Source organism: Phaethon aethereus, assembly GCF_964289735.1.
Source record: "Phaethon aethereus genome assembly, chromosome: 1".
Classification (NCBI taxonomy): domain Eukaryota; kingdom Metazoa; phylum Chordata; class Aves; order Phaethontiformes; family Phaethontidae; genus Phaethon; species Phaethon aethereus.
The window spans coordinates 194,560,632-194,704,810 of NC_138575.1; the positions used below are offsets into that span (position 1 = coordinate 194,560,632).

Below are 144,179 nucleotides of genomic sequence, written 5' to 3' on the forward strand. Positions count from 1 at the left end.
TACCACAAAATGTATAAATTTACCCAGTCACTCAAACAATCTGGTATAAGCTTTTATGCGTGATTGAAAAGGAAAAGCTACCCCTCACACAAAAAATTCCTTTTGCAATAGTTATCTCCAAAGAAGATATTTCTGGCATCCAAGATATATAGTACAGTGTTTGGGCTAAACCTTTCCTTTATTATTTTAAATGATAGGAGAAACTGTAAAACTTTCTTTTTCAGAGCCAGAAGAATCAAACAGCAATTGTTTTCATCAGTATAACAGTTCAGTAGCTTTATACATAGGTCTTACCACGAACGTTCAATAACCTGATTTTCAATTCACCACACATTTGATCTTCTATGCTTTTGGATGCTTGTTTTCTTCCATGGCTCTTACTCCTAAAAGACAATCTTACAGTTCAATTCCTATTAATCCAGCATTTCTGTAGCAAGGGATTATCTGATACTGAAATGCTTGCTTGCAATGAATACTGCCTGCTAAACAAGTAAACTGTGTCACTTAAAGACGCACCAGGCAGCCTCTGACTTTACTTATTGCACCTGCCTCTCACAAGGATGCTGGTTGAAAGCAGTGTCAATGCCAACCCACAGCAATGAGCTATGTCATGTAACTATAAGTTTTAGTGTTCTACAAGCACCATAAAATAGGTGGGAATCACACAAAGCCAGGTATAAAGTCCTTATAACATGAAAAGTGACCACTCGAGCGATTTACTCTTGGTCCTTCACAAATATATTGATGAGGTAAGTAGTATAAGCAAGGATGATTTCAAAAGACAGATCTGTAAGCCAAGCAATGAGCATGTTTTGTGAAACTATAGGTTGTTCATTGTAGTTAAAGGGAAAAAAATGATTCTGTTCTTTTGATTAATCTTGATTCTGAGTACAATAACCCCTCCCCTCAGTGATTAAGCTAAATAAAGTATTTCAAAAGCCACTGGGTTGTATTGCTATGGTAACCCACTGTACCACTGAAATAATAATTGTGTGCCTGACATTATACATAAAGGTTTCATTTTCCCTCCAAAATACAATAGTGATATACTTAATCTTTTCCTCAACCCTTTCTCCACGTCAAGGAAAAAATCAATTTTCTCTAACCTCACAGCATTAAATCTACCGATTTATCAAGGTATATTGTACTCTGCATGGTTTTGTTTTTGCCTTAATTTTGCCTTAAAAGTCATGACCTTTAAGCTGAACGAAGTTTCATTTTAATAGTAAAAGCTATAGGAGATGTCACTTCCTATGAAAAGTCACATGTTCTAGAAAGGAGCAAAAATAAAATGAACATGCAAATGGTGACCTGCATCTGGGCACATATAGTGCAGATCAAGTCTGCCTGTTCATGCTTTGAAAAGTCTAAAATGCAATAAATGTGCTCAGATGATTTCTTGAATTGAAATCTAAATCTGAAACTCACTTTCATCTACTTTCATCATAAAAAGAGCAAAACTCTCTTTTTTCTGTAAATGTGCTTTACTGAATATATATGGAATCCAGTTAAAAGCAGAAGTTTGATTTCCTTCAAGTTGGTTTACATGATCTGATTTAGGAAGTTAATACTAGTCATCTTTTCATACCATCTTAGCTCTTCAGAAGACAACTTGTGTATTTTAAGATATTTAAGGCAAAGACAGTCTCATTATTTTTGTCAAAAAAGTATTTATATTTTCACCCACTTTATCATCTTGTATAGTAGAACTACATTGCGGCCACAAAGAGAGACCGGAAATACATTTTTGATGTCTTTTTCACTTTGTTTCGTGCACAAATGTAAACCCAGTGAAGGGTATCACTGATATAAAACAATGTCTCTCCACTGAGTTTTTATTAGAAGGACTCTGTATTTGACTTATTGAGTGGATCCATAATTTTTAAAAGTTAAAAACCTAAACACTTCCATTCCTGGAAGAGGTAGTTTTTTTCCTAGAAAAGCTTACACATTTTAAGCTTCTCCAAGGCTCAGACAAACTGCTTTACTTTTTCGAATGTATGCTTATTAAGAAGAAATCCTGATTCAGAACCCATGCTTGTTTTTTATTCTACGTTTAAAATACAGTAGCCTAACCACATACTGAGAAATGCATAAAATTTATGCCATGTACTGTAACTGGTTTTGGTGAAGGGACACCAGACAATTGCTCCATCTCCATAAATTATAGAACCCAACAGGCTAGATAGGAATCTAAATGGGAAGAAGGAAGGCAGTGTATGTTGTCATGTCTGGAATTGGTTCCCTGAATTTAATTTCAGCTCTGGGCAGTGAATATGAACTTGAATGTCAGACAAATAGATGCCTGATATTGGATGTGGGAATCCATGGTCCAATCCCTCCCTGTTCCATTTCAGTGGAAGCTGTGGATATCCACTAACTCTTGAAGGTTAAGATTTTAATCTGTGTTTAATCATCAACCTTATAAATAGAAGTATATTAATTTTCATTAATTTTTTGAGATAAATTCTTCACTGAAAATATTTGAATCTCTTTTTAGTATTTATCACTGCCTTATCAGTGATCAATCTTGCGTTCAGTTTATGCAATGACTTCTGAAACAAAGCCACTTTGCTTCCAGTTCAAAAAATAATCTGAACTGGAAGTACTTTTAGATCTTGCTAACAATATTAACAGTTCTATTTCCTGAAATCTTTCCGGGCAGAAGGAGAGGACCTAAGAGATGAGGAGAAATGGAAGCAGTCCCTCCTCGGAGAGGTCAGCGAATTCCCTCCCGGCCTCCCTCATCGTCCCAGCTGCCCTTACACAACAGGTATGGGGCTCTGGAACATGAGGGACAGGAACATGAGGACCCTGACGAAGGTCCGTCCAAGGGGGTGCCTAGGGTGAGTCAACGAGCCCCACGCATCAAGATGTTCTTAGTTAAGAAAAAGAGGAGGGTGATTGTTGTAGGTGACTCCCTCCTAAGGGGTACAGAGGGCCCAATATGTCGACCAGACCCAACTCACAGGGAAGTCTGCTGCCTCCCCGGGGCCTGGGTGAGAGACGTCACCAGGAAACTCCCTGGTCTGGTTTGGCCCACTGATTACTACCCACTGTTAGTCATGCAGGTTGGCAACAATGAGGTTGCGCTAAGAAGCCCAAAGGCAGTCAAAAAGGACTTGAGAGCACTGAGGCGACTGGTCAATGGAGCGGGAGCACAGGTAGAGTTTTCTTCAATCCCTTCAGTGACGGGGAAGAACGCTGAAAGGAACAGGAAAGCACACCTGATCAACACGTGGCTCAGGGGCTGGTGCCGTCATCAGAATTTTGGGGTTTTTGACCACGGGGCGGTTTACACGGCACCGGGCCTGCTCGCAGCTGATGGAGTGCAACTGACGCCAAGGGGCAAAAGGATTCTTGCTCATGAGCTGGCAGGCCTCATTGAGAGGGCTTTAAACTAGAATTGGAGGGGGGAGGGGCTAAAACCGGGCTCACTAGAGTTGAACCTAGGGGTAGGTTCAATGTGCCAGAGTTGAAATCGATAGCCCAGCTCAGGTGCATCTACACCAATGCACGCAGCATGGGCACCAAACAGGAGGAGCTGGAAGCCATTGTGCAGCGCGACAGCTATGACGTAGTTGCCATCACAGAAACATGGTGGGATGCTTCTCATGACTGGAGTGCTGCAATGGATGGCTATAAGCTCTTCCGAAGGGATAGGCAGGGAAGGAGAGGCGGTGGGGTGGCTCTGTATGTTGGGGAGTGTTTTGATTGCATAGAAATCAAAGATTGTGAAGACCAAGTAGAGTGCTTGTGGGTAAGGATGAGGGGGAAGGCCAATGAGGCAGACATCCTGCTGGGAGTCTGTTACAGGCCACCCAACCAGGATGAAGACACGGATGAGACATTCTATAAGCGACTGGCGGAGGTTTCGCATTCGCTGGCCCTTGTTCTTGTGGGGGACTTCAACCTACCGGACATCTGCTGGAAGTATAACACGGCAGAGAGGAAACAGTCTAGGAGGTTCCTGGAGTGTGTGGAGGATAACTTCCTGACACAGCTGGTGAGTGAGCCCACCAGGGGAGGTGCCTTACTGGACCTGCTGTTTACAAACAGAGAAGGACTGGTGGGAGATGTGGTGGTCGGAGGCCGTCTTGGGCTTAGCGACCACGACATGATAGAATTCTCGGTTGTGAGTGAAGTAAGGAGACGACTCAGCAAAACTGCTATCATGGACTTCCGGAGGGCAGACTTTGGCCTGTTCAGGTCACTGGCTGAGAGAGTCCCTTGGGAGACAGTCCTGAAGGACAAAGGGGTCCAGGAAGGCTGGACAGTCATCAAGAAGGAAATCTTAAAGGCGCAGAGGCAGACGGTCCCCATGTGCCGTAAGAAGAGCTGGCAGGGAAGGCGACCGGCCTGGCTGAACAGGGAGGTTTTGCTGGGACTCAGGGAAAAGAGAAGAGTTTATCACCTCTGGAAGAAGGGGCAGGCAACTCACGAAGAGTACAAGGATCTTGTTAGGTCAAGCAGGGACAAAATTAGAAAGGCAAAAGCCCAGCTAGAGCTCAGTCTGGCCACAGTCGTAAAGGATAATAAAAAATGTTTTTACAAATATATTAACAACAAAAAGAGAGGCAAGGAGAATCTCCATCCCCTACTGGATATGGCGGGGAACATTGTCTCCAAGGACGAGGACAAGGGTGAGGTACTTAATGCCTTCTTCACCTCAGTCTTTAATAGCCAGTCCAGGTATCCACAGGGTATTCAGCCCCCTGAGCTGGAAGATGGGGATGGAGAGCACAATGTACCCCTCATAATCCAGGAGGAAGCAGTCAAGGACATGCTAAACCACCTGGACACCCACAAGTCTATGGGGCCTGATGAGATCCACCTGAGAGTACTGAGAGAGCTGGCGGAGGAGCTTGCCAAGCCACTCTCCATCGTTTATCAGCAGTCCTGGTTAACAGGGGAGGTCCCAGAAGACTGGAGGCTTGCCAATGTGACGCCTGTCTACAAGAAAGGCCGGAAGGAGGATCCTGGGAACTACAGGCCTGTCAGCCTGACCTCTGTACCAGGGAAGATTATGGAGCAGTTGGTCTTGAGAGTGCTCACAGGGCACCTGCAGGACAACCAAGGGATCAGGCCCAGCCAGCATGGGTTCATGAAAGGCAGGTCCTGCTTGACCAACCTGATCTCCTTCTATGACCAGGTGACCCGCCTAGTGGATGAGGGAAAGACTGTGGACGTTGTCTACCTGGACTTTAGTAAAGCCTTTGACAGCGTCTCCCACAGCATTCTCCTGGAGAAACTGGTGGCTCGTGGCTTAGACGGGTTTACTCTTCGCTGGGTGAGGACCTGGCTGGATGGCCGAGCCCAGAGAGTTGTGGTGAACGGCGTTAAATCCAGCTGGCGGCCAGTCACAAGCGGTGTTCCCCAGGGCTCGGTTCTGGGGCTGGTCTTATTCAATATCTTTATTGATGATCTGGATGAGGGAATTGAGTGCTCCCTCAGTAGGTTTGCAGATGACACCAAGTTGGGTGGGAGTGTTGATCTGCTGGAGGGTAGGAGGGCTCTGCAGAGGGATCTGGACAGGCTGGATCGATGGGCAGAAGCCAACTGTATGAGGTTTAATAAGGCCAAGTGCAGGGTCCTGCACTTTGGCCACAACAACCCCATGCAACGCTACAGGCTTGGGGAGGAGTGGCTGGAGAGCTGCCCGGCGGAAAGGGACCTGGGTGTGCTGGTTGACAGCTGGCTGAACATGAGCCGGCAGTGTGCCCAGGTGGCCAAGAAGGCCAACAACGTCCTGGCCTGTATCAGGAATAGTGTGGCCAGCAGGAGCAGGGAAGTGATTGTGCCCCTGTACTCGGCACTGGTGAGGCCGCACCTTGAATCCTGTGTTCAGTTTTGGGACCCTCACTACAAGAAGGATGCTGAGGTGCTGGAGCGTGTCCAGAGAAGGGCAACAAAGCTGGTGAGGGGTCTGGAGCACAAGTCTTATGAGGAGCGTCTGAGGGAACTGGGGTTGTTCAGTCTGGAGAAGAGGAGGCTGAGAGGAGACCTTATCGCTCTCTACAACTACCTGAAAGGGGGTTGTGGCGATGAGGGTGTTGGTGTCTTCTCCCAAGTAACTAGTGATAGGACAAGAGGAAATGGCCTCAAGTTGCGCCAGGGGAGGTTTAGATTGGATATTAGGAAAAATTTCTTCACTGAGAGGGTGGTCAGGCATTGGAACAGGCTGCCCAGGGAGGTGGTGGAGTCGCCATCTCTGGAAGTGTTCAAAAAACGTGTGGATGTGGCGCTTCAGGACATGGTTTAGGGGACATGGTGGTGCTGGATTAATGGTTGGACTTGATGATCTTAAAGGTCCTTTCCAACCTTAGTGATTCTGTGATTCTGTGATTCTGTGATAATTCTCAAAAAACTGCATCTAGATGCCTAGACCACTTCTCTTTTCCCACATTCAGTTGACACGACTACATCCTTTTCTTAGCAACAGCACTAAATTTATTTTACTACAGCATCTACCCTTGAAACTTGAGAAAAAAAGTCATGAATAAACCTGCATTTTAATGTCAAATCCATTTCCCTTCCATATGTTTCATGACCAGCAGCTCAACCGGAGCAAGTTAAGCTTTTAAGTTTCACTCCACCTCGATATTGGTAATTCTAATTTTTACATCTTCCAGTATTCTACTTTTCCCTGTGTTTAACATTTCCACCTTATAAAAGCTGAAAGTATTCATTTCATTTGGAGCCACTTCTAAGTCTCTCTAGATTATACTTTGTGCAAAGTAACACCAGTTCTTTTAGTATTATAGTCTTATTGATGTGATCAAAGGCCTAACTTAAAAGATCTGTTTCATCTTAAATGCTGATTGTTCCCATTCTTTTCTTGATTTCTTATTCAAAGCTTTCTCAGTGACCACACACCATCCCTCCACAGAAATTCCAGTATCTTTCTTATGGATTTGATTCATGTAGGTAACAAAGCCAGGCTGTAAGAGGAAGAACTCGTAACAGTCAGGTTTGTACAGTCTATAAATAACAAGAAGCTTAGAATTTTACCTTAAGTTGACAGTAACCATCTCAAAATTCAAAACAGATGAAACAGCTACCATTTTGGTAATAAATATCCTGGGGACCTTAGTATTCCTGACAATGCAGACACTACAATAAATGGCTTTTTGATTAATTGCAAGTATGGTAACTGTTACCTGCACTGGAGTAGATTAAATGACCTTTGAAATTTGTAAAAGTTTTCCAGCAAAGTAAATAAGCATTTAATTGGGGCATTTAGAATACATATTACTGAGAATTTGCTGTTATTTCAACTCCATCCGAAAAAAAATTATTTGCAAGGAGACGTGCTAACTAAATAAATAAATTGCGTGGTACTGGCTGACTCATAGGACCGTGTTTGTTTGTCTTTTTTTCCTTTAAGCAGTAAAGAATAGAGATTGTAGGCACACAGTGTAGTTCACTACCATACTGTCTTAAACCAGGGCAACCTTCACGTATTAATGGGAGACAGCACAAAACACCCTTGATGTAGGCTTTTGCTGCTTCCTTGGGACCATGTACTACATTCCACTGTTGCTTAAATCATTTATTAACTCCTATTGATTAGTTCACTCAGCTTTTACCTCAGTGTTGCACTGACACTTACCGTGTGCTGTATAACTGCAAGAACTTGGAATATTGTGGATCTTATCTCAAGCTGCATTCAGGTAATGTGCTCGTTCGCTGAGAAGAAAACTCTTTGACTATGGCAAGAGCATCACCTGCTGTTGGATGAGGAAACAACAGTCCCATTTCTTGAGCAGTTTGCCTAATGCTTTTATTTTTCAGGGTAACTGAGCTGAATATGCAGATCGGGATGGAGGAAGAAGAACATATAACTCATGCTGAACTGTCTTGTTTTAAAAAGATTGTCATATGCACATAACTTCGTCAATACATGACAATTCATATGGTGGGATCTCTAGTGTCACCGTGACACAGAGGATGCAAAACATTTTGATGTTCAGGATTGTAGATTTTTCCAAAATGTATAAGAAGTCTCAGTCCATACTACAAAATCTTTGTGACACATGTATTAGAAAAAATCCTTTTCTTGGTTTTTAAATCAAAATTATTGATGGTTTCCTAAAGGGGAAAAAAAAAAAGGCATGTTATATACCATGTCTTAGTTTAGAATCATGTCTAGGAACATTACATTTTAGATTTAATCATTATGCATAAACATTCTAGAATAATTTTGTAATAAACAAAACATGTAGTATATACCATGATATTTTAAAATTTAGCAATATATCTTCTTCCATCAAAATATGACTATAGAATAGCACTTTCTAAGAGATTAGATTGATTTTACAACTTCTGTTGACTTGCCTAAAAATTAAACACCCATAGCTTCCAAGGATATCTAAGAATGGGTGATTCCTTACATATTGTAGGAGCCACAGTATTGATTATTATCTCCAACTCTGAGTCATAATAATGATAACTTTGAGTCTTCCTTCCTCCTTCCCTTCTCTCCCAAATTCAGATGGCTTAGAGCTGTCTTTATGTTTCTCCATATAGCAATGTTTTCTGTGATTTAATTCCCATATACATACATGTGATATATAATGCAGTCATCAGGGGATGTCATAGGAAAGAATAATACAAAATTACTTTGCTAAACACCTTAATATGTCGATTAAGCTTGTGAAGACAGAATAATATATAGAAGAAACTTAGTTAGTGAAAAACAGTCAAAATATGAAAAGAAAAAATACTTGCAGAGGTGTATAAAATGAAATTTAAATTTAAAAACAAAAATAATTTATATTTAGGAGCAGAGTCCTTTTCTAAGTCCTGCAGTAAATGACCAGAGAGACATGAGTCCAGAAGTAGTACTGGCTTCTTTTGAACCATATTACAATCATGTTGATATTTGTTTTCACTTTTGTATATATTGTTGGATGAGAAATAAGTTCAGACAACAGCAGCATAATGACTGGAAGAATTGGGTAATGGGGAAACATTAAAAGATTCAAATTGTATAGCTTGGCAATGAGACACCTAGTGAGATTTATGAGAAGAGTCTAAAAGTATTTGAATAAATAAACCCAGCAGCACAAGATAATTAATTAGTACCTCAGGTGTGGTGTAGCTATGCTTAATAGATGTCCTTAATAAAAGTGAAAATTTAGGCAGAATACCAGCAAGAGGCCCTGTAGGGATAGTCATTAGGTTGGGATATTGCAGAAGAAAAATAACCCAGCTGATCACCAGAAAACATAGGGTACTCTAAAGTAATCTTATTCAACATAGTGTACTTCTGTGTCTATTCTCTGACAAAAAAAAACATGCAAGAAAGGATGCGAAGGGTAGGATTCTTCTCACATGTTATTGGCCTGACTAAACATTAGGAGTCTAGTTCAAACTAAACACCTCATCTGCTCCACTGTTAAAGGAGAGAGGCACTTAAAGAACAAAAATCATCTGCACCTAAAATCTGAATTTCCCTCCCTCCATCTGGGCTAAAAGGGGACCCAAGATGACTACCTTTGACTTTGAGATGGCTAAATTTAGGTGATATGAACACTAGTTTGAAGAGTGATCACATCAAAAACCATTAGTTGAGCAGGGTCGTGATGTTTCAGAAGTGAGTTAAGCTACCTTAAAGTAAAACCCTGATGTGACAGAAAATAGGTGGGTAGCTTAAGACGGTTTATTAACATCTAAAGACTTATGTTAGTGGAGGAAAAAATTCAGAGCCTTCTTGGACTGTTTTATTTTAATTTCCCAACAAGACTGACTATGACTGTCAGCCCATGCACTCATGATCATCCTCTTCACAGGACCCACCATTACGTCTCTCCCAGTTACTTCATTGAGGTTTATTTCCATTTCTTATTTGTGGTGATATGGACCCATCTCCAGTAAGATAGATATGGAAAGGAAAGAGACAGATGACAGCAGCAAACCTTTGCCAGTCACTTGTGTCAGAAATCCTGCCGTGAATGTTTTGGGGATAATCCACCCCCTTGGAAATACATTTAACATATTGGATCTCACCTTCAGTTAAAACAAGCTTGATTTTATTTATTTACAAACTTTCCATTACAGTGGTGGTATTATTATTGTTGTTGTTGTTGTTGTTATTTAATTTATATCTCTGGGTTTCTGTGGATTGATGTAAACATCAAGCCCTCTTCCCCCTATTTAACATTTAAAATCACCTTATTATATGACTTTCTGTGGAGATCACGTTTCATCTGGTCTAAGCACTGCTGGGTCCTTCACTACACCAGGACAACTCCCTCCCTTTGGTAGTTTTTGTTCGTAGCCAGGCTTAGCATGCCCTGCACTTTTTTTTTTTTTTAATATCTGATCTAAACCACCAGAAGGAGATTACTGAATTAAGCTGATTATGCTTTACATTTCTATACCCACTGGTTCTCTGCTAAGTACTCTTAAGTAAACAGAAGACTTTTTACATGTTTTTTTCATGCTTTATTTGATGGGGTTCCTAAGCAGTAAACCACCACCAGGTGTTAAATACTATTTTTCCTTGACTTACTCCTGTAAGTGTGTTACAGGAGAAGCATGCGGAGAAGCTGAGAAGCCATGTACTCCAGCTGTGACTCGCTCAGAAGTCTTTTACAACTAAACCCCTTACTTTCAAGGTGCATCACCTTGCACTTACAAACACTAAATTTCTTGTACACCTGTGACAGTCAACCCCTTAGTTTGTCCAAAAGGACAATGGGTCGCTTGGGTTCTTCTAGTATATATCTATGGCATTCCTGAAAACAAGTTTTTAAGAAGAGACACTGAATGTTCATCCAGATGCAAATTGCTGATCTAAGTGAACTTAATGACAAAAATCCCAAATTTGCTGAATCAAAGTTTCCAAGGAAACTTAAGGTTGCAAGGGAAAAGTGCAAGAGAGAGGGAGCCTCTCTTTTCATCTTAGAACTTTTTTGCCCATTTGCTCTTTCCACTGAATACACACACACTGACAAAACAAAAAGTAAACACAAAAGTAGTTACAAAATAAAGCAGCAGAATATATATAATACATGACATGCTTTGTAAGTGATCTGAAACATCTACAGGCTTAACTGGGAGAAGAATATTTGAAAAAACTTTCATTTCCTTCCATTTTAGTTACTAAATTTCTGCACATTGTCAGTAGAATTATCTACAAGTGACTAATAGCTAGAGGGTTCTGTAACTTCAATCTGATGTAAAAGCACTTACTGAAACGCCTAAATATTTGGATGCAAGGATTCTTGCATCATATAATGAAACATTCTCTTTAGGAATAGTAAAAACCAATTGCTTTATAATATGATAAATTCTTAGTGTAAACACTTAATGCAGCTTTGAGAAAATGACTTTTACAAAGTTCTCTCCACTAGAGGTCTCTAGAGAAATACAAGAAACAATTCAGAAGAGCAGATACTTTTCTTCATGACACTATTTACATTTCATGGAAGATAGAAATCAGCACTGTTCTATACTTTTTCCACGTGTTTCTTTGGATATACTTCTTCTGGCGTGGATAATAAAAATCTTGTTACCACAATGATAATTCATATCTATGAGGTTTTATTGTATTTTATCATTAGATTTGCAATATTTATAATAAGAATTTCAACATCACTTCCCTTAGGAAGTATAATATTGCACCCAAGTATTTAGCCAAAGGAAGAAAAAAACTAAGGTGGTTACTTGATGAGGTAGTCACCTTGTTAAATAAAGAACAAATTAAAATAATAAAGTAGTAATGATCACACGTGAATAAAGTGTCTGTTAACCAGAACAGTATTTTAGTTGGCAAAATAGAAAATTATTACCCTAGTGTGCTGTTCAGCAAGCCATTATACCACAGGCAAAACAAATTCTGGCTTCACTATTTGTTTTTTATATTCAAGCTAATATAAACATAAATGAGGAATAGGATTAATATAGTCAAACTGTTTTTTCTTCTTGATGTTTTCTGTTGTTTTTTTCTTACTGGAAGTTTTTAAATTATAGTTTTGTGCAATTTACACTGGGTTGATGATTTTCAAAATTGTCATTTCCAGTTAAGGATGAGCTTTATCTATTTTAGGATCCGAGTATTTTTACACCACTAGCCAGAGCAACTCATTCAGTGGTTTAGAGATTTTTCAGAAAGTCAAGCTTCTGGTCCTTACTTTTTTCCTTGTGCTATTTTATTTCAGTGATCTTTATATCTGCATTGACTCATTTTGTACTAACATTTGCCTCATTATATATAATGATGTGACCAATGTTGCTATAAGGTTTAATGTTGATTATCCTTTAATTTGGTTAATTAACATGACTTCATAATTGCATATTTTTTCAACACCGTTTTCTTTGCTTCTGTTATATGTTTGACATAAAACAATCCTTCAGACCTTTTCTTCTACACCTCTGAAGTGGAAAGGGGAGTTTTATAACATTAATGTATGGAAGTGGGAAGTCTTAGAACCACTATTTGTTCCCATTATGTCCAGCACCTATTGGATTCAAAGACAGGTGTAAATGAAGAAGAGTAAGCTATGATTAATAGGAACTACCAGTTTAAGAATTACAACCTACTCTATTTAGGCACCCACATTAACAAACGGAGCTCTCTGCAATTTAAGACTGGGTCAGTAATCAGAAAGCTCGAAAAATCTGGAAATAAAAACACTTGCCCTATTCAAATTCCTTCTTCTTTAACTGTGGTGGATAGCTCTGCAAACAACAGGAGCTCAGTGCATGCCGCAGCATTAGTTTTTACTCATTTTTTGATGCTACATGTTAAGTGTGGAAGAGAAGAACGTGAGCTACACTGAGAGTTGAGAGACTCAGGAGGAGGGCACTCCTGAGAATACAGGTTACTGCAACAGTTCTGGGACTTTCTGAAGCTTGTTAAGTTGCTTTAACAGAGTATCTTCTAATTTTTTCATCTGTAGAATGAGAACTACAAGGGTAATCAACAGAGGCAAATTAGCAGCCTCGTCGTAGCTAGACATCTAAGAGGTGATATTTCTCACCGTATTTCTTGCTGCAAAGACCAGAAAGAGCTAAAAAGCTCAGAGAGGAATACAAGGAACACAGCAGTGACATTCTCTTAAAACTTATAATAGAGTTGAGGTATCACCTCCATCAGCTGATCCGACAGTGATGATTTCAGGCATGGAGTTTTGCTGAGTTCATGTACAGCAAGTCTAGACATGCTGATACTTACCTGAGCTATCATAAGTCATCTACAGGTAGGATGAGTACAGGCCACAGTAGGAAAAAAATCCCCCTACCATTTAACCAAATGCCCCCGTTCTTAGCCTTAGAAACCATGAAGTACTATGGTTATGTAAGACATGATCTTAATCATCAAAGGCCTATATACCTATGCCTAGTTATAACTTTTACCTATAATTATATATTGGAAATAGTCCTTGTCTCTGCCCGCTGCTCTTTGCCCCATTTGTCGCTCTTCTATAACAAAAGCTTCATTCCAGGTGTGTCAGTCCAATACCGTATCCATTTCCAGTTATTCACCTAACTACTTGTTCTGGTTTGGAGTAAGAAACCACAGGAAAGTACTGTCATTAGAACCGACCTTACCTTCATCAGATCTGAAATGATCTATAGACCATACCTTGAAACCGTATTCATATGCGAACACTTCTATGTAAGTGGCAGAATTGTTTTCATTGACATGAAAACCGCAAACTCCTGGATTGCAGTCCAAACACCAACTGTCCCGGGAGCCTTAAGACTGTTGCTTCACTGGAGGCTTGCGCCTGTCACTTCACCTTTCTGCCTCAATTCCCTCATTTACAGCTTGAAATTACATTTTCCGTTTGCTTCACAAGAGGCTCCCAAGGACCGCGTAATAAGTATAAAAAGATATATATTCAAATTTTCAGCTACTCAGTGGTTTTTATATGATTACATAAAGCTCTGAATAAAAGCATTATGTAATAGCAACAGTTATTATTAGAATTAAAATGAATGTTTAAGCTAATACTGCATTTGATTGTGTAACTAACTGCTTCATAATTAGAATGTGTGTTAATGCAGCTTTTTTTTCTCAAGACAAAAATGCTATTCCAGGTTATTGACAACAGTATTGTTTGGCACTTTCAACAACTTCACTAGACAAACAGCTCATAGCTGATAACTTTGAGGACATGGAAAACAAAGGAAAGCAGTGCAGTTCTTCTGGGAACAGACAACATCTTCCTCTGGGTTTGAACAAAACCACACGCGATGATCACGACCTCTGGATGCTTCAGTGCTATAAATACCAAGTCGTAAGTCAAAGTCTAAACTTCTCAAACTTTCTCTGCTGTTGTGTCAGCAGAATAAAATGCTAATCCTTCTGTAATAAGGAAGAAATTAGTCAATTGGGGATTTAAAAAAATGGTTTATATGGTAAATGTATGGTACTAATTTAGGTTACTGAAGCTGGCAGCCAAAGCTGTTCTAAGGAGGGTGGTATGAAGTTTCAGGTTGATCCTGTGGTTCCCTCCCACCACCTTCCAGCATGTATATAAATTGTCAGCTCTCCAGACCCTTTGCCAGTTCTCTCTTCTAGACTTGCCAGAAGCAACAGAGGACTAAAGATGAAGATTTTTTTCTTATTCACCTTCTCCACTTTTATGTTGTCTGCTTTTGAACAAGCAGCTGCTTCTGCTCACTATGACAAGATTTTAACTCATAGTCGAATAAGGGCACGCGACCAAGGGTAAGTAACTGGATTTTATTTCTATTTTTAAAGGGAGCTTGTTAATCTTTATTCTCCCCTTTCTTCTCACATTACATTAAATGTGATTTTTCACTATGAATTCTGACTATCATTCAAGTAGATCCTTCTTTTTCAATTAGTTCTACAAGAAATGTTCCTATATAAAAAGCTTTCTGGGGAGTTTCAAAAGGAGACAGAATACTGTTAAACTTCATAAAATGTGAAAAAATCTAAAATCACCATTTCTCAATTAATAAAATACAGGCATTTTAGAATCACTGAAGTTAATTACAGTTCACAATTAATGCAATGGGGCATCAGCTGTGATTAATACGTTTTCAAATATTTGAATAGAGTTGACACCTATTCCACAGCATTTGCTCTCTTTACTCCATCCTAATGAAAATCATGAACTCTATTTAAATGCTTTCTAACATGGGAATATATACTGGGAGCCCTTTGTAAAAATTCTGTTCCCACTAGAGCAATGCAGCAAGCTGCTCAACAGGGTACTCAAAAGACAAAGCTTACAAGCCAGGCTGCTCAGGGACATGGAAATAATTTGAACAGCTGGTGTCAGGGAGACACATGTCTAAACATTTTCCTTCAGTCTTCTTAAGTAAAAGCTGTTCTGTGAATAAGAATTGTTTACCATCCTATCTTCCTTTGTTGAATTCCCTCTGCCTGCTACACACATACACACAGAGTGCCTGAGCTTTTTAAATAAAAATGTTCACTGGCTGCTTTTTAAATAAAAAAGTTCACTGGCTTCCCACTGTTGTTAAAATATATGTCTTAACTTTTGAACTGATGATTTTTTTTTTAATTGTAGAGCTATAAAAATTAGTGACAAAGTGCCTTTGCTCTATGGAATTTGCCCTTAAGAAATTCCTCTGTACTCTACCACACTAAGGAAAAAGTATTCCTTGTTTGAAATCTGTGACTCCTTTTATTTACATGCCAATTTACCCTTTGGTCCCCAGTAATTCCCAGAATGTTTACATAGGTGTCTGTGGTACTCCAAATGGTTGGTAATCAAAATAGCCGATTGATTTACGGAAGACAGGGTTTCCTTCTACATGAAGAACAAGGCACTTTTCTTCCCCATCTCCCCATGACCTTCAGCTGCACAGATGTACACAAGACAAAAACTTTAATGAAAAGAGCCTGATGGTATTCACAGCTCAGTCCCTGGTGGCTGGTCATTAATTCACTTCGCAGGGGGAAGGGAGAAGTGTAAGGCATATGGAGACCTGACCAGGCACAGCTGGTGACTGCTGCCCATCAGAGACAGAAGGCCAAATCAGAACGGAGGGGAATCTTCTGTCCCTGCTAGGAGGGTAGGCTTGCCAAGGAACCCAGCTGGGCAGTCCCTGGAGCTTGCACTGTGATTGCTTAAAAACACACCTGCCCGGGAAACTGAAGCCAGATGTTAATTTCTTACTCTTGCTCAACAGAAATGATATTTGATGCTGTTTTATATAAACTTTTCCAAAGATGTACAGAAACTTCTTCTTTATATATTTCTCACTTCCCATCCATAGCCCAAATGTCTGTGCCCTTCAGCAAGTTATGGGAACAAAAAAGAAATACTACAGCACCTGCAGAAACTGGTACCAGGGAGCCATCTGTGGAAAGAAAGCGTAAGTATGCTCTGTTTCAAAACTATTCCCCATTCATTGAGATAATATAATGTACGATTAGAAAACTCTCCTTTTCTCAGAGACAAAATAACTGTTTGTTTCAAATGCAGACACACAGGAAGAATTCAGTTCATAACTGTACAGGGTTACAGCTTCTCTTCACTGTTGCCAAAAACTATCACAAAAGGAGTGGAAAGCCTGAAAATGACAGCATAATATAAGTCTTTTTAAAGTTTAAGAGGTTTCAAAGTATTAGTTTCAACAATCCTTCTCTGAGTTAAGTATTCACAGATCCATTTTAAACACAAAGATATGAGGTTAAGTGGCCTACCCAAAACCGCAGAGGGACCTAATAGGCCAATTGTGAAAAGAACTCAGGACTAACCCGCAGAGCTGTGTGCTCAGACCACACCTCTCCACAAAGAAAAAGAAAATCAAAATATACTTGTGGATGCAGATTAAATCTGGGTGAGTTTGGCATTCTTCTGTATTTTTTTTTGTGTTCATTTCGACTGTCACCTCTTCTCAGAATGCAAGTCATTGCCTTGTCTGGGACAAAATGTCAGAGTCACTACTGACAGCCATAGAGCAGCTTCAGAGTGTGAACACATACAAAACCCCCAGTCCTGAACTTGGTCTGCCCCACTTGTCTCAGTTTCTATTAAATTACTTAATTCTGACATTGCTTACCCAATACAATAAACTAATGTTTTTCTCATGTACCACATTTTCTCTTGCTGTTATGCAATTATTTGGATAAATTTCTCAGCAGGTGTCACAGGAAATCATTGTTTTTATTTTCCCATTATTCTCTTACAGAGTCCAAATAGGTACGGGGTGACATTTTCAGAAAGGCTTGAGTGAACAGGGAGTCCAGGCTTCAGCTGCAGCCCCATCTTCAGGTTTTAGGAGTCTCTTAGTGAAAGCCTATAAAACTCTTCCAAATGCCTAAGTAATATTTAAGTACACAGTTTGAATAGTCACCGAGAGATTGTATACCCTAAGATACACAGATGTTAAGTTATATTGATACGTGGTGCAAATTATATATATAAGGAACTTAACTCCATTTAAAGTAAGATTTGTATTTAAAACTTTCCTAATGAGCATCAACCACTGTTTTAGATGTTAATGTAATGTGGAATAGAGATTTTTTTTTATATGCTAAAGGCTTCCTTAACAGAGGCTAATATGGAAGAAAAATATCTACAGTGTTAGCAACATAAGCCAGTTGAAGATGACTCCCTTTGCTCTTAAATTACACTGAAAATGTTTTTCTGATCAACAGTAATTCACTAAATAAACTAGGAAGGAGAGCTTGAACAAGTGACTGATCATTTGCAGTTAGTTAGTCATATTTTTATTCTCCCAATTGTCAAAGTAATGAGTAAATAGGATCCACATTTTCCAGTTCATTCTTCATGTTTAAAAAAGTGTTTCTAAATATAGAAACAATAAATTCTGGGGGAAAAAAAAGATATATTTGACTATGTTTAAACAATTACATATAGCTCCCATTGAATTCAAGTGAGCTCTTATGAACAGAATACTTTTAAGTTAAAACTGTAACTCTAAGACTTTGTAAACTTGTATTAAATTCACTGAATGTTTTTTTATAGAGAGTAAAAAAATTCTATGTCAACAAAGAACTAGATGCAGACACAATCTGGGTGTGTGCTGGTGAATGGTGCTGGGCACAAAAGGTGATGCTGAGTGTGCATGCAGCACTAGCAGTGCTAAAATAGCTACAGTTTCTCATGCTCTCATCAGTGCATCCATGTATATGACACTTCCATAATTAAAAAAGTATCCTTTTCCTCTTTATTTTTTTTCATTTTTCTTCAAAGCCAACTTTACATTTTGTTTCATTTTTCATTTGGTTCAGCTGTCCTGACTGACAAATGATTATATTTATAGTTCTTCTTGAGCATGATCCCTATACTTACTAATGTAAAACTGATTAAGACTCCCAAGGGATTATTTATGTGAGAGAAATGCCTCCAGTAACTGTTTTTGCACTGTTAAAATCAGAAATGTAAATCAGATAGTAGACAGGCAAGGACCTGAAATGTGCTTGGATTGTGGTTTCTACTGCTCCTGTTGGGCATCAGAGGCTTTGCATTGAGATTCCTGAAAGACGCTACATGTCCTAACATGTGATGTGTTGGAAAGGATCCTTAGGAAAAAGACTGAGGGAAGTTGTAGTAAGAGGAAGTTTTCTTCCATTTTTCCATCTTCCATCTTTCTGAGAAAATATTTTTGGTGCTCTGACAGCATACCATAAATTAATGGAGCTGAGTTATACTTCTGATACAGTGAGACATTGATTCCAACACAGTCCTGTCTTTCAAGTACTGCTATGGCTTTAAAGTCTCAACTCTAAAGTCAGTCTAGACATGAAAAATGATACGATAGCCCCACCAGAGCTGAGGAAAAGACCGGATTTTCATGGGCCAAGCTGCCACTCTAAGTTTTCTGCTGTTATAAGCTTTACTGGTTACTGATTACTTACTTAAGGAGGCAGAAGAAAGGAACAGCAGTAAGTTAGAGTGGACGTAGCGCACATCAAAATGAACATCCTACCCAGACAAGCAATCTGATTATTCTAAATCCCCAGAAGTTTTTTTGGAATGTAATTGACTGTCTGGAATCCTAACCAGTCTCTCCCATTTTGATTTTGGCTTTGTTTTTATAAGCAAATCCAAACAAGTTAGAACTCATTTTTCATAAAAATTGCAGATTTGTATGCATTTTGTGAGATATATTTTCAGTCAAACTAGACTGTGTGTGGTCATTTGCCCCAACTCTTCCTGTTTTCAGGTACCTATGTTTTCAGGACCCATAGGTTACTGTTTTTATCAGAATCTTTCCTTCTCCGGGTGACATTACACTACTGACTTCCCTTTTCTTTCACTGGACATGCTGCAAGTCACCTAAAATACTTAACCTTTTGAGTGAAGTCTGCCATACCACTGACTTCTTTGGCACTACATTTTATTCCCCTGTAGACACATTGGGAAGAAGGGTATTTCCTGAAAATGACTTAGACTGCAACTTGGATATTCTCAAAGTCAGTTTTGGAAAACTACCTACTCCTGTGGTTTTATTCCTAGATAGATGTCACGTCTTCCCATGAGAGAAAGTCTGCTCTCAGCACAAATCTGACAGGGAATTCATTACTTTGCTGACCTCCAGAAGTAAAATGAGTTATGCAGTGATAGATACTTTCATGTGTCAAGAAAAATAGTTTGAAGCAATAGGCAGTTTGGACTCATTGAACTAAAGTCAGGTGGTGATTTTGTTCTCTTCACTGACTAGAATTTAGAGGAATGTAAGCTGTAAAGCATTTTGCAGAGACTGTGTAAAGCCCCAAGCAAGAAACCTGCTACAGCCAACCAGAAGACATTGAGCTGTGAGGCTGGGTGGACTTGGTCATGAGACTCTACACAAAACTATCACCCACCTTCTCCCTCCTCTTTTAACACTCCTACCATTGTACAAGCACTCACAGAAAAAGGCTAGAGGGGGAAAACTGTGTGTATGAGAGTAAGTTGAGTCATAGAACTCCTGAGGTTTTTTTGTGGCTGCAATAGATCATCTGTTATAACTTAGCCTTAGCTGTTAATGGGATTTTTATACTCTTTGTACTCAAAACCAAAATGCAGGCATGGCTAAAGAGGTTACTGTAATAAAAATGCTAATCCAAAGGACAATGGCTCTTCTCATGTTAATATTGCTGTGTTAACAAGTCCTCTCTAACTTGTATATATGATCTATAAAATGCTAATTTAAGAATGCTTTTATTATTGACACTTCCTCTCCATTGCTGTAACTTTCCAATTGGGATGCAAGTTAAAGATTTGCTAAAATCAAAGTCTATTGGATCAGAAGTCTTTCCACTGTTTCTCTGTAGTATTTCATCTCCATGCCAGCAAGGAGTAGAAGCAGATGAGTCACAGAGCTGATCTGAATAAACTGAAAACTGTCTCTGTTAGCCAAGAATAACAAGGACGTAAGGTAGTGTTGCTCTGCCCCTTTTTCCTGTGGAATATTCTCCTTTAGATGAAGTCAGAATGATTTTGTGCTAAAAAAAACCCCAACAACCAAAGAAACAAAAAAACTCACCACAAAACAAACAAAAAAAACCCCACCAAAAATGTCAATAACTCAAGAATGCAGCATTGCTTGTTATTCAAGTAACTTCCTTGGGCACCATCTTATATTGAACTAGTAGGGAGATACAGATGAGGATAACTTATGGTGTGAGATGGTACTTCCCCTGTGTACCGTGTCTATATATGAGTGGTGCTGAGGAACTGCATCTTGCACTGTTTTATCTGGTTCTAACCTTATCATGGAATCCTCCATACAGACCCCTTTTCTCCATTCTGTCTTTCTCACTACATTTTGAGCACAGCTGATACATGGACCTTCTAATTGCAGTCAGCTGTAAGGGAACATGAATACTGTACGTAGGAACTTACAGTAACCCTTGGGGACTGAAAAAAAGCCTGGGCTGTACATAACAAATTAGATGGTAGAAAAGGCACTGATCTTATAATGTTTGGCTGAAGAAGCGTTTTGTTTCTTAACTATGTTCTTCAGCCAATTTTCTGCCTTTCATTAATTGTGTCATTGTTGGATATGATAAGAAGACTAAACTTGCCATGTCTTATTCTTTGCTTATAACGCAGCTTCCTCTTTCCTTTTTCCAAAAGCTAATGAAGACTGCAATCTTTCATAGCTGCTTATGGGGCAGCAGGGGGAGATACTTTCTATTCCATGGAAGGAAAAAATATTTTCTCATGACAAAGCAGTTCACACAATTAGGAGAGCATTCTGATTCTTATTCTGCTAGACAGTTTTCTTTAATCAGACTTTTTTTTTTTTATTAGCTTCTGGCAGGGATGCAACAAGGAGGTAGAGTATAAGGTTAAGTTCCTTATTAGTCAGAAAATTTGTAGCCTAAACTGTGTGCTGTTCTTGCATTCCCAAGAGATAATCATTCAGTGAATTGCTTTAAAGAAAGAGATGTATTAAAAACAACTATACAAATACTTTCAATATATGGCTTCTCAGTTGAAAAGATGCACACGGCAAAAGGGTAAATATGTCATACGTGTATATGTATATGCAGGAATGGAGACAGAATATTTTCATAGCACAGAGAAATTAAAAACTATGTGTTTTTTTAAAAAGTCTTTAATCTTCTCCAGCTCTGTCAGATTGCTATCAATAATGGAATTATAATTCTCACTTTTAAAATCATGCTTTGTAATGCTATTGTTCCTCCAGTCTACTTTCAATTTTGAATCTCTTCAAGTAGTTTGGATGTTGAAGGTCTTAAGTCCAACTTTTCATTTGAATAAGCTGTTCATTTTAATGTTTGTGGTTAATGTTTTGTCAGTTTTAGTTTATGAAGAATGAGACAAGTGTACTCAGCTGCACCAAGGAATCTACAAATTAAAAGCTGGAATGTAATGGTAAAGACTCAGCAAAAACCTTCAAGGAATTAGTGTTCAGAACTCTAGCAGTGCCAACATCAGCCACACCCAGAAAAATAAATCTCTTATGTAAAACCATGATGGCAATTTTTCCTTGTCATTTACAGTGTGCCATGATTTGAAAAATAATATCTGAAGTCTAATATCTTAAAGTTTATGCTTCAGTCTTGGTGAGATCATATAATTGATCTGAGGAGCCAAAATCAACTCTGTGATAACTTTATTGAACTTGCACTTTTGTGTAAGAGAGAAGAATTTGTCAAGCAGATCTATGGTAGAACTTCTACTTCTGTCATATTAATTAAGAAGATGTTACATCTTATAAGACCATCAATGCTAAATTGAGTGTTACAGTATAGAACTATCAGCCCTGGTTTGCTGTTATGTATAGCCTATAAGTATTCAATTTGGAGAATATTTTATTGAGAACATTATATAACAGTTCCTGGTACCTGGTATTGCTAAACTCTATGTCTGCTGTGATTACGTACTCTTTTAACACTGTTTTTGATATCTTGCAGTCTGGTTTTCATCCTCACTACATTTACCAGTGAACTTTCCCTTGTGTCCATCCATCCAATCTTTAGTGACTTCCTTCTCTACAACCTTCTTTATGTCTGTTCTTAATTAGTTCGCTCCCTCATTCCTGAGCTTCTTCAAAGTCTTCCTTGAAAAACTGAGGCTCTGCCATGCCACTTTCTAGCACTTAGAAAATGACTGCCCTCATTAAGTTTAAAGTCAAAAGTGTTGTATTTAGTAAAATACAACAAATTTGTACTCTATACAGAAAAGGTTGAATGATTTAACAAAGGATGAAGATCTGGAGAGTGTGTACTTAGCAATGAAAAATTAATAATAAAATTTAAAAATTAGGGTCAGCTAAAGTTAGTATACGTTTGTCCTGTATCTTATTTAATTTTGTTTTTCTCTATATCCCACAGAACTGTCTTATATGAATGCTGTCCTGGCTATATGAAGATGGATGGTATGAGAGGATGTCCTGCAGGTACAAGCTTATTTTCATATGGATGAGTCAGTGTTTGAGAAGCATTACAACACATGAGATTTTCAAAGGTGGTCATGAGAAATTATTGGGTTTTTTAAGAATTACTGCCTGAGAATACACAGCTTCATTTTCATTTGCATATAGCCAACACAATTGAAAATCAGTGAGCATGGAATTTGATCATGCAGATCTATGGTAGTTCAGCTTCCCAGCTTCTTCCAGTTGCTGGATTGGAGAGGAACAATAGTGTCTTCAGTTCCCAAAACTGACAAATAACTTGTATTCCTATTCCCATCACACCCCAGAATAACCTAAAGAATACCAGTGAGGTCAGAAACCCAGGACATGAGGTGTGGCATATCTAAATTCTGTTTATTTGTTTTCCTGGGAAGATTTGAATCTTATTTATTACAATAGTCTTATAGACTTTAAATAAACTAAGGAGGAGTGAAAATGAAGACAGGAATTCTTGATCTCTCCTCTTTCTGCTATTCTGTTTTACGTAAAATTAATTGCAGCAGGGAAAAGTAATCTCAGAAGGAAGCAAGCAGATGTGTTCGGATGGTTTTTGAGTATGTTGACGTCGGAATTTTAATCCAAGCACATTGTTTTAATATTAATTTAAACCATTTCAGAAAGGCAATACTATTGTCTGATCAAAAGAAACAAAGTAGATTTGATTGTCAGAAACTGGATGACTGAAGAGTTTATGGTATCCTTATCTCATGTTTTTTTTAGTTGCTCCAATTGATCATGTATATGGTACACTTGGTATTGTGGGAGCTACCTCCACACAGCAGTATTCTGACATGTCAAAGCTGAGAAAAGAGATTGAGGGACGAGGATCATTCACTTTCTTTGCACCAAGCAATGAAGCCTGGGAGCAACTAAATTCAGTAAGCGTGTGTGCATGCATGTGTTAAAGTGTGTTTCTCTTTCAGCTAACGTTGTTTTAGCTGCCACAGCTAGTCTATGGTAAAACAGACAAGTAACAATACTGATATTTTAGATATAAAAGGACATTACACAAGTTGTAATAAAATAATTTGCATGTTTAACATGCATTGCTGAAGCTAGAGAGTCTGAATTTTTTCCCAGAAGTACTAAGTAACTGTGTGTGTTTCTTATTTAAGGCCTTGCATGACAAATACTAATATTGTTAGTGTTATTAGCATAGTTTTGGGGAAAATGACAGGAATTCCAGCAATTGCATGATGTAGAGTATAATACTTTGTCAGTGATTCAGGTGTTCTTTTTTTAGTAATGTTTTTAGTTAAATAAATATTGAATAAAATCTCCTCCAATGACTTGTCTGTGATGTGACCTCTGGTCTTCTATTTGTAAGCAAATCAGACTAAAGCAGCATTTAAGTAGAGACAGATTGATAGGTATCAAAGTTGTGTCTCCTAATAGAAAATATCCATTGTTGAACATATTGATAGGGTTTGTTAAGATAAAGCAGTATGTACAACTTTCTGACTGAAAGAATGTTTTGAAGCTTATAATAAATTAAATTCCTTCCTTCTTCAGGAAATTCACAGGAATTTGGTTGACAATGTAAATATTGAACTGTATAACGCTCTCCACCACCACATGGTAAACAAGCGCATGTTGACAAAAGATCTTAAGAATGGCATGACTCTGGTGTCTATGTATAATGACCAGAAATTGCTTATTAACCATTATCCTAATGGGGTAAGTCTGTTCTCTTTTTTTTTTCCCCTAACATAATTATTCAGTTATAGCCATTGCACTTTCCTTTACTTCCTTCCACCGCTAAGAAAATGTTATAGAAGGTTTAATGTCTAGCAAGTCAGTTGCCACTGACAAAAAGAAATACATTTTCTCTTGAAGAAATTTTGTCTGCTGTGTAGACTAATCACTAAGAATTAATGCACATGTGCTGTTTGCTGTTCTCATTGTTCCAATGAGAATGAACTTTCTTCCTAGAAGACAAAGACTTTTGTGGCCAAAATATATGATCATAGTAAATCTGAGAGCAAAATCTACTATTAATCTTCATGTGTTTACAAAGTAATATTAAATCAGAACTTTTATTTGAATTGGAGTGCACGGTAGAAGCATTTAAGATTGCAGGGGACACATCCATTATCTGGCTGGAAAAAAATTCATTTTTATAAATGCTAGAAATCTCCCAGTCAAGTCACTCATATTTGTTGCCTTAAATGCATTGAAATGTTTATGTTGGATTGCAGTTTGCATCAGTAAAAACCAATACAATCACCATATTAACCAGATATGGAAAACAAATCTGAATAATTGCAATAAGAAATAAAACATGAATATGTAAACAATGTAGCCTGAATAAATCTGCTGCTAGCTTTCCAGAAGCTTAGTCAACCTTTCCAATCTTACAAAGTTTTACTTAATATTTAAAACAAAAACTGAAAGAACAACAGTGAATATATAATGTACAGTACATACATTGCCAATCTTCAAGAATCATATTCCAAGTATATGGTCAAATTAATGTTTAATCTTCTGCTGCTTGATTCTTCAAATATAGGTTGTTACTGTTAACTGTGCCAGGGTCATCCATGGCAACCAGATTGCTACCAACGGTGTTGTTCATGTCATTGATCGTGTCCTGACCGCTGTTGGAAATACCATTCAAGATTTCATTGAAGTTGAGGATGATCTTTCATCTCTTAGAGTAAGTGGACAAAAATAAAGATGCTTCTTTGGTCTTCCTGGTTTTTCTTCTTTATTTGCTATTTATGTATGTTATCTGGAAGTAAATTAAGAATTCCAGCTAATATTGCAAATCTAGCTATGTAAAAAGACAAAGCATATTTTACAAAGAGTGTGCTTCTGCTCTTTTGTGGATCAATAAAACCTCATCAATAGGACAGAATGCGTCCCTGTACATAAAAACGTGCGTCTTCTCTTCAAGCACTGAGGTAATGAAACATATGAGCATAGGTTACGGTGTCTGGTGCTAGATAAACAAAAAATATTTCAAAATGAATGATAGAAAATGGTAAAAAAACCCAAATAAATTCCAGAATCTGGCTTACAGCAAGTTTCAGAACACCAATAAACACATGTAGGAAGGATTTTTCTTGCAGAGACTAAGCAGGTTTTTTTCTGTCCAAGTTTCTAATTTCTCCTTCTTCTAGACTCACAGAATCACACAGAATCACAGAATCATTAGAAGATGTGTCTGCTTAGTGTAGTGGGTTTTCATGCTGCACATGTTTAAAAATATATGCCATGGTTTTGCAAATAGCTCTTGTCCTTTGCCCTCCTCCATCTCCTCAATAAATAAAAAAAAAAAAATTAAATGCAGAGGCAGAAAGGTGGAAAAGACCCTCTAAATCCTCAAATCCAGTCCTCAAATTACAGTTATAGGCAACCACGTTGTTTAATCCCTTCAAAAAAATGAATATAAAAGCCAACCCTTTCTAGTCTCCAGTTGATAAAGAAGCCCTCCCTATTTCATTTTTTCCTGTGCATTCTTTCTTGTATTACTTCTTTTTGGGCGTACATTTTGAGAACTTTAAACAGACCTAGATAAGGTCTTACCCATTCCTTTTATATTAACTTGTGTACCTCTCTAAATCTGCTTGAAAAAAACTTACTGGTTTCCGGGATACATGCTAACATCATGCTTGTTTTTCTTTCACTTTGCAGTCTGCCTTTCTGACTTTTAAAAGGGTGAAGTCCCTGTTTATAACACATACACCTGCTAATTCCTCTGTGTGTTCCTCTGCACTTCATAGTGCTTTAATGATTTTGGCTCCAAAAGCAAATGTGCTAAGGAATGTGCTGAGGAAACTCTAATATGACATTTCTTATGTTGGTTATTCCCATCTTCCAGTTCACCAGTTTCATATGTACTTTATGTTTCTGTCTTAGGTTGAGCTAATAATATTTCATATTTAACTGAGCAAATCCTTTACCGAAGTCCAGATGTGTTCAATTTTACATAAGTTCTTTTTCTAGAAAATCTGATAATTTATATTGGTATACTCTATTATATTATGCTTTTAATACATCATATATTCTCACAATATCTTTAATTGTTTTTCCTGCATTGTTCTTTTTCTTCAGTCTTTGATTCTAATGAGGACAGGTTGCAGTCACCAAAGAAATATATATTGTTACAGTATTTTCTTTTAGGATTAATCCAATAATGGAAGCACCCAAATTGTAATATTGTATAGAGGAGATTTATAAGCAATTAAGAAGATCTATTTAAGAAATTAAAGGGAAAATATATGTTTATAAAAAATACTGAATTGGGTTTTATTTAGTTCAGACTGCTTACCTATTCTTCATTACTAGACAGTAGAGAATTTTTCATCAATTATGTTAAACTTTTTTAATGTCCAGAGCTGAGTAACACTTTAGGGATTAAAAACCTGGACATAATTTTTCCTGGCCTCAAAGCCTGAAATAGAATAGAATAGAATATTTCCGTGGGAAGGGTCCTACAGTGATCATCTAGTCCAACTGCCTGACCACTTCAGGGCTGACCAAAAGTTAAAGCATGTTATTAAGGGCACTGCCCAAATGCCACTTAAACACTGACAGGCTTGGGGCGTCAACCACCTCTCTAGGAAGCATGTTGCAGTGTTTGACCACCCTGTCAGTAAAGAAATGTTTCCTAACGTCAAGTCTGAACCTCCCCTGATGCAGGTTTGAACCATTCCCACACGTCCTATCCCTGGATACCAGGGAGAAGAGATCAACACCTCCAACTCCACTTCCCCTCGTCAGGAAGCTGTAAAGAACAATGAGGTCACTCCTCAGCCTCCTGTTGTGATTCAAAACCTCCTCTCTGCATTTAATCAAATTAAATTTGTATTACATACACCCGTAATACATCTTTAATTATTATTTTGGGGCAAATTATTAGCTTTCATAGCCTATTGCTTTAATCTAATTTGTCAAAACCTATATGTTCACATTTTTCATTTAAAAATTCAGGCCATAATAATAAAAATTTCTACCTTGTTATCACCTCTATCAGAATTTATTGATTACTGTGTGCTAAATTAAGGAGGTAACTTGGTATATAAATACACATTTTTCCCACAAAATTAATTTTCCATTTCTTTTTGTAAATTAATTTTTTCATCTTTCTGTAACACTGATCTCAGCCTAACATTAAAGTGCCTGTGGGTACTAGGTGCAACTAGACAGATAATGTATTTTGGTAATATTTTAAATAACCTATGTTAAAAACCAAATTTATTCTCTAGGCTGCTGCCATCACGTCAGATGTCTTGGATATTCTTGGAAGGCCTGGTCATTACACACTCTTTGCTCCTACTAATGAAGCTTTTGAGAGACTGCCAAGGGGACTCTTAGAAAGGATCATGGGTGACAAGGTGGCTTCTGAAGGTATGTAACATTTTTTTTTGCAAATGAGAAATACAGGTGAGTAAATCAGGAGGTCGAAACTGCATTATCTTAGTAGCTCTGAAATTAAGCATCTGTAGTTTCATAGTTATTTCTTCCACCTCAGATTTTTCCAGTTACCTATTCAAATTCACTGAAAACTTTGTTTCCAAAACAGTTTAAAGGAAACTGTGAAAATATAGGTACTCTGGTGTTTCTAATAGTTCAGCTGGATAGTTCCAATAGAGATTGCTGCCTCTAGAAATGCAGAGTTATCTGAATGTGGGATTCTGTCATAGCTTTCTCATTAACAGCTCTTTCATAAAAAATTTGACATGTTCTTGTAAAAGGCAAGTTCTGCCAGAATTAATAGTATATATTCTGACAAACTGTAACAGTCAGCACACTTATTCTTCTGAGAACTACAATAAAACTAAATAATAACTAAATCAGTTTGTTATGTGAACGGTAATGTAATGGACCACTAAGAAATGGAAGGCTATATTTCTACTCATTTGTGAGTTCCACTGCACTAAACAAGTCTCTATCATTTCATTATAGCCTGATGAAGTCACTGTCTGGTATCTCAGTGGAGATCTGGGCTAATTTTAATGTGAGACAATGACTAAAAATGGAATACTGAAATAACACTGCATTTTTGTTGTGGCTTATTATTTTTTTCGGTTTGCTTTCAGGAATTTTTGGATAATTCTTTTGGTACCCACAGAGGATAGTACACTGAATGTCACTTATATAGTAAGGCATAACAAAATATAAATTGGGAGCTGACTTTCCATAGCCTGTAGAGTTGTACTCAGAGGTCCATTTGGAGCGTATCATCTGCAGTCACTGAATTATATAGTCTGTTCCATGCAGATATGTCCTAGTTTCATCTGGGATAGAGCTAATTTTATTCCTAATAGGTGGTATAGTGCTGTGTTTTGGATTTAGTATGAGAATAATGTTGATAACACACTGATGGTTTTAGTTACTGCTAAGTTGTGGTCATGCTTATACCAAGTCAAGGACTTTTCAGACTCCCAGCAGGGAGGTGCACGAGAAGCTGGGAGGGGGCACGGCCAGGGCAGCCGACCCAGGCTGACCAAAGGGATATTCCCTACCATATAATGTCATGCCCAGTACATAAACTGGAGTTAACCAGGGGGTGGCAATCACTGCTCAGGGATGGGCTATTGATCACTGGGTGGTGAGCAATTGTTGCATTGTGTATCACTTGGTTTTGTATATTCCTTTATCAGTATTATTGTTACTATTATTACTATTATTTCCTCTTCCTTTGCTGTTCTATTAAACTGCTTTATCTCAACCCATGAGGGTTTTTTTTCTGATTCTCTCCCCCATCCCACACAGGTGGGGGGAAGCCAGTGAGCAGCTGCATCGTGCTTAGTTGCTGGCTGGGGCTAAACCATGACAAGATTGCAGCATAACCAGTATAGTTTTCGTAATATAAGGAATGCCAAATATTTTTGACCATAGAGGTTGTTTAGAAGCCTATAGTATCAATTCTTATATAAATAAATTCCACTAAAGAATCTATAAGAGCGAATAAGCAAATATGCTAGTAAACTATTAAAAATAGTGTGATGTAATAGTTTATCTCACACTTATATGTGTGGGATATATGTATATGAGTATGTGTTCAAACACCTATATATGAACTTCCTGCTCTTTTCTCCACAGCTCTCGTAAAGTTCCATATTTTAAATACTCTCCAGTGCTCTGAAGCCATCACAGGAGGAGCTGTCTATGAAACCTTGGAAGGAAACACAGTTGAAGTTGGTTGTGATGGTGAAAGTCTGACTGTGAATGGAGGGAAGATGGTGAAACGCAAAGATATTGTGACAAGCAATGGCGTTATCCACCTCATTGATGAAGTGCTGATTCCTGATTCTGGTCAGTGCTGTCTATGAAAAACTTCTTACACTGAAGATGTTTTCTGCAATCTTACCTACATTCCCTCAAATATAGTGTTATGGATAAGCATGGAGAATCCAAATCAGGAAAAGGACTAAATTGCATGTTAAAATAACTTTTCTTATTCCTTTATTTGCAGCCAAGCAAGTCATTGAGCTTGGGGGTGCCCAGCAGACTACTTTTACAGACCTGGTGGCACAGCTAGGACTGGCATCATCTCTAAGACCAGAAGGCCAATACACTCTCCTAGTACCTCTGAATGGTGCTTTCTCAGGTTAGTAGCCTTAAAAGATTATGCTCTGGATGTCAAAATAAACAAGAATATGTACTAAACTGACAGTTTTCCAAAGAAGCCCCACTACTTGTTCTAAGTTACAAGGAAAGAAAGCCATAGAGAAATAGATACTTCATCCTTTCAAAATACATACCATGCAGAAAGACAAAACAAGCCTAACCACCAGGCTGCACAGCTTGTTTTTAGTGGTATCATTTCTTAATGGAAATAATACCACTAAAATAAGATACAAAATATGCACAGACAGATTGTGGGAAAGGAAAGATATTAATGAGCTTCCAGTTCCCTTAAACTTTGCATTACTTGCATTAGATTCACAATCTATTTTTTCTGAAAAACTTTGTACAAGAAGATTGGTATTTTTCAGTACATTAAAGCGGAGAGAAACTGATACAAATATACTATAAACCAGGTGTTTGTGTATATGTAGACCACATGGACATCCTGCACTTCCCCCCAAGAATTCAAATATTAACTCACCACCACAGAAGAAAATTTGGAAAGGTTTTAAGGTGTACATGCAGAAAGGAGAAGGCGTAATAAGAACTTCATCAGTAATTCAGAAGATGGAGCAGGCCCACATTTGAGTCACCTGCCATATTATTTATAGTAATTAATCAGGGTTATGTCAAAAGTTCATGTCTGAATTTAAGGAATGGCAATTTACAGAAACTCTTTTACAGTTTTTTTCTGTTTTTCTGTACATTTTCTGTGTATACAGATCTGCCCAAGCCTTAACTCAAGCATTTCAAAGAAAGATTCAGTATTTCCATGGTCTTTTAATGTAATGTCCACAGTTAACTTTATTTGATCAAAAATTCACTATATAAATAGCTATATATTAATATCTAAATGGCTTTGTAGATGACACCTTAAGGATGGATCAACGCCTTCTTAAAACAATCCTGCAGAATCACATTATAAAAGTGAAAGTTGGGCTCAATGAACTGTACAATGGACAAGAGCTGGAGACAATTGGAGGAAAACTGCTTAGAGTCTTTGTGTATCGCACAGTAAGTGAATGGGGCTTTCTAACAATCCCAACTATGAAAATTAAGAGTCATGAAAGAATGAAAGAACAAAAGACAAAGCTGAATGCACCCTCCAATTTTTAACGATTTTTAATATTTTAATATATTTTTATATTTTTAATTATTTTTAATAATTTTTTCAATCTTTTAAGATTTTAAGCTAGGAAAAAATAAAAATCTGATCTTTATCGATGGGAACTTTGTTTGCATGTAAGACTCTGAGAAAACAACACAGAATTCCAGATTTGGCACTCCATTCATTACGTATTTTTAAAGCTAGTTTTTAGAACTAATTAAGAATCAAGGGAAACAAATCAAGTTTGGAAATATTTACACTGTATTATCTTACTCCAGAATTTCCTACTTTTGCTTTCTCAAAAAATAGCAGAGTTCATGGCAAAAACACACAATTTGACTGTAGGAAATATACATGAATATTATTTTTCAATTTAGGACTCTGTTGGGAAGTATGCGTCCATCTCATTTTATCAAATATGCTTAAATGTGTATCATTGTGTGAATAGCAACACTTGTTTCTCCTTTAATCAGGCTGTATGTATTGAAAATTCATGCATGGTCAGAGGAAGCAAAGAAGGAAGGAATGGTTTTATTCACATCTTCAGACAGATCATCAATCCAGCAGAAAAAACATTGCATGAAATGCTGAGAAACGATAAGCGTTTTAGGTGAGTAGCAGTTTTGACAGCACTGAGGTTTTCCTACATAAGGTAATGGTTTATACAGCACAGCTTGTCTGAGAAATAGTTGTGGACTGTTGATTATCGGATTTTGGGGAGCAGGGAGGGCAGGGAAGGGGTTATTATCTCCTCAAAAGAAAAAGAGGGGTTGCGGGGGGGAACGAGAAAGAGTGTTCTCCTACAGATGTATGCTGAAAGGGCTCCCAGACTTTATGCTAGAACGGTCGTTAACAGCACACAGGAGTCAGTGAGACACCAGAATGAGAGAATTAAGAGGACAAAAGGGATTGGATGATACATCTAGAGGTATAAATGCAGGGGAGTCTGGGGGTTTCATTAACGAGTAGTACAATTCCATATGAGCAGCATGATTGCACAACCTCATTTAACATTCCTAAAGAGACCAACTGCCCTTGGCACCTGTGGGGATTGACCCTGTCTAGGTGCCAGGTGCCCATCAAAGCCACTCTATCACTCACCTTCTCAGCTGGACAGGGGAGAGAAAATAGAATGAAAGGCTCATGGGTCGAGATAAGGACAGGGAAAGATCATTCACCAATTACTGTCATGGGCAAAACAGATTTAGTTTAATTTATTACCAATCAAATCAGAGTAGGATAATGAGAACTAAAACCAAATCTTAACACACCTTTCCCCACCCTTCCCTTTTTACTAGGTTTAATTTTAGTCCTGGTTTTCTCTACCTTCTCCTCTTCATTGGCACAGGGGGACAGGAAATTGGGGTTGTGGTCAGTTCATCACACATTGTTTCTGCTGCTCCTTCCTCCTGAATGGGAGGACTCCTCACACTCTTCCCCTGCTCCAGCGTGGGGTCCCTCCAATGGGAGACAGTCCTCCATGAACTTCTCCAACATGAGTCCTTCCCATGGGCTACAGTTCTTCATGAACTGCTCCAACATGGAAGTCCATTCCATGGGGTGCCGTCCTTCAGGAACAGATTGCTCCAGTAAGGGTCCCCTACAGGATCACAAGTCCTGCCAGAAAACCTGCTCCAGTGTGGATTTGTCACAGGGTCACAGCCTACTTCGAGCATTCACCTGCTCTGGTGTGGGGTCCTCCGCAGGCTGCAGGTGGACATCTGCTCCACTGTGGACCTCCATGGGCTGCAGATGGAGATCTACTCCAGCATGGAGCACTATGGGCTGCAGGCAGACAACCTTCCTAACCATGGTCTTCACCAGGGACTGCAGGGGAATCTCTGCTCTGGCACCTGCAACACCTCCTCCTCCTCCTTCTTCACTGACCTTAGTGTCTGCAGAGATGTTTCTCTCACATATTCTCACTCTTCTCTCTGGCTGTAATTGTGCAGTTTTGTTTTTTGTTTGGTTTGGGGTTTTTTCTCCTTCTTTATATTATCCCAGAGGTACTACCACCATTGCTGATGGGCTCGGTCTTGGCCAGCAGTGGGTCTGTCTTGGAGCCGCCTGGCATTGGCTCTATTGGACATAGGGGAAGCTTCTAGCAGCTTTTCACAGAATCCACCCCTGTAGCCCCCCAGTACAAAAACCTTGCCACATAAACTCAATACAGCATCCTCTTTTCATCTGTTTCATCTGTGGAGTTTTTACTCAAAGAACTCTTCTCTGATCCAAGCTGCCAATTTATTTTTTTTTCCCCCTCAAATCTTTTTTCCTGTCTGCTACTCTTAAGACTATCTTTTACTTCTCATTTTCCTCCTCCACTGTCTTTTGTTTCTGGGGAAATAGTGAGACTGTTTGAAGATTGAAACACTATCAGAAAAAAAAGCGAACTAAGTGCCTGGACCCAAGTATAGTTTCCACACTTCAACAGAATGTATTTCTGTTTTTTTCTGTTTGTTGTAAACAGTGTTTTCCTCAGCCTGGTGAAAGCTGCAGATTTAGATGAAGTTCTCTCACGACCTGGAGAATGGACTCTGTTTGTTCCAACTAATGATGCCTTTAAAGGTTTGACTGATGACGATAAGGATATATTGATAAGTAAGTAACATAAGAAATCTAGAAATACAAACAAAAGTGCAATTGATGGGAAGGGTGGCTAGTCCATTCCTTACGCAAAAGATGTCTGATAGAACAGCTTAGCTTTTGCATAGAGCAGGTCATAGGACTTCCCTAAATTAATTCCTTCTGGGGGATAGAGATAATATCTTCTTGGATAAAAGCACTCAACTTGAATTTAAATTTAAGTTTCATTCCTTGATACATTATTCCAAGATGTAATTACTTTCCAGGTTAAAATTTGCCTTCGTTTAATTGGCTTCAACTTTTCGTCATTCAACCTTGCTACAGATTTTTTTAAACAGAGAAGTCCCTTCTATCACGTTTCTTTTCTAGTGTTGACCATTACAGTAATAGACATGTAGTATTGACTTTCCTATCTTTCCTTTTCTTTAATGTCATGCTTTATTTCCGTAAGAGAAGAAATGCACAGTGAATACTTCAAACTTTCCTGCAGAATTTCACACTAGAGTGGTGGTCTGTGGCCACAGCACTATATAAATTTTTAGTTGATTTGAGAGCAATGTGAATCTGACCTGTGCACAAGTGCGGGAGAGAAGGTCCATGTGACTGACCTTCTGTGACATCCAGAACATCAATCACATTTTCTGTTCCTGCACTTTTCAGATCAAAGTTCAAAGATATGAAGCTAAATCCTATGAATCTTCAATGACTTCAAAGAGTCTAGCAAAGAGCATTGATAAGCAGCAGCTCTATACAGCCTTTCACTCAGTATTGAGGCACTGTGAATTTGATTTATCTCTTCAGACATTTAAAGTTATGATAGTGGTCTAAACTACCTTTAAGTGTGGTGTCTCTAGTGACTAACAGTAAATTAACAGATGGCCTAAATGGCTAATAGCCATAAAATGAAATGAAGCTTGTCTCAAGGCTGTGAACTGAAGTAACTGGATAGACGCCATTGTAGTTTTTATGTGACTATATAATTATTTTATTAACTAAGGTTGAGTTTCTCAGGTCTATTTTTGTCTTCAATTCGCAGCCTGATGTTGTACTCAAGGCCCATGCCATTTTGGATTTTTTCTATAGTTAAGAATAAAACTATATTTGTCATTCCGCTTTTTAAGGGGCTTTATGTACTATCTTTTCCTATAATTGTGACTCAGTTTCTACTTACTTTCCTTGGCAGATGAGGTTTTAATTTACCTTCATTACTTTTTTGCAGCAGAATGTCCATTTTTTGTCAGATTACTTTCTGGAATTCTGTCTTGGCTTTCTTTAAAGACATTATGTTTCTTTCTCTATAAAAATTAAAATTTAAAATATGTAATTTTAAGGAATATAAATAAATACTTTGTTTATCTGTAAGACAGGCACAAAACAAATATTATTTTATCCAGTAACCACTGTGGCATAGAACAAAGGTAATCTGATAGTTTATGAAAATTTTTGAACGGTGGTGTTTAGTCTTTGTATGTAACTTGATGCTATCTATGAACGACTCAGTCACAAAATCTCTAATTCTAGTAGGAAGAAAAAGAGCATTTAATTGCACTTCAGTAGTAAACTGAATTGCAATAATATCAGTGATCAAAGCAAAAGGGAGAAAAAGGAACATGTTCTCTCAGAGAGACACCAGAAAACAGTTATAACTAAACAGTATTTCCATTGCAGTTTCATCAAGGCTGAAACTCCTAATAACAATCAATATCAGCATAATTCTGATATGTAATTCTGATATGAAACTTGTAATACAATGGTCAAGATTCAATGTAATCACAGGCAGATGTGTTTTAAAACTGCTCTGCTAGGTACACTGGACAGGTTGTGGGTATTCCTACAGCCCTTCCTATGATTCTGAACCTCCGTGAACCCAGAGCACCTGAGAACCCAGCCGGGATACTAACCTGGGCTTCAGAATCCATTTCCTTTTTAAGACAGTCTTGAAAATGTTGGCTGTTTTCTTTTCTTCCCAAATAGGAATGTCAAACTTTGAAATATGGAAATCCTTGCTGGAATAGGGTTTTTTCCCCCCTTTCCCAACTTCTCCAAGCTGTGTCTGTTCTCTGTAAGAACAAACAAAACAGGCACTCCAAATGACTCCTCCCTTTCTGACTGAAGAAAATAGCAACTTTCTCCTGCCCCAGATGAGACAAGATGTGTGTATATAAAGAGTTGTGAGTTATCCCCAGTCATCTCAGAGGGTGTTGCCATGAGAGAGTGATTATATTGTTAGCTATGATTCCCTTTAATTGCAACAGTTTTAAGGCTGGCGTTTATCTAGTAGACTGGTCAAATTTGATACTGCAGACTGCTTAGTGGTCCTGAAATTACTGTGTTAGCAAATGTGGAGCATATTTAGGAAAAGGGCAAAAAATTCTCACTAGAGGCACAAGAACAGAAGAGAAAATAATACAGGAAAGTAGGAAAATGCTGGCTGATTTTCTGTTCTTTTGCACAGGAGTTCTCATAGCATCTTTCTGATTATGTTCTGAGTCCCATTTTGTCATATGGTTGGGTTTTTTTTCTCTTTATCATCATTTTAACAGGTTCAATATATATGTGTTCATGGTAGTTTCATTCATACCATGCTTAATTCAGGATCAAGCCTATATGAATCCTTAAAATTTCCAGAAGTAACTATTCATTACCATTTAATTTTTACTCCTACTTTTCTTTTTAAATAGGAGACAAGAATGCTCTCAGGAACATTCTCCTTTACCACTTGACACAAGGAGTTTTCATTGGAAGTGGCTTTGAGCCTGGTGTGACAAACATTCTTAAAACTATCCAAGGAGGGAAACTCTACTTGAAAACAGTTAAGTGTTGAAAAAGAAGTTTCCCTGATACAGCCTTGTAATAGGGATTTGACATTCCATGTCTATCCACATTACAGAATGGGATGCATTTCTCTGAACACTGTTAGGGTTTTGGTTTTGTTTTTTGATGTTCCTGATAACTTGTGTTCTCTTTTAATCTTTTACCAGGTGAATGATACTCTTCTGGTTAATGAACTGAAATCAAGAGAATCTGATCTCATGGCAACCAATGGTGTCATTCATGTTATTGATAAACTCCTATATCCAGCAGGTGAGTATTAGTTCATGGAATTTACGCACACTCTGCTGAATCTGTTTACATGTTATGTAGGTGCAATAACTTTAAAAAGCTAATTCCTTTAAGATATAATTCCTATGTGGAATAAGAAACAGCAAATTTACCTCACTACTCATTTTATGGAGGACCATTGCTTGAAACAATGGCAACTCTCTGAAATATTATGAAAGTCAAGTATATGGAAGACAAGATGCCTTTTTCACTAATATGGAAGAATGTATATGTACAAATGCACACTTGTGTGAGTGCTTGAGAGTGGTTTTATCTCCCGATCACTATAATGAAAGTAAAATGAACACAGATGTATGTTTCCTCTTACATGCCTATTTCTTTTGTCAGATCTGCCTGTTGGAAATGATCAGTTGCTCACAATCCTGAAGAAGTTGATTAAGTACATTCAAATTAAGGTACTCTTTGAATAATGGTCCCTTCGTTCTTTTTGGCAGGATCTGTGAAACCATGTACTTTATAATTCATAAGTGATTCTCTTGTCCCTCTCTATCTTCAGCAGGCAACACATTCAATAGCTCCCAGTTACCCAAATGTAATAATGAATGATACACTCAACTCAGCAATTAGAATTTATGTTTTTCAACACCAAATAATTGTAGAATATTTGCATTTGGATAACTCTAATGTGAACTGGCCCAAATCTGCTCTTTGGTTCAGGTACACTTTATTACTCCAGCAAAACAAATTCCTTCTCAATCCTTGAGGCAATCCCCCTTTGAAAGAAGGTGAGTGGCTAAATCACTATGTCATTAAACCCACCGGCCTCAATAGCCTGTGGAGGAAAATAGGCATCTACCTCAGCTATCCTCCTCAACAGTGAAGGAGAGGACCTAGGCAAACAGCATCGCCTAACTTTTACATCAATGAAGCAGTGAATCCTACCCATGCTTATTAGGAAACTAGAAGGCAAGTGCTCTTTTTTTTAAATTTTAAAATTACTTTTCTGTATTTATAGTTTGTTCGTGACAGTACCTTCAAAGAGATTCCACTGACGTTTTACAGTAAGTTCATTTTAAATATTTCCAGATGGCTTTGAGATTGCTTTTTAAAATGTTGCCAATTCCAATCTTGAATTGTAGATCTTTTTTTCAATCTAAAAAAAAGAAATTTCTGGGAGAATATAATGTGCCAGTGAAGCACAGGAAGAGAAAGACTCAAAGTAGAATGTTTCTGGCTGTTGTGCTACTGTATGTATATTTTTCCCTTTCCAGATATGTGACAGGAAAGTAACCCTGAAGTAAGCTGTTCAGACTCTTTGGAATAGGCAAGATACATATGGAAAAGATTGGTTTGCAGCTTTTAGCCAAGGTTCAGTGCTTGGTGCATAGCAGAGTTGTACTGACTCTCTCTACAATATAGCATTGTACTGTACTGACTCTCCAAGATGTAGCGTAGACCAAACACTGCACTGAGATGGTTTAATTTTCATAAATGCTTTCAGAGGGACAGAGTGTATCTCTTCCACCTGTTTCCCATATGTGCAAATATGAGGCTTGTATGGGAGGCAGTTGCCCCAACAATTTTCTCTTTAATGAGTAAATATAAAAAAGGAACCTGTTTTGCTCTCTTGTAGTCTTTCTCAGAGTTTGCATTTAGTTTCTGTGTATGAAGTAGAAACTGCTGAGGCAAACTGTTAGAAGACAAAGATCCTACTGAAGCTTGTGAGGAATATAAATTTGAGGAAAATAAATATAAATGTGGCTTGTGAGGGAATATAAATTTAGGCAAATTATTAAACTTCTCTAGGATTCTACACACATTTCTCAGTAGAAATGAAAAACATGACATTAGGTTTTTGAAAATTGAGAATGGATACACTGAAGTTAAAAGACTTTTGGAACAAAAAATGGAATAATCTGTCTTGATGGCAAGTTTAATATGAGTCAACAGTGTGCCCTGGCAGCCAAAAGGGCCAACTCTATCCTGGGGTGCATCAAGCACAGCATTGCTAGCCAGTTGAGGGAGTTGATTGTCCCATTCTGCACCACACTGTTGCAGCCCCACCTCAAGTACTGTGTGCAGTTTTGGGCACCTCAATATAAGAAGGACATCAAACTGTTAGAGTGTGTCCAGAGGAGGGAAACCAAGGTGCTGAAAGGTCTCAAGGGTAAGACTTATGAGGAGTGGTTGAGGTCACTTGGTTTGTTCAGCTTGGAGAAGAGAAGGCTGAGACTCATCACATCATCTACAACTTCCTCCAGGGGCGCAGCAGAAGGGGAGGTGCTGATCTCCTCTCTCTGGTGACCAGTGATAGGACACAATGAAATGGTATGAAGCTGCATCAGGGGAAGTTCAGATTGAACATTAGGAAAAGGCTCTTTACTGTGAGGATGGTCTGTCACTGGAACAGGCTGCCCAGGGAAGTGGTCACAGCACCAAGCCTGTCAGAGTTCAAGGAGCATCTTGATGATGCTTTTAGTCATATGGTTTAATTTTAACTAGTCCTGGACTCAGTGATCCTATGGATTCATTCCAACTTGAGATGCTCTATGAGTCTATCTTCCACGGATAGTGAGATTAGCCAGACAAGCAATGCCTGTAAATTGAAGCAAGGGAGGTCAATGTCAAACATTAAGAAGGTTGTAACTGTTGATTTAGTTGAATGTGGGAATGGGAAGGCTGGGACCTCTACCAGTGAAGGATTCTAGAAATGGATACAAATCAAATAACAATGTCAGAGATGTTCTAGGAATACTTGAGTCTGTCCTAGTTGTAGAGGGACAACTTAATCTCCCAAGGACTCCACAGTCATGGTCTCCATGACGTTCTATCAAGTGTAAGAATAGTTCTGAATGTCAGAGGGCTTCCTCTGTTCACCAGGTCAGCCCCCTAATGTAAAGGCAAAGATTTAAATTTAAGATATTTCAGGGAATTGTGCAAATCTTTAGGCAGGGAATTTTATGAGCCATTATTGTTATGTACCTTACGTTATCAGGGTTTTCATGACGAGTGGGTTTCATAAGACACAAAAGCAAGTAGCATGCCAGCAGACTCTGTCTGCGAGTGACTTGTATACACCACCATTTAGTAACTAAAACTGAGATCCATTCTCTAGATCCTTTTGAGATACTTTTCCATCCATTAATATCTGTGATTTTATCTACATCTTTACATCCAGACCAAATATAACTGATCATTGCCATAAAGAAACTGTAAGAATGGAATGTGCTTCATATTCCATTTTTCTATACTTTCAGAAATTAACATAATTGAAAGCAACGTCCAGCCCATCATCAGAAAGGAAGGTAAATAAGGCCCTTAGTATATATATTTCTGTATATGTTGATATATATATACAGAATATATATATAATGTATTTCTTTAACAGGATGCATTTTGTACATAAGAAACCCAGGACATTCAGCACTTTGCTGGAAAAGCAAAGATACAAATATTGCAATTAGAACTGGCTGAAATATTTTTGTATAAAAAGATTTCCCACAGTTGTTCTCCCAAAATGGATTTTCTCCTTTTTCTACAGTCATTTAAAAAATATTTTTAGATAGTCTTTTTTCAAAGCATTTAAGTGCCTCAAATACTACTAAACTTTCAATAAAAATATTTATTTTTTTTAATTAAAACAGTTTTTTTTTAAAGTTAAGTAGATTTTTTTCTTATACTTTGAAGAAAAAAAAAATCAGTTCATTTTTCTAGAGTTTTCAATCAGTTCTAAATACCAATATCTGTTAGATGCCTGGAAAGAATGGTTAGGTGAACTTTGTTTTTCAATTTCTCAAGGAAAAAGCATGACCTAAAGATGAGGGGTGAGACTGAAGTGAACAAAAAGTGGGGCTGGGGGACTGTCAAAATACTTGTGATTCATAACTTAACTAAAACACCCATGGGTTTCACTAGAGCAGGTACACTGCTAATGAGTTCCAGTTTCCCACTGAAATAAAAATGCTCAAAAAGAGTCTGGTGGAGATCAACTGAGGAGAAAGGCAGTTAAAAATCTCTTGCAAAAATTTTATCCTCAACATGCTTCTGGGAGGACTTCATCCCAGCAAGAGTGACATGAGCTTGCTTTTTCAACAGTTTGTCTGTGCTTCATCCCACCTAGGATTAAACACCATCTAGTATATATGCTGGTCTTTGTTGCCTAGTCTCCATCATTAAATCAGATCCACAGAGCAACACAAATGGATAAATGATTCCACATGGTAATTCATCAAAGATATTTTAGAAAACTATCTATGATGAAGGTGAATCACTCTCTGAAAGTACCTCTTCTTCTATGTTAAATCCAGAGACAGCACATATATTTTAAACGATTTACATGATGTTTAGAAGTTAAAAGTTAAATGAAACAAAACCTTCTTTTAAAGAAATGAAATAAACATCTGAGCACTTCTACAGTCAAATGTACAACTAAGTGTTATTCACCAGAGAGAGAAAAATTACTTTTTAAGTTAGTGAGTATTGAAGAGTTACTCCTTTCCATTTGACAGTACAGTGTTTCTGCTTTGGGACACACTCCAGGGAATGTTCGCTGGCCAATACAGCCTTTCTGCTGCTGATTCAGAAATAGTCCCAATAAAGCCAATTCTGGCCCTTATGAGCTTGCTTGTAGTAACAGTAGTGAGCAGCAGCTGCCATCAAAACCACATAAGCCCAGAACTGCCTGTAGAAAAAAGCTGGCAAAGTTGGATGTTAATTTTTGCAACATATGTCAGGAAGTTCTACAAATCATGGTGGAAAGGAGATTTCAGTAAAAAAAAAAACCCACCCCACCCCCCAAGTTTAGAGGCTGATGTCTGCTCTTTCCTTTCTCAGTGTTTTCTACTGGAGTTGTGCTTCCATTGTCCATACATAAGCAAGTTAAAGGGATCTGAAGAGTTAGATCTGATTGCGATCCATATATTAATGGATTATATGTTCAAAGTATTGATGATAGACTATGCAGTATAGTGAACTATGGCTTTAACTTTTGTTTTGCATACATCTGCTGTATCAATCACGTAAGAAGGTACAGTAATTTAGAAATCTGAAAAAAAGAAAAAAGGACTTATAAACATTCATAAATATACCTTTGACATTTTTTCATTAACATTCTTCATGTGTATCAATGTATGTTGGTATTTAATGGGTTCTCAACATGCAAAAATATCTCTAAATTTAGAACAGAAGCAAGCGAATGAATCTTGTAATCTTAGGGAAGCGACTGTGCCCCTGTACTTGGCACTGGTGAGGCCGCACCTTGAATACTGTGTTCAGTTTTGGGCCCCATCCAAGAAGGATGCTGAGGTGCTGGAGCGTGTCCAGAGAAGGGCAACGAAGCTGGTGAGGGGTCTGGAGCACAAGTTTTATGAGGAGTGGCTGAGGGAACTGGGGTTGTTCAGTCTGGAGAAGAGGAGGCTGAGGGGAGACCTTATCGCTCTCTACAACTACCTGAAAGGGGGTTGTGGTGAGGTGGGTGTTGGCCTCTTCTCCCAAGTAACCAGTGATAGGATGAGAGGAAATGGCCTCAGGTTGTGCCAAGGGAGGTTTAGATTGAATATAAGGAAAAATTTATTTACTGAAAGAGTGGTCAGGCATTGGAACAGGCTGCCTGGGAAGTGGTGGAGTCACCATCTCTGGAAGTGTTCAAAAAATGTGTAGATGTGACACTTTGGGACATGGTTTAGTGGGCATGGTGGTGTTGAGTTGATGGTTGGACTTGATGATCTTAGAGGTCTTTTCCGACCTTAATGATTCTATGATTGTTTACAATATTTATGAATGTTTTTCAGCCAGATTTGTTAGAAAATAAAAGAAAAATCACTGGGTTTTTCAGCTATTTAAAACTCAGAGTAGGTGAATAGACCTCTATAATAACTAAGGATCATTATGATTCTATCATATAATCTCATCTGCAGTAAATAAATTAATTATTTATCTCTAAAGTCTAACTTATACAATCATCTCCTGCTGCAAAAGTGAACAAAGATGTATGCTTGGATTTGTTATCATTAAAGGACATTAGTTAGCCTGAATTGTACTGCTTATAGCATTGAAGTTAATTTTATAAATAAATACATTTATAAAATAATAAAATGTAAAAGTTATTTTTACATCAAAATCAGTAATTTAAAAAAATAAGTCTATGCAATATCAACTTCTACTTAAATTCTGAAAAAGAAAGATTTTTAAGGGAGTTTTAAGGAAAGTGATAGAGATGGACTGCGTTAAGTTTCTAATTCTGAATAGGAAATAAGGGAAATGTGTGTTACAACAATTTAAGTAGAAGATGTTGCTGTAACACTTGTTACAGAAGAACCATGTTATCCCTGTTAATTGACTGCATTAATGGTATGTTCCTAATTTATTTAGTATCTGCTGCTCTGGCCTGTCAGAGACATATTTGGATCAGTGTAGTCTATAGGGATTGCACAAGATTAAAAGGTTTGTTCCGGCCATTGAAATCAAGGTGACAACTCCCATGCAACTCAAAGAATGATAGCCACTAATATTGACAAATATCCTTACAGCTGTTCCAGTTGATCTCTGCAGTTTGTTTATTTTTTTTCTTTAAGCTGCATGACTACCATCCAAGTCTTGGTAGCTTAAAAAACAGTGCCAAGTAAAAAAACCCCAATAGAACAAATTAAAAAAACCAAGCAAACAAACAAAAAAACTCCATAAGGGAATTCTCATTAAAAGACCTAGTTTCTTTTTGGATATCTGTACAGTCAGTAGGAAATAACGTGACAAATATTTCTCTCTCTAGTTCTTTCCTAAGCTTTCACACAATAGTTTTCATGCTGATCATTAGCTGAGCGATAGGTATAGGATTCTAGCTATGCAACAGAGTATGTTTCTTGCCAATATACATAGAAGACAACTTCCTTTCAGTTGCTGAGGATCTGGTTTTTGCTTGAGACTTGTCAACAGATGTTAAAAACATCAGATACATGAAAGTAAAAAAAAAAAAATTGGAAATAATGTGTGCAATAGGATCTAAATTTAACATAGCATAGGAGAAAGTGCAAGATTGTACAGTATTGCTGCAAATGGCTTCTCAGATTTAAAAAATCCTTTATTACAATCATCTGGTTTATTTAAGAGGGGGGTAATACTAGCTTCATCTCAGCCCCATGGAATACCATAAATATTTTTATGACAATTTGTAATGTGTTGTCTTTTTCCCATATCACAGACCCATCTATCACACAGCTCACTAAATTAATTGAAGGGGAACCTGAGTTCAAAATAGTCAGGGAAGGGGAGACAATAACTAAAGTGATTCATGGAGGTTGGTATGCTTTCAGCAACTCAATTTGTATTAGTTAAAATTTGAAACATTTACTATTCTCAGGAAGTTTCTACTTTATGTAGGTGATTCATGTGATTTGTTAGACCACTGTTCTGTTTTTAACAAGACCATTTGGAAGTGCTGTAATTTTGTTGCATTATTTCATTCTCACTTCTAATGCATTTCAAAAATTTTTTTTTTTGCCTAGTTGTATCCCATAGCTACAGTCAAGGCAGTGTTAGAAATGCTCTGCATGCTGACATAACATCTGTCTCAGTTAAGAATTATTTGATGGTTGTAGTCCTGCAGTCAAAAATGCAGTATGTGATTCTGTGATAGAAAGGCAATTTTATGAAGCAGAGAGGTAAACTTTGCCTTCTGCTTTGCTAGAGGCATTGCGAAGTTCACACCTAGGGTTCTTTTAAAGGAAAAAGAGCATATGGCCATCTTAAATTTGGAGGAAACTTAGTTCCTGGTCTCCTCTGAATATTGGTTGGACTTGATGATCTTAGAGGTCTTTTCCAACCTCAATGATTTTTTTTTTTTTTTGTAAAATATGCTATTTTTTTTCCTTATGTGCTTCAGTAAGTTTCAGCATCTCAAAAACAGAACTTTTCACACTGTTCATCGCTTGATTAATGTCTTCAATTTAAAAATCCTTGTAGAACCAATTATTAAAACATACACCAAAATCATTGATGGGCGACCTGTGGAAGTGACAGAGAAAAAAATAACAGAAGAAAGAATTATTCAAGGTAAATTATGTTGAGCTATTCATACTTAGTGGAGTTCACCATTACATACAAAAGTAACACATCTGAAGTTCTGTCCTAATGCCTAAACTGTATTTCATGGAGAGTTTAATTTTCCCTAATGCTTCCCACTGCCTATGTATGGCTCAAATTCTATCTGTGTGCTACACACACATATACAGAAATGGCATCAATATTTTAACAGCATGCAAAACAACGAAAACTTGTCTTTTTTGCTTTTTTTTTATTTTTTATGTATTTGTGAAGTGTCTGCTTTTACAAGTTTTTTGCTACCATTTCAGGATGAGACTGCTTTTATTGCACTTTTTTAGTCTGGCTGCTTTAGAAAGAAGACTTTTTTTCTTTTTGTTAACTTTTGGGTTGTTTATCTCCAGGTAGGTTTCACTTGACCAAAGGTAGACCTACTTTTGCATGTCATCCCAGGCTCCCCTGACAATCATTTCAGAAAAATAACTTCTCTGTTTCCGTGTAAGGAGGGGCCTAGATTGATCTGACATCCACAAGTTAGACATTTGTATTCAGCTAATATAAGATAAAATTAATGTGCATCTGTGTGCCTTGATCTTCTTCCACAGTAACTTTTGAACTCTTTGACCAATTTCAGTTGTATTTGACCTACTACATAGATATTTCTTTTAGAATCCTAGAAACTTGTCTAAGTACTTTGCGGAATAGCTCTAAATACTATTTGTAACCCTCTTTCAGTTTAATTTGGGACACAGTGAAAGATAAAATGATATAAAAGCTGGTTAAATCAAGTTAAAGACAGAACCATCCTAGGTGTTAAACAAGACGAAATAACTTACAAGGCAATCCTGTTATATCTGATTAAAGTCACTGTCTCACACATCTTTTTTTCCAGGTCCTGAAATAAAATATACCAGAATTACAGCAGGTGGTCCAGACAATGAAGAAAAGTTAAAGAAATTGCTTGAAGAAGGTTAGTATTTTTGTTTTCTTTCCTTCCTTGAAAAAAAATAATTAAAATTATATTGCTTAAGTAATTACTGAATGGATATTCCATGTTTTCAGCAAAGGTGTTCATACTGCAAAATCATATCCAGTGATTAAACTTCAGAAACTGAGAAATGCCCAAATTTAACGTTCTGGTTTGAGTCTCTGATCTTCACATTTCAGTCAGCTCCAGAGTTGAGGCTGCCTGGGTCTAATATATAGTATGTTATGTTTGTCATGCAATATGGTGTTTGCAGTGTTTACATGGAATTTAATATCATAACAGATGAGTTATGTAATTCAGCAAAATGCTATGACATGCTGATTAATTCAGCAATATGGTATTAAAAGATATTCAACTGTTTTCTGTAAATCAATTTTTTGCTATAACCTGTATCCTATCAGAGGTTACCAAGGTGACCAAATTTATTGAAGGTGATGGTCATTTACTTGAAGATGAAGAAATCAAAAGACTTCTGCAGGGAGGTAATTCAGCGTATTATAACTAACCTTTTTGCAACAGGTTACAATAACTGAAACCCCTCTCAGATACGTTGGTCTCAACATTTTAAAGACTGACCTAGCAGAATTGTAATTTTAATGGGGAAAAAACTAGAACGCCATATATGAAGTGCCAGATGTCTGTGAAATGGAAATAAGTACCAAAGTTTGATTAATCAATTTTTTGTTATATTGATCATGGAAAAAAAAAAATGGTGTTTTTTCAGTCTTTAAAAAGTTATCTAATTAAAACTTGGGGGAGCAATGAAGATTTATTCCACTAGCTATCAAGTCTTTTTTTCAGCAAATTTAAATCTGTGAAAAGCACTTATGAAGTGGAAAGTATTGTAATAGGCCAAATTAATCTTACTTATCAGTTCTTCAGAAATGAATATTCATTGCCCTCAGGTTGTTAATAATTAAAAGCATGTTTAGCATCCTTCTTTCAATGCTTACAGGTGATGGATATCAAGGCATTAACTTTAATTCTCTTCAAATATAGCATTCCAAGGAATGATTTTCTTTCCTTCTTGCTCTCTTAATTCTAACAGTTTTGGCAACACATAACCAGTAGCTGTAAAAAACTAGTGAAAGAACTTGTGCTTATGAAATTAATTTTTATCTGTGAATTTGGAATGTTCTCTGCTTAATGTAGATTAGAAGAACTATCTATAATAGCAATGGGGAATAAGGAAAGAGAATTCAAGTGTTGTGTTTTTAGTAAATATTAGTGTAAATCTGAGTCAGAATCTCAAAAATATGTATGGATGTTTCTCTTGGCATAAATTAACAGAATCCACTTCATTTTATGTTCACTTTTTAGTAAATTACAAACCTGAATACCAGTGAAGAAGCTCACAGCCATGTGTGTGTCCACTGAAATAAATTTTGTAGTCCTTCAAAAGCACTATTCTGTGGATGTGACTTAAACTTCAGTTAAGTAAAAAATTTCATTGCTGAAATTGCTGAATTGCTGAACGGCTGAACAGCTTTCCTCAAAACAAAACCATGCTAGTTTGTAATACAGATAGTCTTAGAGAAAAGCCAAGATATGGCTATGAATACTGTTCACTGTATATCTTTCGTCTGTTTTAAATATCTGAATCTTAGTTTTACATCTCTAAGCCAGGATTTGCCTATAATCATTGGCAAGAAATAGGAACTTCCAGAGGGTTTTTCATCTTATCCTATCTTAAGTGTCCCAGCTATGTGAAAAGAGTTGCTCTCTGGAGATGCCTATTTCAGCGCTGAATATTTAAAAGGAAAGTTGAAAATGAAAGAAATTATAGCAAGAAAATTCTTCCATATACTGGACTATGTTCTATTGGTTTCAACCAGGCAAGAAAGAGCAGGATCAAACTTCATCTGTAGAATTGTTGAAAATTCTGGTGACAGGTCTGATGCCAGAATCTAACAATTACAATTGTAATTGTATTCATCTTCAGTTACAGAAGTATACAATTAAATAGACATAATCTGTAGAGATACATCCTACAGTGATCCTACAAGTGTACGGAAAAGAGATAGATAGTTTCTTCGTAGTAAATTTGGAAAAGACAATATTGTCTCTTGAATTCTTGCTATTTTTCCTTGCTATTATATGTTAGTCTGCATAAACATCCTGCTTTACAGAATGGACCCAATAGGCAGACTTGTCTCTTGTTTTAATTTGATTTTTCTCTGTCTTTTCCTTGATTTATCCAGTCAGCTGCCCTTGGCTGCCATGATAATACCTTACCATATGTTTATCCAATAAAAGCAGATACACATGCTGCTTTATGGCTTTTGGTGATAATGGTGGTAATGTTTTATGGTCCTCTTGTCTACATCAAATCACTTTTGTTTTATTGAAAATTTCCTAAGCATTTAAATCCAAGTCCAGTCACAAATGAATGAATTACCACTGTCTAAAGTAAAAGAATGATTTCATATGGGCTGTAATTCTACTCATACAATATCCAGCACTGCTTATTACAATTGGCAGTCTTTGCTGAAACAAAACTGCAATGAATGACTCTCAGCCCTAGAGATGGAATCACCTGTGGCAGGGCCAAGGAGATCAGCAGGACCTTATAGCATGAATAACATGGTGGCCTGCATACACCTACACCCACACTGGTTTCCACTGAAGGCTCCTTGCATATGAGAAAATGCTATGCCAGATTTAACTCCTTTGTTTTTGATGCTTATCGTAGCTGGAACTGAGTACACCAAGGTTACTAAAGTAATTGAGGGAGAGCCACAGATTATCGAGAGAGAAATCAAGAAAGTCCATCTGGAAGGTTAGTTTGTCTAAAAATCCAGTATCACTAAGACCTGCTTTGTCTGAAGTGATCATTCCAGGTGAGGTTTTATAGTATCAATTAACAAAAATTACTTAGGTCTGAAGCAAGTATTTTAGCAAGAAGAGTTTGATAATTGTTTTGGAAAAGAATTCTTTCACTGGTGTTGCAGAGCAAAATGTTGAGGCTTACCTTGTGGCTAGAAGTAACTAAAAGATTTGGCAAGCATAGTAGACAAGAGGAAATGTCTAACCACAAAGCTTAGGAAAAACATTTGAAGGAACACGCGCCATAAGAATTGCCTTTTCTCTAAGCAGCACATCCAGAAGAAGACCACGTGAGTTGTTTTTAACTTTAGTTTTTTCTCGTCAGTGTTAATGTGATCTGTTGATGTGAGGGGTTCTCAGCTTGGTGAAGGGGGGGCAGGGTGGAGGGAATATAACCTATGGGGTTAAGTAAATATCTCACAGGATCTTGGAATTTCTCTACCCTTATCCTGTTGTTAAATGCGGGAAGTTCTTTGGTTTGAAAAAGCTGAATGGTGTCGAGGTCCAAAATGAATCTCTTAAAGGAGCCAAATACAATTCAGCCTGACTTTATACCAGAAATTTTTCTTCAAGTTTAACAATCATTTTTTTAATGATCTTCATTCAAAGTTAAGAAGTAACTTGCTTAGAGTTTCTTCTGTATTTGTATGTAAGTCCTTTTCCAATTCTAATAATGCAGAATAAGTCATTCTGTCAGCCTTTGAACTAAATTCATAGGAAAAAACCTATTATGACTTGTGCAGAATAAAGTTAAATAAATATGTTTCTACTTTTTAAATTTTTAACTCTATGCTAAATACTGAAGGTATACCATAGTGTTTGTATAACTTCAATGTTGAGTAGTACCAGACATGCAGGGAAGTCAACTATTGCCTGAAAATGACAGACAGGTGTGATCTTCAACCATGAGGTTTACCTGAAAGCATAATGGTATGGACAGCATGTAAGTATGAAAAGCATGCTTTGGATGGATCGTGTTCTGTCCTTGTCAGGGCAGTGCAGATCTTGAAATTTTCTATGACATTGGTGCAGACACCCAGTGCTTAGCCTCAGCTGTAATGAGGTAAAGCCTGTACCTCAGGGCTCTGCATTTATATACCCTGTACCTCAGGATGAAAAGACAACTGGCTGCAGCTGGTTAAGTGAAGATGCAAGTAATTCATGGTTGTAAAGAAGAAAAACTACCACAGTAACATTTCTGTGACAGTGAGAGAATTATCTCTTATGTTTGTGAAATGGTTTTCCTCCCAATGAGAAAACATCTAGTTTAAAAAAATGTCTCAAGGTTTGATGAGAAAGAGGAAAAAGTTTCCATAGTTTCACTGAGTCAGTATTTTGGAAAAGAGATGTATCTGCAAATGAGGGTGGTACCTATTCAACAATCCTGGTTCTACCTCTCACCTTTAAAACAGAAGTCTCTGAGAAAATTAACTGAACTCTAAATGTGGAATCATACTGTGGACTCACAATGCAGTTACAAATCAAGCCCCAAAAAGAGCTGAAAATGTGGCCAACATCTTGTGATGGTTGAGTTTCAAGCATATAATTTACAAATAATTCCTGAAGTAATGTCTATACAGCAGACCTGGACATCCTCTGCCAAAATCTGAGACTGAGACCAGGGCTGTGCATTAATCTGAGCTTGTATGTTGCTGACTGTGTCAAGTGGTGTTTGCTGAATGAAGAGCATGGGCAAAACGTCCTGGCACCTGCCTACATCATGTAACCATCTGTAGGAGATCAGCGTGAATAATAGGTTAATTCATACTGTTAAAATATAAAAATACTTTTGAAATGTTGGTAAGATTTAATGGATGACTGCACATGATGGAAATGTGTGAATTGTATTATAAGCATTCCTGTTTCAGGTGTTTCATGTTTCAGGTCAACGTGATAATGGGGCAAAATTCTTAATTTACTGAAAACCTTAAAGAACAAACTTCGGAAGTCAGCAATGGGTTTCCAACATTTCTGAGTTTTAATCCAAAGACTCTTACAAATAACTTCTGACTGCACTATTTCTGTTTTCTAGAAGCACCTGTACGGAAAGTACAACCAACCAGGAGGACACAAGGTAAAAAGAAAACATATATTTAAACATTTTAACGCGTACCAAATATTTTTCTCAGTTATGTTAAAAGTCAAAAGGGAAAAAAATACCCTTAAGAAAACAGAGTTTGAAAATAAGAGTTGCATTTATGCTTTTAAAATAGACATTTTAACAAAACTTGGTACTGTTAATTACTGGGTTTCTAGATATTTATTTTCATTTTTGTAATATATATTTCTAGCTGAAAACAATTTAGATTATGTACTTTGGTCAAACAGTGTTTCAGATTAGAATAAAGCCATCGAAGTGATATTTGACTCTGGAGTCTAACACTGTGAAAATGACACAGTGGGATTCCCCACCATGGGATTTGTAACTCACTGATTCTACATTATTTTGATCAATTAAGAAGCTGTGAGATCATTTCGTAATTTCCTAGCTGCCAGCACAAAAGTGAAAGATTCGACATCAGGTTTCATCTTTCCTCTTCACATGTCTGTTTCACAAGCAAATACAGTATATAGTGTAACTATATTATATATAATTAAAGGTAAGAATTATGGTTCTTTTTCCATTTTTCCCAGGGGGAACAGCAAGAAGGAGGACAAGACTAGCTTATCCCTAAAAGCTTTCCAAGATAAAATCCACAGAATTACAAATGAACAGCATGGTCTTTGGGAGGAAGAGAAACTGTTTTAAAAAAAAAAAATGAGAACATTAGAAAACGACGTTGTTTTGATAACATAATGTAAACTGAACCATGAATCTGCAAAAAGATGTGAAGCTGCAGATACTCACTGCTAGCACAGTAGGAGTAGACCATTGGAGGTGCTTTAACTGCTCTTGATAGTATGCACTATGCAGGGTGGGATCCTGGAACTGCTGGGGGCCATCAACTTCTGCAGAACCAGGATTCCTTCTCACGCTGGCTAGTAAGTGTTTGCAGGATTGGATTCAAAAAGAGCAGGGAACAATACAGAGTGTATTTTTTTATTATTATTATTTCCACTAAATAAGAAATATAAATGAAATTAGATCACTTCTAGAAAAATATCACTTCAGGTGACTCTTAGAGTAATCTAAGGAAATATGAGATGGTTAACATAGCACTTTTGGTTCAGTAGTATTATATGTTTTTTATATGTCAAAATTCATCATGTGTTTAATGTCATAATGACACCAGTAACGTTACCTTTTCTAAAGAAACAAATATGCCTTATAGTAAATGTATCTTTTTGTTTTGTTTTGTTCTACATTACATATCCAAATGCCTTCTAGTAACGTGGCTAATGGAAGCTCTTAAAAATAAAAAAAGCAAACATTATGAGCTTCTTGAAATGTATTTGAGATCATGTTGACTTTATAAGAAAAATCATTCCCATTAAAGGAATCCTATACCCATACATATACCAAGATTCTTAAGTGTTTTCCCACTTTTCCCTAAATATGTCTTTTGATTATTAAAATGGATTATAAAAGGGATAAATAAAATGCATGCAAACAGTTAACTCAGCATGGAAAAAGGTTTTACAAAAATAAGGCTAGGTCTGAAAGCTTTTGTATCAAAACATGCTTTGCTGATGTCTGGTACTAATGTGGAGTTGTTTTTAAATTATGTCAATTTTATAACTCTAGTTTTGCACTCATAAAAGTTGTTTGCCTTTATTAACAAAAGTTGGAAAACGTTTACTCATGGAATAGCAAAAATGTGTTCAGAGTGCCTTAATTCTGCAGACCAAAGTTTCAGAGGAGTTATCTAATGTGCTTTTATACTTCTGTTTTGAAACAAATACTCAATAAAGAATTTGGCTGAATTGTGCTTGCTTTCATTTATAAATATTTTTTGAATAGTAAAGCAAATTCTAAATATTCTTAAGCTTTTAGTGTAGTTTTTAGTTAAAAAATATGCTTTCACAGAAGCAAACCGATGCTTCCCTTTCTCACTTAGCACATGTTAATGCACTTAAACTGCATCCCTCTCCTTAAATACAGTTAAAATCTTCCCTAATTCCATAATCGCATACCACTAGCACTAATCCCTGAATCGTAAAGCTGTCTGAGCATTGGACTGATAGGCTCTGTAGCCTTACAGGGCTACAGAAGTGAGGTGACCTCAGTATCTACTATCATAGCCCTTTGGTGGAAGGACAGCTTTTAACCCTGGTAAGAGCTTGATAGCTTTCAGGTGGGAATGAGAACTCTTACAACTGCCTAGAGGGGGAACTGAAGCTGTCACCTTGCCCTGGGGCCATTGACTGTCATTAAATCATTAACTTTAACCTGCTTTCTCCACTGATGTGGTACTATGAGCTGTCAGGCAAGTAAGATTTAAAGGACAGTACTTAGGGGAGGAATGTGTCCATGCTCTCCTCTCGCAAATACAGGAGCTGGAGGGGAAGCAGGAGGAGACAAGAAAAAGTATTAAAACCTATCCTGTGGTAGGACATTTTAAATTTTTCAAGTAGGACTAAATTTGTAACATATTTTCTGCTTTGATAACATTCTAAAGCCTCTGGTAGTCACTAAAATACCCTTCGGTACTTCACCCGTCATTAATATAATCCAGGTGAAATAACAATATGTAAAGCGCACTCCATGAACACTTATTTCACTGATACACTCCATCCTTCTGAGTCCTTCCTTGACCACAGAAGGTGTCTGCCCAGCTGTACTGTGAATTGACATCTCTTTTGATGGAGTGGCTTTTTCTGTTTATCTGAACAAGAATCCTTCCACAACCAAATGTAGAAAGAAAATCAACATGTTCTTTTAATTGTTTATCATATAGTTACTACTATTTGTCTCTGCATGGGCAGTCTTTTACCAAAGAGCAGACCTGGAGAACTTTTGTGACTATAACTCCTCTTATCCTGTTATCTATTTCCCCTGACTTTATAGTAAATTAAACTAATGTAATGTGATTAAACAAGAGATTAGCATACTAACAAGTCAGAACACTTATTAAATAATAGAGACCTAACTCTCTTCTTTGGTGTTTCCTTATAATCTCTTGGGGATTTATTGGCAGGAATGCCCACTTGTGTTGGTGGTGGAATTCTCAAAATACTTTATGTTCTCCCCTTGGCATCCTGTACGGAAAACTAATGCTAAATAATTTGTACATGCCAGTGCTGGACCATCATCAGTGGACAAGGGAAGAGCTACCAATGTCATTAATTTGGACTTCTGTAAGGTCTTTGACACAACTTCTTTCTCTCTATATTGGAGAGATATGGATTTGATGGGTGAACTGTTGGGTGGATGAGGAATTGATTGGATAGTCACATCCAGAGGGTAGTGGTCAATGGCTCAATGTCCAGGTGGAGATGGGTGATGAGTGGTGTCCCTCGGGGGTCTGTACTGGAACCAGTTTAATATCTTCATCAGTGACATAGCTAGTGGGATTGAGTACACCCTCAGCAAGTTTGCAGATGACATCAAGATGAGTGGTGCCATTGACTCACACCTGAGGGATGGGATGCCATTCAGAGGGACCTGGACAAGCTCATGAGGTTCAACAAGGCCAAGTGCAGGGTCCTGCACCTGGTATCAATACAGGCTGGGGGATGAAGGGTTTGAGAGCAACCTTGTTGAGAAGGGGGTGTACTGGTTGATGAAAATCTGGACATGAGCCAGCAATGTGTGCTTGCAGCCCAGAAGGCCAACTGTATCCTGGGCTGCATCAAAAGCATGGCCAGCAGGTCGAGGGAGGTGATTCTGCCCCAGGTCTCCACTCTGGTGAGACCCCTCCTGGAGTCCTGTGTCCAGCATTGGACATGGATCTGTTGGAGTGGGTCCAGAGGAGGGCCACAAAAATGACTAGCAGGATGGAACACCTCTCCTGTGAGGACAGGCTGAGAGAGTTGGGATTGTTCATGTTGGAGACGAGAAGGCTCCGGGGAGACCTTATTGCATCCTTCCAGTACTTAGAGGGGGCTTCTGAGAAAGCTGGAGAGGGACTTTTTACAAAGAGTTATTGTGATAGGACAAGGGGTAATGGTTTTGCATTGAAAGAGGGTAATTCAGATTAGATATGAGGAAGAAATTCTTCACTATCTAGGTGGTGAGACAGTGGCACAGGTTGCCCAGAGAAGTTGTGGTTGTCCCATCCCTGGAAGTGTTCAAGGCCAGGTTGGATGGGGCTTTGAGCAACCTGGTCTAGTGGAAAGTGTCCCTGCCCATGGAAGGAGGGTTGGAACTAGATGATCATTAAGATCTCTTCCAATCCAAACCATTCTATGGTTCTATGAAAGGCGCATGTGATATTTTGTACTGACATTTTGTAAAGAAATATAGTTTTCATTATTTTATAGACTTTGTTTCAATTAAGTGCCATTTGTATAAAGTGGAGGTGTTTGAAATTAGCTATACAGCTAAACAATGCAGCAGGTTTTTAGGAAAATACTAAACAGAATGTTTTCAGGTTATACATTAACTATATGAGGGGACAAAATAAAACACTGCTTATAACAAAAGTGTATAGTTGCCATAGCATTCTTCTCTTACTCTCTCAGAGTGGTTAACAACAGGTATTGGTCAAGTGACAAAAAGTTATTCCTTTAAAGTTTCTACTACTTGCCAAACAATGTTTATTATTAGCCATAAAATTTGTTAAAACACTCAAAAATCCATTTGTCTAATAATCTAATAAGCCTGGAAACAAATAAGTAAAAAATCAAAGGTATCCTTTCCATTTTAGTACATATGGTTTGAGATTAATTTTTAGTAAGAAATAGGATTATTAAATAGGAATTAAAGTAGCTGTTCTAATGCTTGGAAAATAGAAATAAAGTAGTTACTTTTTTAGTCAACAGATCCCTAAGCATCTTACAAAAAAAACCCAACATCATTGTCTCAGTTTTGCAGATGGAGACACTTAGTCACAGAAAAAATTAAACCCTCTCTTCTGAGTTCCAGTTCATTTCACCATTTTCCAGATCACACCTCTCTGGTTTCCTCATCACTAGCTAAATTTGACATCAAAATGCTATAAAAAAATTGACATCTTGTTACTCTGATGGTGGTACTTTTTGTGGTTTTATGAGAGGAGCTATACTAATAGGACAATTGGTAGAGGTGACATCTCCCGATCTTCTGCCTCTGATCCGTCTGGGTGCTCCACGGACAATGTGCAGATGGCCTGTCCTGGTGTGCTTGGCAGCAGATTATATCCTTCAGCTGGACATGTTGTCACCAGGCAGGCCTCTAGTTCCTCGTGTTCTTTGCCAATGGATGCCAGGTAAACCTTAGGTGCCTCTACATGCCATTTGAAGCGAGAAATATGTTCATCTATATAAACTGGAGAAGGGAGATGATCCTACGGTGTCAGAAAGCTCAGTGTATGCAATGCTCCTGCATGGGAAGGGGAGAGTGCCAGGCTAATACTTACGGTTGTGTCTATGCTAGCACTGACATTTGGTGATCCATGGTATCTATCTGAAAGTATTGTTCCCAACAGGAATTAGAAGACAAGGCCATCTTGATTTAAGCAGCGTGGAGTATTGAGCCCCACAGAGAGCCATCAAGTGCCACTTTCTCCCACAGTCGAGAAGCAGGCCTTCATCTTGCTTATTTACTAGTACAAATGGTGTGTATAACACCAGTCCTATGACCTATTCTGGGACAGCTGGCCGCCTTCTGTCTCTATTCCTCTCCTTAATTCCCTGTTTTCAGTGTTTTATCCAGATGAAACCTGAAATAACCTTTCTGCCTTAAAAAGGGTAGAGACTGGATAAGACCTTATTGTACTTCCTTCCCCCCAGCTGTAGGTGCTCATTGTTCTCCTTACACAAGTGGAGGAGCTGAGCAGAGTTGCTGCTCCAGGAAGGCCAAGGTGCATCTCTGCTTCTTAGGGAAGAAATGGTAATGTATTTAAAAAATAAAATCCATCATCTGTGCTGACTACGAATGGAGATTATGTTCCTCTGACATAACATGGAGTGTCCACAAGGTACATTTCTACATCTGAGGTAATTGGCAGCATTTCCTTCCAGTGTCAATAGCAGCCCCAGCACAGACAATAGAATTTAACAATTTAGGTTCATGTGAGCGAAAGTAAGCATCTGCTCCAGTGTAGAGGGATTGTAACCTAGACTGAACATCCATTGCATAAAAAGGGGTGCTAAGGTGGCAAGATCCAACATGGACCACCCTTACATTGTAGCAGGTCTCTGTTGGATGAATAATGTTCAATGAGTTTTAAATATACAAATCAAGTTTTTTACATGCAATATTCTTTCTTTTGCAGAAATAACTGTAAAAAGCTACCAGGTAAAATAAAATGGATAGTTTGACTCCTTTATAAAGACAATGGTGTGCAATCTGAAATAATATCAGAAAGGATTTTTTTTATCATTATCATTTTGACAAAAGAAAACGTGCTATGCAAGTCACCATCTTCAATGTAAACCTAGTATCTCTTTTCATGTCATTAATCTGTCAAAAGACCTAGAATAACAACACTGAATTAATTAATTCCACCTTTTGTTCACAAAGTATTTTAAGTAAGATGATCTGTGGAGGCAGCAGTGCTGAGAGATAAATGTATATTGTGATTCATTCTTTTGCTGCCTGAAGTTCAGAATTGCTAAATACCAATCCCAGTTGGAGGGCCTGAGTAGGGGTATCAAAGTATAGGCACAGCTCAAATAAAAGAAGACCTGATTTCTTTGAGTACTGAGCTGCAGAAATCCCTGTGATAGCATGAGATGCATAGGGCTTCCTTTTTGTAATTGGACCACGTGTGACGTAGAAAGTCTTTTTGAAATTTATGATGGCACAGGGCTTCATGTTCAATTATTAAAGTAAGGTTTGTCCCCACTTCTCTTCTGCATAAACCACAAGCATGAAGATTTCAAAAGCTCATCTTCTCCTTTGTGTCACCTTTCTCCAAATATATGTTTTTATAGCATTTAAAGAAAATGCAAGTATGAAAGTATAAAAGCTTGCCAACATTTGCGAAAAGTTGTTTTTTCAGTATAGCAATAATCTATTTTTGACATACACAAAAATTTTTGCATCAGTATGTTACCTTTTTTAAACCAACGCTAATTAAAAATTCAGTGATTATGTTAGTTTTGTGTTTAGCTGACAGCACAGAAGAGAAAATATTAGCTACAGATTCTACATGAGGAGGAGAGTAATTCCCTGTGGTACAAGTAATAAGTAAAAGATCAGGATGACACCATATCATTAGGAGCTCAGCACATTATTGATTGAAAGATAGCAGTACTTTTCAGTCTCCTTTACAACCACAGTAATTTATTCCTAATGTCACACTAGATTAAAATGCTTCTTTTCTTGCTGCTTTACTGGCATCTTTTAAATACCACAGAGCTCAAGCTTTCTTTATGGTTTTCTTCCTTGTCAAACAGAAGTAACCTCTGTGATGGAACATGCAACTCAGAGGAACGGTGTCAGCACTTACACTTCAGATCATAAAGTTCACCCATCCTCATGTGTTGGGTTTTCTATTCTTGCTTCACTTTCTGATCTGATGCATCTCTTGCCTGCTCAGATTTCTTGACTCTTGAGTTTAATTTCCATATCTATACTGCTAATTAAAAACAGAACTAGAGACTTTTGTCATGTATTTAGATCCAGTGGCACAGGCAGTTTGCATCCACACTGCACAGCCCTTTGTCCTCAGCTTCTTTTACCAGCTGGTGCCCCTGTGGTTTAATTTTCTTGGCAGGGGCTGGGGACAATGCCTTTTTTTTTCCTCTCCCTGCTTTAGAGTGTGTGAAATAACATGGTGCTTTTAATGATGCTGTTTTAACATGACACAGAATTTTTGCATTGTATGCACTGTGGTAAAGTGTACAGGAGTTAACTGAGAGTGCAAAGCCTGCTGGGGAAGGGCTGGAGGAAGAGAGAAAGCAAAATCTGTGCAGCCTTGCCTATGTTGTCTGTTGGAACATTTCCTGGAATCTGTTATTCAGAGATTAATGCATGGGATTGGCTCAAAAAGTGCAAGCTGGTGTGGGCCAAAACCATGTTATGGAGTGCTCTATCAGCAGAGTATTGTGTCCAGTGTTTTGTCTTGTTTCCATATACTATTTATAGTACAGATGTAGCTATGGACTAAGATAGTACTGTACTTTCATGTGAGCCAGTGTAAATTAGTGCTGTAATATTTGTATAGGTCTGGCATACTCAAATGTATGGGGGTAAAAAAAAAACTAAAAAGAAAAAATTAGTAGTTTCAGACATCCTTTTATCAACTGCCTTGCCATCATTCTTTTTAATTTCCAATAATTAACTCATCTCCAGTAACAAATGTGTGAGAATCACTTGTGTGAGAGGTGATCACTTTTATGTACAAACCACATTGTTTAGGTTATTTGCAGAAAAATTATAATCTTTACACTCCCCCTGGGCGTCACAGAATCACAGAATGGTTGAAGCTGGAGATATCTAATTCAACCCCTGTGCCTAAGCAAGTGCAGCTAGAGCAAGTTGCTTGAACCTATGTCCAGTTAAGTGTTGAGTATCTTAAAAGATGGAGACTCCACAATCTCTCTCTGGACAATCTCTGCCAGTGATTGACCATCTTCACAATAAAAAAGTTTTTTCTTATGTTTAAATGGTGTTTCTTGTATTTCAGTTTTTTGCCCATTGCCTCTTGATCTATCATTCCTAACCTCTGAGAGGTGGAGCCTGGCTCCATCCTTGTTACAGCACTTCAGGTATTTATGAACTTTGCTGAGATCCCGCTGAGCCTTCCCTTCTCCAGGCTGAACAATCCCAACAATCTCAGCCTCTCCTCATGTGACAGATGCTCCAGCACCTTCATCATCTTAGTGGCAATTTTCTGTACTCCAGTATCTCCTTTTCTCTCTTGTGCTGGGGAGCCTAAAACTCCAGGTGTGGCATAACCGGTACTGAGTAGAGAGGAAGGATCCCTTAACATGCTGACAGTGCTTTTTCTAATGCAGCCTGCGAGGCTGTTGGTCCACTTTTCCATGAGGCATATTGCTGACCCATGGTCGATGTGCTGACCAATGTGTGACACAGGAAGACCCAATGTCCTCCTCTGCAGAGCTGCCTTCCAGCCAGTTAGCCCACAGCCTGTACTGGTGCCTGGGATTATTCCTCCCCAGGGGCATGACTTGTCTTTTGCCTTTGTTGAACTTCATGAGATTCCTGTCAGCCAATTTCTCCAGCCTGTCTTCTGAATGGCAGAACAGCCATTTGGCATATCAATCACTCTGCCTGGTTTTGTAGTTTCTGCAAACTTGCTGTGGCTACACTCCGTCCCACTGCCCAAGACATTAATGTAGATGTTAAACAATGTTGGGCCCAGTACTGACCCCTGGGGTACACCACTATGAAATGAAAGATGCTGCTGGTCATGGTGTTTCGGATGTTTAAGCTATGAGGAGTGCTGCTTACTGCATGCCTGTTTTATAATCACTCATTTCATTATAGCTCCTACTGATACTTTTTAGGGTTGTTTTAATCATGTCTGGTGTTTATCCCTGTAATTGCTAGTCCAATTATCTTTTATTTTTTTTCTCAGCAAAATATTTAACAGTTTTTTCAACAGCTGCATTTCCCACAATGGAACATGTGACCTGAGTCAGGGCCACACTGAAGCCATGTGATGTGAATGTGATGCTAAACAGGATTAAAACAGTATGTATATTAATTGAGAAAAATACATCAGTGCAAAAACTACTGACAAGAGACGGGGACATTTTCAGGGGCATAGACAGGAGTGACTTGAAGCATGATTTGCAGTTTATCCCAGGCTCTTCAGGTTGTTGACTGTACTGCAAATGAGGTCTAAGAAACCTCTTAAGGTTGTCAATGTCCCTGCAATCCCCCAGAGCTCAGGTGCCTGCCTGTCACTGTCAGTCTGTCACCATGATGTATAACAAAACCAGACACCATAGTTCTCAATGGCAAGTACAGATCAATCATACAGACACCTCGATCCATTTGTCTGGAGGACTTAGCAGGACTTGTTCCTGTCTTTTATGAAGACCTTGATTACAAAGTGCTTATATGACAGTGGAAGATATAGATGGAGTGGTGAGTGAGACTGCTGAGTCCCCTTGTTCCATCTCTAGAAAAAAGCAGCTATGATTTAATTGGGAAAGACTGTTCTTTCCAGGGAGGGCAGAAGGATAATTCATTTCTGGATCCCAGATGGTCAGAGACAGGAAATACAGTAAGTACCTTTTTTAAAGAGGAATCCTGGCAAAGAGCCTTTTAAAATAAGATATATATTGCTCTATTTTTTTTCTTTTTCATTTTCATATGAAATTGGGTATGGATGAGATTGTGTTTGGAAAGGTTTATTCTGTAGTGCCAAGACCTTGGCAGAAGTGCATGTGACCACTGCAAGGCACACACCTCCTGTACAAGTCTGCAGAAACCCCAGCAGCTTTTCCGAGATACTGGATCTTCATGTGTGTCCCAAATATGCCCTAACTTTATTGGGACAATAACCTGAATGTGTACTCTCCTCCACCTCCAGTCCTCAGCAAGGACTCTGAAAACACAAGCCAAGGAGATGTCATGCCACAATCCAAACAGAAGCGAGTCTGGAACAAAACAGCTGTACATCAAATATGTATTTATTATTTCTCCAGCTGCAGATCAGAGACATCACAGATGGGAAAGTCTTATTAGATCATGTTATCATCTCCTTGCCAAGGCTGGATTATTCCCCACTGTTACAGTCCATAATGCTTTGCCCAGACGAGTGGTACCTTCCCACAGATATTCTTTCACACCCTCTTCGTAGCCACTTTCCCATATTTTGCTCCCCTTTCTGGCTTAGCTGCCATCAGCCTAGGCAGACATATTCCATCAACTACTCCTTCAGCAGAAAAGACAGATGTTTTAGCTATAACAAGGATGAACATCCCTGTTAATGTGACAGTAATAAACTTGCTCATACTTTCCTGAAACATTTGTATGATTGGAGACCTATTATGGTGTTGAACAAACTATTGACTTTGATTTAGTTTGTGGATGGCCTCATAGGTCTGCCATTTTTTTTTTTGCCTTCTTAACGATGCCATAATAGCTCAAGATATGTGGTTTATGGAATCACAGAATCACAAAATGTTTAATGTCGGAAGGCACCTCTGGAGGTCATCTGGTCCAAACCCCCTATTCCAGCAAGGTCACCTAAAGTTCAAAAAAATACTTAAAGACTTAGTTGCATTTGTGAAAAATTTCTTAAGAACTGGAAATGCCCTGATGTATTTCCCTCCTTGTCCCAAAATCAAATGCATTTTTTAAACATCAGTGCAATGAGAAACTATTTCATGTAATTGTTGGGACGCCTCATGAATCAAGTGGAGTTATGTTCAGTGCAAGTGTGGCAGCAGATGACTATAAAATTCAGCGATCTTTTCAGTTACATAATTGAAAATCTTACTAGTCTAAAAGTCTTCATCCCCTGGCAGCCAGGGTACCAGGGCTGCCCCCAAGAATCAGGCAGCAGAAAACCATTTCAAGTCATTTGGCTCTTGGCATCCAGATCCTGAGATTCAATGTTCAGAAAGCCCCTAGGCTTCTGGTTTCACAGACAGAATTGTCTGTGAGTAGGAGCACAGCTGACTGAAATAACAAGAGAAAATCAGGCTGTATTAGATGATCATAGGGAGACAATAAGCCGTATGTGCAAAGTATATGCATCTGCAGTTTGTTCACTGAGAATCTTTAGATTGCATCTGCCTCACCTATACATACAGACCATGTACACAGTCACCATGAATTTACCATGTGGATAGTTTTGTGTATTTTCTAGCTGTGTACTTACTCAACTGCAAATGTCAAAATTTGCAGCACAGTTCTATAGTATGATTCAAATAAGCTCAGGAGTCATTAGAAACCAGCCACTCTGAAGAACTAAGTGAAAAAAACCTCCTCTAAATTTTAAATAAAGAACCAGAGTCAAATGCTACCTATGTACCTGTGGCTTAGAAATGCTAAAGAACCTAACCAAGCCATTAATCATGAACTCTCCTCCTTCTGCTCAAGGATAGTTCAATGATAGATCCTTTTTTAATTGTTAAAATGTGCTATGCTGACAACAATGACACCTTCAGCACTAAGATCCTAGACCCAGTGCTAAACAGCTCTTTTGGATCTTTCATTTTCTCCCTATCCAAAATTCCAGGTCAACAAGGATCATGACAGGGCTTAGTTGGTGACATATATGACACCTTCCAGTATTACTGACACACTGCCATCTAATCTGATTTTGAGATTATGATCTAACTCTTTGACTCTTTGTGGCTTCTGTGTGAATGTTATTAAAAATATTTTTGCAGTGGGAAATTACTCTGTAAGGAGTAACAAATGTTGAAGATAAAGACTTTTTGTATGTCTTCTGTTCCTCGGTGCTCTTTTTTTAATTCATGTGTGATGAGGTTCTATCAGAAGCTGACCTGGCTCTACTCCCCACCTTGGTCACCACATCCCCTTCAAGGAAACCACAGCTTGGGGGGGAACATGAGGGTAATGACATGACATAGACAAGCCCAGCACCTTAGAAGTACTCTCAGGTCACAGAACAACTTCATGATCAGGTTAATTAACCACCTGCCTAGTACACAGCAGAGATTCCCCTGTGTTCGTTTCTCTGCACTATTCAATGTGGTAAACCCTTACTTCTGTAATTTAATTATTTAGGTTTCCTGTTATGATATCATTATTGCTTTTTTATTCTCTTTGTCATTTCAACAATCTACAGGAAAGCAAGAGATTTTTCTTTGGGCAATGGCTATAGCTGCAAGTAACAGACAAGCTTTCAGGTACACAAGCCCTTCGTCAGGGCTGAAGGGCATTCATTAACTGACCCACACAGTACCAGAATAGGTCCCTTCATAAGCTTAATTTCGGAGATGTAAAAAGTATGGCTGGGGCAAAGATTTTACCAGCTGTTTGATTAGAGAGAGTAGGTGGATATTATCTGGGAGGAGACATCCTACCCCTGCAAACACCAGCGGGAGTTTTGTTGTTAATTTTAGTGGAGGCAGGATTACATCATAGTCTTTTTCTTCTCTTTTTGTAATGTCTCTCCAATCTTAATTTATTATATTGCCTAAAGAGGAGGAGCTCTGAGTCTGAATCTGAATAAAACTTTTAAACACATGGTGTCAGTGGATTTATATATCAGATAGTCTTGCTCCTAGCACTTGCGAACTACAGCAAAGGGCGCTGTGGGTGGGAGGTCCTGTAGGATGGGTGGTTTGGATCTATATCACTCTCCTCTTGGACTTAGGAACTGAAGTAGATGCCTAAGTCTGTCATCTGCTCTACAGTAAATGGACAGGTTATAGCTCTTGGTCTTTACAGTATCCAGGAAAAAGGAAGGTCTGCAGTTATGACTATCACCCACACAAAGCTGCAGAAGTGACTGGTCTGCAAATACCAGTGTAAGAAATGGAACATTTGAGTTATGGTCTAAGATGCAGTTAGCTGAAACACAGTTTGATGTATAGTACTCATGTTCAGGTTTTTTTTTTCAAGGGAATGACTTACTGAAACAGCAGTGTAACTGTGTTGTTTCTAACAAAGAAAGAGTCTCTGTTTTAGATAACAGTGTCCCAGAACTCCCTGGAACAGGCCCAGAAAATTCACTCTTAGGATTTTTTTTCCTCCGAACCCAATCATCCTTTCCATCACATCAGATGTGCTTAGCAATTTGGCAGTATGTCACTTCTATGTTTTCAAAAATACTTGTAAGAGGTTAAGGTGAATGTATCAGATTTCAGTCAGGTGACAGACATGGAACTGTAACAATTTACAAATACTGGTGCAACCTTGTTATGGGAATTTTTATGGTGGGGTTATGTAGGTTGAATGAATGGTGTTACTGAAAAAAAAAAAGGAAACAATACTTCAGGATAAGGCATCCTTGAACAGGGATCATTACAGGACAACTGGAGAGCCACTGGTAAGCAGACTATGGACTCATTGTTTTATACTTCTATGCAATCAAAAACTTATCTCAGCAGGTCTCTCTGAGTTCCCTGATTGTCCATTGCATAGAAGTGTTAGTCTACTAGAGTTTCTTTGGAGCTCCCTCTAAGATGAGAACTAGCTGTCATCAGCTGATAGTTCACTCTGGGTCTTCAGTCCATAGGCACTCCTGAGCTGGCATACACAGTGTGATTCCTCTGCCCTACATACAGACATCCAGCAGCCTTTCTATCCTCAGTCCCTTTTACATGATTTCATACCATACCCCACGACATTCAGCACCTGCCCTTAGTTTCATGACATGTTGTTCTGCTGGGTTGCAACACAGACTTCACATTATTTTTGACACTCTGGATGAAAGAATTGCAAGGTTGAGAGAAAGCTGTGATTCATGCACTGTGTGGATCAGCCAATCCACTGTAAAGGAAGCTGTCTCTGAACAACATGGATACATCCACGGTCCTCATATGGCATGGTGTCCCTGAAGCAGATTCATTCACTTGTGTATAGCTACTAGACAACAGCATATTCAGAAAGCCTATGGGCTGAGAAAACAGAGGTGCTCAGGCTTGTTAAGAAAGCAGCACAAGGCTGTTCGAGCAATCATACAAGGGCGCACAGAGCTTCCTGCGGAGACCTGCCTGGTTAAACGCTATCTACTACAGCTTTCAATGTAGTAGATATTTGTCCAGCTATTTTTTAACATCTTTCTCCTACACTAGACCTTCTTTCTGTTGTTAAAATTAAGCAATGCTTTTATTTGGCATACATCATACATATACCTGAACTGGAGAACCTGGGAGACCTTTCCATACCTGAGGGCACATTTGTGACACTGTTACTGAAACTGGGACAAAACCTGAATACACATCATCTCACAAGCCCAGGTTTTCCAATAGAAGGAAACCCAAGTACATGCGCACAAGAGCAGTGATGTGCTGTGTCTGGTAAGCCAGTGTGGACAAGCAGGGGACCAAGACTGAGAAGACCACAGATCCCACTCACACAGTTAAAATCCATCTCTATCCACAAAAGCAGGAAAGGAGGTGTCTCAGGGGCAAAACACAGCTGACGAAGTTAGATAACCAGAACCTGATCTAAGAATAGGTGAATCCTACAAGTCTGCACTGGAAGAGGTGAAGATATGATGTTCACTTGATTACAGGGGTACTTTCAGGTACACCATAACTAGTCAGCCAGACACGGAGTAAAGAGACCAAACGTCCCAGATCATTCAGTATAATCTTCATATGCAGGGATAATTCCAACATATCGACAGAAAACTCTAGGATAATATTTTGCCCTAGTCTGTTGTTGTTTTTTCTAGGATAGATTTTTAATACTGCAGCGAAACAGAAAGAGGCAGAAACCATGGCCCTGATTCCATCCCTTATGGCAGGTTATATTGTGTGATATACATCCCCATTTCTAGTTGTACCTCCTTCTGCGAACTTCACTTGGGAAACATTTCTGTTCCTTCTAATCCAGATCAATCTCAATATCGTTAGATTGTTCATATCCTTATATTTTTGCTAGTAGTTAGGTTGCACTCAATGCACAAGTTCGTCTCAGCTGAAAATGCACCATATGTGGTGCTTGCTGAAATGGCAGCTTTGAGTGATTTGCAGACCGGCCATGAATGTATTCATGTAAGCATTCTCCAACACTTTCTGATTGTTTCCACAAGCATATGGATGTGTAGCTGCTGGTGTGATCACCCTGTGTGTACTCTGCCTGCAGATACAGACAGCCTGGGCCACAACAAAGCCTTTGGAACGCTAACCGTTTCGTAACAAGGCTTTCTGCCGTGCGTAAATCTGCGCAAGAGTGAAGCTCTCTGTAGTGAATTCAATCTCCTTTTCAGTAAGTAACAAAAACACTTCAGTTGTCCAGGGGATATTTCGTGTTTCTAAATTGGGAATTTGCTTTGTCTCACTTGGCCTGAGTGAGTGTTCTTCACCCAAAAAAGGAAGAGACATTGTAATGAACGTAAGCCTGATGCACAGAGTGCACAGTATTCAGCTATCTTCTAAGTCTTTTAAGGTATGCAGTGTCAAAATTAATCCTTAGTATTTAGACTTCATTGCCAAAACATTTAGGCAGTCTCAATTTTTAAGCAGATGTAAAAAAGATATAAATGTTTGAAGGAGTGTTTATAATTTGAAATTGTATGAAGAAAGGTCACCAACAAATACTATACACATAATTAATAATAATTAAAAAGGCATTGTTTCTCTTGTTTATGGTAAAGAGTATTATCTTCAATGTAGTAATAATAATAAAACCTCATGGCTTCAAAAAATACTGAGAGGTCACTGATATAATTACTTTATACACACATTACATGTGCAAAAATTATGACCATGTCTGGTTCATGCATCACTCTATCTTATTAGAGAGGAAAACTATAAAAGATACTGCTTGCCTTCTCATTTAAAGAAAATGCTGAAGCATTCACAACATAAGGTCTTCATATTGAGTAAGAGAGTACCTGCCACAAGCAAAGATTAATAAAAAAAAAATTCTCTTGATCTGGACAGAGAGGTCAGGAAGTTCCTGTTTATTTTTTTAACTGGCAGGTGTGACATAGGAATATTAGTTTTTACAAAGTTGTGAAAAAAACTCCAAGACTGTATATAGAAATTTTAGTCTAAAGTGTTTTGGTCATAGTAGTTTCCACTACTATCAATCTTTCTGTAAAGAAAAACTGCTATAAGAGATGCAATTTAATTCACAGGTTGTGTAATTTTTATTTGGCTATTTTACAAGCTGTTCAAGCTTTTAAACTAGGCAGTAATAACAGGAAGTTTTAAAGTCACAATGACTTGTTTGGACTAAAACTGGGTGTAAAGATATCAGAGCTGATACGTTCATAGAACAAGTCTGAAAGTTTCTGTTTTCAGTACAAAGGCTGTCATTTTAAATTCTGCTACTACTAAGTGTTTTATTCATTTAAATAACTGGTCATCTTACACTTTCACCTTCAGCCAAATATTCTCTTTTTTTCTGAAGTGCACCCTTTGTTGCAAACTGATTTCATTTCCTGCATGACATTGAAGACATTTTTCCAAGACACCGGACAATTGTGCTGAACAAATGATCTGTCTATATTTTAATATTAATAGTCTGCTCTCTAGCCTCTATTGTGCATTTAACTTTTGTAGTTATCATTCATAGTCACCCATCCTGTCTGTCTCGACAAAATACCTCTTTAAACGTAACTGCCTCTCTGAGATTTTGCAATGCCTGAATAGTGTTTGGTAGGGGAAAAGGACCTGTATTTACTCTCATCAAAGAAAGTTCTTATCAAGTTTATATAAAAAGCAAGCTATTTTTTCCTCTTCTATCAGATCATATTCTTTAAACATTTTTTTTTATGATGATGAGATCGGTTCTTTTGAATTATATTTTTTCCTTTCATAAACTATAAATATTGAGCAACAGAATTAATATTTCCTTACAAAAGCACAAAACTGAATAATAATAATAATAATAATAATAATAATAATAATAATTCAGTCTTAGAAAAGATGACAGCCAGCTGGGGGAGCTTCATGGGGCCTTTGAGTAGCTTGGAGTGTCTTATTTCCATACTTTCCCACAAATGTCCATTATCTTGTCCCTAAGATGCGGAAAAAATTGTGATACTCCAGGGCTGTTTTTCCTTGTCAGTGCAGAAGACAGTAAACCTTACAGGCAGAATCATTAACTATAGATGACTGTACACAGCCCCCCCATAGCAGTGAATTGCACAGTAAAGGAGTCACCAAGCAGTAGTGAAAAGTTGAATGAATTAATTTTGTTTCAGTCCTATTTATTGTTAGGTAGAATTCAGTCTGGTCCTGAAAAAGGACTTCAATCCTGTAAAAGTTCTGGAGGAAGTAATCTTTTAGCACATAGTAAATAACAAAGAGAACCATAACTGGGAACATGGTCTGTAACAATTCATGTTAAAAAACTGTGGTTTTCTTCTAGGTAACAAACTTTCTGGACAAAAGAAGAGAGACACATTAAAAATAACATTTGCCACTAGTCTCTTGTAAGCTCTCTAAATGGTCCTAAAACAATTTGCCTATGCTACATACATAGTATACAAAAAAAATGCAAGACGGTGTGCTATAGGAAATGTTTTTATTGACATGCCTTTGAAATAATCTGCACTGATTCAGTCTCAGACTTACTGTTTTTCTTCTGCAATTAGATATTATATGGGTAGCTTATGGACCATTTGAAAATATGTTCATTTTGTCAAAGGCTAGTCTTAGCACACACCCATTAGATCATACGTATCTCTAGTATAGGCCAAATATTTTATTCTAAAACAAAAGCTCATCCAAATGTTTTATTTATCCAAGTGTCTATTAGTTTACAGAAATGGGTTGCCAATTTCATCAAGTACCATATTTCTTACACATTTTTTGGCACTTTTACTTCTATTTTCAGCTGGGAAAAAGATAAGTAGAGCACCTCATGGTAGTAAAATATTTCCTCTTTTGTCACCATTCCAAAATTCAGATGGGAAGAAGAAAAAGTCGAACCTCAAAAATGCCAAAGAATTTTCGGTTTAAGTTTGCCACTAAAGAAGGAGAATGAGGTCTTGATGTTTTTCTGGCATTCTGGCCCAAACGCTGATGGTGATGGGCAGGAAGGAATCGTATTCCATGCTGTGAAGGGGAATGTTGTTCCATACAGAGGGGTCAGGTTGACGTTGCTGGTGGACATTTCTGCCAGGTAAGTCTTGCGGGGGTTTATTTCAGCTTTTTCAAAGGAGGTTACTTTGTTAGAAGTTAACTGAAGCTCTAGTGGCTCTGTTTATAAGAATTCTGGTAATTCCTTGGGAACCAGCTGAAGCTGGGACAGTCCCCTTCTGCATCCAGGGAGCCTGGTGTTCTTTCAGTCACGCTCTCCGTACAGCCATTACTTAGTTGTTCAGCAATTCAGCATTGACACAGATGTGGTCAAGCAAAGCTGACGCAAACTATTATACAAACAGTATCATTGTTGCATTTAGCTGTAGCAGAAGATTTATAGCTTCACATAATCCCATAAATCATTCAAAGAGCCTGGAGTTTCTCAAATACCAGGAAGAGATTTCAGCTGCAGCCCTTGTAGAGCTAGAGGAGATCCGGTGAATAAGGCAGTAGGTAAAGACTTCAGCAGAGTACTCCCTCCAGCATCCAGTGGTCAGCTGCTTTCTCCCACTGGGTCAAACAACTTTGGAGGTACCACTCCGAAGGCTGGACTAGCAATGTCTTTCAGTGCGCGTGGCTTGCTGGCCCAGCACACCACCAGCAGTCCTGCGTCGAGCTCAAAACACAGGTTATGTGTTAGGTCTTTCACAGGGCAAACAGGAAACCAATCTGAATCCTCCCGGTCCAGACGGAGTCCTCCTTCCCCCGTAGGGACCAGCATCGTAACGTCTCATCCCAGAGCCAGGGACCAGACTTCTAGTCATTGCAGTATTGAGCACTACAGCAATTTGTCCAGTTTTGGCTATCAATGTATTTCTCAAATCACTTGATAATTCGTTGGATGAAGAGAAGGAAAGTGTTTTAAAAGCCAATGTTCGGCTAATAGGATAAAATTTAAAGTGATACTTAGTAGTGATTTCCTCCCTGCTCATGTTGTTGAGGAAAATTTCTTTGCAGGAAAACAAAGAAATAAATATGTAGCTTGAATTTCCTTGCTACTAATTTGGACATTTTCTGGTTCATGTGGGGCACAACAAGCTAGACTTTCTTCACTGAAAGTGTAATGATTATAAAGGAAGAACAAAGTGCAGTCAGGATGCAAAAAAATACTTTGAAGCAAAGCTGGTTGCCTTCTAAAAAAAGAACCAGAAGTCTCAGGTGATCCATTTTAATGGTCAGACCAATAGCTCTGTCTCATTAATGTCATACGAGAGTGTGTTGAGGTATAAAGAGCTTCATGAGTCATTTGTCCTACCGCTGTGGATTTTTCATGAACCTCGTGATCTCTTGTCTCCATGGATTTGTATTTATCAGCTAATCCGTGCATTACTGATTTGATCTTAAAACTAAAAAGGACCAAAATTAATGAAGCTAAAAAGGGTGTTTAATGGAAGGGGGAAATGTATTCAGATGAATAACAAGTACTGTAAACCAAACACTGTTATTTTATTTTTATTAATATATAAAACCATATCAAGCTCACTCAATAATTTTTATTTAAAATGGAGGAAATGTTTATTTGAGCATTTTCAGATCTTTCAGTTTGTGTTTTAAAATGACATTTCAGAACAAAAAGTGACAATATTTTATTAAATAACAGCTGAAAATAACAGAGTTTTCTTATCATATGTTTTTTGATGAACCTGGACATGTTATTTGTAATTTTTCATTTGACAAAGAAAGAAAAAAAGAGCTCCATTTTATATTGATTCATTCCTTAATAATTTTGCAGCACAGCTTATTACCCAGAATTTAATCATTATCACAGCCTTAACTGTATTTTCATAGTACCATGTGAAAAGACACCCAGTTACACAAACCGGTAGAGGACCTGACTTCTATAATAATATATCATAATGATAGTTTATCCAATAGTTATTGGTTAAAAAAATCAAGTTACGTTATAATATGACTGCAAGTACGGTTTTATGTATTTTAGTCACTCAATCACTTGCATGCCAAGAATTCATTGGTGGTCCCATCATAGTCTAATTAGACACTTCACCTACAGAATGAGCAAATTTCTGGACACAGAGCTGTGCAAACACATTGTAAGTACATTTGCCTCAGCACCAGAGGTTTCAAAGGTCCTTTAAAAACCTTGCAAAGTTTACAAAGTTAGCAAAGATAATGATATTTCATTGTCATTTCACTAAAGGAGGACACAATCCTTTTGCATTTGAAATTATCTGCAAAAACTGTTTTAACTAATGGTTAATACAATCACGTGGTTGAATTTTCCAACAGCCTTAATAAATCAAGATGTGTAATTCAAAATGTATGTCTAGATTGAAAAATTCAAAGTTACAATGGTAGATAAATATTCTAACCTTTCATAAGATAATATTTTTACAAGCAGTATCACATTCCCCACGTCTTAATAGAAAGGAAATCAATTCCTTTCCCTTTTAAAATAGCATTTACCCTTTTCCAAACGCCAGTGAAAGAGAATGAACTAATGACACTGTAATGAACAACATTCACATTACTGGCATTTTCTGCCAGCCTTTTCTAAAACATTAGCAATGTAACTCAGAAATCTCTATGCTAGCTGACAGTTTGCCATTATCACTGAACTGCTGATCAAACAGTCAGGTTTCTACATAAGTGTTCACTTATGGAAAATTGTACTTGAGTACAATTTAGGCCCCTATAACCAGAGTTATCATTCCTACCTCTGTCCTAAGTTCCTGCTAAGTATTAAAGGTTGCTAAATTGTGGTGTAATTTTTTGTTTTTCAAATTGACAATCCCCCTATCATGTGAAATTCTGAGTATGTCAAAAGATGTGACATCTTTTGTCTTGGCAAGGTAACTGTCCCACAGCTGACTCTGCCTGTGATACAGGAATGGCATGTTCCTTCTAAACACCCAAAAGGCCAAACACATCTGAGATGATGTGACACATCAGACTGAATTCCTCCCAAAATACCCTGGCAACTGCAGCTTTTACTTAGCAATAGGCGTCACTAGCGGGTCAAGGGAAATGATCCTTCTCTACTCAGCAGTGTTGAGACAAACCTGAAATATTGGGTGCAGTGCTGGGCTCCCCAGTACAAAAGAGACATGGATATACTGGAGATAGTCCAGGGCCATGAAGATGATTAAGAGACTGGAGCATCTCTCCTATGAGGAAAGTCTGAGGGAGCTGGGACTGTTCAGCCTGGAGAAGGGAAGGTTTCCTACTGAGAAGGAACGTTGCTCCTGTTTACTCCAGGTGTCTTTGACAATTTCAGAAAATAAAGACATGTACACTTGGAGACAGTTAGGTGTCTCAAGGTGTCAAACACTGAGCTGTGTGCTCTTACCAGGAGTGTCAGTCCACTGTGAACTGCTGCATAACTTTATGGATGATAAAAACATCCATTTAGTCTTTCCATCAGACAAAGGCACTGCTAATCTTCAACAAGTCTAACAAAGCAGCAGGCTGGTGAAACAGCAAGATTTTACCTTTTTTCCTGACTATCACCCATAATTCTCTCAGTCACATTTGACAAGTTCATCAACTGAGAATCTGTCCCTTAACTTTTGGTCTTTTTCACCTATGTTATAGTAAGGTTCAGATGTTCTAATTGTAACTCCATATAAGAATGAGGTCAGAAGCTTTTTCTGCTGACATTGTTTTTTAGAACATTCTCCAGACAGGTCATTGCATAGAAGGGAGCTCTGTGCTTTCTCAGGAACTAAATAACTTAAATACAGTTTCTTTACAAAGCTGTGCACAGGGTTATCATTTCTTGGAGTGCATCACTGAAAGCATACTCAGAGAGGTTACAGCTTGTAGCTGGCAGATCACTGACATATGCGTGCATCAGAGCCATGCAAACACAGCATGCTGGGACCGGCTTTAGATATTAACATGCTACCTTTTTCATCCCCATTATAGCTTTCTGTCTCAAGACATAAACTATTAATACTTTCTTTAACCATGAATATACACCATTAACATATAGTAATTAGCTCTCCTTGTGCCATTTACCAAAGAAATGGTATAAATAAGCTTGTCAAAGGAAATTACTTAACTGGAGGGGGAAAATATCATCCTAGATAAGTCAGTGTAAAAAGGGCTTTGGGAGGTTAAGGGAATTTTTCTGTGGAACTGAGAGAACTTGGCTTACTTATTCTGCTTTACAGGGTGCTGATAACTTTCACACAGTAAGATATCCATTAAACCACTAGGCCAAATAGCTTCCTAGCCTGGAGGCTGGCTTAAATCCAGAAAAAGGCTTATATATCTGACATGACACTTAAATGGAATTTAGCTTCATAAATCCTAAGCCATGAGCCAGAAAACCCCATTTCAACAGTCAAATCACCTAAAGCTAAAAGCATGCAGGTTCTTTTACTCCGAAGTTCTCCAGGTATCTGTGTTCATATTCCCAGAAACACTTCAGAGATGAGTAAACTGACACTCACCTTATCATTAATTTGAAATCCACATGTTCATCTGCCTAAGCTGCCCGACAGATCTGATCTGCTAGGTCTGATAAGGATGAATGTGTTTTGGCTAGAACGTGTTAAGGTAGAATAGTGACTTTTGTTCTTTTAAAAACTGTAGAAGGAGGCAAGGAAGTCTATGACAGTGGCAGCTGTCTCTTACCTAGCAACCTGCCCTCATCAAGGAAAGAAGAGACTTGGATTCTACCACAGTCTGAAGAGCTTTATATCGGTATCTGTCTACTATGAGACTTGCTATACTAGAGTGAGGTACTCGGCACCTCTCCTTGTGAAGTCTTACCACTGCAGAGTAAAGCACACAGCGTACTAGAAAGGGAGCAAGCAAGAGAAAATACTCTGGGCCAGTCAATGGGAGGAACACCCCACTGGGAGTGGGGAGTCCTGTATGCAGTTCCCTGTTACTAAGACAGTTTTATACATATTTCATACATATTCAGCAAAGCTTGGACAAAATAAAGGAGTGATTCTAGGTCTTCCCTTCCCAGATGAATGTGGTGCTGGTCTACACAGCCTAGCTCCTCCTCAAACTGATCATCTAACACAACAGCTCCTCAAGACTTTGTTGCCAAATATTAAGTTTTGAAAACATGGGTGGGTGAATCATGAGCCATTACATAGAATAATCTTTACCCTCATGCTTAAGACCTCTGTTTAGAAAAGTAAGCATGACTCTGTGTATTTGTATGATCTGCCCTGCAGTGGTGACCCCTGGAAGCACTGTAGAGCAAGGCCAGACATATGCCTGCCAGAAAGCTAACGAGTGCTTTCTAAGGCACTCGGCTTGAACTTAGAAAAAGTCTGTGCTTGGACTCAGCCCAGTGTGTTAATTTATGAACTGGAAAGGGTCTGGGAATCTGCTGCATAAATTCCAAGCTAGTAGTAGAATATGTATATGTAAAAGTTACACACATAACAAAATTTAAAAATTAAGTACATGAAAACCAATTTCTTTCATATACAAAATTCAGATAGCATGATAATTTTATTAATCTCGTGGTTTTCTCATACCCAGCCATGGGGATTTCCCTTTTATTGGTGTTGAATTCAGTGGTGGGAATGTACCCTTGCTGTTTTCCCATTCTTCAGCAGCCTAGCTGGCCCCACTGCAACAGACATGCTTAGATTACCGAGAAGCTAAGCAGCACCTTTTCCACATACATTAAAGCAGAGAGATGTGTTGTCTTCCCCTGCCCTGTCCCATGCCCCCAAAAATAGTTGTTGCACTCAGTGCAGGTAATTTTCCTCAGCATTAAGACTGATGATGTTCAGCACTTTGTAAGGCGGAGATGCCAGGGACATGCATCCTCAGTTTCCCTGCCAACATTTTGTCATCTTGCTTCTTTCACTATGTTACCCATCCTCTAGGAGACGTCAGGTGACCCCACAACACCCCAGAAGCTTATTGGTTTTATAAATCTATGGAAGCGTTGATCATTTCCAGAAACCAAAAAAGAAATACGTTGCACTTCTGTAGGTACATGTCACAATTTATAGGTTAATCATCTGGTCTATGAATATCTTTAACAATATTTAATAAATAATAAAATTAGATTATGAGGTAACTGTGTTAAGAAAAAGTAGGTTAATGAAATACTATGGAACATTTTTAATGGGTGTTGGAGAATTTTATTCTAAAAAGTGAAAAACAGTTGCAGAAAAAAAACAAAGAAGCCCTGGAGATTTAGTGGTGTGTTTGCTGATAGCTATTTTTGTAAAAAATTGTATGAAACACCAGCCTAATGTGTGGTTACAGTTAAAGGCAAATAAACTACTGAAATATACCAAGGATAGAAAAATGCAATGGAACATGATATTTGCTGTGCATAGCAAAAGCTGATTGCAGGCTGTACTTGGGTTAAGCTGTGGATTTTTTTGCTTTCTATTGGAAGACTTGCATTGCTTTGGGGACAACATACCAGTGGGAAATCAGAGGGAGACTGGAATTTATAGCTATACATAATAAAGGCAGGTTAAGAAATGTTCAACTTAATTTTTACTAGAAAAGTATTTCTAGTAGCTCTATAGCAGTAGAATTTTTAAAATAAAACCCAAACCACCTTATGAAAGACAGAACTTATAGAAGACTTACACTGTGCATGTTTCTGGGAGGAATTATAGTCCAGAAGAATATTCTTCATAAAATTATTAAGAGTGAATGAAGAAATCATGAAGAATGATTTCACTGTGACTACAGCAAGTGGGTGGAACCAGCAGGACTATCAAAAGAGACAGCTTACATTAAGCAGAAGCGTGGAATGGCTCGTGGCCTTGGATACTGAATCATATTCATTATGTTTTGATTGGTCTATAGCTACAGAAGTGTGTTTACTTCCCAAATCCTATTTATAAAAGTGTTTCAAAGTCTGTCTACCTGGATTTAAAAATGGCCTTTGGGATCCACAGTCGTGGCTATTTGGATACAAAGCAGATTCAGTGTGGGTGAAGCTGAACTGCGCCAGTGTCTTGCCGCACCCCAGCTGACATGCCAGGCTCAGGCACCTCTCTGATCAGAGGCAGGGTGTGTTTGCTCTGCCACAGCCATGCCGTACAGGTTTCAGAGCAGAGCTGGCTTTCATTTTGCCAATTCAGAGTATCCTGCCTTTACTTGCATCTGCAGGTATGCTCTAAGCACCCAGAGATCCAGGCAACACACACAGTGATTTGGAGAGTGCCGAGACACCCTGCAGCTGGTGGATGGAGATTAGGTGAAAGACACTCTGGAAAATTTCATTAGATGCTTATCTGCGAGTTCAAGTGTCTAAAAATTCTAGTAATCTGGGTCTTTGGAGTGTATTCAGAGGGGCTGACTTTGTCACCCTTCAGAAAGTGATGGTAAATGGGTAAGAGAGTCTATCACTCCCAGGCATCCCTGTAGAGAGTCTGTCTCTTGGACAAGGGATGTAGCAGGAGGAGAGGACTGAATGCCTGGACCACGTGCTCTGGACCTCATTTCCATTTCATGCTCCATTCAAAACTCCTGTATGGAATCAGGTGATGGTTTGGAAGCTGTTTTGGGAGCATGGTGCTACTTTCCATATTGATAATGATATCTGGCATTATATTTGCATTGGTTTTGGAGCCATAGTCATTAAATAACATTCTTTTCCTGAACTGTTGCAATTTATAGGCTGAAATTTCCCTCCAAAATTTGTATCTTGTCATACATCATTGTGCATGAGTGTACATCTGGAACTAGTAGCAGTTGAGTATGATCCTATTTGGATTTATTTTTAAATATTTTGGGGTTCCTGACCTCTCCTGCACTGGCTTTGGGCTATTACCTGCCTTGCCTTTTATTTTGCTAAGAGTAGTTTATGAGCTTCTGTGGCTGATCTTTCAGAACCGGTACATGAGAATGTTTCCTTCTTGAGATGCTTATGCAGTGCATTGCAAATGTGACAAAATCTTAAGAAAGGAGAGTGTCCTGCTGTTTTTAGGGGTGGACATCTACTAGCCGGTGACTTTCCCCAGGGCTCGGTTCTGGGGCCGGTCTTATTCAATATCTTTATTGATGATCTGGATGAGGGGATCGAGTGCTCCCTCAGTAAGTTTGCAGATGACACCAAGCTGAGTGGGAGTGTTGATCTGCTGGAGGGTAGGAGGGCTCTGCAGAGGGATCTGGACAGGCTGGATCGATGGGCAGAGGCCAACTGTATGAGGTTTAATAAGGCCAAGTGCAGGGTCCTGCACTTTGGCCACAACAACCCCATGCAATGCTACAGGCTTGGGGAGGAGTGGCTGGAGAGCAGCCCGGCGGAAAGGGACCTGGGTGTGCTGGTTGACAGCCGGCTGAATATGAGCCGGCAGTGTGCCCAGGTGGCCAAGAAGGCCAACAGTCTCCTGGCCTGTATCAGCAACAGTGTGGCCAGCAGGAGTAGGGAAGTGATTGTGCCCCTGTACTCGGCACTGGTGAGGCCGCACCTTGAATCCTGTGTTCAGTTTTGGGCCCCTCACTACAAGAAGGATGTTGAGGTGCTGGAGCGTGTCCAGAGAAGGGCAACGAAGCTGGTGAGGGGTCTGGAGCACAAGTCTTCTGAGGAGCAGCTGAGGGAACTGGGGTTGTTCACCCTGGAGAAGAGGAGGCTGAGAGGAGACCTTATCGCTCTCTACAACTCCCTGAAAGGGGGTTGTGGCGACGAGGGTGTTGGTCTCTTCTCCCAAGTAACTAGTGATAGGACAAGAGGAAATGGCCTCAAGTTGTGCCAGGGGAGGTTTAGATTGGATATTAGGAAAAATTTCTTCACTGAGAGAGTGGTCAGGCATTGGAACAGGCTGCCCAGGAGGTGGTGGAGTCGCCATCTCTGGAAGTGTTCAAAAAATGTGTGGATGTGGCACTTCAGGACATGGTTTAGGGGACATGGTGGTGCTGGATTAATGGTTGGACTTGATGATCTTAAAGGTCCTTTCCAACCTAGTGATTCTGTGATTCTGTGATTCATATTTGATTTTTATATTGTTTTCAATAACCACCACACCTTATCTCTTTAGAGCAGAGTAAATAATGTTTCTGTCTTGCTGCCTGCTGGAGTTTATTGTACAGGACACATGTGGACTTCTGGTGTAGGAGTTTTCCAGCTCCTTTTTTTATATCTTGAAAAATTCTGAAATTTCACCGTTTTGCTAGAATCAAACCATGTGAAACCTTTAGAAATCAGTGTAGTAGTTCAGTGTCATTTATAGTCAGGAAGTTAAAAGATAAATTATCTCATTTGTGGTTATGCAAAGTTAAAGTTGGCCTTTAACAATAGAAATTTTTGCCAAGCCTAAGAAAAACAGTAAAGTCATAGGGTTTGGCCTGTCAGCAAGGGTCCTGCTAACCCTTCATCACACAAGTAGCCCTTTCTTCGTCCAGGAGTATCACTGAGATCAACACACAAACAAGACAGCCACCCCTAATAAGAGTTTATTAGAAGTATAAACAATTTAGTCTTACAACACCATGATTAATTAAGTCTCAGTCAATGATATAAATTTTTGTGCTAATACACCTCCTTCCATCACAACAAAAATAAAAACACATCTGTAGACATCTTTCATTTGCTGTTTTTTTTTCTCAGGAAGATGGATTATCCCTTGATTTAATTTCAGCCCTATGGGAAAACATTAACTTATGTTCAAAGGTGTTACTAAATGCCTTGGAATTTTTCTTTGCTGTTTTGTATGAATCCAGCAAGAGCCCTGTCAGCAGTGGGCAATATTTTTTCCTGAAGAGGATAGTAGATATACCCTGAGAACAAATAATCAAGAAGACCTTGGAAAACAGTGACATCAAACAGCACATTCCAAGAGAGAAATAACAAGCAAGTTTAGCACAAACATATGTTGTGTATTATTGATAGCAGAAAGAAAAATTTTCCTTCACAGTATATAGGAAAAAAAGACATTTTTCCCGTAATTAGTAGCATTTTACAGGGAGCACTCATAAAAAATGCATTTCAAAAGATCCTCAGTAGATAAAAGCCATCATAAATGCATGAGCATTGGTCTGTAAAATTTAAGATTGTCTTTCTGAGAGGAAGGATGCAGGTTCAACAAGAAAAAAAAAAAGCCCATCAGTTTTTACTGATGTTAATGAAAATAATTCCACGAAACTAAATGTGGTTTGGAACTAAATAATATTGGGAAGAACTCAGCTAATTTTAGGTACCTGAAAGTTAGTTGTCTGAGCTAAACCTGCCATGTTAGCTCCCTCAATCATCGCTCACTCTCATAATACAACACATCAAAGCCTAGAAGAACTGTTTAAGAGAATTAAGATACCTTGCCAACAAAAAGTAGTCTACTTCTCTTTGTAAACTGTACTGATATCCAGCTTGGTTTGCTTGAACTAGATGATGTGTAACTTTCAGGTAACAGGATAAACTAATTCAGGCCTATCTAACATACTTAAGGTTTTACCAAAAGTCTGGACTATGGACCTTGACTTCAAATCTCTGTTTCAAGACCAGCCTTGCTTTTAAATGAAAAGCTGAAGAAGTCGGAACACTTGGTATGTACTCATTATTTTTTAAATTACTATATTATGCATGAGTTACACATTAAAAAAAGATAGGAGAAGCAGTGCCATATTACAAAATGTCAAGTTTAGTACTAACACGAACATTTTCCTGTACATTAAAAAACTTAAGAAATTGTTAGGCAGATGTAGGAACACAAAAGTTACAATTGATGCTGTAACATTTTGGGAAAGAAATGAGCAAGTGAGAACACACATTCTAAAATGAAAATTGTTGGGCTTGTTAACAATTCAACAGTAGAAAACTGCACAGCACTTATTTCAGCCATATTTTTGTGTAAAAGTTAATAAAAATTACTGTCCAGAAGTCCCCATATTTGATGGTGAGACCCTTCAGCAAATATTGGCCACTGCCAATAGAGGATACTGTTGAAATGTAGACACTGAGAAAACAGGAGGAAAGCATTATCAGATTGGTAGTACCTGGGAACAAAAGCTCTCTATCACAGAAGCTTGAAATGAGCTTGTTTTCATTTACTTTTAGATAAACAAGTTACTGCAGCTTCAAACATTTCAGAGGCTCACCTTTTCTTAGCTGTCATCTGTAACCATGAAATAATGCTGCCTTCCCATCCTCTCACGCAGCCCTCAGTCATTACTTCTTTTTTCTTACTGTAATCTTCATGGTGAAGTTTTGCTTAGCTCTGCAATCATGGCATGGAAACCCTTTTCTGATTTCATTTGCAGAAGGTTTGTTAAATAAAATTATATAGTACCATAAGCAGTCCCCCCTCCTGCATGCTAGGCAATAGCATTAGACTACTCCATGCTGGGTCATATCTGTAAATATATTCCATTAGGAAGATATTTCCTCCAGTTGAAATTGCCAGTTTACCATAGTTAAATAAAATCATATGCCTATGAAATGCGGACAATCTCCCTCCCCAGACCTCTAATGACAGGGAAAAGCAGAACATGAAAAGCATCATGCAAATTATTACATTGTGCTACCATATTTGCCATTATGCTTTTCAACCGCACTGAAATAATTCTCCGCTCTCTCATGGCTGATGGTAAAGCAAAGCCAACACATACGGTATTGTTTGGCTTTATGGCTTTTGACACTGTTGTGGTGAAATTCCCATAGGCAAGCCAAGGAAACGTGGGATAGAGGAAATCATCACAAGGTGCACATGTATTTGAAAAGTGATTGTCAAAGCCATTAGCAATGATTTCTTCCTGAAGTATTCAGGGCATTTCTATTAGGATCTCATAAATACCTGTGCTGGGTTTGGTTAATACCTTCCTGAAATACTAGGAACAGAACAGAATATAATTCTATAAATTGTTGGATTACAATAAATGGGAGGCTGGCAAATACACTGAAAGAATTAGATACATGGCCAGGCAGAAGAGTGGCAGATCAGGATGCAGAAGGTCACTGAAGTTTAAAAAACAAATAAGTAATAAATATGATACTGATATATAACAAAAGATGTAATTCTGTGATTCATTGAAAAGTACAGAGTAATAAGACATGCAGAATAATTATTCCATTTCATTTGGCATGTGAAAGGACTCAGATGAAATACTGTGCCCTGTTTTTGGCAGGAGGTGTTTAAGAAACTTATAGGTAAACTGGAAAATCTAAGGGAAAACAGAAAGAAGGACAGGAGAAAAAAAATATAATGTCTGAGAAAATTGAGAAGGAATTAGATTTGTTCTCTGTAGAGAAGAGGACAATATAAGGGGTTGCATGGAAGGATGGAGGAGAAAGGAGAAGACACAATAACAGTACTGAGATGACAACCAATTCTATGGGCAATCAGAGCCATAGGTTGGATTTAGGAAATGACTTTGTAATCCTCAGGAGAGTAAAGCCCTGCAACAGGCTACCTGCAGAGACCATGGAATCCATTTCATTCCAGGAGGTAGCAAAGACCTACCTGTCCCTTCCTTAGCTCATGACAGGCAGACATGAGCCAAATCTATTTACAGATCATTTTTTTCTTTTATTTTTGAATCTTGCACCCTAAAAGCAAAGTTATCAGGTAAATATGCTAATAACACTTTAAAATACACGTGCTTTGGATGTGCCAAGAGATTTCTTTAGCATATTTTTATTTGTCATTTTTCTAAATCCCCTGGAACATACACGGTTATTGTAAGATCAGACTCTCTGTCCATTCCCACTGGTCAAAGACTGGGAACTATGCTACTATCTCAGCCGTACCAGTAGCATGCAAGCTTCTGCTTTTCATACTCTTCCCCTCACTATTCCTCTTCAATGCCCTTTTACTTGTTGCATCCTTATGTGCAAGACTTTCTGATGGCAAAAGCATCAGAGAAATGACAAAGTGGCCAAGGGCTAGGGATATGCCACAGGGACCACAACAGCCTGTCATACAAAATGAAGTCAGTATCAGGGAATGTAGTTTAAGCTGGGTTGTGAAACTACCCTCTGACTCTCTGTTCCTTTCGAGTGTAACCACAGAGATGATCATTCAGCACCAGGACTGTTTATATAGAAGTGATGTTGCAATTCTACACCAGCCCTGTTCACCTCTCTGCACCGTGTGCAGCTGCTAATGGCCTTCATCACGATGCCAGTTTTCTAATTTGTTTCATTTCATTTAATTGTCCTCAATGGCTTTTCCCTTTGTTTGAATCTTTAAACACAGACAACGGAAAATCTTTTTCAGTGTCAGTGTTGACCACTGCCTCTGTTGAAACTTTATGTGAAATTTCCATCTGTAGACTGAGGAATTATTAATCCCAGTGAGGAAAATATTGAATTACTTCATTTCTATTTTATATTGTGAAATTCACGTATGTGACATTAATTAGATATAAAGTCTAAATGCAGTCTAATAGCTTTATACAAAAAAAAATTAATGAGAGCTTGGTTTAATCGAATGTTAAATGCAGAAATGCTTTTTTTCTACTAATACCGCCATAATACAGTCAACCTTGGAAGATGCAAATCTCCTTTGATTTCTAAGCTGATAATTAAAAGCTGCATTTCACCCAAGATCAGAAACTGGCAGGATTCGGTATTGTAATTACACAAAGGTGCAAAGGTACTAAACTCTGGAGAAGAACCAGAGGAAAGAATACTCAATCCACACATTTCAGAACAAGGCTATTTATTTTTCATTGTAAGATCAGACAAAGATTGATTTTCCTTTCTCTCAACTGATTTGGGGTATTTTTTCTGCTCTCTCTGAGTGCAGCCTCACAAACCGTAGATTCAATATTCAACCCAAGAGACACAAACATCTGGAGAGAAGAATGGAAATTAACTGCCAAGGAGGAAAAGAGATTTCCTTCCTCAGCTGAACAAAATTCTCTTTGTGCTTGAAGTAGGTTTACATTTACATTCATTTCTGCCTACCCTCTCCCAGACCATGCCTGTAAAGGCACTGTTTATGTCCCTGTCTTCTAAGCGTTCAGGTTAAAACAAAACCTCCAAGGCATGTGAAAAAGGGGCTCGAAAGGAAGTAGGTGAATCAGCAAAATAACCATCTAAAATAGCAACAAGCAGGTATTTGTCAATGATAATCAATAAATTTTCATGCACCAACTCATATTCATCAGTTTATTTAAGTGATCTACCACTAAGAAGTGAAGAGATAAAGAGATTTGTAGATGTGATTTCCTTTTGTCTTTAATACGTGCTTTAATCACTGGGCTCATCCAGTGCTGTGAGACTGAGAAAAACTTCTGTGGAAATGAGCTGGCAGAAATGTTATGTGTATATCAATATCATCATCTCCCCACAAACAGTATTTCTCTTAGCTACAAGCAATATTACTCTTAGGCTAAGGATGTCCTTGCATTGTGTGAAGATGATGTTGCGGCATGCATGAATATATCCTGTTGCCGGGGATTTTTGCACAGTCAGTCCAAGCCCATAGGGATGTTAGTCTACACTGAAATCTGTGCTGCCACATTTTGCCCGGACTTATTTGATTAAAGCTAGCACAAATTGAAACTACATCTTCATTTGCTGTGTAGGCTTGGCCTTCAGAGCAGGTTCATATAGTCTAATCCTGAACCTCTAATAAATAAATACCTACTGTAAAATAATTATATGTTTAGTGTTAACTTTACAGATGATAAAACATCTTGAAGTTTAGCAAAGGCAGTCTACATGTTTGGGACAGAATAACATCAGGCAATGGTGCAGGGTCCAGATGGCTAGAAGGCAGTTCTGAAGAAAAGAGAGTGGAAAAAATAATATCTCTCTTCTCAAGAGAGAAAAAGAAATTATGTGAACCTTCAGAGAAGGCAGGCTAATATGCATTTCTAAATAGTTTGTTGGGGGTTTATGAAGTGTTAATTACAAAACAAAACTTAAAATTAATGTGTGCATTAATATTTTTATTTATCATATCACTGAAGAGTAAACATAATCAGTTACATCATTAAACCAGCATAAACTTGTGCTGCCTCAGTTACTCATGACATTGTCTTCAATGCAGCGTTACATAGTGGGTGAATAGCTCTCAGTAGTTCACAAGTGAGGCAGGGCAGTCTTTGATTATTTTTCATTAGTGACTCATGCCAAAATAAATACGTGTTAGTAGATGGTACACAATACAAAATTTATGGTCTTGAAAAACATTTTAAAGTAGATGCTTCTAAGGCAGTTGAAAAAGATAGCTGAATATTCCAGTTTTTACCAGGGCACATGATCTATTTTGAACATTTTAATAAAGACAGCTTTGTCTGATTTACATTAAGCCTTTAACATAAATCAAATGTACATTAATGTAAATGAAATGTACATTAAGTCAATAATGACATGAAGTCATTATTTCTATGGTATTGCTTTCTCAAAGGTTGCTGATACAGCTCCAAAGTAGCTAATTGAAAGTTTAGGACAAAATAACAAAGCACAGTAAATAATCAAGACAGAAGGAGCAAAAGGAGATAAATGAAAAATCTTACTAACTTGTCCTTATGTGTGTCATAAATTAGAAGAGGAAGCCAGAGAATTTGTGATCAAATTCTCAGAGATATTACTCCTCTGCATTCTGCAACTGTGCTGTAAAGATTCCAGAAATGGGAAAAAGAGGAAGGAACATTTCTGTCTCAATCACAGATGGGCCTCAGCTCATAAGGACTAAACGGGTTCTTTCCTGCCTGTCTCTTGGGGACCTTGGAGATGTTTTATGGCTAAATACCTAACTTAGGGCTGTGCCTAACAGTTATATATTTGCCTTGAACTTATAAAGGAGGTTTCTGTTTAGTAGCTCCAGACTATTGCTCTGGCCATCTGGCAACTATTCCTGTACATATTTAACATTCTATTTTGTTGATTTAATGAAAGGAACTATTTGCATAGTAGACTTCAAAGTACATCAGTGATAAAGCAGGACAAATATATTAATGTGCAAATAGCATTTCAAAAGCTCACGGGTAAAGAAAAACACCCAATAAAGTGTTCAATGTACTATTTTTATTTTTTAAACTTTCATATTTATTCCTATGGACTACAGTAACATCAAGATCTTCAATATGATGAAGACTTCATAGATTTCAAGTACACAGTACATCTGTAATAAGGTAGGACTCATATTTTAAGGTGCAAATAGATTAGTAGATTAAAAACACCCAGAGAAGTGTTCAATGTACTAGAATTTACAGACAGATTTTTAAAATCTCATATTTATTCATATGGAATACAGTAACACCAAAATGATTAAGACCTCATGATGGCAGGTACTGAAAAAGATGCTCAGATATTGCCAGAGGATTACTGTATTACTGCAGACAATCAGAAATTAAGTAACGTAGCACAGGACCATAGAAATATTGCCTGGAAGAGATCTCTAGACATGACACAATCCAACTTTCTGCTCAAAGTGGGATTATAGCCAATACCGGGTCAGGTCAGTCAGGTTTTTGCATAAAATCTTGAAAATCTCCAAGTAAAGTTTTTCCTTATGTCTAATCTGAACTTCATGTGTTGCAACTTGTCACCATTGACCCTTATTGAAGATATTAAATTAAGTCATTGTCATTTCCACAAATTAAGCTTGACAGCCTCCTATCTGCTTATGGAGCAAATTGCCTTTACTGTCTGAGCGCTGATTGCAATATGACAAAACATCATGTTTTCTTGAAATTGGGTTTCTACTGGAAACCCAGTGTCTCACTGGAGGAGCTCAAAACCTCTAAAGATGAGAGCTTAAGTTGAAAGATGAGATATTGGACTTGATGATCCTTATGGGTCCCTTCCAACTTGAGACATTCTACAAAGAGATGGTTCTGCCTGTGAATGTCCACCTGCCTCCTGTTAGAAGGTTTGAGCTTTTACTTTTTCATGACAGAAAAGTACATAGAATGGCCAGCTTTCCGGTTGCCCTCACAATACATTAAGAAACTGGAGCCAGGAGTAGCAAATTTATAAATACTGCAAGCCCATTTTATTTTATACTAATCCCTGTTGTACCATATTTAAAAGGATACAACTCCAGCCCACTAATACTAGCAAGACTGAAGTGCTGAAAGTCAGAGGATGTTTCACCTTTAGATTCAGGCTATAGAAGCAAGTTGTTCCTTGCTTGCAACAAGATAGTTGTCTTGAGGGGAGCATCTATCTGTGAGGTGCAAGCTCTCAGTGTAATCAATGGCGACTATTGACTTACTCGATTCAGCTGTTGAAACACAGGTTGCCCAGACCATGTCGGATGGCAGCCTATCCCACCAGACACCTTCGGTCAAACATTCCTATCCCATCCTAAGGGCCAGAGCCTGAGGAGAAATTCCATGCAGCAGCAGTGCCTGCTTTATTGTCCCCAGCTTCTCTCTTTCCTCCCCCCACCCTCATATCTGCCCCATAGCTGCTCCCGTCTTGCTGCAACTGTCTCTGCAGCTGCTCGGTGACTCAGACTGGGAAACTGACCCAGGTTAAAAATAACAACTTGTTTTTTTGTCAGATTATTCTCCATCCAGCCCCCTGGGTTGTACAGGCAGTGAGAACTGGACTCCAATCTCATAACAAGGACACAGCCCTTCATAGTTATTATCTTACGCAAGATGTTGCTCCTTTAGTAAACTGCTGACAGATGATGTCACCTTGAAACAATATTGATTTATCCTCTTTCTTCTCACAGATAGTGCCATAAATGTCAACATATTTTCTGTCACTTGCATCTCTTGATGGAACAAACATTCATTAGTCTGAGTTGTAATTGCTTCATAAAGCCTCAAAACATCTGAGAGAATTTCCTGAGAGAATGAGCAGAAAGCGAACGCAGTACCCAACATGTGAACTTACTTGTCCACAACTTGTGGACTGAAAAGCACACAGTAAATTTATACCCAACTTAGTACTAAACTGAAAAGCATATCAAGACTTGGGCAAAAAAAGAAAAGAAATGGCTTTGTGCTTTTCCACTGTATATTAAGGGAATTGAAAGTCTTTGTTGTAGTTTTAAATCAAGCTTTCTATCAGCTTGTTTGTCGTATTAACACTTCAGACCTTTTTTGTTCTGTGAACTGGAAGCTAAAAGTTGATTCTGGGCCCATTGAAGCAAATGGCAAAACACCAGATGACAGATATTTTAGCACAGAGCTCCTGGAAAACAGTTGAGACAAGATTGTCATAGCTCCTAAGGAAGCTCAGATATTTTTTCCTCCTGGGAAATGGCTCAAAACCGCTGTTATAAATATTGCTTAGAAAAGACAAATGTAATATTCTGACCCCCAAAAAGAGGGAAATACTTAGCTACTTTCCTTTTCCTATCCTTTTTTTTTTTTTAGGAAACTTGATACTGATGTATCAAACATGGGAGAAAAGATGTATTTGTTGTTTACCAGTTTGTACCTTTAGACCCTTGAGAGAGTTTCCATGCCACATCTGAGCTATCAGAGGAAAATTTCCAGCAAAACAGAATACTTCAGGTATTTCATTCTTGATATGAGATCAAAACCTCTTTAAAGAGAAAACTCATTCATTTTTGTCCATACCTACATATGCACTCACACTGCAATGAGTCAGGAAAATTTACACAAAAAGAAAATAAGTAAAACTAGAAAAGGGTAACCTTCAGTGAATATAGTTTAATTGTTCACCTCGGTTTTCCAGAGGCATAATACATCCTGCAGGCACCCATCAGTCAACTGCTTGTATCTACATGTCATTCACAGCCAAAATGAAACAAGACATTTTAAATTTAGGATTAAACAATATCTCTGTTAAATTCATAAAGGTACTCTTATATGTATGTATGACATGTTTTGAATGATCCAGATCCTAGGCTAGTATTAGTTGGAACACCTCCACTGAAGTCAGCAGGTCAGTTTAATTTACACTTATTTAGTGTACATCCTCTAATTTGCAGCAACGTTACCCAGCTGAGATGTCTGGGTTTCTAGCTATGTACTTGGCTGCCAATTTAAATTATTCATTTTATTTTTTGTTTTCTCAGAATTCAGAGGAACAGATACTCTGCCTGCTTACAGAAAACAGGAATTGGAACTTTATCCCATTGCAAATGTAAAGGCCTTTCAGCTGATATAGCAGTAAAAACTTCAAATTGTTACTTCTACAGTAGTAAATGCAGCATGGTCAGCAATCCCTGGCACTGATACTACTGCAATGGTGTGCAATCACAACCACCCAGACTGTTAAAGTTGCCCAAACCAGCAAAAGTCCTTTGACCCATGCTATCTCCCAAACCACAAGTTTTGGATTACCTGGGTGACTGTGAGGCGACCTAGACCAAAAGCCCTCCGGGAAATATTGTAATAGCAGAGTGCAACAAGCACGTGTGTCCCACATGCCTCAGCAGTGTGGTTTTGCTGATCTCCAATGTTTATTCAACAGATTTTGAGGAAATTTGTGGATCATTTATTAAAAAATAGGTTTGTTTGGGTTTTTTTCTGGGTATTGTTGACATGTCAATACTGAACATTTTTCCATAGACTGATGTTAAACCTTCTTTGCTTCCATAAGGTTGTTTTTAGCACTGAGGAAAGAAATTTTCATACCACCTCATAGACTGAAAGTTCAGAGACATATTTTATACCCTCCATACTGAAGACTTGGATCTGCAAAAGTTGGAAAAAATGTTTAAAAATTCATAATTTCATTCCAATGAGGAAGAACAGAATTTTGAAGATAGAAAGTGAACACAAATTGACATTCAGTATTTTCAGGACCACCTGAGTTAGTTAAATGTGAGACTTCAACAGCAGCATTATGTTTCTATCTTCCCTACAAAGAATTACAACAGATCAATGTCTTATATTGTTCCTTCAAAGATTATTCAAACACTGTTCTATAAAGAATATATTGAAGGAGCTCAAGCTCACTCTAATACCTTATTTTTAGCACTCTGTTCAGAAGTTGAGCCTTCTAAGTATTCAAAAAAGGACCAGCTTCCTTGCATTGTCTTGAAATGTAGCACTCCTCATAAAAGTACAAAGGAGCAATCTTAAATCAAATCTCATTTTTTCCCAGCAAGGCATTTCATTCTTATTTTATTTTATTTCAAAATTCAAAAATGTGTCTCCCAAAACTAACATTATTTTTAAAGATATTTTCATAGCTTTGCCCAAGCCTGCAGCTCCTCAGATAGAGCTCTGATAATTCCCTAATTTTTATCAGGCATGTTCCGGCACCTGGCTTTTGTAAGACCTTTAGGAAAGAAAGATGAAAACAATTGTTCAGGAAAAGATTTAGCAAAAGGCTTACAATGGCTGGAAAGATTTCTAGAAAATCCGTTTTCTCACTAATGGATGACACTGGTTTATAGAAATTGTATTTGAACTTGGATATAGCAGATAAATGTAAACCTGCACTGAAATCTGAGGAAGCTTTGGAGTCAGAAAGCTATTAATTATTTCTGTCACAAGGTTGATCTGCTGAGGGGAGGGTGGAACGCAACAGGGCTGTAACCGACAGGTTAGGGGAAACATGCTAAAATAAGGCTGCATTCAGCCTCGTGGGTCACTGATGCGGCAGTGCTCAGTGCCTTCCAGTCTGCTGTGAAGCGTCGCCTTGCAACTGGGCAGCTCTTGCCCCTTTCTCTTTGTGTAAAAGGCTGTCACAAGAGCCTCCTTCTACTGGAGGCAAAAACCTACTTCTGTTCTCCACCCGGTCTTTATTCATAGCCAGACCATTCCCAGTTGTTCTTACACTGACAAGGTTCATTCAACTTGTATAGTCCTTCCCCATCTTAGTTTATATCAAGAACAGTCCTGTCTGTTATAATTTTTTCAATCTGTCTTACTAATTTTTCAAGTAACACTATCAAATGTGTTGGTGAAATCAAGACAGATGAGATCTACTATATTTTCTTGCCTAGAAAACAAATTTTCGTATCAGAGAAAGTTATCAGATTAGTCTGACACATACAACTCTGGTAAAACCTGCGCTGCATCAAAGGAAGTGTGGCCAGCAGGTCAAGAGAGGTGATTCTGCCCCTCTATGCTGCTCTGGGGAGACCCCAGCTGGAGTCCTGTGTCCGGCTCTAGAGCTCTCAGCACAGGAGATGCTGGACATGGATCTATTGGAGCAGGTCCAGGGGACGGCCACAAAAGTGGTCAGAGGAGTGGAACACCTCTCGTGTGAGGAAAGGTTGAGAGAGTTGGGGTTGTGCAGCCTGGAGACGAGAAGGCTCCAGGGAGACCTTACTGCAGCCTTCCAGTACTTCAAGGGGGCTTAGAAGAAAGATGAGGACAGACTTTTTAGCAGGGCCTGTTGCAACAGGAGAAGGGGTAATGGTTTTAAACCAAAAGAGGGTAGACTTCAACTCCATAGAAGGAAGAAATTTTTCCCCATGAGGGTGATGAAACACTGGCACAGGTTGCTCAGAGAGGTGGTAGATGGCCCATCCCTGGAAACGTTCCAGGTCTGGTTGGATGGGTCTCTGAGCAATCTGATGTTGCTGAGGATGCCTGTGATCATTGCAGAGGGGGTTGGACTAGATGACCTTTAAAGATCCGTTCCAACCCAAATTATTCCATGGTTCTAAGATTCTATGATTCTATGAAATCTGCATTGCTCTTTACAACAGTTTCCTTTAACATTTGTGTTTCAATTATTCTCCCTTTCAAAATGTTTCACAGAATCACAGAATCACAGAATCACTAGGTTGGAAAGGACCTTCAAGATCATCAAGTCCAACCATTAATCCAGCGCCACCATGTTCCCTAAACCATGTCCTGAAGTGCCACATCCACACGTTTTTTGAACACTTCCAGGATTAGTGACTCCACCACCTCCCTGGGCAGCCTGTTCCAATGCCTGACCACTCTCTCAGCGAAGAAATTTTTCCTAATATCCAGCCTACACCTCCCATGGCGCAACTTGAGGCCATTTCCTCTTGTCCTATCACTAGTTACTTGGGAGAAGACACCAACACCCTCGTCGCCACAACCCCCTTTCAGGTAGTTGTAGAGAGCGATAAGGTCTCCCCTCAGTCTCCTCTTCTCCAAACTAAACAACCCCAGTTCCCTCAGCCGCTCCTCATCAGCCTTGTGCTCCAGACCCCTCACCAGCTTTGTTGCCCTTCTCTGGACATGCTCAAGCACCTCACTGTCCTTCTTGTAGTGAGGGGCCCAAAACTGAACACAGGATTCAAGGTGCGGCCTCACCAGTGCCGAGTACAGGGGCACGATCACTTCCCTACTCCTGCTGGCCACACTATTCCTGATACAGGCCAGGACGCTGTTGGCCTTCTTGGTCACCTGGGCACACTGCTGGCTCATATTCAGCCGGCTGTCAACCAGCACCCCCAGGTCCCTTTCCGCCGGGCAGCTTTCCAGACACTCCTCCCCAAGCCTGTAGCGTTGCATGGGGTTGTTGTGGCTGAAGTGCAGGACCTGGCACTTGGCCTTATTAAACCTCATACAGTTGGCCTCTGCCCATCGATCCAGCCTGTCCAGATCCCTCTGCAGAGCCCTCCTACCCTCCAGCAGATCAACACTCCCACCCAACTTGGTGTCATCTGCAAACTTACTGAGGGAGCATTCGATTCCCTCATCCAGGTCATCTATAAAGATATTGAACAAGACCGGCCCCAGAACCAAGCCCTGGGGAACACCGCTTGTAACCGGCCACCAGCTGGATTTAACACCGTTCACCACAACTCTCTGGGCTCGGCCACCCAGCCAGTTCCTCACCCAACGAAGAACAAACCCGTCTAAGCCACAAGCCGCCAGTTTCTCCAGGAGCATGTTGTGGGAGACGCTGTCAAAGGCTTTACTAAAGTCCGGGTAAACAACATCCACAGCCTTTCCCTCATCCACTAGGTGGGTCACCTGGTCATAGAAGGAGATCAGGTTGGTCAAGCAGGACCTGCCTTTCATGAACCCATGCTGGCTGGTCCTGATCCCTTGGTTGTCCTGCACATGTCCTGTGAGCACTCTCAAGACCAACCGCTCCATAATCTTCCCCAGTAAGGAGGTCAGGCTGACAGGCCTGTAGTTCCCAGGATCCTCCTTCCGGCCTTTCTTGTAGACGGGCGTCACATTGGCAAGCCTCCAGTCTTCTGGGACCTCCCCTGTTAACCAAGACTGCTGATAAATGATGGAGAGTGGCTTGGCAAGCTCCTTCGCCAGCTCTCAGTACTCTCGGGCGGATCCCATCAGGCCCCATAGACTTGTGGGTGTCCAGGTGGTTTAGCATGTCCTTGACTGCTTCCTCCTGGATTATGAGGAGTACATTGTGCTCTCCATCCCCATCTTCCAGCTCAGGGGGCTGAATACCCTGTGGATACTTGGACTGGCTATTAAAGACTGAGGCAAAGAAGGCATTGAGTATCTCAGCCTTGTCCTCGTCCTTGGAGAAAATGTTCCCCGTCATATCCAGTAGGGGATGGAGATTCTCCTTGCCTCTCTTCTTGTTGTTAACATATTTGTAAAAATATTTTTTATTATCCTTTTCGACTGTGGCCAGACTGAGCTCTAGCTGGGCTTTTGCCTTTCTAATTTTGTCCCTGCTTGACCTAACAAGATCCTTGTACTCTTCGTGAGTTGCCTGCCCCTTCTTCCAGACGTGATTTAGGTTTCCTAAATCTTTCCATGCTGCTCCGAACAAATACCTTGTGAGAGCAAACACAACTGCCTGTATCACCTCCTTACCTTGTTCATGTATAAAAGTTACTACTACTTTTAAAACTAATATGGTAGACTCTCTACCTTGATGTGCTGTATGTACCTGCAGACAGGCTGAAATTTTGTATACGACGTCACTGAGAATCCTGGAGCTGATATTCCCCAGGGAGATGAATGTGGTGGCTTTCAGTACTGTCTGCTTCCATGTCTTTATTCCCAACAGTTATCACACCCATCACACTTTCCTTCCTCTTTCCCCAAAGTTATCTTCTCCTCCCAGCCAACGTTATCCTTTCTACTGAAAACTGAGTTAAATATTCAGTTAATCTGGGAGTCATGGCTGTTACTTTACTACCTATCACCTTAAGTGGTCAATTACTTTTATGGTAAGGTGACTTTGTGAACAGTGTTTTATTTTACCATTTTTGTAAAGACTAATTAACAGTTCTCTTTTTACACTTCTTAATTCATGTTCTCACATTGTGACCTCAAAGCTGTAAGACTCATACCCTCATTTCTTGTACATTCTCTCCTTTTTCCTGCTACACTTATTGGCAAGGTTGGCTGTCCAGTTAGATTTTCTTGCCAGATTTCCTTCTTGTTCAGTCCTCCTCTAAAATAAAGCACATTAGCTTTATCAGTCCAAGTGACACCATTAACTTGTTCTTCCTGGTCTACTGTTTTGAAATCCAGAGCCTTAGTCTCAGGCCTTAGCTGAATTAACCCTTCCATTTGATCAAAGTTGGATAAACTCACAACTACCTGATCCAACTCTCGTTTTCCTTCAACCATCTTGTATAAGTTCCAAACCCACATCAAATCTCACAGTTACATATCTTAGTTCTGCACTAACCTGGTTGTTCAAGGAATGATGACATTAGTAAACTAAAGCTAATGACAAATAATTTCAAAATTTGAAATCCAGAGTTTTCCAAAGGTAGCCATCTTATTGCCGTTATTATAAATCTTAAATTACCAGGGATTCCTCTGGTCAGCTATAATCCTTGTCAGAAGGTATGAGTAAGTATTCATTGATGACATTAGATTCCTTGCTTTCAGCTATGATCTGATTGCTACTCTACATTTGATTTAAGTCACCAGCACATAGTTTAAGAAGGCACAGGACTCAGCTGAACTGACTATCCTTACTTCTAACAGAGCAAATATTGGTTAACTGGCTATGGCTTCATGGTAAATCTTATAAAGTAGAGGAAAAAGTATTTCCTTCATTCACTTATAAGTTGTACTTCATATTAAATACAATATTAATGAAATGTGTCTTCAATTAATGGATTTCTGTACCTTTATTTCAGAAACATGTTTATAGCTACTTAAGAGAAAAAGCTTGTCAGACACATAAGAAACTTTAAGCACATTTCAGACGTGATACAGACCTTTCTTTCTACTTTGGAGAAATAACAAGTTTGAGGTAAAAATTGGCTTCCACAGAAAAAAATGAAAAAGAGAAAAATGTAACAAACTTTTTATTTTAAGACAATTAATTACTTTTTGGCAACAGCTTTTCATATGTATAAGATGCCCTCTGCCAACTACGCCTCTATTTCCTTCAAGGGGAATTTTGAGGTTTAAAAAAAATCGAGAGACATGACTACTATAATTTTTTGCTGTGTGATGACTTTCTGCACTGTTGCTTGAGAAACACACCTGAGAAAACATTTTATTGATGAAATGAGCAACAGTACTGTGCTTCCATGTTCAAGTAAAAGATAATGCAAAATGTTGTTTCAAGAGTAACAGTTGTTTTGTGGTAATGAATTTAACAGAACGTTAAAGCTTTTTCTAACAGTGCTGTTCTTTAAAATTTTTACCACAGACAGTGGTTTGGTGAATAGAACATCATATGTGTTGTATTTGTCTGAGGCAACCTTTTAATTGTGTTTTTTCATGCACTGCTGTTTACCTTTTCCTCCCATTTCCAAAAAGGAAACAGCATTCCCAAACATGTCTCTTTCTCTAAGCACAGTAATATTTAACTTTTTGTATCCAATTTTTTTCATGTGGATGAGAAGAAAATGTATGGGAACATTCTGAAAAAAAGAAAAGGTTTGCTTTTTTCCACTTCAAATTTCTTCTCTAAAATCTGTTTGGGGACCAATGTCTTTTTTTTTTTTTTAAATTTAATAATTAAAAGCCATTTTAAAATTAAAAAAAAAAGGAATATGTTTAAAATTATTTAAATTAATTTCCTGGTTTTATGAGAGTAAGACTTGGGACCAAAAGTCTGCAGGAATATGGATCAGACCTTATGAAGTCAGAGAAGACTGATGCCTGCCTATGCTTGCAGAGTAACGGTAAGAAGCTGCTATGCACATCTTGCAGTAGATACAGCTGAGCAAGGCTGAGGCAGGACCCCTCTGCCTGCGACAGCTGGTATTTTAACTCTAAGAAAGGTCTCTGTAATGTGAACCTTACCAATGACAGTTTGAAATCCCACTGGAAAACATGCACGTTTCTTAGCTGCTTCAAAAATATCAGTGAAGTAAGGAAAGAAACTGAGGAGAGAGAGCAGAGCTCTGACTTGAGGATCAGATTAACTGTCTTTTGGGGAAGCCAGAGAATCCAGGCAAGTCCAGGCACCCATTTCTGTAGCATAATGCATCCACCTGTAACTCATGGAGGGAAGCAATGTCTTCTGTTCAAGTTGTCAGTCTCTATGAATTACCTTCATCCTTACCCCAGTGACCATGTTTTCTCCTGACATCATGAAAGTACTTTTGTTTATACTTGGTGCTGTGCTTGTAAAACCATGGCACATGCTTTCTGTCATTTCACTGGCTGATTAAGAGCTTTGGGCCTATATTTCGACAGAGATTAACATCCTATCATGTGTTAAACAAATTTAAACTGCCATGAGGTACATGAGAAGACCACATTCCTGCAGATCAGATTCTCAAAAGAAAACACAACTTAAACACACATTATTCCAAAGGATAATTTACTGGAATAGACTTTGTATTGTAAAGTCTTTAAAAGCAGGAGCACTGTTGGTTTGGCTCTAAATATCCACCCACACATCACAGTTTGGAAAATTAAAATAGTGATAAAGTGTCTTTGATGCATAGATTGTATTTTTAATCACTAAAGCAAACAAATAAAATGTATGGCTAAACCCCACTCCTACTGTATGTGGGAGATCACTGCTGACAAGTCACTGGACATGTCATGAACCAGAAGACTAATGTGTAGTCCCAACGGGCCCTAGAGAGAGTTCTTCCAAGAGAACATTAGATACTACATGGCAAGTATGTGTTTATGTTTTTCACTTATGTATCAGTCCTCATCAAAGCACATGTCTCCAGACTAATCAATCATTTTTTATAAGTGGAATAATGATTCTTCATAGATCTCTATATGTGCACACACATCTATGTGTCTCTGTGTGTATATAGACATATATATAAGTCCAAAAAATTAGACTTCTTTGTGCTACAATATACTGATAATTAATTATTTGTTGCTCTCCTGAACATAACATATTCTAAAACATGGAGCTGGAAGCAAGCTGGTGAAAATGGTCATTTAATAAACTGGTATGTATCACACTGCTGTGACCTCAGCAATATAGCGTTAGGTTTCGACCTTACGCATACTGCAATGTGGTGGGTGAGCAGTCCGGCCTGATGGTGACACCTTGGACAGTGATCCAAGGTGTGATAGTCAGGATGTATGCTTTGATCAGGAGGCATGCTCCACAACAAAGCTTTGTTGTGACACTGAAATGATGATGTAAAAACATTCTTCTACCCAGGGGGGCATTTTGAGAGTCAGAGGCACAGTCAATAAAAGGAAGCATTTTGCACAACTTCATAGCCTGAGACAAAAGCATGGGCAGAAAGCAAGATGAAAATGAGGAAGCCAGAGAAACAACAGAGCAAGAAAGGGACTGGGATAAGGAGCAAGAGGGTGCTAGACTGTGTTGGGAGCAGGAACCAAACTGAAGGAAAAAAAGAGACAGGATTGGGACCTGAGACAAGATAAGAATTAGATTTGCATTGTTAGGAAAGGGATGAAGCAGATCTATGGAATCTCAAGAACTGTATTGCAGAAATATCTCCTTGTCACTGCTGACTGGCTACAGAACTGTGCACCAGAGTCACTTTTCTGGGTACACAACAGCCACTGAGTGAACGGATGACTCAACACTGTCTAGGCAGCCACTCATTAAATGCAGACCACTATTTCATCTTGCATATGGTACCATTTGTATTTCTTGTTATTGACAAGGATCATGATATGGGGAAAGTGCTTACTGAATTCACAAACATAAAACTGACTAAATATAGGCAATGGTATCAGTGTTCCAGAGAACAGGGTCAGAATTTGAAATGATGTTCACAAATTGGCAACATGGTCAGAAAAAATAAATTGAAATTCAATAGGGACAAATACATTTTGGGAAAGAGGACTCAGACACATAAACTATACATTGGGGAACAATTCGTTCATACAAATTCTTCCAAAAAGGATAAGGAGATAGAGATGATTCAACTATCAAAGCTGAAAATGAGTCAGCACCCATGTTGCTACAAAAAGACATCATGTCTTATATTATATAAAGAGAGGTACAATCTGACAAAGGTGCATTGGGGAATCTTATTATTCAAGGCAGAAAGGATGTTAGACTTGAGATAAAGAACAGTTGGGAGTGGTAGATTGGAGAAAACATGTAAATTAGTTGCAGAAAGCGAGTGCAGAAAGTTCAATAGAGAGCGAGAAACTGATTTGAAAAAAATGGCTGGTGAGGAAAGACTGAAGAACTACAATTGTTTGAACTGGAGGAAAGTGAGACGAGACAGGAAAATACTGCTGAAATACATACATGGTTGATTCAAAGAGAAAGAATAAAATGTTTTTACATTACTGTAACAAATACAACAATTAATGGGTTTAAATCATGACACTGAGACTGAGCACTAGGAAAAACTTACTAATATGAGTAATAATATGTAATAACATGAGTATCAGATACTGACATAGACTGTGGTAGAAGCTTTCCATCACTGGAGATCTTTCAAAAAAAAGTTAGGAAAACATTTGTCATGAGTGATACTCAAGAGTCAATCTTGATCTAGAGAATGTATAAAAGAACCCCCTCAAGGACCCTTCTCTCAGACTGGTCTTGATTTTCTGACAGTACCTCCAATTTGAATTTCTCTCTGGAAATGACTCATTGGCACAGGGCTGAGATCACTGAGAAAGAGGATCACAGAGTGCTGTTTCTGGCCGTTTGTTTTATTTTTGTTTACTGCATTGTCAGACTACATAATGTGTTTCTTGTCCCCAAAGGATAGATGACTTATAGTGACCTTATTTCTGCTATGACTTGCCTGGGAGACTGCAAAATCAAACATATTAACAGAAATGGAACAAGAGCTACATATTTGCTCTGTGACTCTTTCCAGATGCAAGACATTAAAGTAATTTGTCAATCAGAGATTATTCTCAGCTTGTCATTCAAATTACTTCTGTATTATTTAGACTCCTGGACATAGTCAGACAAGAAGATTCCTAAAAGAGAGCAAGCAAAGTATCTGAAATTATATTCTAAAGCTGTAAATATTTCAAATGCAATGGTAGTTTCCCATTAATGTCAGTTTATTTACAACTAATCTTTCTATAAAAATGTGATAGAAATCAGCTTTTCCTTTCAAATCTGGTAAGAATAAACACTTTTATAAAAAATTGCCTTTAAATACATGAAAGGGTCATATGAGTTTCTACTGTTCATATTCATCACAAGAAACATAAGAACACCTATAGAAAAGGATTAGCTTTCGCATTTTTAAAAAAACCTTTAATAATTTCTCAAGGTGAATAGTAATAGATAATACTGGCATCTGTTGGAATCAATTTCAAAATTGGTTAAAATACTATAAAGCTCATGTTTCTCAGATTCATTTGGTATCTATGACAATGCACTGGGAAGGAAGGGAGGGAAGGAGTAAGGGAGAAGAGGAAGAAGGAAGAGAAGAAGGCACGTGGGACATGGCCTTCCAATTCCCATAGGTATCTTTTGGAAATGTGTATTCCTACTGAAATTTATTCTGAATTTAAATATGCACATGAGTGTCCTCATGCACATGTGCACATGTAATATGTTACCACATCACCTTTGGTAATTCTATTTTAGTCAATGATATATTTATTTTGTGTGCATCTCTAAAATTATATTTATGGAGTAATGCTTACATAATGTTCTGCAGGTTGCTTACAACATGGTGTCATACTGCAAAAATAAATAATCTGGTTTGACTAATCTAATTGACAAATCTAATTGACTTTAGATATTGAAAAATGAGGAAAAAATCAAGTATATATTTGTTAGCAAATGTTTTCCTTCTTACTATATGTGGTTGTAGTGAGCACGTAAGAGCTATGCAAGCCAGTAAACACTGTGGTTGGTAAGAAACGTTTGTATATTATACTGGATTTCTGATTGTGATGACATTTGCTTCAATCCACTGCACTCAGGGACACTGTCATTATTGAAAGCTTATACTTCAAGTAGAGAGCTTGCTTCAGATCTACAACATGGCAGGCTTAGTCATATCTAGTGATGTCTACCAGTGAATTAGAGTAGTGGATTCTTGCCAATCTCCACCTGGACATTGAGTCGTTGACCACTATCATCTGGATGCAGCCATCCAACCAGTTCCTCATCCACCCAACAGTCCACTCATCAAATCCACATCTCTCCAATTTAGACAGAAAAATGTTGTGGGGGACTGTGTCAAAAACCTGACAGAAGTCCAGATAGACAACATCTGTAGCTCTTCCCTTGTCCACTGATGTGGTCACTTTATCATAGAAGGCCACTAGGTTGGCGAGGCAGGACTTGGCCTTTACGAAGCTATGTTGGCTGTCTCGAATCACCTCCCTGTCCCCCATGTGCCTTAGCATAGCTTCTAGGAGGATCTGTTCCATGACCTTCCCAGTCACAGACGTGAGGCTGACAGGTTGGTACTTCCCAGGGTCCTCCTTGCTACCCTTTTTAAAAGTGAGTGCAATGTTTCCCTTTTTCCAGTCTCCAGGGACTTCACACCCCGTTGCCAAGACTTTCCAAATATCATGGAGAATGACTTGGCAACTACCTCAGCCAATTCCCTCAGGACTCTGGGGTGCATCTCATCAGGTCCCATAGCCTTATGCACATTCAGGTTCCTCAGCTGGTCTCAAACCTCACCTTCCCATACAGCGGGAGGGACTTCGCTCCTCCAGTCCCCATCTTGCAGTCCATCCACTCCAGAGGTGTGGGAAGAGAGGTTGCCAGCAAAGACTGTGGCAAATGGGACCTGATGGGATCCACCCAAGAGTACTGAGAGCGCTGTGGAGCAGCTTGCCAAGCCACTCTCCATCATTTATCAGCAGTCCTGGTTAACAGGGGAGGTCCCAGGTGACTGGAGGCTTGCCAATGTGACACCCATCTACAAGAAAGGCCGGAAGGAGGATCCTGGGAACTACAGGCCTGTCAGCCTGACCTCCGTACCAGGGAAGATCATGGAGCGGTTCGTCTTGAGGGTGCTCACAGGGCATATGAAGGACAACCAAGGGATCAGGACCAGCCAGCATGGGTTCATGAAAGGCAGGTCCTGCTTGACCAACCTGATCTCCTTCTATGACCAGGTGACACGCCTAGTGGATGAGGGAAAGGCTGTGGATGTTGTCTACCTGGACTTTAGTAAAGCCTTTGACAGCGTCTCCCACAGCATTCTCCTGGAGAAACTGGCAGCTCAAGGCTTAGACAGGTTTACTCTTTGCTGGGTAAAGAACTGGCTTGATGACCGAGCCCAGAGAGTTGTGGTGAATGGCATTAAATCCGGCTGGTGGCTGGTCACAAGCGGTGTTCCCCAGGGCTTGGTTCTGGGGCCGGTCTTGTTCAATATCTTTATTGGTGATCTGGATGAGGGAATCGAGTGCTCCCTCAGTAAGTTTGCAGATGACACCAAGTTGGGTGGGAGTGTTGATCTGCTGGAGGGTAGGAGGGCTCTGCAGAGGGATCAGGACAGGCTGGATCGATGGGCAGAGGCCAACTGTATGAGGTTTAATAAGGCCAAGTGCACGGTCCTGCACTTTGGCCACAACAACCCCATGCAACACTACAGGCTTGGGGAGGAGTGGCTGGAGAGCTGCCCGGCGGAAAGGGACCTGGGGGTGCTGGTTGACAGCCGGCTGAACATGAGCCGGCAGTGTGCCCAGGTGGCCAAGAAGGCCAACAGCGTCCTGGCCTGTATCAGAAATAGTGTGGCCAGCAGGCGTAGGGAAGTGATTGTGCCCCTGTACTCGGCACTGGTGAGGCCACAGCTTGAATCCTGTGTTCAGTTTTGGGCCCCTCACTACAAGAAGGACAGTGAGGTGCTTGAGCATGTCCAGAGAAGGGCAACAAAGCTGGTGAGGGGTCTGGAGCACAAGTCTTCTGAGGAGCGGCTGAGGGAACTGGGGTTGTTTAGTCTGGAGAAGAGGAGGCTGAGAGGAGACCTTATCGCTCTCTACAACTACCTGAAAGGGGGTTGTGGCGACGAGGGTGTTGGTGTCTTCTCCCAAGTAACTAGTGATAGGACAAGAGGAAATGGCCTCAAGTTGCGCCAGGGGAGGTTTAGATTGGATATTAGGAAAAATTTCTTCGCTGAGAGAGTGGTCAGGTATTGGAACAGGCTGCCCAGGGAGGTAGTGGAGTCGTCATCTCTGGAAGTGTTCAAAAAATGTGTGGATGTGGCGCTTCAGGACATGGTTTGGGGGACATGGTGGCGCTGGATTAATGGTTGGACTTGATGATCTTGAAGGTCCTTTCCAACCTAGTGATTCTGTGATTCTGTGATTCTGTGATTGAGTGCTCCCTCAGTAAGTTTGCAGACGACACCAAGTTGGGCGGAAGTGTTGATCTGCTGGAGGGTAGGAGGGCTCTGCAGAGGGATCGGGACAGGCTGGATCAATCGGCCGAGGTCAACTGTATGAGGTTTAACAAGGCTAAGTGCCAGGTCTTGCACTTCGACCATAACAACCCCATGCAACGCTAGAGGCTTGGGGAGGAGTGGTAGGAGAGCTGCCCGGCAGAAAAGGACCTGGGGGTGCTGGTTAACAGCTGGCTGAATATGAGCTGGCAGTGTGTCCAGGTGGCCAAGAAGGCCAGCAGCATACTGGCCTGTATCAGAAATAGCGTGGCCAGCAGGAGCAGGCCCTGGTGAGGCCGCACCTTGAATCCTGTGTTCAGTTTTGGGCCCCTCACTACAAGAAGGATGCTGAGGTGCTTGAGCATGTCCAGAGAAGGGCAACGAAGCTGGTGAGGGGTCTGGAGCACAAGTCTTATGGGGAATGGCTGAGGGAACTGGGTTTGTTCATTCTGGAGAAGAGGATGATGAGGGGAGACCTTATCGCTCTCTACAACTACCTGAAAGGTGGTTGTGGCGACGTGGGTGTTGGTGTCTTCTCCCAAGTAACCAGTGTTAGAATGAGAGGAAATGGCCTCAAGTTGCGCCAGGGGAGGTTTAGATTGGATATTAGGAAAAATTTCTTCACTGAGAGGGTGGTCAGGCATTGGAACAGGCTGCCCAGGGAGGTGGTGGAGTCGCCATCCCTGGAAGTGTTCAAAAAACGTGTGGATGTGGCGCTTCAGGACATGGTTTGGGGGACATTGTGGCGCTGGATTCATGGTTGGACTTGGTGATCCTGAAGGTCCTTTCCAACCTTAGTGATTCTGTGATTCTGTGATTCTGTGAAAGAAGTCATTGAGCACCTCCGCCTACTCCTAATCTGTTGTTAGCAGTTTGTCTGTCTTGCTCATCAAGGGGTACACTTTCTTTGACCTTTCTTTTCTGGCTGACATACCTGTAAAAGGCCTGGTTATTGTTCTTTACATCCCTGGCCAAGTTCAGCTCCAGGCCTTGGCCTTCCTGACCTCATCCCTACACAACCGGGCAGCGTCCCTGTACTCATCCCAGAGTACATGTCCCTGCTTCCACTGCCTGTGCATTTTCTTCTTGCCCTTTAGTTTGCCAGTCTCTTGCCTTTCTTACTTGATTTCTTACACCTGGGGATCGAGAGCTCTAGCATTCTATAGAAAGCGTCCTTAAAGATCTGCCACGTCTGTTCTGCTCCTTTGTCCCTGAGGGCAGTTTCCCAGGGGGGTCCTATTGAGTAATTCCCTGAAGAGCTGCAAGTTTGCGTTCCTAAAATTCAGGGTCCTGACTTTACTTTTTGCCTGCCCCATATCCCTCAGGACTGTGAACACCTATGTGATCTCACAGCCATGACCCATTTGCTATGAAACAATGTGTCAAATTTCATCTGGAAATCTCTGTGAACAATCAGCATACCGAAAAGATATACAAATCTAATATGCAAAGGTGTTGAAACCCTGAATCTTTTTTTTTTCCTCCTCATTGTGGATCTAACAGTCTGTGGTACAAAGGCATATGTTACAGGCAGAAAAAGAAAAGCACTGGACTCTGAAGAGTGCCCAAGAGCCTCCAAGAAGATCTCTGAAAGGATGTGAAGGAACGTCAGAAAAAGGTTGAGCCTACCCTTTGGCAAAATAGAAGAAAAAGATACATATTAGGGGAAAAAATTAGACAGTTATATAGCATCTTTTGTTTTTCAAAAAGATTTGCTACACATTGAGTATAGATACACCAGCTACCGTTAATAATAATACATTTGTGCTCTTATATATGGCTTTTCATTGATAGAATTCAAAACACACAGAAGAAGGTCAGAGAAAGTTTTACTAAGGTTTCTCCATTTAAAACATGGGGAAGCTGAGGCTTAAATGGGTGAAATGACAGCCAGTAAAAGAGAGACAAAGCAAAGGAAAGAACTGTTGGCTTTCATTTATAGTCTACACATGAATTTTAATATACTGACAATTTAAATAGATCTATGAGATTTAGTCTTACCTTTACCCACTTAATGTACCTCTGAACTAAGCAATATTTTGAAAGAGTTACTTTAGCTATTTAAGGTTACCTTTTGCAATAGTGTAAACGGTAACAGAAATTACTCCCACTATCACACATACAAGTTAGTCCTCTTTTTTTGATTTTTTTAAGCAGTGTTATAATCATAAATTCAGGAGATAGTCTTACACCTACCCAGAGACTCCGTTTTGTTCTCCTCTCCTGTCTCCTTATTAGCTGAGTGAGTAGCTAGATATTACAGCCAGATATGAGACCAATATAAACTAAATCTACAATGGCAGCATCTGTGTTATGCATGTAACTTCATCCTTGCAGTAACTGAAAGTGCGGGGGATTTTCCTTAAAAAAAAGAAATGCCACAGCATGCAGTTTTTTCTTGACCACGAGCATAACTATCCATGTCCATGAGGTGTGTTGTTTTTGGTTTCTTAACCAGCAATATCATATTTCTGACACCATAACACACAGTAACTCCTTCAGTCCTTGGTTAAAGAATATGCGCAAGTCCAGTCATTTTGTATTTGTTCAGTATGAAAAAGAAAAAAAACCCAAAACTTCAAGAAAAACAGACACCATCATGAGGGCAATTTAAAACGTAAAAATGCATCAAAATGAAGTGTTGCTGAGAGAGGTCCTCTCTTCTACCTGGTAGAAACTGCATTTAATGAATAGTCTTCATGAGAAAGGAAGTCTGTCTCTTTGTATTTCTGCATCTCTATGCATCTCTCTCATTCCTGTGGAAGAGGCCTGCAAAGACAGCATTTATATAGTTATGTTATCTCTAATATCCTCTTTTTTTTCCCTGAAAACAAGATTACTTCATCCATTGAATCAGGCAAAATTCCTTGTTTCTAGGGACTTTCAGAACATATTATACAGAATTAAGGCCAGATTCAACACTGCATAAATCCTGCAACTTGGAGGTTTATGTTTTATAGCCTTGTTCAGACAAGAAAGATAGAGAGAAGGTGACAATGGACATGTAGGTTTTGAGTGTGAAATTCCATAGGAGTTAAAGTCTAACCCTAACTCTTAACTATAATCCATCTTGCCATGAAACTACATTGACATGTGTGTAACTGCTCAGTGAAGCTGAATCAGGAAGCTAATCTAGCTGAGAACAGTCCATTTCTTTTTCAGCTGGTCCGCAGCTTCCTGAGCCCACTTACCACTCAGTCTGCTGAACTGCAGTGCTTGTGCACGGGAAGAGGAAGGAATAAATGGCTGTGGGCAAAGAGGGGCGAAGCAACAGCCTGCAATCACACCATCTTTATCCATCTTATGGCTATGCTATGCATTTATGGCCTTAAACTAAGCAGCAGGATGGCTTAAGCTATTTCTGCCTGCATAGCACATTTCTGCCTTTGCACATCTCTCAGTGCTATATAAGCAGAACTGGTTAAGGAACTGTAATTTGAACTGGACTGAGGAATGTATCTAGCTGGGAAGAAAAATTGTTTTGTCTTCAGCTGGATCAACTTCCCAATCCACTTTAGAAAACAGCTCTGCAACTACTTATTCTGAGGTTGTGCAGGGTGTGGGGGAGAGAAGGTAGAAACTGCTTAATCAGGCATGGTCGCTGAAGAAATACACACAGAAACACAGCCTCTGTAAAATAAATTAAAAAAAAACTAAACCAAAACAACCACTACACATAGAAAATAGAGTACACAAAGCTCTGCAAATACCTTATGAAATACCATGAGTAACTTTTAAGCAAGTCCTCCCACACTGTGAATCTACTGGGAATCCTCACATCTGCCTCTTTTCACTCTGGCTCTTGTAGGTTTTTTTGCTAATATGTGAGAACAAAAGGGTTATTCTTCTATACTTTAACATATGCAGGTCTAATGCTCATCTTCAGCAGTGATTGCTTAGATGTTAATCAGGATCCAGGATAAACAGGCTATGCCACCCGGACTCTTTAGAGCCCACAGAAACGAGGCAGTGTCTCAGGGATTTTCCAAGTATTTCAAAGCCATTAAGGAAACAGGCAAGCAGAGGAGGGGGACTCCACAGTCCCAGTCAACGAATTAGTAATTTACTGCTTTCTTATTACTGCTGAGACAAAAATTTGTTCTTCATAACCAGAAGGGTACAACAAATCTGTTTGGCTTGTCTTGACCCGTCAAAACTTCATCTTGGTACATTAGTAATGTCTCCCCTTTCTCTGCCTTTACTCCTGATCTATCGTCAGCGCTTGAGAGTATGGCTGCTGCAATCTGCAAAATAACTTGCACAGTATGAGAGAACTGCTGAATATGACTAATGTCAAACACATCCTATTTTGGGGTATTTCTCTTCCTTCTGTTTCAGTTGCCCTACTCTGTGACCACATACAATGAGACAGAGCTTTACAACTAATACCTGTTTCCTTCACGCTGTTCCTATTCTTCTTTGGAACAAGCCTCAAAACGCCTCACTCCAAAACATGTGGGTTAACCTGCATCAGCTCCATTGTCTAAGGCAGAAAGTGTAAGGTAAGCTTATTTAGAAAAATTTAGGAAAAAAGTGAAAATATGTCCCCTGCTATGTATTTCTGTAGCATCTGCTTTTATAATCTACGCTGCTAAAACCTGCAGCATATGCAATTAAGTCCTTTCATGAGCCCATCGAGGCCTCAGAGAAGACAGGTGTGGAGGTGATGGCAGGATATGACATCAAAGAGATAAAGATTTACTGTCCTCTATATGACTGACAAATCTCTGTGTGCTTGTGGAAAAAAAAAAAATCTGAATATGCTGGGAAGTAACAAGGATAAAATATAAGCTGAGCTGCTGCATAAATCCTGTTCTAGTATGCTGTATTGCTCCATGAGATACCTTGACTGTGTCCATGCTCACTGCAAAGATGGATGTTGGGTCCTTGAAAGCAACACGCAACTCCACTCTAGAAAGGTCTGTGACACTGAGGGCAGAGAGCAAACACCTCTCAAGGACTTACAATGTCCTGCCCTCTTCATAGTCTTGGTTGTGTTCCTGTTGCCTGTGAATTACCAGAGAGAATCCTGAACCTTTTTCCATGTGTACATGTGCAGCTTTTTAAGGAAAATATACTGTTTTTCATGAGCAGTGGAAAACTTGTGGTTACACTTTTCTGCCAGCATTAAGCTTGCTCTTAGACTAACATTGAAATTGAAATCTAAATCAAAGTTTGGACAGGCATGTTTTGAGGAGTGCCGTAGAGGAGGGTTTTTTTGGACACATTTACAAAATAAATGATAAATGATAAATGATAAAAAAAAAAAAAGATAAATGGCAGTACCCTCAGGAAAGCTGGACACAGACTTCTGTCTGACCCAGAGGAGCTGTAATGACTTTTGTTTGAATTAACTTAAAGCACATGTATTCAGTGAAAGAGTGAGGTGACACGCAACAGCTTGTCAAAGGAAGCTAGAAAGTTGCTGATCTGGGATTTCTGCTACTTTAAGTATATTTCATGTCATAACATTTGCGATACTCCAAGTAAATAGACAAAGCAACTGAAGAGACACAGACAAGTCATGCCTACTCTGCATGAACATGTTTCATGACATGATTAATAGTGATATACTACTGAAACCACAATCTGTACCTAATTTAGGGTGAATTCAGCATTTCCTGTTTATTGTCTAAACCCTAGGGACTTAAATCTTGGAGAAATTCCCATTTAGGCCATTCAGCTTTCCACATACAGTTATACCTCTTCCAATATGTGGCACAATCTGCTACTTAACACACTGCACAGTAAAAAAAAAAAAAAAGAAAAAGTGTATTCCACACTACCTCATGTCCTACCATCAATGAATGGAAGGAGGTTTTATATGCACACTGCTCCTTAGCTATGTATGGAGTGTAGATTCTTCACCCAAGGACTGCAGGCACAACTGGCTATTTGACTGCCTTCTTTTCTGGCAGCAGCAACTCTGAATAAAATGTTTACCAAGGCTGACATGCAGGGTGGAGCAGCTTTTCTTCAGCCCAGCACACATCTCTCTAAGCACACAACTCGTGTGTCAGTCTACTTTCTTCGAAGACCTCATTTTGCAGGCAGCGGCCCTCCTGAATTGTGGGTGTTCTCCTGCACTGCTGCTATGAATGAAATCATTGACATTATGCTGGGAACTATTTTTGTAACTTTTGGCAACAAAGTGGGAGTTTCAAAATGTAAACCAGTCTAGAACTATGTCACCAGCCCTGAAGGGAATAAAATGACTCTTGTAGTTTCCAGGAACTTTCAGTGATATTACTAACATTTGTTTTCACATAGATTATCCTAAAAAAACTAGTTTTATTAAAAAATGATCAAGGATAAATGCAGATATACATAGCTTTATGCCGCATTTTAGGCATACTAATGATTGTAACTGAAAGGTCAAATGATGTATTTTCTAGAAGTGTCTGTACTTTTCTATACATTATTAGAATTAATTAGAAAAGAGCAAAAAAATTGCTTTTCTGTGGAAAAAAGTAGTGAAAGGTACTGTTCTGAAAATGTAGCATTTTCAATAATAAATTAATGTGTCCAACAGTCATACTGAAACTGTCCCTCTGAGAGAACGACAATGACATTCAGTGGAGCTGAAAATCCAGAAATACTTTGTCATTAAACATTACTATGACAGCAGCTCAACTCTCTTCAAGTCTATATGAAAATTTCCTTTATGGCAAAGGAGGACAAAAAGAAAGAAAACTGTAACACCTCTGATCAAATGAGGGATGTGACCCTGGAGGTACCTCTTGCTCTCTGATAACTACACAGGGAGCCCAAAAAGCAAGGTTACACTAGACAACTAATTTTTAGATTGATAGAAGCAGGTAACTTGAATTTCCGTTTAAAGGTCTGCTTACCTCACTTTAGTAACATGAACCTTGTATCTCCAACTTTTGCAAAACTTTGACAAAGGAAATTCTTGATAAGGAGACACTAAATACAGGCATCATTTGGCTTCACATTTGTCCAAATCCCACTTGCCAAAAACATGAGGCTGGACTTTACTGCTCTGTCACCATTAATCTCTATGTAGAAAATCACATTATTATTCAGTCAAAGGACAGTTCCTGTTGGCCTTGGAGAGCTATTTACAGTTTTAATTTCTGTTTATGCAGTTGTGATTTCCGTGGAAGGAGTTATTTGTTTGGAGAGGAGTTAGACTCTAGCCAAGGGTCTCATGGTATCAGCTGAAGGGTGTCACTCAGTTCCAGGATCAGATCAGGTGCAGGGAGAAAAGGAGGTACATGGGCAAATAGGAAAATAGGGCAGGCAAGAACAATCCTGAGGGACTCGCTGAGGAAGGGTGATGTTACTGGAAGGGAAGAAAAGTACAATTCATGAAAACTGGCCCAGTTCAAAAAGAGTGTAAAAACTAAATGACCTTGAGCCATAAAGGTGGAACAAGAAGTTTGAATTTGCTGATAGCACAGTAGAATCTTGTGGGTCACAAGCAAGAGACATGATCTGTAAACCAGTATTTTAAACCTGTATTAGGTAATGGTTGAGATGGTAAGATGGAAAGGGTGGGGGGAAGCTATTTTTAAGATTTGGTTTTATTTCTCATTATCCTATTCTGATTTGATTAGTAAGAAATTAAAATAATTTCCCCAAGTCAAGTCTGGTTTGCCTGTGATGGTAATTAGAGAGTGATCTCTCCCTGTCCTTATCTCAACCCATGAGCCTTTCATTATATTTTGTGTCCCCTGTCCAGCTGAGGAGCGGAGTGATAATGCCTTTGGTGGGCAGCTAGCCAGGGCCAACGCACCACAAGAGTGTATCTCTAAGAACTTGTGCTTGTACCTGGATTCCTTGAATAATGTTCTAGGAAAACAATTAAATCAACATTTTTGTGGTAGTTAATGATTGCCATATGTGAGTATCATGAACATCAACTACAAATTTGGAGGAGTGCTTACACGTAGACCTTTTATAATGGAAAAAAAAAGGGAAAAGATTACTGAAACCAACTTCTGGGCCAAGAGGAGAGCAAACAAATATGCTGCCTCTTCTGCACTAATTTAAATTTGATTTCTTTCTTGTTGTTTTGCATGAAGATATTAATGTTCAAGGCATGTTGAAAATAAGTTCTCTCCAGATTTTTTTTATAACAATGTCTTATTTACCATGTGTGCACATCTCAGTTCTTCCCTCGTAAATTCAACACCTTTCACAACACCATTAACAGCCCAGGTCATATAGACAAAGACTCTTCTATACATAGTAAGCAGTTCTACCAACATGCATCTTCAAAGCCTGATGAAACGTATCTATCCACTGACTTGAAAAGGACATGTTCCCTTGATGGAAAGGGCATATTTATTTAACATCTATTTTGCAGCATGCTATATATTGTGCACACAGGAAGCAGGGTAGAAAAAAACCAAGTACTGGAGAAAACCTCATTTTAGACTAAATCACTTCTTATTTGAAGAGTTTCTTGAGAAATAAGCCTGTTAGGTACAGAAGAATGCTTTATTTTGTGTGACTCTGGACTCCTTGTTACAGGGAACAGAGGCACCTGTTGTCCTGGAAATGTGTTGCTTACCAGCATCCCAGATGTCAGGTGTTACAGAAAGAGTGCAAGAGGCTCATCTAGCCCTTGAGTGGTTATCATTTTCTGGTCATCAGCATGGGCACTAGTGGTACTGTTGGAGTGAGCTTGATCGTATCAGGAGTGGCTACAGGGCTCTGGGAACTGGAGAGATGGGCATGGAGCTGAGGTGAGATTCTCCTTCATTGTGCCAGCTGTGGTGGGTTGTCTTTGTCTGGCTGCAAAACGTCCACTGAGCTGCTCCCTCACTTCACCTTCTCAACAGGCCAAGGGGAGAAAAATAAGATGAAAAAGCTTGTGGGTGAAGATAAAGACAGGGATGTCACTTACCAATTGCTATCATGGGCAAAACATACTCAGGGAAAATTGATGTGTTGACAATAAAATAGAGTCAGATGATGAGGAACAAAGATAAAACTAACAACACTTTCCCCACACACCCTCTTCTCTCCAGGCTCAACTTCAGTCCTTCATTCCTGACTCCTCCCCCTCCTCCTCCCAAGCAGCAAAAGGGGAATGGGAGGATGTGGTCAGTCCATAACTACTTCTCTCTGCCACACTTCCCTCCTCACACTTTTCTCCTGCGCTAGCATGGGTCCTCCATGGGCTGCAGGTCCTGCCAGGAGTCTGCTCCAGCACGGCTCTGCAAGGGCTGAAGCTTCTCCTTCAGGGTCTATCCACCTGCTCCAGCATGGGGTCCTCCACAGGTTGCAGTGTGCCTGACATGGACCTCTCCGTGGGCTACGGTGTGACAACCTGCTCCACCATCGTCTTCTCCATGGGCTGCAGGGGAATCTCTGCTCCAGATCCTGAAGTGTCTTGTTCCCCTCCTTCTTCTCTCACTTTGATCTTTGCAGGGTTTTTTTGCACATTTTTCCTCGCCTTCACTGCAGGAGAACATTTTGTGCTTTCTTCAATACGCTTTCCCAGAGGCTCCACTATCTTGGCTGAGAGGCTCAGCTGTGCTCTGTGGTGGGTCTGTTGGAGCTGGCTATGACCAGATGTGGACATGCTCAAGCATCTCAGCATCCTTCTTGTAGTGAGGGGCCCAAAACTGAACACAGGATTCAAGGTGCAGCCTCACCAGTGCCGAGTCCAGGGGCACAATCACTTCCCTACTCCTGCTGGCCACACTCTTTCTGATACAGGCCAGGACGCTGCTGGCCTTCTTGGCCACCTGGGCACACTGCCGGCTCATGTTCAGCCGGCTGTCAACTAGCACCCCCAGGTCCTTTTCTGCTGGGCAGCTCTCCAGCCGCTCCTCCCCAAGCCTGTAGCATTGCATGGGGTTGTTGTGGCCGAAGTGCAGGACCCAGTGCTTGGCCTATTAAATCTCATACAGTTGACCTCGGCCCATCGATCCAACCTGTCCCGATCCCTCTGCAGAGCCCTCCTACCCTCCAGCAGATCAACACTCCCACCCAACTTGGTGTCATCTGCAAACTTAGTGAGGGAGCACTCGATTCCCTCATCCAGATCATCAATAAAGATATTGAACAAGACCGGCCCCAGAACCAAGCCCTGGGGAACACCGCTTGTGACCGGCCGCCAGCTGGATTTAACGCTGTTCACCACAACTCTCTGGGCTCGGCCATCCAGCCAGTTCCTCACCCAGCGAAGAGTAAACCTGTCTAAGCCATAAGCTGCCAACTTCTCCAAGGTAATGCTGCGGGACACAGTATCAAAGGCTTTACTGAAGTCCAGGTAGACAACACCCACAGCCTGTCCCTCAATTTGGGGAAATCGCAGGAGTCTGCACATCCAGAGTTGAGAGGATGAGCCTCACCCTGGGAAAACCACCTACCTGATGATGGTATCTCCCCTGCCGGGCAAGTGTCAGTATGTCTAATGACAGAAGCCACCTCTCCTTACCTGATTTCTCAATGATTTCTGTCATAAGTGGATTATTTTCCTCATAATTTCACAAAGAAATTAGTTTTTGAAAATCATGAAGGAAGGACAGAAGTACTGATACAAGATAAAGTATACAGTTGTCAGTTGATACAGGCTTTCCCATTAACAATTTTCTATCTTTGCTCTCAGGCCTGATATCTGTCTACCTATCTATCTACTTTGTGTCTTTAAGAAAACAAAAGTTCCTACCTCTACATACCTTCTACATGGTCATACTTATCAGCTGCTGAGGTAAAGAAAGCTAATATTCACTAAAATAATAGAAAACAGATGAGAAAAAATTAATGGAACAAACATTAACATGCATAAAAATTGACTCATTAACATTCTTTAACTTTCACTAACAGGCTTGGGTTTTTTATTTTATTTCCAGTAGAAGGTATACCTCAGTTATTTGAGCAGGACAGAAAAATCCAGTCTTCTGTGATTACGAAACATCATATTTATACATACTTCAACTTATCGGTGGAAAATTTCATTAATTGGAGACAAATCTACTACGTATCCTTTTAAGAAAATTCATAAGCATTGGGTTTTCCATCTTCTACTATAGTTTATGTCCACAACACCCTTTGTACTATTGTATCCAAGGGTACATTTCAGTAAACCAGAAAATAAAACAGGATCTATGAGACTGGGAAGGAATGCAAATAACATCCCTTTTAAAAAATGGCCATGTCAAATGTACTAAAAGGAACTTTATATTTTTCTAAAGAAAGGTGCTAATATTATTTATCCACTTCAAAAATCTGTTGGGACTGTGAGGAAGGGAGAAACTCATTAAAGGTGTGTGCAAGTCCAGATATGAAGGTGACATACAGAAACACATAAATGGCAACAAGAAACTGGGTCAGCCAGATGAAAACCATATGTAGAGTTACAATGCATATAGTGTGTTGGAAGGAAAACTGAAAATTTTTGGAAGACAGTTTCTCAGTAAAACTAGGAAAGCAAAACTGTGGTTAGTTGTAACTCCAGTCACCCATGGTGCCCATGACCTGAGTGGACCTCCAAAACTTGAAGCCAAGATGAGTAAAGTAAGCAATTTTTTTTACACTTGGCCAAGAGTGTAACACTTAGCTTAGTGGGATGACACTTCAAGTATATTCATGTTATTTATGCACAGGCAGCTAAATGAGGAACCTATATAAAGAACTTCAAGTCCCTTGTGTAGATGGTGAAGCTTCCAGGGAGAAAAAAAGAAAAACTCATATTTTAATAATTCAGCCCTCTCATTCACTAGAAAAGAGCTAAAATTTTAATTCTTGAAGTTACTTCAAATCTCTCTGCATTCTTCAAATCAGGCCACCTCAGCAGAAACTATTCTTATTCTTTATGAAGGCAAGGCTGCATTTTATTTCAGCCTTCTGATCACTTGAATAAAAAACCTGAAACACTTTCTCACAGTCTTTTTGCTTCCAATTCTTAAAACAGTCATCTGGTTTACAGAATTCTTTTGGGTTCTACTTTGTCTTATTTACTGGTAGACAGATTTTCCTAATCTGAATGGTGGTGTTGCATCAGATTTGAGTTTGAAAAGCAGGTGTAGGAAAAGATGGAAACAGAACATTTCTAGATTCTGTCATGTCTTGTTATTCAAATATGTGGGGAAGGGATGGGAGAGGCATGTGTGACGTTTTTCAGGGTAGACGTTTTCCCTTTTACTTTCACATGTTATTTCCCTGTGCAACTGACCTTAACACAGAAGATGATAGCCATTTTTTATCCTTGGTTATTGGTTATTTTATGTCTCTCGGCACACAAAAAGCAGTTCTAGTGACCAGGCACCATTCCTGCAGTTCCGGACTCTCTCTGTTTAAGGCTCAAAATATACAGTTTACAAATAAAGTGGTAATTTCTGGAATTTAGAAATAAAAAGTGTGATTCTTTCTGGTTTTATAGAAATGAATTTTATTTATTGTGTTTTGTCAGTATAAAAATGGAATTCAGACAAGTAAGGTTGAATTTTTGTGCTATATCACCAATAACTATATAGCAACATCACAGATTTGTTTATTTGTACAGGAAACAAAAGTTAGTTAATAACCTCAGCATTGCAATACTGTCTGAAATTTTATGCACAGACAAAATTTATAATGTCAGTGTTTTCATAGTTAGAACTCCTCCATCAACATCCTAAGATTAACTGAAGGTCAACGGAGTTTTACCTTCAAGAGAATCTGGATGAGATGTTAATGAATCATAATGTCAAAGACTGCCAATAAAACACACTTCAAAAGAAATCTCATTTCTGTAGAAGAAGTGCCTAAGAAGAAGGCCCAGCCCCTTTCACTTCTAACAAAGAGGTTTTTATTTCAGTGGATTCCAAACAAAACCAGCTATTTTTCCAGCAGAATAATTATGCAAAATAAAAGTGCCCATTATATTCTATACCAAAAATCTCCAACATTTTGATTAACTCCACACAAGGAATCCTTTGAAGCCTTCTTTAAAGGTGGAAAAAATTAGATTTCGGTCTACACAATTCACACTCCATAAATAGATTAATAATGAGAGATTTTTAAGCAATTTCCCTTCTATAACCAGGAAGGCAATTAATGTAATATTTCCTTTGGTAGCTAATCCCCTTGTGCCAACCGTTGCCAAACCCCTTTCCAGCATCCATATGGAAAAGTTTTTTTTTGTCAGCTGAATTTTAGGCAAGCTAACTAATATTACTTTTTTTTTTTAAATTAGTTTATGGTGTTAGTGATATTGTAATTTTCACCAAAATGTTCTATCTTCTTCCCTTCCTCTGCCAAATCACAGAATCACAGAATCATTAAGGTTGGAAAAGACCAATTAACTCCAACCATCAACCCAACACCACCATGCCCACTAAACCATATCCTGAAGTGCCACGTCTACACGTATTTTGAACATTTCCAGCGATGGTGACTCCACCACCTCCCTGGACAGCCTGTTCCAATGCTTGACCACTCTCTCCATAAAATCTACTACTATAAAGCATGGAGCAACTGCCCTCCGAGTTATAAAACTAATATGCCAGACTGCTTCCCAAGGACACTTTCTATAGTAATTGCCTTTCTTCAGATGCCTTCAGCTCCTCCAGAGCATTTCCACCCCCATTTGCAGTCAGGTCCTTTCCAAGTCTCTCTGATCAAGAACAGAAAATCTCAGCTGTTTTTTCACAGCCTGTGCTGAAGCCTTGTTCATGGTACAGTACTGTGCAATCCCTCTCTTTTATGATACAGGGGCATTGGAAGTGTGGTTGCTAGGGAAATCATTAGTAATCTTCACTGAACAAAGGCCCAGTGATCACAGGTAAAAGCAGCTAGATTTTCATTAGAAATTAAAGTTAATATTTAATTTACCAGTTTTTCTCTCTACTGTATCTGCATACAAACATCCACATATTTAATTTTTGGTAATATGAAAGGCTATTTCCAGGTTCTCCATTCACTACAGAGGAAAGTGGGAATAAAGTTTATAGCAAAATCCTATTGAACTGCCAAAACCCCAAAGTAGTTTGTTTTATAAACCTCTCCAAAGTGGTAAAAAAGACCCACTGTTGCTTTTCCATACACATAGTCATTTACTCAAAATATTCCACTCTGCTTAATCACAAGCCATTTCCACGCCTGAATACTAGGCCACTGAATGACTCATTTCTGTTCCTAGCTCACCACCCTGTTTTAATGCTCATTTCTTGTTTGCCTGCTGTATAAGAGCAGCAGAGAAGTTCACAGAATCACAGAATCACAGAATGGTTGGGGTTGGAAGGGACCTCTGAAGATCATCTGGTCCAACCCCACTGCCAAGGCAAGATCACCTAGGGCAGGTTGCACAGGAATGCATCCAGTTGGGTTTTGAAGGTCTCCAGAGAAGGAGACTCCACAACCTCTCTGGGCAGCCTGTTCCAGTGCTCCATCACCCTCACAGTAAAGAGGTTTTTCCTCATGTTGAGGTGGAACTTCCTGTGCTGCAGTTTATGCCCACTGTCCCTTGTCCTGTCACTGGGCACTGCTGAAAAGAGACTGGCTCCATCCTCCTGACAGCCACCCTTCAGAGATTTATAGACATTGATAAGGTCCCCTCTCAGCCTCCTCTCCTCCAGACTAAACAGCCCCATACAAGAGATGTTCCAGTCCCTTAATCATCCTCATAGTCCTCTGTTGGACTCTTCCCCAAAAGTTCCCTGTCCCTCTTGAACTGGGGAGCCCAGAACTGGACACAATACTCCAGATGAGGCCTCACCAGCACAAAGTAGAGGGGGAGGAGAATCTCTCTCGACCTGTTGGTCACACTCTTCTTAATGCACCCCAGGATACCACTGGCCCTCTTGGCCACCAGGGCACATTGCTGTCCCATGGATAACTTATTATCTGCCAGGACTCCAGGGTCCTTCTCCATGGAGCTGCTTTCCAGCAGGTCAGCTCCTAAGCTGTACTGGTGCATGGGGTCGTTCCTCCCCAGATGCAGAACTCTACACTTGTCCTTGTTAAATTTCATGAGGTTCCCCTCCACCCAACTCTCCAGTCTGTCCGGATCCTGTTGAATGGCAGCAGAGTCTCCTGGTGTATCAGCCACTCCTCCCAGTTTTGTATCATCAGCAACCTTGCTGAGGGTACATTCCAACCCTTCATCTAGGTCATTGATGAAGATGTTGAACAAAACTGGACTCAGTACTGATCCCTGGGGAACACCACTAGCTACAGGCCTCCAACTGGACTCTGCACCACTGACCACAACCCTTTGGACTCTGTTGCTTAGGCAGGTTTTTTTTTTTTCTATGAAATGGATCAAGAATGTTAAATGCTTTAACACTTTAACGAACCTAAAGCATGTGGCAAGAAAAGGAAGTGCCTTGAACAGAAGTGAGCATGTACTGAAATAACATGTTGGTGAAGTCAATCAGCAAAACCTATTGGAAACAATAAGATTATTCCCACTCATTTCCACACCATTGGGCAAACACTTTGATGGCTTTCAAGGCAGTCTGGCAGGAGATATGCATCAAGGACTCTTAACAATGCTATTAAATAATATCTTCAATTATAGTATGTTCTTCACATCATAAAACATTCCTGTTCAAGTTTTCCACCTTACCAGGAGGTGATATCCAAAATAAATTTCTACAGCTGTGAGTACAAGTAAGCAAATCCACTACATATGATTAATGTAATTTTTCAGATGTGTTCAAATTTTCAAGGTCCCAAACATTTCAGACCATCTTTCTGTTAGCTTAAACTGGAGGTAAATATGGAAAAGAAAGAGAAGCAGTCTGTTGAACGTAGACTTTAATTTCAAAGCATATAACTACTCTGGAATTTGGCATTACCTTAACATGGTTATAGGCAAGCAGCCACTCTGCAAACTTAAAGATATTCTGTGAACTTAAGCTGTAATTTTGGAAAAGCCTAGCTACTTGTCCATCGAAAACTAATACTGTTTTTTTCCAGTGTACTGTTCATTTGCTGGAAAACTCAACTCTCCCTCACATAAAGCCAGAAATGCTTGTATCTCTGTTTTGTTACTTTCCAAAAGCAGAATGGTACATTGAATGGCAAAATAAGTAACATCTGCAATCTTCAGATGGAAGAAAAGATAACATTCCCCAGAGTATCCAATATAAATATCTGCAATAAACACCCCTTGAAGGGCTTAACTGGAGGACAATATGAGCATAACAGTGCAATACTTTGTCTGACTTTTGGTATTCCACTGTTCAAGTGAAAAGGAGATCTCTTTGTTTCAGTGCATCTCAGGTTTTCAGGGGAGGGATCAAAATAAAAAGCTAACATTTAGCCTGAAGAAAACAGCTTCAGCTTTGTACTTTCCAGTTTTGCCATAGCTGTGCTTTTGGACAGAAATGTCTGTCCTGGTTCAGCCTTGCTATTCTCTAAAACTACAAAATCACCGCACAGTCCAAGGAAGTAGTGGGATGAAAATACTGGTTTTGTGGCATTTGTTTTTTTTTTTTAATTTATACCTCTAGGACTGCATAAATACCATACATTAATTTGGAGTCATAAAATATCATAAAATCATTAAGTAATGGATGGGGTAACTATGCAAACTTTGCCAACTTGCTTTTCCAATAATTCAAGATAATCCAAGGTTTGTGTGCATGAATTCGTGCTTTCAAATTACTCCCAGCTGCAGAAAGTCTTAGACTTTGTTTCCAGAGGATTTAAAAGCATGATCTTTTTAAAAGTCTTCTATTATTGCACCCAAGCAATGGATTCAGATAACTTCTACTAAACTCTTTTTTCCAGACAGTATAATACAGATGACAGTGCCATCACATTCTCAAGTCAGTGGTTTGATTCAGCAAGAAATATGCCAACACAGTGGTGCTTTTTTTTTTTCCCCAGTTATTCAGAAAGAGTCAAAGCTAAATGTAAAGGCATAGTTTTTGAAATGTAGGGACATATTTTGTGACAAACTGAAAGGGAACAGACCTTCAATGGGGTCAGGCCAGCATATAGCCCACAGTTTTGTGACCAGCAACGGTCTATGTTAGACACCTCAAAGGAAGTTAAGAGACAGCAAGTCCTTGTCAGAAATTTTTCTGCAGGGAAGTCAGTTCATTCCAACATGAATTGGCTTAAAAACTAGGCAAGAGGATTTCCATTCCTTTCCAAAGATTTGATTATTCAGTATTTCCTATTATATCTCTTGATAGACTTGTACTCTTATCATGCAACCACGTAACTGACATAATTTGGCTTCACAGAGGTTAAGAAACTCTAATTGCCTTCTGGACTCCCATTAGAATTAGAAGTATGGAAAACTTTGACCTGTATGAGTTCACTTATCCCCAGTGGACAGTATTCATGGTTTTTGGAGTTGTACATTTCAGCTGTTTTATTAAAGGAAATAACAAACATAATTTTCTCATTGGCCATCAGGACAGACATATTAGCTAAAATATGTGATATAAGTTCCTTTACATAAAGGCTTGTGGTCTAACAGGGTCATTTAATTTTTGTTTTTTGATGTTGTTGAAAAAGAAGAATTTGTTGTTACTGTTAAGGTTCACTCCCAGAAGCAGATTGTCATAGGGTCAGAAAAATACTAGTGTTCATATGGGGGAAGCAGTGGGAATATGCAACAAAGAGCATCAGTGGGAGCAGCGAGAGTACTCTATCAAAATGTTAGAATGCGTGAGCTATATGTAACATAAAACTGCATTGTAAAATGGTTACCATCTCTATACTGTGAGATAGACGGGAAAGGTAATATAAAACGGATGGTGCTTATTTCTCTTCTTTGATTGTTGAGGGAGCTAAGGGAAAAATGACTACCAGCTACCCATAAACCCATGCTTAGAAACTCTTCTGTGGTGACTAGAGCATGTCAAAATTCAAAATTTTGGTTTTCAGGAAAGAGAAGCATTTTGACATTTTTTTGTAAACAGAAACAACATTTGAAAAATAAATAGAGCATATTTTACTTGGAAAAGAAGGAAAATTATATACCATATATTTTAAAGTGAAAATTTAATTCTGATTTCTTCTTTTTATTTAGTTTTTGTCAAAATATTTTTCTATTTAAAAAACTGTGTTTCAGAATTTTTTTGGAAGGAGAAGTATCGTATTTTTTTTTAACTTCTGCAAGCCCATCAGAAACATACTTTGTCAAAATGTTACTTCAAATCTTTAAAAAACAGTAAAGAATTGTTTGTAAGAACTTTTATTACTAACATTATTAGTGAATTCATGCAAGCTTTAGCAATTTCTAAGAAAAATGGAGAATCAACATTTCTACTGGGAGAGCTGATTATTTCTGCAGGCTATCACCTAAGTAAAAATAGAGGATTCAGTTAAATTGCAAACATTCTCCTGCTTTGGCACAATGCACTCTCTCAGTGCTTTGGTTTCCATAGAGCATCTTTTTGCGGAGTGGTGGATCACTGCTGGGATATTTTTACTATATTGCAGTGCTTCTTCAAGTTTTTCATGCCTAAGGATCTTTTCACACCTTTTCCAAAAATAAGATCATAAATATTATTTTCAAAACAATTCCTCCTGAAAATTAGCAGGAATGATTCTTGGAGTTCTGTTCCTTTTTTTAAATTATTCCTTCCAGCACCATATTGAGGTGGTTAAATTTTGTGTTGTGAGTAATGACACGTGGCTTCGATATCCCAGGTGAAATATAATTAAAGTTAAGCATGGAAGTCAATGTTTGCAGGATTGATGCTTTAAGCAACTTTATAAAAATAAATTTAGAAGGTGATTGATTCTTTCCTTGCCTCTCTCTTTTTACTTGGATCTCAGGGGAACCATCTACACGATTCCACTGAAACTTATACAACTCTATGAAACTTTTTTCTTCCCCAAAACCTATTGTTCTGCTAAAAATACAGAGCATTGAAGCTGATGCATCTTAATCCAGCTCTGTCATCAGCCAGGCCTGCTGCACTAACAATTTCAGGTAGTGAATTATATATATTACTTTAATCCAAAGGTATCCATTCTCCCACTTTTATGAAGAGACGCATTGTCCACATTTTTTCAGTGCAGAGGCATTCGTGTGTTGAAGCTTTACACTGAAATCTATTTTAAACATATTCCTGTTTTTTTGTTAGCAATACACTTAAATCCTGTAGTTTTCATGAGTCATTTTTTCTCTTCATACTTTTCTTTGCAGTACGTACTTTTAATCTGAAATATCTCTATGGTCTTTTCTACAGCACTTTTTTTGGTTTTTATTTCTTAGATTTCTGAGTCTGAGTTTCCCAGGTACATGACTCCTCAGTTTAATAACAGCATTGTTTGAATTTTCCTAGTCTAAGACATTCCTTCACATTTGATATGTACCTGTATCATGTGAATATTGTCATGTGACAGTACTAGACCACTCTCTGAATCACTTCAGCACTGTCAAAGCTGTTGCAAGCTAAGAAAATTAGACACTTTAACCATATTTGGTGTGGTCTGGGAGATGGTAAAAGCAGCATACAAAGCCATGTGAAATTAATATACCTGAAATGCAACACAAGAATGTGGGTCTCATATCTCTGTGTGTTGTGGAAGAACAAATTGTTACTTTCTCCTCCAAACTGAGTTTTATTTTGATTAATCATTGAAGAAATGACAGAAGAAATGAAAGCAATGTTCACATATACCTTACATTTGGCATGTACAGAAGTGTTTCTAAGACTGAGGTCTCAAGATGAGGCCATGTGATCACTCTTTTAGGCACAAAAGCAGCTCCATACATATTCCTATGAGCAAAAATTATTATAACCTGAGGCTTTGACTGCTAGGTCTATAGACGCATGGGGCTCATAACCTGAAAATTTGGCTGGTAGCATAAAACCAGCCAAAAGTATTCCTGAAAATTAGGTGATACTGCAATTTATTATATTATTATTTATTATATTAATATTATATTATTCTCTCATTTTAGATTTCAATAAAGAGCACAACATGACATAAATTTAGTAAGAAGTACAGTGGAGCTGGAAAAATAAATAGAAAAAGTCTTACCAAAGGCAAATTAGAGTAACAGTATAAAAAAACAATTACTCCCCCAGCTTTTATCCTAATGTAATGCATTTTCCTTAGTAACTAAACAATAGTGCTATCCTGTATTAGCATGTTATTTATTCTTTCCACACTTTTAAAAACCTAGAACTAATTAGAATAACCAGTTGCAAATTAGTTTTTCATTATTTTCGTTGGTGTTTTATTAAGTTAAATGGTTATTTTAACTGTATTTTACTTTTTAAAGACTTTACTGCCCTGTAAATCTGCTTTTTACATACCATTGCATTACTTCAGGGTTTAACAAAGAATGTTTATAATTCTGCTGATGGGTGGAGAGTAGTTTTAAATACTGTGTTTTGCAAACCATTTCTATTTTAATAGGCAAATCCCCAACAAGGAAAATATATGATCCATCAAGTCCACAGACAAAATATTTCTGACACAGTTCATACGTGTCATAAATGTACCTAACATTCAATTATTCTGTGTGTTGTAACAGAAATGCCATTCTTCTAAGAAACCATTTCCGACATCCAAGGCTAAGGTCCAGATGAGCACTTCAACTTGTGCTTCAAATGAGCAGTTCAACAGGTGCAAATTAGACAAATTATAGCCTCTTACATGAAGCAAAGAAAAAGCAACAAAGAAATCCTGCCCAATTCCATAGATGTCTGAAGTGCACCTAAAATTTCTTACAAACAGTATTTTGCTTGCTGAAAGTTGAATCCAGGAACGGCTATTTTATGTGGAGCAGTCACAGGAATCTATCTCCTTCTCACCTATGATCCAGAAATTAGACAGCCTTACACCCAAATTTCTTATAAATGCTGCTGAAATCACACCAAAGACATGGATTGCATTGGGAACACCTCTCTCAGCAGTCTTTAATTTGCTCCTGTTTCCCACATCCTCCACACTGCATAACCATCACTTCCCTCCAGGGCTGTCTCTTGGAGCAAAACACACAGTACCTCATAAAATCCAACCGTGGGTCTGAGGACAGTTCTCTCAGAGGACTGTCCTCAAAGGAAAGTACGGCTTTGGCTGCACCAGGCATAGTTCCTTCAGCCCTACCCAGTCCTTCAATTCTATTCAAGCTACCTTTTCTCCCTCAGAAACTTCTGTGCATCCTTACACCAAGCACCAAGGCGTACAAAAAATCACCCATTTTGCTCAGCCACCAGTGTGTGCATTGCTGAGAGGCTGCAGGTGCTTGCAGGATATGGAGAGTACATTTCACCAGCCTGGATATTCATCTGCATATGTCCTTTCCTTAAGTCTGTAGCTCTAACAAGAGATAGAGCTGACAAAGCTTCATGCCTTCTTTATGAAAACTTGGCTTAAAAGTGAGAGTCATGAAAGAAAACAAGTTGCAGTATATTATTGAAGCAGGTAATGCTGATGGGAACAGGGCTGCCCAGCTGGGGTGTTTCTCATCCCTGTAAGTCACAAAGGCTAACAGCAAAGCCAAAGAAGCATGTGTAGTCCCATCACTTCAGGCACACCACTAAACCTTAATGTACTATGTACCAAAAAGTATGTGGAATGATGAACAAAAATGAAGATATTTAAAACAAACGTGATTTTTTCAGCACATATGACTAACATGTGAGACACATACTTGCAGTGCTAACAGCTCCACAGCTTTTTATCTCACAATGTTTGGCCTTCTAGAAGAGAACAAATTATCACTCCCATCTTCAAGAAGGGCAAGAAAGAAAATCTAAGAATCATGGGCAGGTCATTTCCACCTTGATCCCCTGAAAGATAATGGAGCAAATAAGCCTAGAAGCAATTTCTGGCTATATGAAGGAGAAAAAGGTAGTAGTCAGCATAGATCAATAAAGGGGAAATAACAGCCACAGAAGATCAACTTCTGTGAATGAACAAGTTGGTGGATGAGAGGAGAACAGTGGATATTGTATCTTGATTTTAGCAAGGTCTTCAACACTGTGTTCCATAACATCCTCATAGACAAACTAGGTAAGTGGACAGTCAAATGCATCTAAAACTGGCTAAAATGCCAGGCTCAAAGGGCTATGATCAATGGCAAGTTGGAGGCAAGTTACAACCAGTGTACCTCAGGCATTAATACAGAATCATGCATGTTTAACATTCTTATTAACGACCTGGATGACAGGGTGCACCCTCAGCAAATTTGCAGATGATACAAGCCTGGGAGGAGTGGCTGATCACCAGAGGGTTGTGCTGCCTTTCAGAGAGACCTCAACAGGCCAGGGAAATGACTGGACAAGAACCTTATGAAGTTCAACATCAGAAAAGTCCCGCATCTGAGGAGGAAAAGTACCATGCGTCTGCACACGCTAGGGACAGACCAGGTGGAAAGCAGATTGGCAGCTGGAGTTCTGGTTGACAAAAGCTTATCATGAGCCACCAACGTACTCTAGCTGCAAAGAAGGCCAACAGACTCCTGGGCTGCATTACAAACAGAGTTGCCAGCAGGCTGAGGTAGATGACCCTTTTGCTCTTCTCAACACTGGTGAGACACGCTGGGGTGCTACATACAGATAAAAAAAGAGACATGGCTTCATTGAACATGTCCAGTGAAGGGTAACTAAGTTGATAAAAGGTCTGGAGCATCTTTCATATGAAGAGAGGTTGAGAGAGCTGGGACTGTCCAGCCTGGAGAGGAGAATGTTTAGAAGGACACCCCTGAACCTATGCACAGTGTGTATAAATATCTGATGGGTACAAGACATCAGAACTAGAGATGTCTTGTCAACGGTGCCCAGTGACAGGACAAAAGGCAATGGGCAAAAACTGAAGTACAGTAAATTCCATTTCAACACAAGAAGAAATGTTTTAGTGTGAGGATGGTCAAACACTGCAGCAGCTTGCCCACAGATGTTGTGGAGTCTCCATCCATGGAGATATTCAGAACCTCACTAGACACAGCCCTGAGTAACCTGCTCTGAGCAGAGGAATTTAGACTAGACAATCTCCAAAGGTGTCTTCCAACCTCAACTATTTCATTATTCTGCCATTCTGTAAGTTTTGTGTCATTGTAGATGGCAATGTTCTACTGATTGTTCCCATCTTTACAGTAACCAAAGGATTTATCCCATGTGAACCTAGCAAGTTCCAGACACATGGGCAAGCTACAAATGCCAGACTCACTGCAGGGAATGTGGTTAGCTATGGCTAGTTCTGACTCAAGTAACTAGTCTGTAAATTAAATTGCAGATTACTACTATCTCTGGGACAAATACAAAGCCCATTCAACACTTGCATAAAATTAAACTATTTCTGAATCTGGAACTTTCATTCTTATAATTAATTTATCAAGCTAAAAACAAAACCCAGCAATTAAATAATCTCTGATTATAAATAAAATGTCAAACTTCATAGCTGGAAGCTCTACAATGCATTTGTTTTCCTCATGGCGTTGTTCTGTGACATCTGTTAATATGTTGTCATGACAATTTTTTGCATCACTCAGGAATTTTGATAATCTTACAATTATGGGGTGTGGATTGGCAGATATAATTACAGATGTGTGCTTTGGGAGTTGGGGAGAAATAAATTATGAAAACATAAAATATTACCACATATTGTACTGAAACTGAAAACTATTATTATGGGTTGTGTGATATAGACAAGCTGGTATACAACATAACAAAGGCATCTCAAGCTGTTAATTCAAACAGTAAAAAAGATGTATTAACTGTAATTAAGGCTGGCTTTTTTCTTTTTCAACCATGTATTACTGAATTGTCCTCTGAAACAGCATGACTTAAACTTTGTTTAGTACTTAATGTACTGAAAAAAATTATAAGTAAAGAAAAAGGTGATTATAAGGAGCTATTATCACAGTTCTAGTCATGGTCTATCGTATTTTTAGGATAATAACATGCAGAACCTTTTATTTGCTCTGACTTTCTTAACATATTCCTATTATTAACATAGCAAATTATATGCTAATTGTCTGAACTGTCTTTGAATTTGACTTGTGAGTTTCTCTTAACTGGAGTGATCTTCCTGTCATTATAGGTGGATTTTGTTTCATCTCTCCTTGCATGTAGAAATTCAAGTGCCAGGCTATATTAAAACTTTTTCTTTTTTTTTTTGACATTCCAGCTAAAGAGGAATCCACAATGAGAGGAATTGCTCTAACATTGTTCACAAGCCTTCGTAATAGAGAAAAGGAGGAAAAAGTTGTCATACAAAATAAAAAAGGATTTTATTTAATCAACAGGGTTCCTGGAAATTAATTTCTTCCCAAGATTAATCTAAGAATCTCTAAATTACCTTTTAACATGTGTTATGCTTAATGTAGTGCTCGAGGAAAGGCAGCAACAAGGCTGTATAAGAAGTTGGTGCCTGAGCAGCTGGCCTAGGGCTGGACCTCTACGTCCAGCACTACCTTCAGACGTTTTCTTCTGGCAGAGCAACAGGTCTCATCACACAGTACACAGACAGCATAGGCCAACACTGAGGGGAAACATCTCTGAAACATATGACTTTCGGTGTACTGAACACACAAGGTCATAGGCAATTGATTTTTTGCTATTTTTCACAGTTTTACCTTCAGAACTGCCCCACAGACCTGCATATATAGGAGCTATATATCATGGCATTATTAACTTATTCCTGACAGTTTGTTCTGGCTAGACTTGGGAAGTAGAATATCATTCCACCACCCTTACTAATTTCCTTCAAAAACATGAAAAACAAAACTGAGCACAGGGTTTAGTACTTGTTAAACAATATTATTAACGTGTAATAACTGACAGTTTGAAAATAAATTTTTTCAAATATTGAGGAAAATACCTGTTTTGGCCCTATTTATCAAGGTGAGATTAAGTTTATGAAATATGTTTTGCTTAGACATGCAGTTGCTTCAGTTTACATTTTAAACAGAAGACAATAGAAGATAAACATTGATTTGGGAGTAATATTGTGCCAAAACAACTCAAGACTGTGCACTTTGAACAGCAAAGAGATGAAAAGTGTTGTAAAATCTAAGAAGTTGCCTCATCTGACCATCCAGCCACAAGCACAGAAAACAGTTTAATAATCCCAAGCAGACGTGTGTATGTGATGGGACAGTGTGCCATCTCCATCAGCCTTTGAGTCAAATGATGAGGAAGGCTTGGGTCACCTCTTGTGTCACCTCTGCTCAAGCTAGTAGAGAACAAGAAAGCTCAATGATCCCTTTGCTCTTCTTTTCAGCCTTGGTTTTTGTCAGGTTGGCCAGGATTTTGCGTTTGATTGCAGTTTCATTCCATATCACAGAACAGCCAAGACTCTTGAAATGTACTGATTATACATTTAGAGCATGACCTCAAAAAGGCAGGATCTCAGTGACCAGGCCAGTCACCAGACACCTGAGAAGGTTAATTTGAAGTTTTAGCTCCTCTAAATTACTTCTCTAATCTAAGGAACATTTGTGATTTATCTAACATACAGTAACTCCAACAGGAAGGTTTTACAGTGTGCAGTTAGTTATTTAAACCTAAGCAGGTATTTAACATGAAAATTTTGACTTAGCCACTAATCTACTTTCTCTGTTCCTCCTTAATGTGTCTATGTTGTATCTGATAAAACTTTCCTCCTTCCTTCATTGAAACACACACATTTTTAAGCAAAACTCAAACTTTATAGCATAAATTAAATTAATCAGATAAGTTAACCAGAACATTAAAACAAGTAGATAACAATATTACTGAAGATAATAGTTCCAAGTGATCAGATTCTCTGAGAATAGTTTTTCAGAATTAATAACCAGAGCTTTGAATGGACTTCATTACATCAAATGTAATTTAAAGAGTACAAAGACATACTTAAAGTGACAGAGTGAATCAATAATGCAATGAAGTATGTGACTATCAGTCTAAATGTGATTTATGTCATTATTTGATGACCTGCTGATAATCTTCAACAAAAAAATCCCTGCAACTCATATTCACAGCTTCCTCAGTCAAACGCATCACTAAAGTCAGAAGTTCAGAAAACAGCAATGTTTCCTGAAGTAAAGGTAACAGTTAGGCTGTCCCACAGGGAACATTAAAACAGTTCTGATGCTCTCTTGTTCTCAGACTAAGTTTTGTCACCATACACATTATCATCTCAGCTCACATTAAGAGTCACCTCTAGCCAAAACACAACCCCCCAACAGTGGTGACAGCCTTGTCCATTTGGCATCTGAGCTCAGGTTCAGGTTGCCATTCACATAAACTGTATGGGTCCAGCATGGGAGCAGCCAAAGCGAGGATGCTGCCTTCTTGAACCTTAGCAACTATTGTAAACCCTGTTCTTGCCAGCATGGTCTGGAGCCCAGCCAGCATCCAGGAGAGAACCATACCATGAGTGCAGGAGTCATGGCCTTCTGTTCATGTTTTGCTCCTGGCTGTAGAGCTAGCCAGTTCCCTAGGATTTCCAGACACACCAACCTTCTGAAGACAGCACAATATAATCCCTTCTCGTGATACATTTGGAGGCCTGTCGTGCATGATTTTTTTGGCCAACAGAGCCATAATCTGATAAACTGCTTCTTTTTTCTGAGAATGGTAGCACTAAAGACATGAAATGTTAATTTTCCAAGCAAGCAAAGAACGGAATATATTTCCTGCAAACTGCTTTTGTTTAAATGTCAATATTACAGCTTTATTTTTCATTATCAAAAGCTTGTCCCTCATTTCTGGAAGGCTGCATCTGTGTCAGATACATTTCTTAGAACATTTTTTTCCTAATTTAATCCCAACTTGCAGATGGTAGCGAGAATGGGAAATCAGTAGGAAGGTGTGTTTCTGTTCACATTGGAGTAAAGTTTTTCTTTCCTAATGTTATTCTGAATTTTCACTCAGACTAGGTGCTTACAGTTCCAGATTCATCATATGACCTCTTGGAAAGTGGAGTGTGCTAAAAGATAATATTATATTGTAAGTTTTCTCCCTTTCTCCTCCAGGAAGATCTACAAGTGGTTCAAAACCATCCTGAGTTCCTGTAGAGATGACTCCATATGCTGACCATATGGTGATTCCATATGGTGACTCATAGATCCGGCAGAAGTGAAGCATTTAGCCCAGTCTAAACAGTCACATACAAATTTAAAAAAAAAATTGATCTTGCAAGCTGGCAGTTACTGACAGCCTAACATGCTGTGTGTTTCCAGACCTCTGCAGGGACCTAAGTGGTAGTTTAGAGATAAATGCTCTGAGTAAAGTCCTTTCTTTCCGGTGTCTGTTAAATATGTTCCAGTCTGCAGAAAGACACAGAAGATTCGTCAACAAGTGTGGAATAAGTAGATTTTAATCTGATCTTGTAGCCTGTGGATGAGAACATTTCTTTAGAGAAGATGATCCTTTTAATTTACCTAGGGAAATCTTAAAATTGAGCAAGGAGATATGCAGATTTCCACGTATCTCCAGGAGAAGCAATGCCTGCAAATAGGTCTTCTCAATCATTCTCTGTTATAAACTCTGTCTAACTCTCATGCTACTTTATGTGTTTACTGGAAACCTTAAGTTGGACAAAGCAAAGTGTTTTGGAGGTTATTCTACCGTATGATATTTCAAAGTCTTCTAGAGAACTCAGTGCCGTCAGGCGGGACGCACAGGTTTTTTCACTATACTTGTTCATAGTGAACAAGTTCACTTTCTTTTAGTCTTTCATGCACTCTGAATGAAGACTTGAATTAAAAATCTCTCATGCCCTTTCCTTGAAACTAACACGTATTTTGGAAAGCTTTCTGTGTTACAGACCAGTGGATAAAGAAGAACGCAAAAGACGTGAGAGCAGGTGAAACTTTTTCTTTATATACCTAGCAAATAGGAAATATCCAGTTGAAACTTCCCTCCTCATCCATCCATGCAGGCCTCCTGGCATCTTTGCTCGACTTACAGGATTGAAAGCCTTCCCAGAGAAGTTGTGGATGCCCCATCATTGGAAGAGTTCAAGGTCAGGTTGGATGGTGCTTTGAGCAACCTCGTGTAGTGGAAGATGTCCCTGCTCACAGCAGGGGGGCTTGGACTAGACGCAAACCACTCTATGATTCTATGCTTCTATTGTTTACTGTCATCTATCTAAGGCTTAGTTCAGCCCTGAGATAGAAGCCTGAGCTATTCTGACTAGAAACAATTCTCTCTATATTGTCCTTTTAAATTTCAGGACAAGAGCTACAGTGGTATATCAAGTTACTTTTGAAACATCCCTTTGCTGTCACAGTACATCTTTTTTGGTTGAAAGGCCAAATTAACAGTGGATTTAAAGTTTGCATTTGTACTTAACCTGTTCTTCCCCCACTGAAACACAAACATAGTTTTTTAGCATATAATTGTTCATGGGAAGTGAGCCAAAGCACATCTTCAAGCTGTAGAAGTTCCCAAGGAAGGAATCCAGGCAGAAAATATGAAAGAATATCTTAACAAGTCAGAAATCTATTCTTGTATTTTGATCTAACAAGGGACTCTGTGATGAAATTGTGTGAGCAAAACATTTTAATTTTGTTTTTATTATAAAACATGAAAAGAATACTCTCTCTTTTGCTATGCTGGGTTGTTCAATAACATTACATTTCCTTCTTCTTGATGATATTTTTCTTAATTTTTTTTCATCCTGCCCATGCAACATAAGAGGCCTGGCTGGATTTACAAGCTCAGCAATACTATAACTTTTTAATACATCTGTGAATTCCTCTTAGCAAGCTATACTTGTTTGTCTTGTAATCACATCCTCCCTCTAGTTTTAACAGTGACTCAGAATTTCAGTGCTAATCCAATCACGAGATGAGAATAATTAACTAAGGATTATTTCACTTAATATGAATTTCACCTAAGTCTAGCCATCTCAAAGTATTTATGTGGACTAACTAATAATTTAGGGTCCCTCTGTAAGCAACCGAGAGACATTTTCCGGAATATGACTCCTCTCACTCTCAAATAAGTGCCCATAACAAGTGGAAAGAACTGTTTCCTGGATGTACTTTTTTCTACTAACTAATGCAAGAACATAAATAATTACCTCAGACTGGAATTTAAGGTTTAGAGTAGATTTTAGGATAAAGCTGAATAAAGCTATCTCTACTCTGACTAGAGAGAAAAAAAATGTAATTTTTTTTCCATAATTGCACAGTATTTTACTGTGTATTTAGATACACCCAGTATCTAAAATACCTTGTCTTGGCCATTCCCTCCAGCAAGTTAGGAGACTAGCTGAACAGTTAGTCTGATCAACTTTAGCAATATTATGTACTTATTAGCAAGAAAATGACATAATATGATTTTTCTGTCATTTACATCAATTTGCTGTAGAATTAAGTAGCTGTTAATTGGCATATGTGGCAACATAATGTCTTAAATGCATATGGAATCCACACTGGATAAAAGCATCTTGCTCTAAGTAACATCTAGTCTTGTTGAAACTTAGGTCCACTTTCTCTGCAACCATAGGAACTGAGGAAATGAAGACAGACACTCCAAAGGTTATGCAATAAAATGCAAATAGTGTTTGCCTTACCCAGAGATTTGTTGGATAAAGCACCAGCTATCCAAACCTCACATCTGGAAGAAAATGTGCACTTCGGTGTGTGGTTGCTTCTGCAAGCACAACAGCTGCCTCCTTTCTACTAATATTCTCTTCAGTATCAAGGAAAATCATTAACCTATTAAAGTTTTGGAGGATTAAAAAGAGAGAGTAATGGTCTCTTGCTTTGGGTCAAATGGGTGAAACTTCACATTCATGCCATGTCCCAGAAAGCCAGCCTTCGAGCAGCTCCTATAATGTCATATGGCATTTGTGTGCAGTTTATAGAAGTTTAATTTGGGACTATTGTTGTTTGTGGTCTGGTTCTGTTGTTCTTTTTTTCATTTTCAAGATTGTTCCTCAAGATTATGGTAGGAAAACACAATGGATCTTATTTGTAAATTGTGTTTAGGGGAAAAAAAACTGTCATTTGGCATAATTAATCATGGAGGAAAATTAATTCCCTGTAGCAAGTCACGGACTTTAACTATATATTCAGTAAGAACAATCTCCACCAAAGTAGAATCATATTTACCTCTTCTGGAGAATTTTGCAGGCTGAAATGTTAGAAAAAGAACTGGAAAGCACCTGTTCAGAAAAGACAACAGGGACAGACTGAGAAATGTTCCTTATTCTGATCTCTCTGATGTGGTTCTTGTTTGAGAAGTGTTTACATAATTAGTCTGAGAGGTATACATATCATTACAGACTACTTACATATCAGTAAGTAGTCTGCATGATGTCAATAATAACAAAACCATCATAATTACATATGGACTGAAAGTGATTAAATAAAGAAAAAAATGAAATGTGTCTTTACTAGACAGCACAAACTAGAAAACTGCCTCCCAACTATAAAAGTTTGAATGGTCAGAATGGAACCACTTAAACGTTCTGTTCTTAAGTACAGACCTCAGTACCTCATCAAACTGAGACAGAGAAAGTGAAAAATTAAATAGACGCAAGGGAAAGAAGGACTGCTGTCAACAAGAACATTTTACAGAAAACATAAGACACTGAGACACATAAAACACTGAGAAAGGAAAAGACATTCTGAACCTTGAAGGACTACATAGGATTTAGCTTTGATTTTCCCTGAAGTTTTAAAGGGTTTTTTTAGATATCAGGTAATGACTCTATAGCCCAGAAGCTGTAAAACCTGTGAGCCAGAGTTCTCTGTGTTACGCAGTTGCAGTTGTACTTCAATAGGCAGAAAGCACATGATCCACAGCTGAACACAGGATTTCTGTGCTCTGAGCTTTGCCTTTGTGTACTTGAGCGTTCAGCTACATTTCTTTGGAGTTTCACCTTCTCACAGAGCTGTGAGCAATCTCTCACCTGCCTCACTTAAGATGATATGAACAAGCCCTCACAACTGCTTCATTTCATCAAACAAACCTCCTGAGAAATTTCATCTATCATTAAATCATTTAGGAAGTTTTATGCATGAGGATTTTATTTTTTACTATTTTTGACTTCCTGGAAATTTTAGAGAACCGCTTTCAATCAGGCCAATATTTTAATTGTTCCCTGCTTATTTTCTCCCAAAACTTAGAAATGCTGCCAGCTTTCCCAGAGGGGACTGTAAGATTCAATAAAAGGACCTAGTTTAGACATGGATGGCGTTTACCAGCTTTATTTTTTCAGGCTTAAGAAATTACAGATTCTTGAATGTTGCTATTTGTTTGAGTTGTACATAACAATAATGACCATTCAGCTTATTCCAGTACATCCAGCAGATCATACAAAAGATTCTGTTGCCTGTAAGTTTGGGTGTTTCATGGCATGTTTTGTAAGCTTACAGCGACACAGACAGACCCTGCAAACTCCCACAGAATATCTTGGTCTCATAACTAAAAAAAAAGCTTTGTTGTCTTACAGGTCTTAAAAAAAATACTCACTGGAAAGCAGTTTATGTATTTATGGTAATTGCTACACTTAGATCAACAATATCTTATTTCTATGTCTTAAAAGCACAGTGCATGCAGAGGAATTGCAGAAAATTTAACAAAACAAATGTGAACATTTATAAAGAAACAAATCTTTTCTTTTAATCCTATATGTTTCCAGACCAGCCAAATTACCAATAAAGAAAAAGAAAAAGAAGAAGAAGAAGAAAAAGAAATAGAGAACAAAAGAAAGGCTTAAATGGAACCAGATTGTTAATTAACAATAGGGGAGTTACATTTATTTATAGAGTTACATTTAATGAAACGGCTACAAAAGCTCTTGCACCAATGCTGGAAACAAACGTCTACTAAGTAGTGATGAATAGAAGAAAGGAGGAATAAGCAACAAGGTAAGCAATCAGTAAATGTCACAGTGTTTCACAACACAGTCATAAACTAGCTAAACCAGATTATTTGATCATTATAAATTATTTGCTGTATTCTCTTTGCCAGTGGAGGAAATTTGCACCCATTTTGCAAAGAACAGGTTGGTTTGTTGCCATCATCCAAAAAAACCTCAAACCCGAAACAAAACAAAAGTCCGGTCAGTACCAAAACTTTCATATTTCCTGTTGAGCCCAAAGGAGAAGCAGCATTTTATTTTTTATTGTAACTAAAATAATTAATGGAGCTATTGTTAATAAATCCTTTACTGAAATGTTAAGGTTTAAACAATATACCTTAACCACAGCAGCTGTGATAAGGAAAGCAGAAGAGAAATTGATTGGTAGCTGTGAGAATATATAGTGTATTGATGTTTGAAAGAGTGCAAATGTAGAAGGAAAATAGTTCCGTAAAAACATGACAGTCATAAAAATTGTTTCTAACTTACTGTTCAGCATACGGAAATTCTCACTATTCTTTCATTAGCATATAAAGTTTTTCATTTCCCATTCTGAACAATATGGTTATGTGTTAAAAAAGAAATGTTGCCCTTATTTCCAGACATGGCTACAACCATCAGTCAGTGAAAAGATTGCTACAGGGCCAGCTTCTCTCAAAATTATGTGAAAAGCAAATTGTAACCCAACCATGAGTCTGCAAACCTTCCTGTTGCACACACTCCCCCTTCACACCCCTATTGTCTGCTTTTTCTTCAGCCCATACAAGCATTATTTTGTACAGATATATTCAAGCTCTTCACAGGCTCTCAGCCCATTTTTAGTGACTGATCAAAATAACAGAAAATGGTCTACCCAAGGCACGATTGGTAGTGCAGTCATTCTTCATGGGGATGTGGGTTTCCCAGCAAGAGCACCATTCCCTTTAGTCTCTGCAGAAATTGAAGCGGGGGAAGAAGGAGGCAAAAGGTTTGAGGGAGAAACTGCAATAATTTCTTGTCCATTCCCTGCAAGTTGTCATTACTTAGGGACACCAAGGTCTCTATCTAACTCCCACTTCTGAAAGACAGCCCATCCCTTCAATAGGAATTCAATACCAGGACAGAAAGAAGGAAGAAAGAATTCAAATCAAAGCCGAAAAATATAAACTGAAAGATGTAGACAAATAAATGGAATTTATTTTCTCTAGTAATCTAAGTATCTGTGGAATTTTGTTCATATAATGAGAATGAATTTAAACCATTAAATCTTCTATAAACAAATACATAGTGTTCCTAATAATGTAATCATACATTTACTCATCTGTAATAAATAAAGAACATATTAATTTGATAATGTCTATTCTCCAAAGGAAAATGTAAATTGAATTTAGTAATGTTAGTCAGATAAGAACATGTACAAAAATCTTAAATTGTTCCCAATAACAGTAACAGAATAAATTCCAAACAAAAAGAAATAATAGTTTGTCAGCAGAAGATAAGAAAATAATGTTTCTTAGGTAAACATCTTCTCTGGTTATTTTGCAAGATGATCGATACTGGAAATGTTTTTAAAGCTTCTGCCACCTTTCTACACTACTCTGTCTTTAGGACTGAGTTCTGATTCTCAGTAACCATAAAGCTACATCTCCAGTACTGGATAAGAAATTGAACAGAAAGAAGAGCACTGAAAAAAGAGAGAAAAGCTCCAAAATGCTTTATGTGGGTAGAAGCAGCCATCCTATGGAGATGCCTCATCTACAGTGGCAACCTAAATAATCAGTTTAGACTAAAACCTAAGTTTTATATAGTAAAAGTCGGGAAAGTGAGTCCCATCTTACATGTGTTCATGATCTATTTCAAATGGCCTTGATTACAGTTAAATCCTCAAGGTATGCCCGTATCCTGCTATTCAGACTGCAGATAATACTAATATCACTAATAATACTAATACTGTTAACAATACTAATACAAATATGAATGTGAATACTGCTGTTTTATGGTTATAAAGTCATAGCAAAATACTCCCTGTCAAAAGTAAGATCCATGAAACATGATAGCATTTTTTTGTCCTATCTTCACTTTCTAGAGCAGTGAAAGATTGCTCAACAGTCTCAACACTACTGCAGAAAAGTGTTAGCTATCAGAGAAAATTTAGGACAAAATTCCTTATAAATTTGCTTTCATTAATTCAACAGAAATTCAAGTTCATTAGTTACATCAGTTGCAAGAGAAAACAGTAACAAATCTGGTAAGCTCTAATGATTTTTCTTGACGATATTAGAGTAAAATGGCTTTCACAAAGTATATTTACTCACTACATTTACTTTCACAAAGTATTGCTTTACAAAGTATAAGCTATTACAATATTTCCAATCTTTTATTCTTGCTTAAAAAAAAAAAAACAACAATGTCACAAGTTATGCAAGTTCTCTGGAATCAAAACAACTGTGTAAACTGAAATCCTGAATTTGAGTGGAAAATGCTGCTCTACATTCTGTTCTGCATTCTGAATCCCAGTAAAACAGTCTTATGAAAAATTGGGTCGCTTTATTCAAGTATCAGAAATAGCATGGATTTAATGTGTTGTCACATGTGATATGCTAGAAATGCAGTTTCATGGCATTAGAAATAACATGAAGAATTGGGGGTTTTTTTCTCCAGATTTTTCTATCACATACTAGGTCAATCCTTCTAACCTCTTAACTTTAGCTATTTTAAATGCTATGGGAAAAGTTGGTTCAACAACTGACATGCATTTATGATGCCATAAGCCCTTCTTCATACAACAGATCAAATATTGAGACCAAAGACAATCGGTGGCTTTCCTGGTGTGTATCAAAGGGCATGAAGAAAAGTAGGATGAAAAAAGGAGAAGTTGCAATGTACTTCTAAAGGAACAGGACTGGGGCAAAGCCTGTCTTTTTTCCCCCTTTCATGGCAGAAAGATAAGCAGCTCCACCACAGACCAGAGGATAATTCACATCTGCTCATCAGGGCAAGGGACACTTGCGGATGAGGCTGGCAGAGCTTCTCCTGTGGTTTCTGTGTGGAGGTGTCTCTCTACTGGCTGGCACAGTTAAGCACCCTTTCACCTTTAAAACCTGCTATTCATTCATGAAAATAAATAATGATAATTAAAAAGAAAAATCTTGTATACTTAACAGACCTGACTCTTCATTCCCTTTGTTCCTTTCGCCCTTGATAGAGGCTTGAAGGTGAAACCCTTCATGTTCAGTCTTTCTCTATACACACACAATAAGAGCAGGGTATGTCTTATCTAAATTAAATAGCTGAAAGTTAGACATCTCTTATAAACTAGCAGTCTGGGCCTCTTATCAGCAGAGGGAGAGGGGCACTTTCCCAACGCGATTCATCCCACCTGCTTTAAATAATTTTCTGTGGATGGATGAACAGCCTCTAGAAATGCCTGTGTTTCCCCAGTGATTACAAATGAGTCTAAACAACTGGTTTAGATTAGCTGCCAGTTCATAGAGGTCTAATGTTAAGCAAGACAAACGTCACCTGCAGAGCAAAAGAGGAACAAGATGCCTTATTTCCTTTTGCTTTCTGGCATGTTTGGGGCCTGGAACAAGGCATCCCCCACCTTTGACTTGCAGGGCAACGGCGCTTGCTGCTTCCCCAGAGCCCAGGGAGGTGCACAGGGTTCAGCATCGTCTTATTTGCTCCTTTGTGCAACGTGACAGGGTGGAGGGGCAAGACCTGATAGACCAAAAAACAATAAGGAGCTCAGTAGCTGGTACTTCCCTGTCCAGCCATCATGCTCTCATCCAGGCACAAAATTGAGACACCAGGAAAGTAATTTTATGTGTTTCATAGTCCTATTGAGTAATAAGGGTGTATCTGCTAACTAATGACTGTTCTTCAGTATTTATGGCTCTAAGGTTTGTTCCAAAGCCTATGTAGCCAATGCAAATGTTTCTGTTGCCTTATATTTCCAGGTCTTTAATCATTGCCTGTTATTTACTGTTGTTATAGCAAAACAACACTTATTGCCTGTGAAGACATTCAGTTTCCACTGCAGTCTATCAATAAGGCATTAAAGATGTGCTGCGTGTTTTGATTCAAATTAAATAACATTTTTTCCTTATGACAATTTTCAGGTCTTACTTTCAGCAAATGTTAATATATTGTTGAGAATGTTTTAGACTGTGTCATGTATCATGTATTTTCTTTAGCCTGTGCCACAGATGAACACACTTCTACTTTTTTTTTGTCAAAAAAGGATTGCTGAAACAAGAAAAGTTGAAAGGTTTGTTGGAACCCCTTCTACCAGAAGGTAACCTCATCACTTTCTGTGAAATACCATTACTTCTACAGCTTAATTAAAGGTACACCTTATACAAACACATTTTCTATTCTTTAAATTTCACTAAGCGTGTAATATGTTGGGGTTTTTTTAAGATACTATCCAAATGAAATTCTCTGCCATTTTATACTTATTATACACATAAAAACTAAACCTAAAAAAGTGTGCTATGTATTTGTTCCTATTAATGAAAAATGGGCTAAGATTATTTTCTAGATAGTCTCTCTATATCATAACTATAATTTTCCAAAAATTAAAATACAGTCAAAATACAAATACATGCATTTCTATGTCCTTGTAGAAAACAAATCTATCCGATGATCTTCTAACCCATACAAGCTTTGCCATTAAGACTATGTAGAGCCGTTACAACCAGGCATGGTAGAATTTATTTTGCCTGTTTTCTGTAGTCTAGAGGTTAGATGTCTAGTCCAAGAGACTTTCCAAGTCTTCTTTACAGAAAGAAATTGAGAAAAAGAGTCACCTCAAGAGTTCATCTTAGCTCATCTAAATTGTTCTCTGGAGGTACTTTTTATTGTTGCAGGAAGTTTATATGACTTGTTTAAAGTGAACTTCAAACATTTAGCTAAGCACGAGCTGATCGAGATTAATTTTACTCGATGTTCATGGAAATTATAAAGAATTACTTAATTAAAGAACTAAAAGTGTATTTGAGTGATCCTATCAATGTTTCCATAAATTATTAATTAATTTTCTAACTCTGCTTAAATATTTTAAATTTCTTATTCAGAAGCTTCATTAGAAATAAATTTTAGATACTTGATGAAGGTATGATTAGAACTGTCTTAGCTATAAAATGCCAGATTCTTATTCGTTAGAGACTTTAATACTCTGTATTTGTCTGCCCTGAATTACATCAGTATAATAATTTGAACTGCCAAACAGCATTCTAAGAAATTCCATGTTTCCAAATTTCCATCTGCATTTAAGTCAATTCAAATATGAGACATATGCATAATAGACATAGCTTGCTAGGATACCTGGAATTTAATTAAGCAACAGTCTTACTGCATGTCTTAATTAAGAAGCACTTTTGGAGTAAAGGAACAGTGTCATGTACTTCTTTTTTGCACTTGCAAAATGATGTAGGGCCACCTGTCTTTTTCAGAGTGCATCATGTAAGTTTTTTCTTCATACTAAAAAGAACAATTCAAAATTAACACTATAAATAGACTGTGAGTCTGCTGCCCCTTGGTGATTAACCCTGCCTCAGCTAAAAACAGTACCTACAATTTTTTGCCCTATGCTGATCACAATTCAGTCAGAGGACATAGTTCTCTGTCTGACCAAGGTTACAGTTCCTGTTTTCGTAATCAGAAGTGTGGGTTTTGACAAATCTGTCATGTTCTCAGTCAGCAAGAGAGCACATGCAGTCAAGATCAAAGGCTATACCAGTATCCTTCTCACTCTAAACTGATCCTAAAATATACTGCCAGGAATGAATCCACTGCCCCTTACTGGCCTCATATCTCTTCTCATTAGAAGCACTATTTCTACTGAAAATTGTTTTCAGGCCACAGCAGCTAAGTTGTGTCTTACATAAACCTGTATATGTGTGGGTACTAATAAGGGGCTGCTGTGCACACAATGTAGTAATTCACAGCAGTTTGAAAGCAAATTGAAAGAACCCGGATGGCTTATAATGCTGGATATGGGAACCCCTCCCTTCACAGCTAGGTTGTCTGAATGTGATGCAAAACAACAGCTTTTCAAATGTATTGCACCAGCATTCATAAACAAAATGATGAAGAAACTGGAGAGGGGATATCCTTATTTCATCAGCCTTATAAAAGGAGTCATACAGAAAATATCCAGATCTCCAACATCACCATCACCCCCACGCAGGTGTACACTCATGTATTGCCCTAACAATGATTAAAATGATGCTGCCAGTACCCAGCAGAAAAGAACACACTGTATATTTGGTTAAGTCACCAAATGCAGTCCGCAAGATAAAAAAGGAAAGATCATTCCCATTTGTGAAAGAAGTATTCTGCCATATTTTATGAGGAAAGTTCGCAAAGGTGCTTAAGTCTGTTGGGTCATATTTCCATATTTCTCATGTTTAGCTGTATACAGCAGGGAGTCCTCCTCTAGGCTGATAAGTGTTTGGCAGCTCAAAAAGGTGTGTCCCATTCCCCTTGGCCAAAAGGACCACAAGGGCCACAAGGATGCACGGGAGGAATCAGAAAAGAGGATCTCCCCTCAAATATAAATAAATCAAATAAACATGTGGCTTTGGCATCTGTGCAGTGCTTTCCTGAAGTCTAAATTGCAGGTCCAGATGATGACTCTATGTTGAAATGAGTCACCACTATTCACTGAAACACCATCCAAAGCACTTGGAATGTGACTAGAAGCAGGGATCAGCACTTTTGGATGGTGCTACTTATGACAAGAATTTGGAAACAGTCAGCATCCAGATAGTTAGAACTTGAATCAAACAGTACATACTTTTATTGCTGCCTGACAGTGTCTGTTTCTCAAGAATCAAGAAGTTTATTAGAATCAGCTTCAGTCAGAAAGATGATGCAGAACAAAACTACCTCATAGCATAAAAATTTTTGTATTAACAAGAATTTTCTTAGGCTGTTTATAAGACCTGCAAAATATCTTTAGATAACAGAGATAAAGAAGAAAATGCCTACTCACTCTTCACTATTAAAAACATCTTTGTTCTAGACATTATGACTGAAAGGTGATTAATATAACACTTCATATTTCTAACATAAGTAATTTGTCCTTTTAGTCAGAGACATTGGTCATCATAGTCATAAAAAACCCTCTACTCAACAAAAATCATAACCAACTTTGTGTAGTTGTGGTAAGCTAATCATATGCACAAGACAAGATCTGCAGGAGAAATTTATGAGAGGTCTGTTTTCATTAAACCAATTCATATATTACAGGCATAAAAGACTGGTTCTCAGATCCACTAGTTCTTCCTCATGTTAGGACCCCAAATAGCAGCTTGTACTTGTTAGCGTCTAGTTCCAAAAATGTTCTCAAAATGTCAGTGAGTTTGTCTACACAAGAGAGCTATGCACCAATGACAACATGAATTTACAATGCGTTTATTAGTCTCCATTTGCATATTATGACTGGGATTACTTTTACATGCTTTAGCCATCCAAAAATTAGGTAATTACATGCAGCAGGGTGCAAAGTCTCCTCTGCAAGTAAAATGTGCAACCTGTTTCGAAAAAAATGAAAAGTATTCCCTTTTTGTTGTAAATGGTGGAAATGGCACCATCGCCTACGTTTTATGACAGTCTGTCATGCAGCACAACCAGTGAGGAAGAAAAAGACTTGGATTTAAGACCTTTCTCAGCCTCTCTTACAGAATAAAATCTAGCTGCCCAGGTTACAGTTCAGCTGGAGAAAAACAGAATGGTCCAGAAATTTTCTGTCCCTCTTACTTAAAGCCATTCCACAGTTTGGGGGCAGTATGGCAGCAAGAGCAAGGAAGCGAGCATAGCCCTCAATGTTTAAACATTCCTGAGAGAAAGTAATTCTCGTAATTTTTCTTATAACAACTCCATGACTGTTTAGTGCTTTCTCACTGGAGCAGGAATTGGACAGGAGGTGCTTCATCATCCAGGAAAGCAACTATTAGCCATGTTCAAATTAATGCTTTTTTCTCCCTTTTTCCCTAACACCAAGGCTATTTCCTTTTATTTCTCTTGCAAAATGGCATGTCTTCATCAGGAGGAGGCATGAATGCCAAAAAGGAGTGAATAGAGTACCGAAGAATGGAATGGAATGGAACAGAATACAATACAATATTTCAGCTGGAAGGGACCTACAACTGTGGAGTATTAAGGCATGGACGCTGGCGGGGATTCAAGCCAAAGACCTTTATTGCTATAAGCACTTGCTTTTTATACAGTTACAGATCTCTCACGTGCCACAAAATGCGTCCTGATTGGTTACCACACACAGTCCACGCGCTTCTCACACAGTCAGGATTGGTTGCCTCCAGGTGTCCACGTGCTCTTCTCTAACCATTCTCCTTCTTTCTTCTGCTCCAGTACCTCCCCTTTTTGCTGCTCACAAGAATGTTATGCACTTCTCCACTTCCTCCTGGGTTGTTTACCATCTTTAAAGGCACAGTTTCTTCTCCTCAAGGTCAAGCCTTTGCAGGGTAATCCCAATATACAACGATCATCTAGTCCAACTGCCTGACCACTTCAGGGCTTACCAAAAGATAAAGCATGCTATTAAGGTCATTGTCCAAATAACTCTTAAACATTGACAGGCACGGGGTATTGGTCACCTCTCTAGGAAGCCCATGCCCGTGTTTGACCATACTCTCAGTAAAGAAATGCTTCCTAATGTCCACTCTAAACCTCCCCTGGTACAGCTTTGAACCATTCCTATGTGTCATAGAATCATACAATCATAGAATCTTCGGGTTGAAGGGACCTTTAAAGGTCATCTAGTCCAAACCTCCTGCAATGACCATAGACATCTTCAACTATGTCAAGTTACTCAGAGACCCATCCAACTGGACCTGGAATGTTTTTCTGGGCAACCTCTTCCAGTGGTTCGCCACCCTCATTGCAAAAAATTTCTTCCTTATATCTAGTCGAAATCTACCCTCTTCTAGTTTAAAACCATCACTCCTTGTCCTGCAACACACCCTGTCAAAAAGTCTGTGCCCATCTTTCTTATAAGCCCCCTTGAAGTACTGGAAGGCTGCAATAAGGTCTCCCCCGAGCCTTCTCTTCTCCAGGCTGAATAACCCCAACTCTCTCAGCCTGTCCTCAGAGGAGAGATGTTCCATCCCTTGGATATTTTTGTGGCCCTCCTCTGGACCCCCTCCAACAGGTACATGTCTTTCCTCTGCTGAGGGCTCCAGAGCTGGATGCAGGACTCCAGGTAGGGTCTCACCAGAGCCAAGTAGAGGGGCAGAATCACCTCTCTTGACCTGCTGGCCTGCATGCAGCACAGGATACAGTTGGCCTTCTGGGCTGTGAGAGCACATTGCTGTCTCATGTCCAGCTTTTCATCCTCCAGTACCCTCAAGTCCTTCTCAGCATGGCTGCTCTCAATCCCTTCATCACCCAGCCTGTATTGATATCCAGCGTTGCCCCAATCCAGGTGCAGGACCCTGCACTTGGCCTTGTTGCACCTCATGAGGTTCACATGGGCCCATTCCTTGAGCTTGCCCACATCCCTCTGGATGGCATCCCGTCCCTCAGGCCTGTCAACGACACCACTCAGCTTAGTGTGGTATGCAAACTTTCTGATGGTGCACTCGATCCCACTAAGTCATTGATGAAGTTATTAAACAGTACTGGTCCCAATATGGACCCTGAGGGACAGCACTTGTCACCAATCTCCATCTAGACACTGAGCTGTTGACCATTACCCTCTGGATACGACCATCCAACCAGTTCCTCATCCACCCAACAGTCCACCCATCAAATCCACATCTCTCCAATTTAGACAGAAAATTGTTGTGGGGGACCGTGTCAAAGGCCTGACAGAAGTCCAGATAGATGACATCTATAGCTCTTCTCTTGTCCACTGATTTAGTCACTCCATCATAGAAGGCCACTAGGTTGGCAGGATGTGCCCTTGGTGAAGCCATGGTGACTGTCTCGAATCACCTCCCTGTCCCCCACGTGCTGTAGCATAGCTTCTAGGAGGAACTGATCCATAATCTTCCCAGGCACAGAGGTAAGGCTGACAGGTTGGTACTTCCCAGGGTCCTCCTTGTTACCCTTTTTATAAAATGGGTGCAATGTTTCCCTTTCTCCAGTCACCAGGGACTTCACCAAATTGCCAGGACTTTCCAAATATCATGGAGAGTGGCTTGGCAACCACCTCAGCCAATTCCCTCAGGACTCTGGGATGCATCTCATCAGGTCCCATAGACTTGTGTATGTTCATGTTCCCCAGCTGGTCTCAAACCGAATCTTCTCATACAGTGGGAGGGACTTCGCTCCGCCAGTCCCTGTCTTGTAGTCCATCCACTCATGAGGTGTGGCAAGAGAGGTTACCAGAGAAGACTATGGCAAAGAAGTC

The 144,179-nt window shown here is 38.8% G+C and overlaps 1 protein-coding gene across 4 annotated transcripts; it reads left to right on the top strand.

Moving 5' to 3' along the window:
• Positions 1–14,564: 14,564 nt before the first annotated feature.
• Positions 14,565–51,975, top strand: POSTN (periostin; the record flags this gene model as incomplete). Of its 4 annotated transcripts, XM_082008964.1 has the most annotated exons (24): positions 14,565–14,686; positions 16,231–16,329; positions 22,775–22,839; positions 23,578–23,735; positions 24,370–24,534; positions 25,367–25,513; positions 28,068–28,209; positions 29,908–30,120; positions 30,281–30,415; positions 31,301–31,449; positions 32,017–32,153; positions 34,014–34,144; positions 36,811–36,941; positions 37,111–37,213; positions 37,580–37,647; positions 38,208–38,253; positions 40,450–40,497; positions 44,388–44,483; positions 45,149–45,238; positions 46,119–46,196; positions 46,616–46,696; positions 48,907–48,993; positions 51,073–51,114; positions 51,675–51,975. In XM_082008964.1, the coding sequence occupies 24 exons, from the start codon at positions 14,565–14,567 to the stop codon at positions 51,713–51,715; spliced, it is 2,574 nt and encodes an 857-aa protein (XP_081865090.1). In that variant the 3' UTR covers positions 51,716–51,975. The 4 variants fall into 4 exon arrangements, with proteins under 4 accessions (XP_081865090.1, XP_081865092.1, XP_081865091.1 ...); XM_082008966.1 differs by lacking the exon at positions 48,907–48,993; XM_082008965.1 differs by lacking the exon at positions 40,450–40,497.
• Between the last annotated feature and the right edge of the window lie 92,204 nt (positions 51,976–144,179).